General features: G+C 36.2%; 1 long non-coding RNA gene across 1 annotated transcript; it reads right to left on the bottom strand.

Moving 5' to 3' along the window:
- Positions 1 to 7,778: 7,778 nt before the first annotated feature.
- Positions 7,779 to 117,321, bottom strand: LOC140611273 (uncharacterized). The gene is made up of 3 exons (XR_012012554.1): positions 116,819 to 117,321; positions 10,138 to 10,217; positions 7,779 to 8,004 (listed from the first exon to the last, which is right to left on the bottom strand). It is a non-coding gene; the product is annotated as an uncharacterized lncRNA (long non-coding RNA).
- Between the last annotated feature and the right edge of the window lie 26,858 nt (positions 117,322 to 144,179).

The following is a 144,179-nucleotide window of genomic DNA, read 5'->3' on the forward strand; positions in this document are numbered from 1 at the left end:
CATGGGGCAGTAGTAGGGATACTGAGGAGGAGACAGATTTGAGGGTCGTTGTGAATTTTTTACTTCTGGCAAAGATTTAATATAATAGTCATGTGAATTATGTTGTTACAATGCTGTCAGATTTAGTAAAACTAATACAGAAGTCTCAGTTGTTTTGGTTTGGTTTGGTTTGAAGTAGGCTCCACACCCAGTGTGGAGCCCAATGCAGAGCTTGAACTCAGGACCCTGAGATCAAGACCTGAGCTGAGATCAAGAGTCTGACGCTTACCCAACTGGACCACTCAGATGCTCCCCCATTATATTTTTATATCAGATAAGCAAATAGTAATTTTCTTTGTTTTTTTTTTTTTAGGATTTTATTTATTTATTCATGAGAGACACACAGAGAGAAAGAGAGAGACTGAGGCAGAGACACAGGCAGAGGGAGAAGCAGGCTCCACGTAGGGAGCCTGATGTGGGACTTGATCTCGGGTCTTCAGGTCAGGCCCTGGGCCGAAGGCAGGTGCTAAACTGCTGAGCCACCTGGGTTGCCCTGCAAATAGTAATTTTTAATATATATCCCATACACTATTTGGAAAATATTTATACTAAGAAATTACTTATTGTTTATCTGGAATACAAATTTAACTGAGCCTACTGAATTTTATCTGGAAGTCCATGTCTTGGACTATGTCTTAATTTGAGACTTGGGAAGCTACACTTGTACAATTATCTGAGAGTAAAATAAGCTCTCCCTTTCTTACCCCACAGGAAATGTAACAAAAATTGCCTTCTCTATATTCCCAGTATTCCAATATCTGCCAGACTTTCAGGAGTGGAACGAAAACCTACCTGTAAAATAATGATGTTTTGATTTTTCCAGCCTAGTAGAATATTTAGCCCTATTGAATGGTATTAATGAGAAAGTAGGTTACAGGACTGTTTCCCAGAAGTTCTAGTTAGTACTGAAAAGAATCATGACATTTTACAGCTGTAAGGGATCAAACCATAATTTCATACAATGACCTTCTTTTCAGAATAAGAAATGGAAGCCTCAAGTAGTGAAGGGGCTTATCAAAGGTCACTCAGTGAATGACACTGATTCTATACCACCCACTATGCTAAGTCAAATATAATCAGTTATCACTTAATTTTCAACACAACCCTGAGAAGTAGTGATATTATCACAATCTTATCTATAAGAAAAGCATCTAAGTGAAGTTAACTAATTTTGCTTGAGGAAGCAGGCAGAAAATAGCAGAGCTACGATTTAAAATGAAACTATCTAAATTCTGAGTCCATTCTCTTTTAATCTTTACAAAATCTCTCTTACACATACACACACACGCATACATGCACACACACACATACACGCACACACACACATACACCATGTCAACCTCTCCAAGAACATAATATAGTTCTATTGCATAGTACATCATTGAAGGGGTCAAAAGAATTATAGATTTATCTTGGCTGAGCATTTATTTTTTAAATTTTAATTCCAGTAGAGCTAACATACAGTGTTAGTTTTAGGTGTACAATACAGTGATGCAACAATTCTATATGTTCACTCAGTGCTCATTAAAATAAATGTAGGGCAGCCCCGGTGGCGCAGCGGTTTAGCGCCGCCTGCAGCCCAGGGCGTGATTTGGAGACCCTGGATCAAGTCCCACGTCAGGCTCTCTGCATGGAGTCTGCTTCTCCCTCTGCCTGTGTCTCTGCCTCTCTCTCTCTCTCTGCATCTCTATGAATAAATAAATAAAATCTTAAAAAAAAAAAATAAAATAAAATAAAATAAAATAAAATAAAATAAAATAAATGTACTCTTAATCCTCTTCACCTATTTCAGCCATCCCCTTATCTGCATCCCCTCTGGTAACCATCAGTTTGTTCTCTATAGTTAAGTCTATTTCTTGGTTTGTCTCTCTCTTATTCCTTTGTTCATTTATTTTGTTTCTTAAATTCCACATATAAGTGAAATCATATGGTATTTGTCTCTCTTAAAGTCTTAAGCTTATTTTGCTTAGCATTATACTTTCTAGCTCCATCCATGTTGCAAATGGCAAGATTTCATTCCTTTTTATGGAATTATGGATTTTTAAATAAAAATCCAGTGCCAAGACAAAAATAAGCAATTAGAGATAGTCTAGGAATATCATTCTCACACAGATATATATCAGGCTTCAATACCATAGCATAATGCCAAGGCTGGCCTGTAACTTCTTGATTGGGATACCTGTATTCCATTATGTGTTTCTTAGTTCCGACTTCTACCTCATTAGCAAACTTTTCAATAGAGCACTTGAGTTTGAATTTCCTGCATTTTTAATAGATTTTACCTCTTAGAGAAGTTTAAGTTCATGGCAAAATTAATCAGAAAGTACAGAGTACAGACATTTTACATATATCCACTCTCACAGCCTCCTCCACTATCCCCCACCAGAATGGTACATTTGTTATGACTGAGGAACCAACAGTGACACATCATTATCACCCAAAGTCCACAGTTCACATGAGAGTTCATTCATATCGTACATTCTGTGGATTTCGACAAATAAATAATGGCACATATGCATCATTATAGTTATTGCTCACATATATATTCTATTTTTGTGTTAGCAAATGCAAATCTGACTAGAATTTGCCTTAGAAGATAGTGCATCTAACATGGTACAAAATCTTGGGCCAAATAGAGTTAATGAAATGTTTCAGAAGAAATTCATAAAAATGTGTAAAAACAGTCAGTACTAACCAAAAGTATAGCTTTGACTACCTTCACTAGATTTCTAAATATTATTTTAAGATCTGCTTCAGGAAATGTATACAATGTTCCAATATTAAGTAAACATACTTAAACATATAAATAATGAATTTTTCATGGGAGTCAACAGTGAATCTAAACTGTTCCTATGCTAGATATTAATTTGTTTTAGTAAATATTATTTGTTCACTACAAACCTGTGAGCATTAATGTAGCAAGGTAAAGATTAAATTTTGCATTTATTTCAAATGGGAGAATGACCTTTTCATTATGCTTTCTTTTAAAAAATAAAATTGTTCAACTAAAGAGATTAATTTGTAGCAAAATGATCTTTATTAATCTAAAATCTCTTGTGATAGACCACTCAGGCATCTAAGCAACCTAGTATGCTCACAATGGTGAGCTCACTTTGAATATATGAATGTAGCAAAAGAGACAACTTTCTTGGCACTGGCTTGCATTAAAAAGAAAAATTCAGAATTATATCAGATATTCATAAAGAGTTTTAGCTTCTCAAGCTCCCTTTTCCCCCCGAATACATTCAAAAAATTCTATTGACTTACTGACCCAGTGACTGGAATATCTGGAATTCTCAAGAACTTTTAAATGAACCTAAGTCATGCCTTAGTATGTCCAACTCAAGATTTTTTGAACGAACTAAAATGATATAATTTTTTTTAAATGATATAATTATAGAAGAAGAGTGCTAGAATTAGTGGTGCTCACACTATCAGTCCAGTTATTACTGGATAGCCATACCCAAGATATCGAGAAGTCCTGATTATATCACCAAAGAACAGCTCAAATCTTCCCATTTGTCTCCATAACCACTTCCACCTGCCAAAATTTGGAAGTTCCCACTTGCTCTATAATAGCTTCCAATCCTTAGATCTTAGCTCCCACAGCCGCTCCTGGTCCAACACCCCTCACCAAAACTTATCACGTCTATAGTTTGCTGATTATGGGAGCTTTATAAAATATATTTCTAATCAAGTATCCACCTTCAGTTTCCCATTACCCTTAAAATATAGTCAAAAATCATTCACTGCCCCACAACTCCCCAAATGAGTTAGCCCCTGCTTACTTACTATAAGCATTATACTACCATCGATCATCTCCTTATTCCACTTCATTTCACTCACATATGTGTTCTCTCCTTTAACTCACTGAGACCTTAAAAAACAAAGAAAAACAAAGACATAAAAAAAACCCTTCCTAATACCTTATTTTTAAAGCTTTCATGTTTCAAATGTTATTCAAGGTTAATATTAGATATAAATAGATGCTCAAGAAGCATTTGTTGTATCAAAGGAAGACTAGCTTAAGAATTGAGGGGGCGGGGTAAGATGGCAGAAGATAGTCCCCAAGTCACCTGTCCCCACCAACTTACCTAGATAACTTTCAAATCATCCTGAAAACCAGAAATTCAGCCTGAAATTTAAAGAGAGAACAGCTGGAATGCTACAGAGAGAAGAGTTTGCGCTTCTAACAAGTACAACTTGTTTTTAGCCACTCCGCACTGAGCAAAATGACTACAAAGAAGAACTCACCACAAAAGAATAAGAGATAACCACAAGATCAGGGACTGATAAGAAGCAAACAAATAACCAAGTTTAAATGCAAAAGGAAAATTCTGAAGGATCTTCTATGGATTAGGTTAAACTTTGATCTAAAAGGTGGAAATCAAAAAAAAAAAAAAATCATTATCCCTAACCTCTAAGAAGACACAATCTAAGTGTACCTATGCTTGACATGTAAGTAACTACAAAAGAGAAGATAAACTTTTTACAAAGGAAAGAGTCATCTCCCAACACAAGAAATGTTTTATCAGAATGAGGAACAGTGACAGATACGAAATTACAGTTATGAGAATTGGGGCCATCTGCATCCACAGTTTAACTAATATGACTGAGAAATGAGAACACTTTCACCAACATAACTATTTGTTCTGGGGAAATCTTGCCTAGAAAGATAAGATTGTAAACCAACAGGTATCTTCCCTGGTTGCTTCTATAAATTCCTATAAAGCAATACATGTGAACAAACACATTGCTCACCTGGGTAAACAGATTTCCTATTGGGACATTAGATTGCTCATATGGGCAAACAGCTCATTCGTCAAACTCACTTCAAGACTCTCAACTTGGGCTGTGATGATTACCAATGATAAACTCTTACATTATGAACTTTATCCTCTCCTAATCAGTTTTCCACCTTGAAAAACTTGCCTTATGCTACTTGCATAGAGACATCAAAACCCTCAAAATTTGATGCTGACCTCCCACTTGTGAAGCCATAGTAAGATTCTTTAAAAGTTACACAGATATTAGAAACCCTTTAGAAAAATCTTTTGACATCAGATTTGAAAATCGATATTCTTCATGGAAACCAGTCTTGCTATTAAGAACACTACTTTTCCTCCATATGACTGCATCACAGATTAATAGTATGCAAATTACTATGATCAGGGTTTGTATTGCACTTCTAAGACACATTGGTAGTGCAAGAGGGGTTTCATGACATAAGAACTGTGATGAACTAAAACCAAAACAGCAGATCTCCTCTCCAAGTGGAAGAGCACTCTACCCCATGGGAAGTAAAGAGGTCTGTGTTAGGGAGTGTCTTAAAGCACAGCTAGTCTCTACCTGTGACTGCATAGATTTTTACAGAGAGTTCTCTGGGGCCCTGAATATCCTAAACTCAAAAAGAGTTATAAGAAACCTTGTTTTAGCCACAGATACCAATTGTACTTTCTAAAACTCCTTATGCTGATATCACAATTGTTTAGGACTCAAAGGGATCACAGAGTAAGTGATTAGCATCCTCTACTCTATGACAAGAGGCTTTGTATCAAGTCCGTACTGCTATATTCACTAGGTAGCAAATAGATTAATAAACCAAGTTTTTATTTGACCCAAATAGAGTAAAACCAAGACAAAAATATTAGGTTGTAACTCAAATTATAAAGCTCCCTTAATTTTTTTAAAGAAAAAAAAATCTTAGAGCAGTTTTAGGTCCACAGAAAAATTGAGAACATAGATTATTCTGCCTCCACAAATGCACAGCATTCCCCACTATTAACAACCCCTACTGGGGTAGTACATTTGTTGGAACTGGTGAACCTACATGGAACATCACTGTCTACCCCAAAGTCCACATTACAGTTCACCTTGGGTGTTGTACTTTCCATGGGTTTGGAGAAATATATAATGACATGTGCCATCATTACAGGATCATACAGAGTATTTTCATTGCCCTAAAATTCTCTGTGCTCCAGTTATTCATCCTTCTCCTCACCCTCACCCCTGGAACCACTGACCTTTTTACTGTCTCTGTACTTTTACCTTTTCCAGAATATCATACTATTTGTAGATTTTTCAGATCAGCTTTTTTCATTTTGTAATACGCATTTTGGGTTCTTCCATGTTTTTTCATGCCTTGATAGTTTGTTTCTTTTTAGCACTGAATAATATTCAATTGTCTGCCTGTACTACAGCTTACATATTCATTCACCTACTGAAGAACATCTTGGTCGCCTTCAAGCTTTGGCAATTATGAGTAAAGCTACTATAAATATCTGTGTGCAGGTTTTTGTGTGGACATAAGCTTTTAACTCTTTTAAGTAAATACCAAGGAGTGTCAGTGCTGGACCATATGATGAGAGTGTGTTTAGTTTTATAAAAAACTTCCAAACTGTCTTTGAAAGTGGCTGTAGCATTTTGCATTCCTACCAAAACTGAATGAAAATTCCTGTTGCTCCACATCTTCACCAGCCTTTTGTGTTGTCTAGTATTCTGGATATGGCCATTGTAATAGGTGTACAGTAGTATCTCATTGTTGTTTTCATTTGCATTTCCCTGATTACATATGATAGGACATCTTTCTATTTGTGGCTTTTGGAAATATTTTCTCCCAATATGTAGCTTCTTATTCCTTGACATTGTCTTTTGCAGAGCAGAAGTTTGGTGGTTTTGTTTTTTAATGAAGTCCAGCCCATCAATTATTTCTTTCAAGTATTGTACCTTTGGTGTTGTGCCTAAAAATCATCACAACTCTAATTTTTTAAATCACATATTTTGACAAGGGCACTTGAAACCATAAACAAATTGTTACTCAGAGATTTGTTTCAGAAATTATCTTCAAATAGCCATGCAACTTCATCTCTATCAACTTCCTAGCATCCACTAATATCAAGATCTATCCCTCTTTCCTTCCCTTTCCCAAGAAGACTATAAGAACTCTTGACCAATAATGATCCCAAACTGAATTTTTGTCTTATATCCGTGAATTACCTGTCCCATTGTGTCCATGTTTTCTACAGTAAACAAATATATATGATTTACTTTAGACTTTCTGTTTGTTTTTAACAGATAACTTTAAGAGTATTTCACACAGGGAAATTCTAAAATTCTTCATTAAATAAAACCGAACTCATTTGATGAGTGTTTTAGGGTTATGTGTAGTTCACAAATAATGCTACAAAAACAATAAAAATAGTATCTCTGCTACAGGAAAACAACAAAGTAAAACTTCTTTGACTTTTTCCTCCTAAAAGAATTTCTCTTTGCAAGAAATTGCTCTTCTTTGTCCTCTTAACCACTGTGAATGTTGTGATACATGTGCATGTGAATTCAGTAAAAGCAGTGTCATATGTCAATATGACAAAGCCTAAGATAGGAAATGAAGATGATAATGAAGAGAAAAATATTTTATGAATGAGAGATTAGACTTTATGGTCTAGGTAGAGATGGCTGATCCAAGACCAATGGCTAAAGGAATAGATGTTACTTCACTGGAAGACTAAGTGTTCTCTCAACTAAAGTATTTAGTAAATGAGAATGTGATTTCTCATGAAGTCTGTTTGACAGACTAGCCATTTACCAAGTACATTCAAGTGAAAGTCAACAACGGGGAAGAGAAGCGGATTAGGTTTCTTTTTATTAAAGTGTGAGATAATTTTAGTTGGTAGCATTAAATAACTTCAACTAAATAATAATAACAATAATAATAATAATAATAATATTAATAATAATATTAACAATAATAATAATAAACAATAATATTAATAATAATAATAATAACAAAGGTATTCTTCATTCTTGAGTTCCATTGTGAGAAAAATTCAGCTCAGAGTTAGTATGACTAACACTTCATAATCTTCTTTTTAACCAGAAGAATACAGGCCTCAGACTCAGTATTTAAGGGACAACCATAATCCACTGGGCATACCTCAGAGTTACTGCAGATTTAGTTCTAGACTACTGCAATAAAGTGAATATTACAAAAAAGTCAGTCAAATAAATATTCTGGTTTCCTAATGCATATATAAAAGTTATGTTTACACTATATTAAGTATGCAATAGCATTATGTCAAAAAAAAAATCAATGTACAGGGGCAGCCCTGGTGGCTCAGCAGTTTAGCACCGCCTTCAGCGCAGGGCCTGATCCTAGAGACCCGGGATCGAGTCCCACGTCAGGCTCCCTGCATGGAGCCTACTTCTCCCTCTGCCTGTGTCTCTGTCTCTGTCTCTATATATCTGTCATGAATAAATAAATAAATAAGTAAATAGATAAATAAATAAATAAAAATAAAAAATAAAAAAATCAATGTACATACCTTAATTTTAAAATACTGCCAAAATGCTAATCACATGAGCTTTCAGAGAGTTGTATCACTGAACACAAAACAGTGTAACATATAATAATAATAATGAAAAAGTATGAAATATTGCAAGAATTACCATAATGTGACACGGAGATACAGAATGAGTAAATGCTGTTAGAAAAATGGTACCAATATACTTGCTCAATACAGTGTTGTCACAAAACTTTAATTTGTAAAAAACACTATATTCTAGAAAGCACAACAAAACAAGGTATACTTGTATATTGTTTTGTTATGTTCATACTCATTTTTCATCCTTACATTTTACTTAAGGAAAATATTAGATTTTCATTTATGATAGTGATCTAAAGTTTACTTTTTAAATAAGTTTATTTGCATAAAATGTGAAATTATATTAAAATATTAAGTAAATGAGAGCATAGGTGGCAAAAATTATGGCAAAAAAGTAACATAGTATTCAAATAGTAAAGTTTGCAAAATGCTGAACTAGATTATAAATGGATTAGCTTATTCTGCAACTGTATAGCTCAAAGTGTGGTATAGTGTCCTATAGGTATGGGGGTGGTAAGAAATATTTCTATTGGTCCCAGCACACAAAAATTTCCAACTTAAATAATATATAACACAATTAAATTAGCAACAAAATAGATGTGAAAAACTGTTCAGAAGCTAGCTTCAGGTATACAACCAAAATAAGCAAAATATTTATATTTTGAATGAGGGACAGTAATGTTTCCTATACTTCTTTCCCACTTATAACCATTCATTAGAGTTAACTATACCTACTTTTGACAAAAAAAATAAGACCTAGCACTTAGTACAAATATGCCAACCACAAAGAAAATATATTAGTTATTTTTAAAAAGATTATTTATTTATTCATGAGTGACACACAGGGAGAGAGGCAGAGAGACAGGCAGAGAGAGAAGCAGGCTCCCCACGGGAAGCCCGATGTGGAACTCCATCCCAGGACCCTAGGATCACAATCTGAGCCGAAGGTGGATGCTCAACCACTAAACCACCCAGACGTCTCCATATTAGTTATTTTTGACCAATTAATAAAATGATAAAGGAAGGAAGTTAAGCTAAGCTAAGCTTAATAAAAAGATATTGTGTACACTCTAACAGGGTTCTCCAGAGAAACAGAACCAACAGAAACTGGCTCATACATGGTGGAGATAACAAGTCTAAAATTCATAGGGCAGGCCAGCAGGCTAGAAACTCATACAGAGGTTGATACTATATAGTGCTGAGTTTGAAGCTTGTAGGGCTGGCTGGCAGGCTGGATATTAAGTGAGGATTTTTATTACAATCTTAAAGCAGAATTCCTTCTCTGGAAACCTCAGTTTTTGTTCCTATGGTCTCTGACTGAATGAAGCCCACTCACATTCTAAAGGATAATCTGTTTACTTAAAGACAACTGATTTACTTAAAAACAACTGATCACATCTATAAAACATCTTGACATATTTAGACTTTCATTTGACCAAACCACTAGGCCCCACAGCTTAGCCATGTTGACACATAAAGTTTAGCCAACACACAGTCTTAGGAGAGTATCATATTTTTTTTTGGAAATAGGAATAGATTAGAGCGAGGGCAAACACCGGCTTCAGGACTGCTCTTGTTCAATTTTCAAGTTTGTATAAACTTGAATCAATTGCTTATAACTCTGCCTCTCTCTCTCTCTCTCTCTCACGAAAAAATAAAAATCTTAAGAAAGAAAAAAAGAACGGTAAGTGCTGAAGATCAAAACAATATTGCTTACCTGTGTCTCAAGTGTATGCTTTCTTTCTCTTCCTCGCACATAGTGGGCACTGAGAACTCGTAGAATAAATCAATGAGCAACTGTTAATTAGAGAGAAGAGACTATTATAAACTATATAGTTTTGGTAAATTGAAATTCTACACTTAAGCTGACCTCTAGGACTGACTTACCTTAAGAGTCCATTATTGTTCATAACTAACTAGATGATAAGGAGGGCAGAAAAAGTTTGCAAATTTATACACATATGATTAGGAAAAACTAAATTATGTTACAGACCCTACAACAAGGTCTGGAATATAAAATATTCTCAAAAACTATAATTTTAAAAGTGTGTTAGGGATGATCTGAACAACTATAAATCTTTATAACTTAATCTATGAAATACCTTAAAATAAAGTTCTATTATATCTGAAAGTATAGGCTTCTAATAGGCTTTTTGAATTATAAATTGGGTGAGTATCATGAATAATTCCAACTGAAATAGATTAATTTCTCTTTCCACATTGGGGATTAAAAAATATTTGTTAAAACAGGCAAAACCTTGGGATCATAACTGGGAAGTAACTATGTTTTAGAGTGGCTTAATACAAGGAATTCATTACTTGAACATCATGTGGAACATTTATAGACAAATTCCCTCTGGCTACACTGGTATTTTGCAAATATATTGGCAAATGTCAGCAATTTGCATGTTAGAAATATCTTCTTTTATTTAGAATATCAAATAGTTTGGTTATGAAATTACACTTCCCACATTCTGTAAAGACCTGGTATATTTAGTTTAAATGTAAGTTACAGTTAAAGTACCTTAACAGTCTAGAGAAAGCTTTTATTTTCCAACTGTAGAAGCTATATATGTGAAAACATTGTCAGGCAGATGGATATAAGTAGAAGATGTCACAAGATCTATTTCCCTCTGGAAGAAGGGCTCTATTTTCTTCCCTAATGGCAACTCATATAAAGACATAAAAATTTAAAAGATCAAAAAATATAAAACTTCAAATCATCACCTCTGGAAAAGTCCAAAGGAGTCTAGGGCTAGTTGTGTAAGAATGGAGACACTTAACCAGTGCAACAGGCTGGAGCTGACAATCACTACACAGCTAAGATGTGCCAAAGTTTGGTTCTTAACTTCACGATCTCCTATAATCTTCACCAAAACACTCTGAATTTCTCCAAAATGCAGACAAGGAAAGAGAACTTCAGAAAAATTAATGACTTTTGCAAAGGCAAAAGACAAGTAGTTCATGGGCCTGAATTGGCACTGAATTTTTTTTTTTCTTTAAAGATTCTATTTTTAAGTAATCTCTATATCCAAAGTGTGGCTTGAACCCATTACCGCAAGATTGAGAATTTCACGCTCTACTGACTGAGCCAGCCAAATGCCCCAGCATTCAAGTCTTTTGACTCCTAATCCAATCTTCTTCCTACTAATTCATTCTGACTCCATAATAGGAAATGATAAAATGCCCAGGGCTACGCATTATAATAAAGAGTTAAGAAAATAACCAACCAAATGTATTTTATCACAGTTAATACTTTATGCAGTCAGAATTTGATTTCAGGTCTGGCTGATTATAAAGCTCATTCTAAATTACTCATTTTATCCTCCCATTTAGATTGTAAATATGTAGGTCCCATGAAACTAGGAATGTATTCCTGTATTCATTGTTGAAATTCTGATGCTTAGCACAATGTTTATCATAGAGTTATGGCCCAGCTAAATGCATATTAAATAAATATAAACCACTGAGGATATGTCATATCCACAGCTCCCAGTTGGGAATGGTTAATGTGTTTGATGCAATATTGCATGTATGGATCTTAACCTTGATTGACTGATTTCTCTCTTTCTCTCTGTCTCTCTTTCCTATTTGCTTAGCTGCCTACAGGCCTAATTGGTTCAGAATCTGGAAGAAGGAACAATATTTAGTCTTCCCTGAAATCCCAACCTAAGTGAAACAAAGAGTAATAGGGAGGAGTGCCCCATTGCCAAAACAGGAACTTTACTACCTGTAAAGCTGTATTTTAGAATGTACCTTGAAGCATGGCCCAAATTTGGCTTGGTCCTTTTTTCTTTACCCTCAAACCTAGAATCCTGGTATTCCTTTGTGGAGGAGTGGATCTAAAGGCTACTAGAAGACTCTGGCCTGTCTTTATTAGCAAGAAAGGCCTTGAGGCTGAACTGAGTCTACTGTTAGGTACTTTGGTGCCAAGAAAAGGGAAGGCAAGAAGAGACAGAAGAAACCAATGAAAGTGTCTTCAGAGAGACTACTGAATGTTTCTCACCAGTATTATCCATTCCTCTTCCAAGAGGGAAAAAATGTAAGGGGTAGAATTCAGGGAGCAGACAAATGCCTTCTCTTCAAAGGGAAAGAGTAAAAATCCTATCCCTTCATGAAAATGCACGGAGGGATGTTCTAAGCATCACTGTCCACAGGGATATGAGATGAGAAACAGTGGAAATGAACAAAGTGGGAAAGAGAACACCAGAGAAAGCATAAGGCTTATTTTGAATGCCTTTTATAGCTAGGTGATGTACACATGTTTCTCAGCTGTATCATTCAGCTGTTTTTGCCTCTTTTGCCATGTGAGCAAAAAGACAGCAACTCAGAGCTCAGAGCATCTCCAGTACTGATTGGGAAATTTAACTAGGTGTTTTCAAATTTTCCAGTTAACTAAGATTTTTGTGATGCAATGAGCTTGAAAAGCAAAAAAATAAAGCAATCCCTTTAATTTAAACCAAGTAGAGTGAACATTTTCAAGTGCAACAATTTGGGCCTGTGGGCAGGCAGGCACCATGAGAGAAACACAGAGAGGTAAGATGAGAACAACTGGAAAAAGCAGCCTAGAGAATGTCTCTGTCAAAGTAGCCTAAACTCAGGAAAATAACAGTATCAAGAGAGTCTAAACCTGAGGTGGAATCCAAGGTGAACCAGAAGTGAATATTCAAATAACAATCTATTGAGAAGATTAGCATAGACTTAACTAATAAAAGGAAAATCCATGGATTATAAATAGGCATTACTTAGCAGATTTCCTCATAATGAATTATCTACTTTATTAATTATATTTATGTTCTACTACTTTTTTTTTAATTTATTTTTTATTGGTGTTCAATTTACTAACATACAGAATAACCCCCAGTGCCCGTCACCCATTCACTCTCACCCCCCGCCCTCCTCCCCTTCTACCACCCCTAGTTCGTTTCCCAGAGTTAGCAGTCTTTACGTTGTCTCCCTTTCTGATATTTCCCACACATTTCTTCTCCCTTCCCTTATATTCCCTTTCACTATTATTTATATTCCCCAAATGAATGAGAACATATAATGTTTGTCCTTCTCCGACTGACTTACTTCACTCAGCATAATACCCTCCAGTTCCATCCACGTTGAAGCAAATGGTGGGTATTTGTCATTTCTAATAGGTGAGTAATATTCCATTGTATACAGAAACCACATCTTCTTTATCCATTCATCTTTCGATGGACACCGAGGCTCCTTCCACAGTTTGGCTATCGTGGCCACTGCTATAAACATCGGGGTGCAGGTGTCCCGGCGTTTCATTGCATTTGTATCTTTGGGGTAAATCCCCAACAGTGCAATTGCTGGGTCGTAGGGCAGGTCTATTTTTAACTCTTTGAGGAACCTCCACACAGTTTTCCAGAGTGGCTGCACCAGTTCACATTCCCACCAACAGTGTATGAGGGTTCCCTTTTCTCTGCATCCTCTCCAACATTTGTTGTTTCCTGCCTTGTTAATTTGCCCCATTCTCACTGGTGTGAGGTGGTATCTCATTGTGGTTTTGATTTGTATTTCCCTGATGGCAAGTGATGCAGAGCATTTTCTCATATGCATGTTGGCCATGTCTATGTCTTCCTCTGTGAGATTTCTGTTCATGTCTTTTGCCCATTTCATGATTGGATTGTTTGTTTCTTGGTGTTGAGTTTAATAAGTTCTTTATAGATCTTGGAAACTAGCCCTTTATCTGATAGGTCATTTGCAAATATCTTCTCCCATTCTGTAGGTTGTCTTTGAGTTTTGTTGACTGTATCCTTTGCTGTGCAAAAGCTTCTTATCTTGATGAAGTCCCAATAGTTCATTTTTGCTTTTGTTTCTTTTGCCTTCGTGGATGTATCTTGCAAGAAGTTACTATGGCCGAGTTCGAAAAGGGTGTTGCCTGTGTTCTTCTCTAGGATTTTGATGGAATCTTGTCTCACATTTAGATCTTTCATCCATTTTGAGTTTATCTTTGTGTATGGTGAAAGAGAGTGGTCTAGTTTCATTCTTCTGCATGTGGATGTCCAGTTTTCCCAGCACCATTTATTGAAGAGACTGTCTTTCTTCCAATGGATAGTCTTTCCTCCTTTATCGAATATTAGTTGCCCATAAAGTTCAGGGTCCACTTCTGGAATCTCTATTCTGTTCCATTGATCTATGTGTCTGTTTTTGTGCCAGTACTGTGCTGTGTCTTGATGACCACAGCTTTGTAGTACAACCTGAAATCTGGCATTGTGATGCCCCCAGCTATGGTTTTCTTTTTAAAAATTCCCCTGGCTATTCGGGGTCTTCTCTGATTCCACACAAATCTTAAAATAATTTGTTCTAACTCTCTGAAGAAAGTCCATGGTATTTTGATAGGGATTGCATTAAACGTGTATATTGCCCTGGGTAACATTGACATTTTCACAATATTAATTCTGCCAATCCATGAGCATGGAATATTTTTCCATCTCTTTGTGTCTTCCTCAATTTCTTTCAGAAGTGTTCTATAGTTTTGAGGGTATAGATCCTTTACATCTTTGGTTAGGTTTATTCCTAGGTATCTTATGCTTTTGGGTGCAATTGTAAATGGGATTGACTCCTTAATTTCTCTTTCTTCAGTCTCATTGTTAGTGTATAGAAATGCCACTGACTTCTGGGCATTGATTTTGTATCCTGCCACGCTACCGAATTGCTGTATGAGTTCTAGCAATCTTGGGGTGGAGTCTTTTGGGTTTTCTATGTAGAGTATCATGTCATCTGCGAAGAGGGAGAGTTTGGCTTCTTCTTTGCCAATTTGAATGCCTTTAATGTCTTTTTGTTGTCTGATTGCTGAGGCTAGGACTTCCAGTACTATGTTGAACAGCAGTGGTGAGAGTGGACATCCCTGTCTTGTTCCTGATCTTAGGGGAAAGGCTCCCAGTGCTTCCCCATTGAGAATGATATTTGCTGTGGGCTTTTCATAGATGGCTCATAAGATGTCGAGGAATGTTCCCTCTATCCCTACACTCTGAAGAGTTTTGATCAGGAATGGATGCTGTATTTTGTCAAATGCTTTCTCTGCATCCAATGAGAGGATCATATGGTTCTTGATTTTTCTCTTGCTGATATGATGAATCACATTGATTGTTTTACGAGTGTTGAACCAGCCTTGTGTCCCAGGGATAAATCCTACTTGGTCATGGTGAATAATTTTCTTAATGTACTGTTGGATCCTATTGGCCAGTATCTTGTTGAGAATTTTTGCATCCATGTTCATCAGGGATATTGGTCTGTAATTCTCCTTTTTGGTGGGGTCTTTGTCTGGTTTTGGAATTAAGGTGATGCTGGCCTCATAGAACGAATTTGGAAGTACTCCATCTCTTTCTATCTTTCCAAACAGCTTTAGGAGAATAGGTATGGTTTCTTCTTTAAACGTTTGATAGAATTCCCCTGGGAAGCCATCTGGCCCTGGACTCTTGTGTCTTGGGAGGTTTTTGATGAGTGCTTCAATTTCCTCCCTGTTAAGGTTTTCTATTTCTTCCTGTTCCAGTTTTGGTAGTTTGTGGCTTTCCAGGAATGCGTCCATTTCTTCTAGATTGCCTAATTTATTGGCGTATAGCTGTTCATAATATGTTTTTAAAATCGTTTGTATTTCCTTGGGTGTTGGTAGTGATCTCTCCTTTCTCATTCATGATTTTATTAATTTGAGTCTTCTCTCTCTTCTTTTTAATAAGGCTGGCTAATGGTTTATCTATCTTATTAATTCTTTCAAAGAATCAACTCCTGGTTCTGTTGATCGGTTCCACAGTTCTTCTGGTCTCGATTTCGTTGAGTTCTGCTCGAATCTTTATTAACTCCCTTCTTCTCTTGGGTGTAGGATCTATTTGCTGTTTTTTCTCTAGCTTCTTTATGTGTAAGGTTAGCTTTTGTATTTGAGTTCTTTCCAGTTTTTGAATGGATGCTTGTATTGCGATGTATTTCCCCCTTAGGACTGCTTTTGCTGCATCCCAAAGATTTTGAACGGTTGTATCTTCATTCTCATTAGTTTCCATGAATCTTTTTAATTCTTCCTTAATTTCCTGGTTGACCCTTTTATCTTTTAGCAGGATGGTCCTTAACCTCCACGTGTTTGAGGTCCTTCCAAACTTCTTGTTGTGATTTAGTTCTAATTTCAAGGCATTATGGTCTGAGAATATGCAGGGGACAATCCCAATCTTTTGGTATCGGTTCAGACCCGATTTGTGACCCAATATGTGGTCTATTCTGGAGAAAGTTCCATGTGGATTCGCGCTCCCGGGCCGCGCAGCCCCCTCCGCGGAGCCGCCCGAGCCCCTCCGAGCTGCTGCTGGAACCACGCAGCCCCCTCCGCACGGAGCCTCTTCCTCTGCCCGAGCCCCCCGAGCTGCTCCGGGTCCCGCCGTGCGCGCTGCAGCCCTTAGGGAGCTCGGCGCACTCTCCCGGGGCGCAGGTGTCTGTTACTGTCCCAGGGAGCCGGAGGGCATCCTCGCCCTCCTGGGTCCTGCTCCAAGTCCCTGCTAGCCCCTTTCCGCCCGGGAAGGTCGGTGCAGCTCCTGCGTCTCCGGGACAGGGCTCTCCTGTCCTGGGGACACTCGCCCCGGCCTCAGCCCGGCTCCTCCTGGGCCCCTCCCCCTTGGAGGCCTTTGTTTCTTTATTTCTTTTTCCCCGTCTTCCTACCTTGATAGAAGCGCGAAGTCTTCTCACTGTTGCATTCCAGCTGGTCTCTCTTTAAATCTCAGGCCGAATTGATAGATTTTCAGGATAATTTGAAGGTTTTCTAGGTAATTTGGTGGAGACAGGTGATTTGGAGACCCTACTCTTCCGCCATCTTGCTCCTACCCCCTATGTTCTACTACTTTAATATATTTACTTTATGCCTAAAGAAAAGCAATAAGTAGTTGATGAGTAAAGTCTAAGATCTGCCAATCAGAATTCATATTTTCCTTACCTGTATGCCCAAGGTACAGAGTCTGAATCTATTATAACACTACCTTCTGCACGGGAATCCTGGAAACAAAGTAGAAAGATTTTGCCAAGGTAGTGGTTGAAGAAAGGCACGGAATTGAGAGGTTCCAGAGGAAGAATGAAGGGCTCCTGATGATGTGGGGGGTGTAGCATTTTGGGGGGGATTTTGGATGGGTACAGTGAGGATGAAATAAAACTCCAGAATGATGTTCAGGTTTGTCTTGAATAAATGGCTAATCTATTAGTTCCTCAAAAGCAGGGTCACCCGATCTATAATGTTAGGCATATCTCTAGTCACACAAAGGTGCTCAATTGCTTGAATTGTTTTGAATAGTTTGTACTAGCACAAATAATGAAAACACGATTAAAAGCATATTTGCAGTGAAAGGCAAGAAGTTCAGTTGTATACCTGAAAAATTCAAAGTTCTGATGGAAACACTAAGTGAAGATGTTCCATTGCTTGTTGGATACATAGGAATGAGGCAGATGGGAGACCAGAGTCTAGATACATGGATGTGGTGATAAATGAGCATACAAATGCTTACTGTAAACAACGTAATACAAAGAGAATGTGTAACCTGAAAAGAGAAGAAATGATCAGGCAGATGATATAGGAGCAACAACATTTAGGGAAGTGATAGGTACTCATACTGGAGACAGAACAGTCAGAGATGCAGGAGGAAGACCAGGGATAATATGATCTCAAGGAATTCAGGGAAAAAAAAAAAAACTCATAGAGAAGAGAGTACTCAACTGTGCATTTCATTGGGTACAAATCATATGTCAACAACAACAAAAAACTTAGTCCCAGAAATCTTTTACCAATTCATTTTGGTCTGAATCCTTTTGCTGCTGAAGATTTATTGCCTCAGTCAGTGTGCTGAAACATCAGCAGCCTCTAGTGGTTATGGGGTGGAGAACTCTAGGATTTCCAGACTAGATACTGTTTTTTCACTTAGTACATGCTCAACAAAAGCTACTTGAATTAAATAAACTGTTCTTCATTCACAAAGGAATAAATGCGCTGCCTTAAAGTGAAAATCCTGAGATTATGCTGGCAAGACAATTAAGATGGTTTTCTAAAATACTGACACACAGCACTATTGCTGTTTGCCAGCTCTGTGGCATTTTGAAGTCGACAAGATTAGCATCATTGCTCTCCCTTCTCTTCATTTTATGGTCATTCTGATAAGACTTATGCTTGGGTCTGAATTTATGATCAGTTATTTTTTAATTTATAGTAGTTTTTCTGAAAAAGCTAGAGTTTATTTTTGCTCAAAAAGGTTGCCCACAGTCTGGCATTAACAATAATAGTCCTAAACCTCAAATTTCTACCCACCTCTCAGGGTCTCTTTTCTACCTCCTTTCAAGCTCATCTTATCTCCTTTGGCAATTGTGTTTTTCCAAACCTCAAGAAATCACAAGAACACCACTGAGTTCATAAGATCAAGCAATGGGTCTTGCAGGAACACAGGTTTAATAAATAATTGCTAACCCTTCATCACAGTTCTTTACAATATTCTTGTTTCCACTCATCAGACTTCAGACTTCTCTTGAAAGTCCATGTCCCTTAAGCTACATTAAGCCCCTCCCCAGCTCTGCCTAACTTTGTCAAAGGCTCCTTGCCTCCTTAATCTCTACTCCCCATCTATTCCACTAGTGAAACTAAGTTGCTCTAAATTCTTCACTTAGGTTTTGCATTGACATCCCTTAAGTCCACAGATTTAGAAAAAGCAAATATCCTAAAAAAGGAAGAGATTCACCAGAAGGATGAATTCAGACCACTGATTGATTATGTTTTTGTGTATCTTTGAAATCCCAAATTTGTTTTCATTTTTAGCACTCATTTACAGCATATAATGAAGTGAAATATCAATGTTTAGAAATACAATTTTACATTTGTGACTACATCTAATTTATTGAAGTTCTGTTTCCAGGACAAAAAAAATACACTTATATTGCCTAAATCTACCTTATTTTGTTGTTTTTTAAATTTATTTGAGAGAGCATGCACGTGCGCACATGAGCAGGCGGAGAGGCAGAGAGAGAATTCTCAAGCAGATTCCCCACTGAGTGCAGACAGAGCCCAATGCAGAACTCAATCCCAGGACCCTGAGATCACAACCTGAGCCAAAATCAAGAATGGAACACAAAAGACTGGGCCACCCAGGCATCCTAAATCAACTTTATTTGGGGAGAATAAACCTTTCTATGTTGGTAGCACCATTATACCACTGTTTTACGTATTTTACTGGAAAAAAGAGAAAGAAAGAAAGAAAGAAAGAAAAAGAAAGAAAGAAAGAAAGAAAGAAAGAAAGAAAGAAAGGGAGGGAGGGAGGGAGGAAGAAGAAAAAGAAAAGAAAAGAAAAGAAGAAAAGAAAGAAAGAAAGAAAGAAAGAAAGAAAGAAAGAAAGAAAGAAGAAGAAAGAAAGAAGGAAAGAAGGAAAGAAAAGAAAGAAAAAGAAAAGAAAAGAAAGAAAAGAAAAGAAAAGAAAAGAAAAGAAAAGAAAAGAAAAAAAGAAGAAAAGAAAAGAAAAGAAAAAAAGAAAGAAAGGAGGGAGGGAGGAAGGAAGGAAGAAAGAAAACCTTTGCCTTCTAGTTAAGGGAAAGCTAAATAAGAAAAGGTCGTTTTGAAATAATAAAAACATATATCAGAGAAACAATTATTAAAAAATGGGTCTGGGAGGCATCTAAGAATTCCAGAGCTTTCTCAAGGTGTATCACAGTTGCTGGAATGAATACCAAATTTTGCAAATACTACTGCTGTATTTTAGGAAGGTCATGGAATCTATATTCATGATTCATAGGGATGCTGTCAGGATCAAACAAGATACCATATCTAAAAGTGTTCTGTATAGTGTTATTATGTTCTTCCAAAGTTGTAGTTAAAGGGAATTTTTTTAGATGGTGTGGAAACAAGTACATAAATCAAGCTCCTGAAGAATTCTGCTTTGCTTTTCTAACCGGTTTTTATATACACTGTGATCCAATGACTTGTATAACCCCCAGTGCTTCCAATCACTTTAGAATAAGACTTGTACTTTTGTTCAAAACCAAATCATGTTACCCACCCAACTATAATAACTCAACTATTCTGCAATTTAATAACCTCTGGATTGAAACAGTTGCATGTCTATAACTCCAGCCATTGGGGCTGACATATAAAATGAAGGTAAGTATGGCATCTGTCTTGCTCATTCTTTTTACCATTGCTTAGCAAAGTGCCAACACAGGGTGTTTAATAAATACAATAATTTAAAAAAAAAAATACAATAATTTTGATGATCCATATCAATGGATAAACAAGTGACCAAGAGAATGAATGGCACGCAGAAGTTAACATAAAGACAAAAAAATGTATTGGGTAATTAACAGAAATCATTAGGTTAATAGCTACTTGAGATGCCTGCCTCATATTTCATCATTTGGCAAAAACTTGGTTATTTTTTAAGCCTTCCCTTCCCATCTCTGCCCCTCAAAAATATTTTTAAAAATCTTCCAACTTCTCTAATCCTAGGTAGAAAAATCCTACTCAGAACTGTTTATATTCTGTAAGAACACCTACCCTATTACATGACAATTGGTATTGGCAGTTGACTCTGTGAGATCCTGTACTCTCTAGAGAAGGAGGTGTGTATTTCTGAATACACAGATCCCAAGGCCATGCCTGACACAGAAGGTTTTAATAAAAAAGTAAAGAGTCCATTAAAGAAAAGAGTGCTTTAAATTTTATTTGGATTCTTTACTGAATAAAGATACTAATAATTTGCTTTTTTAGAAGAAAAGAAGAAAACCATCAATTAAGTAATAAGCTCAAAAGACTTGGCAAAGAAAACAGTTAAATAGTCACTCTTAGCAAAGCTGAAAAGCAGACTCCACCCTTTATTTTTCTTTTTTTTTTTAAAGATTTATTTATTTATTTATGATAGACATAGAGAGAGTATTTATGATAGACATAGAGAGAGAGAGAGAAGCAGAGACACAAGAGGAGGGAGAAGCAGGCTCCATGCTGGAAGCCCAACGTGGGACTCGATCCCGGGACTCCAGGATCGCACCCTGGGCCAAAGGCAGGCAGTAAACCGCTGAGCCACCCAGGGATCCCCCTTTATTTTTCTTCTGCATTTGAAACACTTAAAAAAAAAAACACTTGAGGCTGCTGTTCCCAGTAAAATTACTATAAACATTTCTATTTATATAAAATGAAAAGCCAGTTAAGTGTTTTCTTTCTAAAAATTTTAACTTCCATTAAGGTTATCAAAGAATCCATTCAATGGACCCTTCTTTTCTTCCTAAAGCCAAAAAGATTCATAATTACCTTTTAGGAGGTCATCCTACTATATGATACTAGATTATAAGAAAGTAAGCTCCTCCCTTTCCCTTTATAATATAAACTCTAGAAGGGCAGGGTCTTTTCTATTATGTTCACTGCTCCTTTCTCAGCATTTTGATCTATACCTGGCACGTTGCAGATGTTCCATAAATGAACTACTGCTTGAATGAATATTTATTTGATCATAAAGTTGTGAGTTCTCTCATTTGAAAAAATATTTGTTTTCCATTCTAAATATTTGCTTCTTTTTTTCCTAAGATGGTACCTATGTGTAACTACAAAAAAAGCAGAAAAATAAAATTTGTATATACCTATTAATTTTTTTGTACATATTCTCCATTAATTCCCTTTATTCCATTTTAAATCTCGAAATTTATATGAAGCAGGCTTGTCTTAACTAAACTCAAAAGATGGAGAGAATGTCTTCAGCTTTATTGATTTTAAGATCAATGTGTGACTTAACTAAGTTTGTAGTGCTTTTTATTGAAAAGGAAGTTTTAAGCATATTTTTTAATGCTTCTATTGTGTAGCTTAATTTCTTTTTTACTGTAAATATATAACAATGTAAATATGCAGTGAATCCATACAGGATCTGAGTCCTTTTACTTAGCATTCCCAGAGATGCGTTTTTCCTCTACCATGAATCTTTGATTACATTCAAAGTAATGCTGATCAATATAAAAGTCCTGAACTTAACTATGTGGCTACTACAGAGTTTATGGAGGTAAATTCTGCATGAAAATTTTAAATTATGCATTGTTGCCATTTGAGATATTAAGTATAGCATATTTTACTCTGTCGTTGTCATATATTTCATAGAGATGCTAAGTTAATATATTGCAAAAATAACTGCAATGGCAATTTTTAAATTTCTAAACATTTGGAATATTCCAAATATATCAAAAGTTATCTAGGGAAAAAAGTAATGTATATTCATATATTCAATACATCATAGCTTTATTTTTTGCTTCAAACTTTTTTAAAATGACTAGATCTTTACAGATATAGCTAAAGTTTTCTGTGAATTACTGCCCAATCTCACAACTCTTCCCTAGCCCCATCATCCTTATCCCAGGTGCCCACTCTCCTGAATTTTGTGCTTATCATTCCCATGTGTATCTTATTTTTTTTACAAAGGTTTTCCCTAAATAATATATAGTAACATTTTGCTTACTTCTTTAAACTTTATATAAACCAAACTTACAATATGCCCAGCATAGAATAAATAATCAATAAAATTTTTTGCCATACCACATGTTTTTTTTTTTTTTTCTTTTGACAATACATTTTAAATTTATAATGTCAGATGCCTGGGTGGCTCAGTGGTTGAACATCTGCCTTTAGCTCAGGGTGTAATCTCCAGGTCCAGGGATCGAGTCCCACGTTGGGCTCCCTGCATGGAGCCTGCTTCTCCCTTTGCCTGTGTCTCTGCCTTTCTCTCTCTGTGTCTCTCACGAATAAATAAATAAAATATTTAACAAATAAATAAATTTATAATATTGATACCTGTAGTTCTGATTAATTCACTTTAGCTCTGCTATTAGGCTCTACCATATAAGTATGACACAAAGACAATCAAGCTCCTCCTACCTCAAATCACCTTTTTCTTTCTCTTCCCTTAGCAAGTCCCAGCATCCAGCTATACCTCCAGGGTGCAGCCTCTATGACGATTCCCCATGGCTTGCTTACTGGTTTTGTAAAATATTGGGTTGGAAAAGGTGCTTTTTTTTCTTGTAATTTAAAGATGACCAGCAGTGTTGGTTCTATTTAACAGACATGATATAATGTTTGTGGTCTCAAAGTGATAAAATATGCAGACTATATAAACCAAATAAATGAATGAATAAAAGAATAACAAAATACATATATAAATGAAAGAATAAAAGGAAAACCTTCAAATAAGCTTATCTACTGTATTTAATTTTTTTAAATATAAATAACTCCCATGTGAGTGGGGAGAGAGATGTTAGAGTTTTGCTCTCTGATTTGGGAAGAATCCAATTTAGTCCAAATTATGTGGGAAATGAATTATGTCTATAGCGTTTGCTAACACCTGTTGTATGTGGAAACACTCTTCTCCATAGTATCTAGTCTCTAGAACCTCCTCCTTAAATAATTTGGAGAGAAACTTCCTATACCAAAACATTAAAAGCCATCAGTAAAAAAAAAAAAAAAATATATATATATATATATATATATATATATATATATATATATATAATATGTGTGTGTGTGTGTGTGTGTGTGTGTGTATCCACAATTAAGTCTGTAATGTTTCTTTGCTCATATATTTGGGAGTTTTCTTGAATCACAGCTAGAACTGGCTGATTGAAAATATAAATTTGGAGGGAGGATACATTCAGTCCATAACATAGGTATTCAGTAAATGTTCTCTAATGTGTCAAAAAGTAATTTAAACTGATTCTCTACCGCAACTTATTATTGAAACATCTTTCAACTATCTTGTCCTTCTGTGAATACAGACCTAACAGAAACTTACAGAGTTTATAGAAAAGCCACACCATTTGGGCATTTGGCTTACAATATTCTACCTTTATACATTTGAAGAGACAGAGAGAAGAAGAGAAACCAGAATTTAAGGAGTTTGAGTAAGTCTGATTATTCTTCCATGCACTGAATATAACCAAGAGTCATGAACAGGTAGACACAAATTAACTGTGTCTATAATGGGTATCAGCTCCAGGGAACCTCTCTTAGTCCAGCCATCTTACAGTCTGTGCAAAGTGTGATTCTAGTTTACAGATACACATTTTTCCATATACATATTTTAATGCAAAAAGCTGTACACAAATCTATTTAAAACACTGCACTTTATGTCTAACTTAATGGATTAATGGATTCCTAAGCGCAATTTTTTACTAGACATGGATTTCACCCTAAGTGCTGACTCTAAACCCTAATTGCTGAGTCAGACATGGTTCCATTGTACTCCATGTGTCATTGGAACATCACGATACTATTTACTTTAAACAAGAGATTCAGATAAAAAGTAACTTTTAGTCTTCACTCATAAGCAATAGTGAATGAAGAGATGCAAGGTTAAGAGTGATCTCTGAGATTAAAGCTGCATGTCTTAGTTCCCAAGGTAAATGTAGGCATGCCAGGATACTGAAAAACTGAAAGCAGAGGCACTGCTCACCAGCAATAGCTGGGCAACTCCTTTTTTTTCTGGATGAAGAAATGGCTTTGTTGACACAATGCTTGTTCCAAGACTCAGAAAGTGCAAAATATTATAAAGTCATAGAAATGGACATGAGAAGTCATGGTGTAAGCTCTTCTCAAATGAAGGCAGACACACTGAATATAAAAAAGTTTGGCTATACCAAGAAGTGAGTTTCCCAAAGCTATAGAGAGACTGACTTTTCAGGAACAAAGGCAACCCGACTGGGTGATTCCTTTAGAAACACTATTTATCAAACAAAACTTACTGATACTGATTGCATCTGCCAATTCTTTGTGTGGCTAAATCACTTCTGATAAAATTTTGTGTTATTAGCTTAATATACTTCAGGAACTTAATTTAGCCAGTGATGGGTTTAAGGTACTGTCCAGACAATCCATACCCCATCCAAAATGCTTCAGTGGCATATCTCTTCAAAGGCAAATACAATTAGGATAATTTTCCTGACAATTTATTATATCATAATGCTCTGTTTACCTGAAGAGCTGAGAGCAGAACCCATTCCCCATTTTTTGAGGCATGATTCCTTTCAGAATCAATAACAGAATATTAACTCTAATGAGCATCTCCTCAGAGATTCCTGAGTCCTATAATACAGATAAGAACCTGAAAAATAGAGGCATCAAGTATTCCAAAGTCACCCTACTAAGAGACACAGGTGATCTTGAATACAGTTTTCCTAAATCTTAGGTCAGCATTTGCATCCACAAAGCCAAATGCCAATAAGCTAATCAGGACCTGAGCAATGCAGCCATTTTCTTGCTTAAACAATTTACTATTTTAGATGAAACATCTAAAACTTTATGTTCCTAGGTACTCAATGGCATTTTTACCTTAAAAAAATACAATTGACATAATTCTTATTTATTAACTGAATTAGTTACTATTTGAGAGAGTAGCAGATTTTAGAGGAACTCAAGACTCAAAAGCATGAAAGACAGATACATAATTTCTTCTGAATCTCATCAAAATAAAAATGACAATAATAATAATAATAATAAAATAGCTAACACTTATTTTATTAGTTTAAGTTCTAAGTACCTAATACATATAAACTCATTTTATCCTCACAATAAAATTTATTACATACTATTTACCTATGAAGAAACTGAGTCATAGAAAAGTTTTATACCTTGTTGATTAAGTATTTGAATTCAGGAATTTCCTCCTTAGAATTCATACCCTTAATCATACCTTCTGAGATAATCCCTACAAAGGATGGGAGAGATGGAATATAGAATTTTCACTATCCTTTTTGAATTTAATACTTAGTTCACTAAAGAGGTGATTTGCTGTGCTGGCACCCTGAAAGAGTTAATGATTCTCCCAAGTGGGAAATTCTCTGGAAGGAAGTAACTCATATTATGGAGAAATGTGGCCCAATATGTATAACATGGGGAACAAATAAGTTATTTCCATTAAGGTGTCGAGGCTGACATATTACATAGCATCCTTTCCGCACCCTGTGGATAGCAGCATCTGTATAACATAGTCAAAATAAATAAGATTTTGAGTGTATGGGAAAGATAACCACATATCAATTTACACATAAACTTGTCTACTATATATGACTGCCACTGCTCGAGTTCTCAAAGAACTTGAGTCATTTCCAGAGAGCATCTGTCTCAGCCATGAGCTTCATCATTTCAAATATAGCTGTTTCCTGGTTGGATGTCAGAAATGCCAGCTAACTGGATCCCCTTCAGGAGTATATTGATAGATATACTATCGATAGATATAGTTATTGAAAACTCCTCACAATGACAAGAAGGTCCAAATAGTCTAGGAAGGGTGCTGAAGCTTCACTCTTAGAAGATGGCTACTCTAAAATGTGATAAATTGTTAGAATTGTGGTGGAAGAGAGGGCAATATGCTGCTGATGACAGCAAATAGAGCCCTGAGAATGTGATCAGAAACTTCCATTCCTGGAAATCAACTTAGCAAGGAAATGACTCCAAACACAGGAAGGGGATACAAGGCCACATTGCATGTAGTTGGATAAAAATGGAAACTTCTTAATGCCCCAAAACGGGATGCAGTTAAATAAATTTGGTACATAGATGTGAAGGAATACTATGCAGTCCATACCACACTTAAAAAGAGAAAACAGTACAACAGAAAACATTAAATACTATATTCAACTATTTTTGTAATTTTTTGTAGTTTTAATTCTTTTTTTCCCCACCTCTTCAGTTTCCTTTCCTTTTCTTCCCCATTTTAATTCAAAAAAACAAAACCAAAAACAATACTGGAGCAAGTATCCTAGGAAATTTACCAAAATGATAAAAGAGGTTTTCTGTGAACTAGTTATTATTACTTAAATATCTTTTTAAAATTATTTTATTTAATTTTATTATTAGAATTCATCTTATTGTAATTAAAATAATCAAGTATTTAATGTGTGTGTGTGTGCTAAGTTCTCATTAAAATAAATCAGTTTTAATTAACAAGCAGACCTGAAAATTCTTCATTTTAGTCATTCATTCACTTACTTGCCATGCATTTATTGAGGACTCTTGGTGCCCTAGGCTCTGTGCTTGATGCTATGAATAGATAAAATAAGCCCTATTTTTGATAAGATCACCATCAAGTGAAACATCACACACAGGCACACACACACATTCACTGAAGTTACACACCTATGTTGTGATAATTACAATGATGATATGCCCAGGTATTAGGCAAAAAAAGAAAAGTAATATATGCAACATGCAAAGGGTTCCTAAAGGAGGAAAAAGAATGGCCTTAATTAGATTATATAGTATAAATAGAGTCACCTAGGTGAACAGGGAAAAGCAAGAACATTCCAATAAGCAGGAAGACTCTGAGTTCAAAGTAAAGACAGGCAAGACATTAATTTTGCCAGCTGGAACAGACGATAGTTAACCTGTTTTCACCTGCTAAAGAGTTCAGATGTGACCTACTAGAAAGAATTGACAAGGTAATCAAATCAAATGCTTCTATTCATCTCCATCTTTTATTTTTGAAAGGTGCTAGAGCTTAATAGTCATATGACATGGCTTTAGTGGAACAAATTATTACCCAACAGAATAGTTTGTATAAAAGATGCTGAGGCCCTAAATAAGGACAGTATGTAGCAGAGATCAAATATAATGAAAAAATTGAAAAGATAATAATATTAATCCACATGATGAAAGATACAAGCCATCCCAATATATATACAACCATAAAGTTTTGCATACTATTTCAGGAAGTTTAAATATTTTAAAGCTCATCCTAAGAGTCTATGAATACCTAATTAAAGATCCTTTGTCTATACTAAGTTAAACTGTGATGAATACCTGTGGGAGTCAGTTGTAATTAATTTTGACTTGAAATTATTAAACTAGTGCTGCTCTTGAACACCTATTAGGTCTTGAACACCTAATAACGAAAACTGACTTAATTCTCAAACTGACTCAGATATAGTTTCTTAGAAATAGAAGTATATTTTTTTCTTATTGAACAAAGATTATCACTCATTATGACATCCTCACAAGGAACACAGCAGCTTGCCTTTCATAAAATACAAAACAAAACACATAACTGATTCATGAAAAAGCTAAATGGAGTAGATCTAGGCCATCTAGTCAATGACCTGTCTTTAATGCCTAGTTAACTGAAGATCTGCAATAGGAAACTTATGTACCTGAGTCTGCAGACAGAGATATTTTAAATTCTGAGTCATGTGTGTCAATTTTATGAAAAACTTTTACAAATAACACAAAATATATCTATTTATAAATTTTATTACATCCAAACTCAAAAATATATTCAAAGCCATGTTGACCATTTATTGTTAAATAGCAATGATGTAGAAATTAAAGAAAGAAAAAATAATAATAATCCAGGTGAGGATGTAGAGAAAAGTGAAGCCTTGTGCAGTACTGCTGGGTATATATATTGGTGCAGGCACTATGGAAAACAGTATGAAGGTTTCTAAAAAGACTTAAAATAGAACTTCAATATGATCCAGCAATTTTACTTCTGGGTATTTATCTAAAAGAAATAAAATCACTATCTCAGAAAGGTATCTGGGATGCCTGGGTGGCTCAGCGGTTGAGAATCTGCCTTGGGCTGAGGGCGTGATTCTTAAGTCCCAGGATCGAGTCCCACATCGGGTTCCCTGCATAGAGCCTACTACCTCTGCCTGTGTCTCTGCCTCTCTCTGTCTCTGTGTCTCTCATGAATAAATAAATAAAATCTTTTTACAAAAATAAAGGAAAGGTATATATACTCCCTGTGTTCACATTATTTGCAATAGCCAAAACAAACAAACCAAAAAGAGTCTAAAAACAAAACAAAAACAAAGAAATGAACTCACAGATACAGAGAATTGATTGGTGGCTGTCAGAAGCAGGGGTTGGAAGTGGGTGAAATGGGTGAAGGTGGTCAAACTTACAAACTTTCAGGTGTAAGAAGTATGTCGGATGCATGGTGACTATAGTTAACAATATTGTATATTTGAAAGTTGCTTTAAAAAGTAGATCTTAAAACCTCTCATCATAAGAAAAAAGTCTGTAACTATGTGTGGTAATAGATGTTAACTAAACTTATTGTGGTAATCATTTCAGAATAAATATATATGTTAAATTATTATGTTCTAAAACTAATACAATGTTTTATGTCAATTGTATCTCAATAAAAAGAATAAATAAAAAATATCATATAAACTGCATTTGAGGGATATTCTACAGAATTTCTGACCAGTACTCTCCAAAACTGTCAAAGTCATCAAAGACTACGAAAGTCTGAAAACTCACCACAGCCAAGAGGATCTCAAGGAGACATGACAATTTAATGTAATATGGTATCCTCAACAGGATCCTGGGACAGAAGGACATTAGATAAAAACTAAAGAAATCTGGATGAAGTATGTAATAATAACATTTCAGTATTGGCTTATTAATTGTGACAAATGTGTTACACTAATGTGAAATGTTAATAGAAGAAATTGGGTGTGGGATATACAGAAACATCTAGTTTCTAGTATATATAATAAACGTCTAGTTTATCACTTAGACGTGTAGTTCAGATTTTCAGAATATGGGATGCCAATAAAAAAATGGCAGTCAAAGCATCAAGTAGCAAAATATGGTTACTTCATTTTTTATTATTTGTCCCTTGGCTATTTCCCCCTCAATTTCGACATATCTACAAATATGGCTGAGATGGGAGAGTTAATTTAATTAATGAGAGGCCAAAATCATGAATATCATGAAGAAGAAAAAGAAGAAAATGTAAAGTGATAATTTATAAGTTGTCTATTTATTAAAGAACTCAAAATTTTCTCTATGAAACATTTAATCACCTAAAAATAGAAAGAAAAATCTATTCCTAAAAATCTATTATTTCAAATGCATTAATTACTCAGTAAGTTAAATTATAATAAATGATGTTGTAACATCTTGACTTTGGTGAGGGATCATGAGTGTGTTCATTTCAAGATGATTTACTGAGCTACATGTACTTTTCTGTATTCATGTTAACTGTGATAAAAAAATTCAAAATCTAAATATTAAAAAGTAAATAGGATTGCAAGTGCTTTGCATGATAGGGATTCCATTTGAAGAAAACTTCAGAAAAGTTAATATGTAGCTAAGACAAGAAGAGTCAAGTTCAAAGATTTATCCTTAAAAGTGTAATTACTAAAAAAAAAAAAAAATGAGTATATGACAACTGCCCTTTAGAGAACTTAACATCTATGACTTTACAGTGATTAATCTAATTGTCAGTCCTTCTAATAGAACTTCCTGTGATGATGGAAATGTCTTACACATCTATTGTCCAATACAGTAGCTACCAGCCACATGTATAAAGCTATTGAGCATTTGAAATGTGGCTGGTGAAATGAAGCAGCTGAGTTTTCAATTTAATTTAATTTAGTCATATGTGGCTAGTATGTGTTGAGTTAATTTTCAAGTTAATAAAATTATACCTACTTAAAAAAAATGAAACAAATTCCACTCTGGTCCTTAGGTACTCCAGTCTGAAGTGCCTTGTTACTGCTCATAAGGCCTACATGACTGACCCTTCACGCTTGAGAAAAGAAAACTGACATTGCTTTTAAGTTCAAAATGACACTGCTAGCAAGCTTTTACTTTCAAATCGAACAATTGCTTTCTGGTTAAAGGGGCTTTTCAAAAGGTCTAAAGATTTGCTGTCATGAAAATATATGTTTTGCCTGTCCCTCTCTCTCTCTCTCTCTCTCTCTCTCTCTCTCTCAAGCAGTAACAGGCTACAACTACCAGAAAGTTACTCAATTTTTCTTGAAAATATTGAGATGATAATCACAGCATCTCTGCTTAGGGCTCCATGAAGCTATAAATTTGGTTATCAATGGCCAGCTTTCCAATCATACATTATATCATTTTTGCTCTAGAATGGACCATCTCTCTATTACCCCTGGAATCATATAAGCTGCTTCCCCTCTCTAAATTCTCCTACATTTGGACAATTTTAAGTAGGTCTCCAGGATGCAGAGCACAAGTCTCCCAAGGCACTTCCATAATATTTATCATTTAATTTTGTCTCACTACTATGACCTATGTTATGGAGTAGTATGAAGTAGTAATGATTCTATACTATAATGCCCATCTTATTTTCTGTCTTTTTCACAAACTATAAACATATGAGGTCACAGACTATCTCTTATTCACTGTACACATAGTCTATTAATATTTGCTGTCTAGACAAAATGAAATAAATCACAAAGATCAGTAAGAAACACAAAGAACTAAAAAAATAAAGGGAATATATTATTGTATTTAAATTCATGTGATCATATACATAAGCAACATAAACAACACATTCCTCTCTAGTGCTCATACCATATCTCCTTTTAAATACCTCTTAATTTATACCCTAGAAGAGTGTGATTATGTATATGAACTCAAAAAGGAGAGCTCAAAAACAAGAAAGAGGTAATAAGATGCAAGCCTATGGCAAAAATGTGTGAGCTGAAAATTAGAGATTTACAAAAGAGGAACACTTGTATGTTTGTGTATATACTTTTTTAAAATATATTTTTTATAAATTCATGTACAACAAGGGTCTGCTGAACTTTTTCTTAAATGGCAAGATAATAAATACTTGGTGCATTATATCTCTGCCACATGTTCTTTTTTTTTTTTTGTAATAATTCTGAGTTTACAAGTTATAGGAAAATAGGCTGCAGTCTTGATTTGGCTCACAGATCATAGATTGCCTACTCCTGACAGAGTGGATTAACATTATTATGTGAACATTAAATGATTTGTTATTCTTTGCCTCAAAAAAGAAAAACTGGCACATATAATTTATATGTTTTTGCATCTGAAATTCTATGTAAGAAACCAATGGCCAATTATATTTCAGAATCAGTTTGGAAATGCCATTTTCAGTAATATTGATCTAGAATTCAGATACTCGCATAAACCTGAGTCTTCACACTCCATGCTGGAAAAGGAAAATAGGATAATTTAATCAGAACAATGCTGACGCAGTTATAGACCTGTTGTGTTGGCAGATGTCAGTCTGCAAGAAACGTTCTGATTAATAAGGCCTGACGTTTGATAATACCAGGAACCCACATACCATAGAATGTCGAAACTATCTAAAGATGCAAATTGTCTGCAGGATGCTTTTTGATAGGCCCTAGGAACCTCAATGAACTAGAAGAATCTTTCTCTAGAAAGTCTCACACTATTGCTAGCTATGGAAGGTATCATACCTCATGTACAAATTTTGTGGGGATTTTTTGAATTAGTTATTCTCCACAACAGAAAAGTGAATACTTTGAAAGGAAGGCAATGTGCCTCTTCTTTTTTTCCACATCTAGAATTAGTGTATTATTCTCCAAACAATGTATGATTACCAGATCTTTAAAAAGTTAACACAATGTTATTATACCTTATAAATGCCAAAAACAATACACCTCCCCTCTTTGCAGCTTATTGACTGAATTATCCATTTGCATGTTCTTTGTAGCAGCATCTTACAGGCTTAAGAACATCAAGTTACTAAAAGCACCTCAATAAAATATATCTATCACCTCAATACCTCCAGACATAGCCAGTAGTTGTGTGTTTCAAATACAGAATAGTCAGTCTCTTAGAGAACTTTAGTTTTTCAAGAAACACTATAAAATGGTTTTAAAATAACCCTTTAATTTTGAGGGAGGGAAATGTCTAGGAAAAAACAAAAACGAAGAAATAAACCGAAAAACAAAAGTAAAAAAAAAAAAACCAAAAAACTGTTACAGAATACAAAACTAAAGTGGCTAAACAGAAATCAATCTTTTTTTTTTTTCCTTTTAGATTGCTAAAATTGCTAAAGTGGTTAAGGTAGCATATAATTTTTCTTTTTGAAGAATTTTGTCCACTCTGACAAGTAAATAAATGTTTAACTCTCTTTCTCCTTTTATCGCTGCAGAAACAAGAAGAAATGGAAAATAACTGCAGCATGTTTCCAACACAGAAGTTTCTTTCTCTACATGAAACACACAGTGAGAACACTTTATAGATGAATTGTGCCTTCGACTGAATAGAGAACAGTGCAATAGCTTCAGTTGTGTTGAATTGGATAATTTGTCACAGTTTCTGCCCTTGGAAAATGACAACCCAAAGGAAAACTAGTGGAAAGGCTTTCTTAAATAGTGATAAAATAGAAAACTGATACTTAGGGTGCACATATGTATTTTAAAATGATCATTTAAAAAAACTTACTAAGTTATAAGAGTTCTATCATCACCAGGGAGTACCTACAAAATTCCACGTTCCAATTCATACCATTTCTAATACTTTAAGCAATATTATATACCAAAAAATCATTTTTAGATTTCTCATGGCTACCACACTTTTGTCTGACAACGTATTTTGTATTATTACTTATTATATCATTATTATTACTTTTGAAATAAATATGTACTATCAATAAAAATGGGCATTATATATATTTTATATATTTGTATAAGTTTATATATTTATATATAGCATATATATATACATACTTATATAGGATATATAACATATATGTATTTAACTTTACTTTCCTCTCATACTTCAGAATTATAATATACCAGCACAGTTAAAGGAGTATTTTAATATTAACTGCTACTATCATAGACGTGAAAATTTAGAAGAGGTTAATTTTCCTAAACCCAAATAGAAAAATATGATTAAATGATGTCCATTTATAGAATTACAGCAACAATTTCCAACCAAAAATGTTTAATTATTAAATACATATTTTTAAAATAATACAGAAAAAAATAATTTGTTTCAGAATGTTGTCAGTTTTTTAAAATTCAAAACTGAAAATGATGCCAAAAATCATATTGACTTTTTCTTCTTCAGATAATAGCAAAGTGCTACTGACAGTCTTTTTCAAAGATTAAAACAATACTTTGAAAATGTATGATTTTGCTTTTAAAATCAATTAAGCTGGAAAGGATTTTGATACAAGAAACTTTCTAGTTCCCTTCCTCCAAAAATTAGTAAAATATTAGGTTATAAGATCCAAAAAATCTGGGTTTGATAAGCAAAGATTTCTGGATTTAAGTTACTCTGAAAAATAACTGTGCCTATAATACAATGGATCATTCCAATATCTTCTAGAGTTGCTATTTGGGCATTCATTACCAAGGGAAACAGTTTTTCTCAGTCCAGCTAAAATTTAAAGACGAGGTATATATGCTTTTGGTAACTATTCTTTGATTTTGTTGGTCTCTGTCTCATATGCTAACACAAAATGATAAAATCTATACCAGTCTTGAAGGAAACACTGGTATTCAATCATTTGCTCAATACCATCTGGATTGATACAGCTCATTGTCTAATTTTCTTATTGCTAAAATCAACCCTGGGTCACTTCATTTCTGTGAAGATTAAAATTACTTTTGAATACACTCATTAAGTATTTTCTAAATTTACCTAACAGACAAAATCACTGACTTTTTTTTACATTTATGAAACATCACTATTATTTTAATTCTAATTTTCAAACCATTTTGCCCTAAATAATGCCAATGGAAAATATTGAGTTAATGGAAAATACTGTTTTAAAAATATTAAATAGATTAGTAATTGACCCACAGCCATTTGCTAGGAATCAGGCAAACTGAAATTAAATGCCTTTCCTAGTAAAAGGCATATGAAGATAAGAGATATATAATAATACAGATTAGGCATGTATTTTGTTCCAACAATAGCAACAAGGGGTTTATTTTGCAGAAATCTTGTACCAGTTTCTTTCCATACAGTCTCAAAAGTTTAGGCTATATATAAGCTACTTTACTTCCAACGGGGCAAGAGGCTCTAGGAATCCTAGTAGCCTCCAGGGAAACTATGCTTCTCTCTTTCTTCCTTGTCCCCACCTATAGCCTCTCCTGGAATTTGACTGCTGAGTAGAAGAGAAAAGATCTATATCAAGATTGGTATAGATTTAATCATTTCTACAACAGAACTTTATATTCCTCCCTTTTCCCAAATCCTTCAAATATAAAATCTTTCTTATATTATTTCAGTCAACTTATATCATCCCCATTTATGGGACAGGTTAAAAATAAATATGTTAGAGATTATTGAAATTGAATCATAAACCAGACTTCAGTTCAATCTTCAACTATAAAAAATTTTCCATAAAATACTCATTATGGTACTAAGGCTCTCTGGACATTACAAGTAATGATTTAATTTTTCCTCTGGAAAGCAAACAGGATTGACCAAACATGACTTTTTTTTTCCTTAAGGAAGAACTACATGATTTGATGTGGATGCATATTTCCAAAATATAGTTCTTATATACTGTCCCAAAGGAAAAGAACATGTAAGTTTTGAAGAATTCCTTTGAAAAATCTCTCTGTGATTAGAAATGATGCTTGCTTCTTTTTAAAATATTTCTCATGCAGAATAAAGAAAAATCTGCCTCTTAGGATACAAAATGTGTTAAGAGAGTTATGATTCTTTATCACCATAGGACCTTGAGAAATGTTAGGAATGGGGTCCTACCTCTTTCCCTTTGAGCTTGGAACTGTAATCCATAAGACATATAAAGACTCCTCTTTAAAGCAGACACTTCTGTGGTATCTACCTATAATCATAAGAACAATGTACGTTCTGGAGCCAAAATGAATATATTATAAGAGATCTCTCCTTCAAGTAGAGAGCTTACAGAAGTATGAAAAATACCTATTTATTGATTGGTGTTTCATTGAAGGAAATATAAAGTCAATACAAAGCATAGTCTAACATAATGGAAGGAGAGAGCTCCAAGTTTCCAGAAACTTATTACTTTATCTTTTACAGATAAGAAGAAGAAACGAGAGGCCTTGCCAGGATAGCCTCCACATCTCCCCAGGTCTGGTGTATAATATCACAATGACAAATGAAATCCTTTGTTTTGTAATTGTTTAAAATATAGCGAGGGAAGCCTGGGCAACTCAGTGGTTGAGCATCTGTCTTTGGCTCAGGGCATGATCCTGAAGTTCCAGGATCAAGTCCCATGTCGGGCTTCCTGAATGGAGCCTGCTTCTCCCTCTGCCTGTCTCTGCCTCTCTGTGTCTCTCATGAATAAATAAATAAAATCTTTAAAATATATATAGCCAAAAATGTCAACCCATTCTGAAAAATCATATTTAAGATTTTTTAAAGTATGTATTTTGCAGTTGGTAACTTAAGGAAGATGCATAGTTTTGCAATGAATGATTCTTTTTTTTTTTTTTTTACTACATATGTTGCTAAACAAACTACAACCCGAGCCTGACAAATAGAAAGGCTCAAGTTCAAGAGAGACTATAGTCACCCTGTAGTGCATACACCTAAGAACACACCTAAAACAACATGTGAGCTCTAAAAATAAATAAATAGTCCTTCTTATCCCAGCCCCAAGACCTTTTCTCTCCCCCGAGTCCTTCCTATCTCAGGTAAGAACAATAGTGCTGATCCAGCTACTCAAATCCCCAAACTAGGGAGCATCTAATCCTCTCTTTCAATCACCACCCATCCTAATGCTAAGAATAAGTTTTGTGAAATATTTGAGTTTGCATTTTTACAAGGTCAGAACAAAATTGGCAACCACTGATTCATTTCACACGATATTTGGTATATGGTTCTCATAAATGCCACAAGTACATTAGATATATTATCATTAAATCTATGATTAAGATTTCCATTTTATAATAAAATTCTGTTTTCATCTATAGTTCCTCTCAAAGAGTCACATTCAAAAATTGATTTATAAGATATTAAAACACCTGTTAAAATTTGCCAGGCTTGGCATAATATTTTTAAAAAGGCATTATAAAATAAATCATTGATTAGTCTTTGTAAATTAAGTGTCTCTTATTTATTGGTCATGATTTAATATTTTAAATATAATAACTAAAGGATACCATAAAATCAATTAATGTTATATAAGTGGAAAAACTGCCCAGATACTGGTCTGAAAATCATATTAGATCTTACCTTTTTTAGTTATGAATCACGTTTCTAAATATTTAAACTTTATTGTGCCAATAATGCAATATTTTTTTTTGTCAGTGAAGTCTGTTTTTTTCTTACTTGACAACATGAAAAAACTGAACCATTCCAATTTATGAGTCAGAAGCTCATCATTTTTAAAAGATAGTTTAAGATTATAGCTTAAGGTAGAATTCTTCTAAAAAATGAGTTACAATCTCTCAGAACATTAGTCACTAAAGTATATACTTCTGAGAACAGAAGCAACATGTGAATTTGCTTGAAAACACTCAAGTGATAGTTTTCATTATTGGCAAACTAATTCTGTTGTGCACCAATATCTGAAATTTTATGAAAAGGCTTGTGGAAAGACAAAGTTTGATGATCAGAATGATTAAAGGGATGCCTGGGGGGCTCAGCAGTTGAGTGCCGGTCTTTGGTTGAGTGGGGTCTGAGAATCGAGGCCCACATCAGTTTTCCTGCAAGGATCCTGCTTCTCCTTCTGCCTATATCTCTGCCTGTGTCTCTCATGAGTAAATAAATAGAATCTTAAAAAAAAAAAAAGAACGGCTAAAACCATTCTTCCTTCCACCTGGAAGATGTAATGTTTTTGGTGCTGAGGCATAATATAAATCATTTGACTTTTGAATTTGTCATTGTACTAGTGAAAATTATTCTAGCTTTGCACATGAAAGTCCAGAATTTGCCAGAGAAATTAGCGTCATAAGAAATGAAATGTGTTAAAGATCACATTATTAAACACAGGATTTGGGAGACACAACCTGAAAGCAGTTCATGTGAAAAAGGCATGTTCATTTGACCATGAGAGCTGTATGCACCATTGATGAGATGTGTTAATACATAATTTTCAGGAAAACATAAAACCATGACTCTCATAGGGATACAGAAATGAACATGCGTTAAAGATTTTATTTTATTCACATAATATAAGAAAACCAAGCACATGTTATGACTGAGTCAAAAGAGCAAAAATTCATATGGAGTAAAGCAATGTCAAAGATGAATTGCAAATGGGGACAAAACTGTTTTTTTCTGAAGGAGAGAAGGAATCAGTTAATATCACTACTGGATAGAGAGGAATGTATAAAACTCTCAGCCACCTACAACTTACAGAGAGTTACAAAATAGCTGAAAGACAATGAATAAAACTAAAATTAGGAAGGGTAATCTAAATAGGATACATATTTTCCCAATGAATATATTTTTTCTACACACATTGCTAAACTACAACTGAAACTGACATAATAAAAATAAAGGCTCAAGTTCCTAAGGACACACCTAAAACATGAATTCTAGAAGTAAAATTTTTTAAAACAGAAATATCCATTCTTACTCCAGCTTCAAGACCGTCTCTCACCCTGAGTCTTCATTATTTCAGGTAAGGACAATAATGAACACCCAGCTACTCAAATCCACCAACAAGGTAGCATCTATTTTTTTTCTCTTTCAATTACTACCAACCCCAGCTCTAAGATAAAGAAATGCATTATCGAGTCCTGGCAGCTAAATAACTTATCTGAATTGACCTATTTTTTTTTAAAGATTCATTTATTTATTTGAGAGAGAGAGAAAAAGAGAGCATGTGATTATGAGGTGGGGAGGAGCAGAGAGAGAGGGAGAGAATCCCAAGTAGACTCCTGAGCACGGAGCCTGATATAGGGCTGATCCCAGGACCCTGAGATCAGGACCCAAACCAAAATCAACAGTCAGTCACCCAACTGACTAAGCCACCGGGGCACCCCAAATTGATCTATTTCAATGTCCACTATATCAACCTCAGTGTGAAAAGTATAACCTCTTCTCTTTCCTTTTATTTTTGTTCATTGGATAAATTACTAGTTTCCAACCTCTATTCTTGCTTTCCTACAATCCATTGTCCAGAAAGCAGCCAATTTAATATTTTAAAAACTGTTTTTCTGATCAAGTCCTTCCATGAATAAAACCAATATTCTAAATCATTAATATTTAGAATAAAATGTAAATCCTTAACTATGCACTATAAGGACCCATATAATCTGTCCCCCAACTCACATCTTTAATTTCATTCTTGTCATTTACCCCTTGATCCACTTAGTCCACATTTATTGAAATTCTCTTTATTTTTTGAGCACACCAGCTTGGCTCCTACCTTTACCCTAGCTATTTCCTTTATTTTCCCCTCTCCCCTGCCCTAGATTTTTAAATATCTAGTTTGTTTTTGTTTTGTTTTGTTTTATTTTGTCATTCCAAGGCAACTTCCTCAGTGAGGAATTCTTGCCCCATTCAATATGATATAATTCTCTAGGAAATTCTCTTTATTTTATTTTAAATCCTCTTTTTATGGAAACTTATTGTTGAATAAAGTAAAATTATTTAATTTCTTAACTATCACTTATTTCCTCTGCCTTAATATACAAATTACCTAAGACCAGGGATCTTATCTTTTTTTTTTTTAATTTTTATTTATTTATGATAGTCACAGAGAGAGAGAGAGGCAGAGACACAGGCAGAGGGAGAAGCAGGCTCCATGCTCTGGGAGCCGGATGTGGGATTCGAACCCGGGTCTCCAGGATTACGCCCTGGGCCAAAGGCAGGCGCCAAACCACTGTGCCACCCAGGGATCCCAGGGATCTTATCTTTTTGTTCATGGTTGCACATAAACACACAGAAAAGACTTTCATACTATTGGTCATCAGTCAATTTTAGTTGAATGAATGAAGGCTATCTGCTCCCCCCCACCACCACCACCACCCTGGGAAGTAGATAAATTATATTTTTCTGGAGACTATGAGTTAAAAGATCTAGAATTCATGATAGACAGATTCAGATATGTTGAGGGTAAGTTTTATTTAAAGAATAACTCCAAAGATCTGTAGGTACAATTAGCTTTAGATCTAAAATAGGGAAGAATAACTTGAATTATTGTTTTGGGTCTATCAGTATCTAATCCAAGAATGACCAGAAGCAGTTTATTTTACACTTTTTTTTTTTAATTTATTTACTTATGATAGTCACAGAGAGAGAGAGAGAGAGAGAGGCAGAGACACAGGCAGAGGGAGAAGCAGGCTCCATGCACTGGGAGCCCGATGTGGGATTCGATCCCGGGTCTCCAGGATCGCGCCCTGGGCCAAAGGCAGGCGCCAAACCACTGCGCCACCCAGGGATCCCGAAGCAGTTTATTTTAAAGGGGGAAGATTAAAGCCCTTACTGGGGGAATACTCTAGGTTTCATGATAATATTAAGAATACCCAGCAATGAGAGCTAGAATCACTGACTGTAGGCTGAGTATACATGGAGAGAGAAATATCAGCTTTCTATTTTGTTCTATAGAGGCTGCATTAGAAATTAATGAGATGGAAGGATTCTGTTGATTTGGTTTTATCCTGCAATGAGATCCACAAATGTGCAGAACATCCACAGAGAGGAAATTTATGCTGCCAATTAACAGCAATAAGGTAAGTTTACCTTACAAATGGTATTTGGAAAGTGCTCAATTATTGTCAAGTTACATCTCCAGCCAAAACATCATCAGATTCATCAAATCATTCAGATGTCTACTAAAAAGGTTTCTTCCTTTGCCTCATTCTTCCTGCTTGACTGATGGCTCCCTATGCAGCCTAACCACCATCCCAAAATGTATACTGGCTTAGGCAATAGCAGAACTTCACACTCATTTATTAAGTTCTCCTTTGGAAAAAAAAAAAAAAAAAGTTCTACTTTGCCATAAATCCTTATTTTTCTTTGTTTCTAGCAATAATAATGTCTGACTTTGTATAAAAATAGTACCGCTGATTGAATGATTGCCAGGTGTCAAGCACTGTACTAAAAGCTCAACATGCATTAATAATGGTAGATAATATTTATGACAGATGCTATTACAAGTGCTTTGCAGGCATCAACTCATTTACTTCTCAAAAACTCTGTGAGGCAGATACAACCTTCTCCAATCTACAAATGAGAAAACTGAGGCACAATAATATTCTAGAACTAAACAGTATACACAGCATAATAGCCTTCATAGCTTTACTGCTACCAGTTTTTGTAATTGGAAGCAGTGAAGCTGTGACAGAAGGTCTTAAAAGTCCTGCCACAATGTTGAAAAGCAGGTTTGCTTTCAGTATGAAGATAGCAAGATTAAGGTTCAAAATGCTTCAGAGCGAGTGGCCTATTTGCATAGCCCAAGACTATTATGAGAGACCAAGGACTCTCTCTTAAAGTAAACTGAGTAGGCCCAAGATGAAGTCCCTCATGCTAAGCTACTCTTTGGGAAACCAAAACATAACTAAATTATTCTCCTGGGCTCTCCCAGAAAAGAAAGGCCTAGGTCAACTAATCAGTGCTTGCCTGCTGAGCACAAGTTCCCTACCCTAATATGGCTCCAGGATTTCCCTTTCCTCCTTATAAGAAATGGAGCCCTGCTTTAACCAATTAGCAAAAGCCCAGTATAACGTCCTTGATCTTGCTCACTTTGGTTTATAAAAATCTTTCACTTTGTACGTATCTTCAGAGCTTCTTTCCATCTACTAGATGCTGCCTGATTCATGAATCGCTGAATAAAAACCTAATAGATGAGTAAATTGTGAGAAATTTTAACAATTCTAAGGTGATTCTTTCCCAATTCACATTCAGGGCTCTTCCACATACTTCAGGAGCTTTGTATTTATCGTGAGATTATCACTACCACTGTCTCCTCAGTAAAGTGGCTGCTTTCTGTCTAATCATAAGAGAAACCAGGGCTAGAACCAGCAAGTGTTTCCCAGCACACAGTAACAAACAGAAGGGTTTTTCATTCTAGCTCATCATCCATTTTAATCACTATATTCTCAAGGGCAAGTACTCAACAAGCTGTCTGGAAGTGACACACAATAGCTCTGTTCAAGTCTTAAAAGGATTTGTGTGGGAAACACCTTCTCACTCCCTGGAAAATAGGTCCCCTGCTCCTCTTTTACTGAATATCAGCATCTAAGATGTTTGCTCTGCTTTGCTTCTGCATGCCTGTTCTGAAACTTGTTTCTAGAAAAAAAGCTTACTAAGAGTTCCTAGGATAAGGATCATGGACACCTAGGGTACCCAAGGAACTAGAAACTCACAAATTAATCTATTATGTATTTTTTTTTTCCTTTTTCTCAGAGCTAATGAAATTTAAGAGTTTTCACAGATATGAAAACTAATTATCTGAAAAATTATTCTTCAATCACATTGCCTTAAAATATATGTCAGAAAACCCACTTGTGTTTTTGTCATCAATAAAGTTATTAAATATTAAGGTAGTTAATATTTTATTGATTTTCTAAGATGTCTTATGATACCTGCCTAACCATACCCCTTTATAAAACTTGCTCTGCCTTTTTTAGAGATGAATACTAACATGTCTATGTTTTACACATCATAGCTGGTACCTTGCTGGGTCATACTTATTAGTCCTTGCTGGACTAAGGAACTTGAATCCATAGACTGGCAAATATCTATGCTCTGTGAAGCCCAGCTCGAAAATAGTCTTGACTTCCAGGGAAGATGGCAGAGGAGGAGGATCCTAAGATCACCTGGCTCCATAGATACAACCATATATCTATATCAGTATCCACGTCAGTATAAACAACCCAGAAAAAGACCTGAAGACTGGTAGAACAGTCTCTCCACAGCTGAATGAAGAGACAATGAATGCAGGCTACAATGATGAGGGTAGGGAGGGTGGAGACAGTTGGGAGTTACGTCAATGTGCATAACTATCAACAGGAGAGAGGGACACCACAGGAGCAGAGGGGAAAAAAAAAAAAAAAGATAGCATCACACTAGAGAGCCCACATGTGAAACACGAATCCCCATAACATGTGGCTTTGAAAACCAGAGAGGTCATATTTCGAGAGTTGGTACAATCAGCAGAGCTTACCACCTGGAATCTTAAAAATCAGAGGCTGGGCTCTGATAGACCCAGGAGAGTGAAAGGAAACTGGGTCCCTGCCCTTAAGGAGGCAGGACAACAAACACTTCACAGAGATACAGCATAGAAGCAGCAGTTTGAAAACTGCTGGGAAGGGAAATTTGTTTACTAACCTAAGTGCAAGCCCTAAAGGGGCAAGGATCCTTGGCAGACTTCTCCAGAAGCAAAAGGGCTGGCAGGCACCATTTCTCTCCCCTGAATGGACACATGACAGCTGGGGGATCCAGCACAGCACCAACACTAGCTACCTAACTTGCTCACAGCGGATCCTGTCCCCTGCATTCACCTGTGGACATGCCCTCTCCAGCCAGGCCTCTGTTCCAGGTCCCCTGTCATAGCAGATCTGTGCAAACTTTGCTAACACTATGTGCCCTTCCTGAGCACTTCTGCAGATTTGCCCCTTCCATCCCTGCTTGCCTCGGTCCCCAGCAGCTGCAGGTCCCTTCCCACAGCAGACAAATACAGACCTTACTGGCACTATATGCCCCACTCCCATATTCTGCGGTGAACCTGACCCCGCCCCAATACACCCTTGGTCAGAGCCCCTCCAAAGCAATGCCAGAATAATGGCAGCATGCAAGCACCCTTAACAGGAGCCAGCATCACTCCAAAGTGACTCCTATTCTGGGGAGAGGGGAAGATAACAACTCATACCACTCTGACTGTGGCCCCAGGAGTGCACTGGGGTCAGACATTTGGTCTGCAGGCTTTGCCCACCAACAAAAGCCTCTCAGAAGACAATACAGGGTAAGTACCCTGTAGTTAAGCACTACTATAGCTGATCTGACTCACCTCAAAACCAAGGTGGCCTCAGATTGGTCCAAACCCTGATAATAACAGGCAAAAAGAGCCATTCCAAATGATAGGGTTGAAGGCAAAAGTCACCCAGCCACAATAAGGTGCATGCAACACACACAGAAGACACTCTGGAAACACTAGATTCTGGTGAACAGGCACATGGCATTGCAAGGATATCTTCTTCATAAGGCCATTACTTTTTTTTTAAGATTTTATTTATTTATTCAGGAGAGACAGAGAGAGGTAGAGACATAGGCAGAGGGAGAAGCAGGCTCCGTGCAGGAAGCCTGACGTGGGACTTGATTCCAGACCCCGGGATCACGCCCTGAGCCAAAGGCAAAGGCTCAACTGCTGAGCCATCCAGGCGTCCCAAGGCCACTACTTTTAACAGCAGGAGATGTAGCTGACTTTCCTAACAAACAGAAACAAACACAGAGAATCAGAAAAAAATAGGAGACAGAGGAATATAATCCAAATAAAAGAACAAGACAAAATTAGATAGAGCAAGATACCTAAATGAAACTGAAGTAAGTAATATGTCTGATCGACAATTTAAAGTAATGATCAGGAGGGGAGGGGCAAGATGGCAGAAGAGTAGGGTCCCCAAATCACCTGTCCCCACCAAATTACCTAGATAGCCTTCAAATGATCCTGAAAATCTACAAATTCGGCCTGAGATTTAAAGAGAGACCAGCTGGAATGCTACAGTGAGAAGAGTTCGCGCTTCTATCAAGGTAGGAACACGGGGAAAAAGAAATAAAGAAACAAAAGGCCTCCAAGGGGGAGGGGCCCCGCGAGGAGCCGGGCTGAGGCCGGGGCGAGTGTCCCCAGGACAGGAGAGCCCCGTCCCGGAGACGCAGGAGCTACACCGACCTTCCCGGGCGGAAAGGGGCTCGCAGGGAGTTGGAGCAGGACCCAGGAGGGCGGGGATGCCCTCGGGCTCCCGGGGACACTAACAGACACCTGCGCCCCGGGGGAGTGCACGGAGCTCCCTAAGGGCTGCAGCGGGCACCGCGGGACCCGGAGCAGCTCGGGGGGGCTCGGGGGCGGCTCCGCGGAGGGGGCTGCGGGGCGGGAGCAGCTCGGGGGTCTTGGGCGGAGGAAGAGGCCTCTTGCGGAGGGGGCTGCGCGGTTCCAGGAGCAGCTGAGGGGGGGGGGGGGGCTCGGGCGGCGGCTCTGGAGGGGGCTGCAGGGCGGGAGCGGGAATCCAACAGCGCAGGCCCCGGAGCACAGGGCGCGGGGACACAGCCCAGGATCCGCCCGGGACAGGCAGAGGCCGGGAGGGCCCAGGACAGCAAGGACTCTCCTGCCCCGAGCTGAGCAGATCAGCGGTCCCGCCCCGGAGCATCCAGGCCCTGCAGAAGGAGAGCTCTGGAGCTACTGCGGGAGCTGACTCCAGGGCTCCAGAGCTGGCCCCGCCACTGCAGTTGTTCCTCCTGCGGCCTCACGGGGTAAGCAACCCCCACTGAGCCCTGCACCAGGCGGGGGGCAGAGCAGCTCCCCCAAGTGCTAACACCTGAAAATCAGCACAACAGGCCCCTCCCCCAGAAGACCAGCTGGACGGACAAGTTCCAGGGGAAGCCAAGGGACTTGAAGTATACAAAATCAGAAGATACTCCCACCGTGGGTTTTTTTTTTTTTTTGCTTTTGCATTTTGATTTGTTTGCTTCCCCCACCCTTTTTTTTCTTTCTTTCTCTTTCTCTTTTTCTTCTTTTTTTCTTTTCTTTTTTCTTTTTCTCTTTTCTTTCCTTCTTTCTCTCCTTTTTCTCCTTTTCCCAATACAACTTGTTTTTGGCCACTCTACACTGAGCAAAATGACTAGAAGGAAAACCTCACCTCAAAAGAGAGAAACAGTCCTCTCTCCCACAGAGTTACAAAATCTGGATTACAATTCAATGTCAGAAAGCCAATTCAGAAGCACCATTATAAAGCTACTGGTGGCTCTAGAAAAAAGCATAAAGGACTAAAGAGACTTCATGACTGCAGAATTTAGATCCAATCAGGCAGAAATTAAAAATCAATTGAATGAGGTGCAATCCAAACTAGAAGTCCTAACGACAAGGGTTAATGAGGTGGAAGAACGAGTGAGTGACATAGAAGACAAGTTGATGGCAAAGAGGAAAACTGAGGAAAAAAGGACAATTAAAAGTCCATGAAGATAGATTAAGGGAAATAAACGACAGCCTGAGGAAGAAAAACCTACCTTTAATTGGGGTTCCCGAGGGCGCCGAAAGGGCCAGAAGGCCAGAATACATATTTGAACAAATCATAGCTGAAAACTTTCCTAATCTGGGAAAGGAAACAGGCATTCAGATCCAGGAAATAGAGAGACCCCCCCCCTAAAATCAATAAAAACCGTTCAACACCTTGACATTTAATAGTGAAGCTTGCAAATTCCAAAGATAAAGAGAAGATCCTTAAAGCAGCAAGAGACAAGAAATCCCTGACTTTTATGGGGAGGAGTATTAGGGTAACAGCAGACCTCTCCACAGAGACCTGGCAGGCCAGAAAAGGCTGGCAGGATATATTCAGGGTCCTAAATGAGAAGAACATGCAACCAAGAATACTTTATCCAGCAAGGCTCTCATTCAAAATGGAAGGAGAGATAAAGAGCTTCCAAGACAGGCAGGCACTGAAAGAATATGTGACCATATTCTGCAAGATATGTGACCAGCTCTGCAAGAAATTTTAAGGGGGACTCTTAAAATTCCCCTTTAAGAAGAAGTCCAGTGGAACAATCCACAAAAACAAGGACTGAATAGATATCATGATGACACTAAACTCATATCTTTCAATAGTAACTCTGAACGTGAACGGACTTAATGACCTCATCAAAAGGCGTGGGGTTTCAGACTGGATAAAAAAGCAGGACCCATCTATTTGCTGTCTACAAGAGACTCATTTTAGACAGAAGGACACCTACAACCTGAAAATAAAATGTTGGAGAACCATTTACCATTCAAATGGTCCTCAAAAGAAAGCAGGGGTAGCCATCATCATATCAGATAAACTAAAATTTACCCCAAAGACTGTACTGAGAGATGAAGAGGGACACTATATCATACTTAAAGGATCTATACAACAAGAGGACTTAACAATCCTCAATATATATGCCCCAAATGTGGGAGCTGCCAAATATATCAATTAATTAATAACCAAAGTGAAGAAATACTTAGATAATAATACACTTATACTTGGTGACTTCAATCTAGTGCTTTCTATACTCGATAGGTCTTCTAAACACAATATCTCCAAAGAAATGAGAGCTTTAAATGATACACTGGACCAGATGGATTTCACAGATATCTACAGAACTTTACATCCAAACTCAACTGAATACACATTCTTCTCAAGTGCACATGGAACTTTCTCCAGAATAGACCACATACTGGGTCACAAATCGGGTCCGAACCGATACCAAAAGATTGGGATCGTCCCCTGCATATTCTCAGACCATAATGCCTTGAAATTAGAACTAAATCACAACAAGAAGTTTGGAAGGACTTCAAACACGTGGAGGTTAAGGACTATCCTGCTAAAAGATGAAAGGGTCAACCAGGAAATTAAAGAAGAATTAAAAAGATTCATGGAAACTAATGACAATGAAGATACAAGCGTTCAAAATCTTTGGGATGCAGTAAAAGCAGTCCTAAGGAGGAAATACATAGCAATACAAGCATCCATTCAAAAACTGGAAAGAACTCAAATACAAAAGCTAACCTTACACATAAAAGAGCTAGAGAAAAAAACAGCAAACAATCCTACACCCAGCAGAAGAAGAGAGTTAATTAAGATTCGAGCAGAACTCAAGGAAATCAAGACCAGAAGAACTGTGGAACAGATCAACAAAACCAGGAGTTGGTTCTTTGAAAGAATTAATAAGATACATAAACCATTAGCCAGCCTTATTAAAAAGAAGAGAGAGAAGACTCAAATTAATAAAATCATGAATGAGTAAGGAGAGATCACTACCAACACCAAGGAAATACGAACAATTTTAAAAACATATTATGAACAGCTATACGCCAATAAATTAGGCAATCTAGAAGAAATGGACGCATTCCTGGAAAGCCACAAACTACCAAAACTGGAACAGGAAGAAATAGAAAACCTTAACAGGGAGGAAATTGAAGCACTCATCAAAAACCTCCCAAGACACAAGAGTCCAGGGCCAGATGGCTTCCCAGGGGAATTCTATCAAACGTTTAAAGAAGAAACTATACCTATTCTCCTAAAGCTGTTTGGAAAGATAGAAAGAGATGGAGTACTTCCAAATTCGTTCTATGAGGCCAGCATCACCTTAATTCCAAAACCAGACAAAGACCCCACCAAAAAGGAGAATTACAGACCAATATCCCTGATGAACATGGATGCAAAAATTCTCAACAAGATACTAGCCAATAGGATCCAAAGGTACCTTAAGAAAATTATTCACCATGACCAAGTAGGATTTATTCCCGGGACACAAGGCTGGTTCAACACTCGTAAAACAATCAATGTGACTCATCATATCAGCAAGAGAAAAACCAAGAACCATATGATCCTCTCATTAGATGCAGAGAAAGCATTTGACAAAATACAGCATCCATTTCTGATCAAAACTCTTCAGAGTGTAGGGATAGAGGGAACATTCCTCAACATCTTAAAAGCCATCTATGAAAAGCCCACAGCAAATATTCTCAATGGGGAAGCACTGGGAGCCTTTCCCCTAAGATCAGGAACAAGACAGGGATGTCCACTCTCACCACTGCTATTCAACATAGTACTGGAAGTCCTGGCCTCAGCAATCAGACACCAAAAAGACATTAAAGGCATTCAAATTGGCAAAGAAGAAGTCAAACTCTCCTTCTTCGCCAATGACATGATACTCTACATAGAAAACCCAAAAGCCTCCACCCCAAGATTGCTAGAACTCATACAGCAATTTGGTAGCGTGGCAGGATACAAAATCAATGCCCAGAAATCAGTGGCATTTCTATACACTAACAATGAGACTGAAGAAAGAGAAATTAAGGAGTCAGTCCCATTTACAATTGCACCCAAAAGCATAAGATACCTAGGAATAAACTTAACCAAAGAGGTAAGTTTATAAGGTAAAACTATAGTTTTATAGTTCTAAAAACTATAGAACACTTCTGAAAGAAATTGAGGAAGACACAAAGAGATGGAAAAATATTCCATGCTCATGGATTGGCAGAATTAATATTGTGAAAATGTCAATGTTACCCAGGGCAATTTACACGTTTAATGCAATCCTTATCAAAATACATGGACTTTCTTCAGAGTTAGAACAAATTATTTTAAGATTTGTGTGGAATCAGAGAAGACCCCGAATAGCCAGGGGAATTTTAAAAAAGAAAACCATATCTGGGGACATCACAATGCCAGTTTTCAGGTTGTACTACAAAGCTGTGGTCATCAAGACAGTGTGGTACTGGCACAAAAACAGACACATAGATCAATGGAACAGAGTAGAGAACTCAGAAGTGGACCCTGAACTTTATGGTCAACTAATATTCGATAAAGGAGGAAAGACTATCCTTTGGAAGAAAGACAGTCTCTTCAATAAATGGTGCTGGGAAAACTGGACATCCACATGCAGAAGAATGAAACTAGACCACTCTCTTTCACCATACACAAAGATAAACTCAAAATGGATGAAAGATCTAAATGTGAGACAAGATTCCATCAAAATCCTAGAGGAGAACACAGGCAACACCCTTTTTGAACTCGGCCACAGTAACTTCTTGCAAGATACATCCATGAAGGCAGAAGAAACAAAAGGAAAATGAACTATTGGGATTTCATCAAGATAAGAAGCTTTTGTACAGCAAAGGATACAGTCAACAAAACTCAAAGACAACCTACCGAATGGGAGAAGATATTTGCAAATGATGTATCAGATAAAGGGCTAGTTTCCAAGATCTTTAAAGAACTTCTTAAACTCAACACCAAAGAAACAAACAATCCAATCATGAAATGGGCAAAAGACATGAACAGAAATCTCACAGAGGAAGACATAGACATGGCCAACATGCACATGAGAAAATGCTCTGCATCACTTGCCATCAGGGAAATACAAATCAAAACCACAATGAGATACCACCTCACCCCAGTGAGAATGGGGCAAATTAACAAGGCAGGAAACAACAAATGTTGGAGAGGATGCGGAGAAAAGGGAACCCTCTTACACTGTTGGTGGGAATGTGAACTGGTGCAGCCACTCCGGAAAACTGTGTGGAGGTTCCTCAAAGAGTTAAAAATAGACCGCCCTACGACCCAGCAATTGCACTGTTGGGGATTTACCCCAAAGATTCAGATGCAATGAAATGCCGGGACACCTGCACCCCGATGTTTCTAGCAGTAATGTCCACAATAGCCAAACTGTGGAAGGAGCCTCGGTGTCCATCGAAAGATGAATGGATAAAGAAGATGTGGTTTCTGTATACAATGGAATATTACTCAGGCATTAGAAATGACAAATACCCACCATTTGCTTCAATGTGGATGGAACTGGAGGGCATTATGCTGAGTGAAGGAAGTCAGTCGGAGAAGGACAAACATTTTATGTTCTCATTCATTTGGGGAATATAAATAATAGTGAAAGGGAATATAAGGGAAGGGAGAAGAAATGTGTGGGAAATATCAGAAAGGGAGACAGAACATAAAGACTTCTAACTCTGGGAAACGAACTAGGGGTGGTGGAATGGGAGGAGGGCGGGCAGGTGGGGGTGAATGGGTGATGGGTACTGGGGTGGCACTTGATGGGATGAGCACTGGGTGTTATTCTGTATGTTGGCAAATTGAACACCAATAAAAAATAAATTTATTTTAAAAAATAAAGTAATGATCATAATGATACACTTGGACTTGCAAAAAGAATGGAGGACCTCAGTGAGACCCTTAAAAAAAAGATAGAAAACATTTAAAAGAACCAAGCAGAGATGAAGAACTCACTAACTGAAATTAAAAATAGACTAGATGGTAGTAGACTAGAGGAAGCAGAAGGACATGAGAGTAATGGAAAGCAATCAAGTTCACAGGAGAGAGAAAACATAATAAAAAATGATCATAGACTTAGGGCACTCAGTGACTCCATTGAGAGTAATAACGTTTGCATTATAAGGATCCCATAAAGAGAAGAGAGAGAGAAAGGGGGACAAAAAAAATTATGTGAAAAAAATAATAGCTGAAAACTTCCTGAATGTGGGGAAGAGAAAGAAAAGTCCTGATCCGGCAGGTACACAGAGATTCCAACAGAATCAACCCAAGGAGATCTGAACCAAGACACATACTAATTAAAATGACAAAGAGATGAGGTAATGAGAGAACTTTAGAAGTAGCAAGAGAAAAAAAAATAGCTAAATACAAAAGAAATCCCATAAGGTTATTAATTACATTTTTAGCAGAACTTCTGCAGGCCAGAAGAGAGTAGCATGATATATTCAGTGCTCAAACAAAAAAAATCTGTGGCCAAGAATACTTTATCCAGTAGGGCTAGCATCCAGAATAGAAGATGAAATAAAGAGTTTCCCAGACAAGCACTAGTTAAAAGAATTTATCACCACTAAGCCAGCCCTACAGGAAATGTTAAATGGGACTCTGAATAGAAAAAGAAATACCATAAATAGGAGTAAGAAAGATATAAGGCACAAAATCAGTATAATTATGTATATCTACACAAATAAGTCAAGGGATTAACCAAATAAGAGGATGTCAAGTATGAAAACATATATCTAAAATGTAGAGAGGGTGGAGAAGTAAAGAATGGGTTCAAACTTAAATATCAACTTAATATAGACTGCTATATGCAGATGATATCATATATACAAAACTAATAACCACAAATCAAAAACTAGTAATAAATATACAAAAAATAAAGAGAAAGAAATCTAAGTACATCACTTAAGAAAGCCAGAAAACTATGAGAGTGCAAGAAAAGAAAGGAACAGAGAATAACTACAAAAACAACCATAAAACAAAATGGTAATAAATACATACCTATTAATAATAATTTGAATGTAAATGAACAAAATACTTCAATCAAAAGACAGGGTAAAGGAATGGATAAAAAAGCAAGACTCTCTCTACATATGCTTCCTATAAGAGACTCATTTCAGACCTAAAGACACATGTAGATTGAAAGTAAAGGAGGGAAAAGCATTCATCATGCAAATCCAAGTGAAAAGAAAGCCAGGGTAGCAATACTTACATTGGACAAAACAGACTTTTTGTTTTGGTTTGGTTTGCTTGCTTAACTTTATCTTATTTAAATTCAATTAATTAACACACAGTATATTATTGGTTTCAGAGGTAGAGGTCAGCGATTCATCAGTTGCATATAACACCCAGTGTTCATTACATCATGTGCCCTCCTTAATGCCCATCACCCAGTTACCCATCTCCAGCAACCTTCAGTTTTATTTCTAGAGTTAAGAGTCTCATGGTTTGTCTCCCTATCTGATTTGGTCTTATTTTATTTTTCCCTCCCTTCCCCTATGATCCTCTGTTTCGTTTCTTAAATTCTATATATGAATCTTTCTCTGATTGACTTATTTTGCTTAGCATAATACCCTCTAGTTCTATCCATGTCATTGAAAATGGCAAGATTTCTTTTTGATGGCCTAGTAATATTCCATACTGTGTTTGCATATATATACCATATCTTCCTTATCCATTCTTCTCTCAATGGACATCTCAAAACAGACTTTAAAGACTGATTTATTTATTTGAGAGAAAGAGAGTGCACATGGGGAGAAGGACAGATGGAGAAGGGGAGAATCTCAAGCAGACTCCCTGCTATACTCAGAGCCTGATGCAGGCCTTGATTGCATGACCCTGAGATCATGACTTGACCTGAAATCAAGAGTCAAACATTTAATTGACTGAGCCACTCAGGCACCCCTAGATAAAGCAGACTATAAAACAAAGACTAGGGCACCTGGGTGGCTCAGTTGGTTAAGTGTCTACTTTCAGCTCAGGTCATGATCACAGGGTCCTGGGATAGAACTCTGCATCAAGGCTCTCTCCTTCCCCCTTGTGCTCTCTCTCACTATCTCTCCTTCCTATGTGTGCTCTCTCACCATCTCTGTCACTATCTCTGTCTCTTTTAAATAAATAAATAAATAAAATCTCTTTAAAAAAACAAAGACAGGGCAGCCCCGGTGGCGCAGCGGTTTGGCGCCTCCTGCAGCCGGGGGTGTGATCCTGGAGACCCGGGATCGAGTCCCACGTCGGACTTCGCATGGAGCCTGCTTCTCTCTCTGCCTGTGTCTCTGCCTTTCTCTCTCTCTCTCTGAATAAATAAATAAATCTTAAAAAAAAAAAGATATAACAAGAGACAAAGAAAGACAGTATATAATCAAATGAAATAATCCAACAAGGAGATATGACAATTGTAATTGTTTATGTATCTAAATACATAAAGCAAATAATAACAAACATAAAGGAGCTAATTGATAGTGATACAATATTAGGAGGCTTTAACACCCAACTTACATCAATGAACAAATCATCCAAAGAGAAAATCAACAACAACAACAACAACAAAAAATGCTTTTGAATGACATATTGGACCAGATGGATTTAACAGATATATTCAGAATATTCTGTCCTAAAACAGTAGAATAATTATTCCTTTCAAGTGCACACAGAACATTCTCCAGAATAAATCATATATTAGAACACAAAACAAGTCTCAACAAACTCAAAAAGATCAAAGTCATACAATGTATCTTTTCTAACCACAACACTATGAAACTAAAAATTAACCACATGAAAAAATCTGGAAAGAGCCACACATGGAGGCTATACAACATGCTATTGAAAAATGAATGGGCCAACCAAGAAATTAAATAGGAAATTAAAAAATACATGGAAAAAATGAAAACACAATGATCCAAAATCTTTGAGACGCAGCAAAAACTGTTCTAAGAGGGAAGTTTATAGTAATAAAGGCCTACTTCAAGAAGCAAGAAAAATTTCAAATGAATAGCCTAAACTTACATATAAGGAATCTAGAAAAAAAAGAACAAACAAAATCCAAAGCCAGTAGAAGGAAGAAAATAATAAACTTTAGGGCAGAAATAAACAAAATAGAAACTAAAACAAAAACAGAACAATGAAACCAGGAGCTGGTTCTTTGAAAAATCAACAAAATTAATAAAACTTAGCTAGACTCGTAGAGAAAGAAAAAGAACTCAGAGAGAGAGAGAGAGAAAGAGAGAAATGAAAGAGAAGTAACAACCAACACCATAGAAATACAAAGGATTATACAACAGAATATTATGAAAAATTTCATGGCAACAAATTGGACAACCTAGAATAAATGAATAAGTTCCCAGAAACATATAACCTCCCAAAATGGAATCAGGAAGAAACAGAAAATGTGAACATACCCATTACCAGCAGTGAAACTGAATCAGTATTCAAGAAACTCCCAACAAACAAAAGTCCAGGAACACATGGCTTCGCAAGTGAATTATACCAAGCATTTAATGGCCAGTTAATATTTATTTTTCTTTTATTTTTCTCAAACCATTCTAAAAAAAAGAGGAACGAAAGCTACTACACCCATTCTATGAGGCCAGTATTACCATGATACCAAAAGCAAATAAAAACACTACAAGAAAAGAGAACTACTGGCCAGTATCTCTAAAAAACATAAATGCAAAAATCCTCAACAAAATACCAGCAAACCAAGGCCAACAATACATTTTTAAAAAATCACTCACCATGATCAAGTGGGATTTATTCCTGGAATGCAAAGATGTTTCAATATTCAGAAATCAGCCAATGTGATAAATTACATGAACAAGAGAAGAGATAAAAACCATATAATCATTTCAATAGATGCAGAAAAAACATTTGCAAAGTTCAACATATACTCCTGATAAAACCCTCAACAAAGTGGGTTTAGAAGGAATACACTTCCACATAATAAGGGCTATATATGAAAAACCCACAGCTAATATTTAAACTCAATGGGGAAAAACAGCTTTTCCCCTAAGGTCAGGAACAAGACACGGGTATCCACTTTCTCTGCTTTTATTCGACATAAGACTAGAGGTCCTAGACAGAGCAGACAAGAAAAATAAAAGGCATCCAAATTGGTAAGAAAGAAGTAAAAATTTCAACATTTGCAGATGACATGATACAATATATAGAAACCCTAAAGACTTCTCCAAAAAAATTCTAGAATTGATAAGTTAGTTCAATAAAGTCACAAGATACAAAATCGATATAAAGAATCTGGTACATTTCTATACACTAATAATGAAGTAACAGAAAAAGAAATTAGGAAAACTCATTTACAATTGCACCAAAAATAATAAAATACCTAGGAATAAACTTAACCAAGGAAGCCAAAGACCTATACTCTGAAAACTACAATACACCAAAGAAAGGAATTGAAGACAATACAAACAAATGGGAAGATATTCATGTTCAGGCACTGGAAGAACAAATATTGTTAAAGTGGCCATTCTACTCAAAGCAATCTACAGATTTAAAATATCAAAGTATTTTTTCAAAGAACTACAACAAATAATCCTACAATTTGTATGGAACCATTTAAAAGTCTGAATAGCCAGAGCAATACTGAAAAAGAAAAGCAATACTGGAGGTATCATGATCACATATTTTGAGATATACTACAAAGCGACAATAAACAGTATGGTACTGGCACAAAAATGGACACAGAGATCAATGGAAGAGAAGAGAGAACCCAGAAATAAGCCCAGGATTATATGGTCAGTTAATCTTTGACAAAGAATGCAAGAATATGCAATGAGAAAAAGTCTCTTCAACAAATGGTGTTGGGGAAACTAGACAATACATGCAAAAGAATAAACCTGGACCATTGTCTTACACCATACACAAAAATAAAGTCAAAATGGATTAAGGATTTAAATGTGAGACCTGAAACCATAAAAACCCTACAAGAGAATACAGGCAGTACTTTCTCTGACATTGGACACAGCAACATTTTTTTTTTTAATGTCTCCTGAGGCAGGGGAAACAAAAGCAAAAACAAACTACTGGGACTACATTAAAATTAAAAAAAAAGTGTCAGTACAGTAAAGCAAACAACAAAACCAAAAGACAACTTACTGAATAGTATTAGATATTTGCAAAAGACATTCAATAAAGAGTCATTATCCAAAATATACAAAGAATTTATACAACTCAAAACCAAAAACCCAAACAATCTAAGAAATGGACAGATGACAAACAATCTAAGAAATGGACAGATGACACATTTCCCCAAAGCAAACATACAGATGACCAACAAACACATGAAAAGGTGCTCAACATCACTCATCATCAGAGAAATGCAAATCAAAACCACAGTGAGATATCACTTCACATCTGTCAGCATGCCTAAAATCAAGAAAACAAGAAACAAGTGTTGGCAAGTATATGGAGAAAAAGGAACCCTTGTGCATTGATGGTGGGAATGCAAACTGATATAACCACAGTGGAAAACATCATGGAGGTTCCTCAAAAAATTAAAAATAGCATTACCATATGATTCAGTAATTCCATTATGGGGTATTTACCCAAATAATATGAAAACAGTAATTCGAAAGGGTGTATGCACCTCTATGTGTACTGCAGCATTATTTACAATAGCCTAATTATGGAAGCAGCCCAACTGTCCTTCAGCAGAGGAATGGATAAAGATGTGGTATACATATAAAATTTAATATTACTGAGCCATGGGTGGAACTAGAGAGAATAATGCTATGTGAAATAAGTTAGTTATAGAAGGACAAATATCATGTAATTTCATTCAATGTGGAAATTAAGAAAGAAAACAAATGAACCAAGAAAAAAGGGACAAACGAAAAAACAGATCCTTAACTACAGAGAACAAACTTATGGTTACCAGAAGGGAGGTGGGTGGAAGGATGGGTGAAATAGATGAAGGGGATTAAGAGTACACTTATCATGCTGAGCACTGAGTAATGTATAGAACTGTTGAATAACTATATTGTACACTTGAAACTAATATAATACTAAATGTTAACTATACTGAAATTTAAATTTTTTTAAATAATAAAAAACAAATGAAAAAATCTTTGTCAATCATATCTCATCATGGTAATCTGGAAGAATGTAACTGAGAGATTAGATTGAAAAGGTAATCAAAGAGAGTTTAAACATAAAGGCAGTAATTAACCTCAAACTTTTTCACTTCCCCTATGATAGGATTTTTTAACCTCTGCACTACTGACATTTTGGACCAGTTTTTGTTTTGTTTAATGTGGGTTTCATCTTATACATCATATGATGCTTAGTGGCATCCCTGGACTTTACCAACTAGAAGCCAGTCAGTAGATCTCCTTCTCTAGTCCTGATAATCCAAAATGTTTAAGACATCATCAAACATCCCCCATCAAAAACACTCCCAGATGAGAACCACTGCCCCATGGATCTTGAACCAGATGAGTATACACAGACATGGAAAGGAAAAATTTAGTGCTTTCAGTCTAGTGAAACCAAATATAACTTGAAATTGAAAATCAAGATTTCTTTCTTTGCCTCAGAACTGAAACTACAGAGAAGTAGATAAAACACAAAAATGAGACTATGACTGAATGGTAAATGCTCCACAGCCCCGGTCGCCATTTCCTAAATCATATTAGTCACATATTGCCAAGTTAAGGAGCCGATCTGAGGAAAGAAGACTAAAGTGCTTTCCTTTCCCCAAGAAAAGGCAAGAGTTCTCACTTTAACAAATGAGATAAAAACATAAATTGGGTGGGGGGAAGATGCTCTAGAAAGGAAAGATAATCTAGAGGAAGTAAAATATGCATGCAGACAAGCTGGACAATGAAGATGCAGAAAGTCAGAGTGAGCAGACAAGTTCCATAGGTTGGAATGGGGAATAGAGTGGGGCAACACAGAGAAAGAGAGAGGCAGGAAAATATTGACCTCTATGCCTAATTGTCCAGTTCAAATCAAAGTCCGTATTATCAAAACCATATAACAAAATTATTTGTTCCCTGAAATAATCCAACTGAATTCTTTTTTCTTACAACCAATGGGCCAGATTCAAACACCAATACTGCTATAATTTGTTTTGAAAGAAAAATATCTAGTCAATAATGTCAATCTACATCTGAATTCATGTCATTTTTTTAAACTCAATTTTATTTATTTTATTTTTTTAAATTTTTATTTATTTATGATAGTCACACAGAGAGAGAGAGAGAGAGAGAGAGAGAGAGGCGCAGAGACACAGGCAGAGGGAAAAGCAGGCTCCATGCACCGGGAGCCCGACGTGGAATTCGATCCCAGGTCTCCAGGATCACGCCCTGGGCCAAAGGCAGGCGCCAAACCGCTGCGCCACCCAGGGATCCCTAAACTCAATTTTAATATCTAAAGACAGTCTTGATTTTCTTATGTATTTTTAAAGCATCTTGGAGAGAGAATGAATATCATACATAATATTCTACATCTTTCCTAACATCCACCAAGACCTTAAATAGTTGTAAGACCAGGAGATAATTTCCTTTCCTCCAATGATTTTTCTTCCCTTTTAGTTAGGTGCATTTATAATAAGTTCACTTGACTATCCTTTTCCACTGCATTTTAGTGAAATCTTCTTTTCTCTTCTAAGATTGTATCCATCTCCTACGTATTTAAAGGATTCTATTATCTTCTATATTTTCAGTCCCCCAGAGTATCTTTTCTAAATTTTCTAACTTGTAGCATTATAATCAAGGTTACTAATTGTAAAAAACAAAACTAAACAAAGATCCCAAAACAAAACTAAATAGGCCTCAAGGTTCATATTTTAGAATAATAACCAGATGCCACCATGAAAAATCCCATTAATCTGACAAACTAAGCCAACTGGACTTTGTTCTATTACCCTTCAAAACACACTCAATGTACCAACCTCACTCACCTCCACTTTGTTTTCTTCCTTGCATAGCTTCATTCGTCTTTTATGACTACAAGCAATAGGCAAGACTTTAAAAAGAAAATATTTTCATCATTTGATATCACACCCCTAAAACAATTAGTCTTCTAAAGAAGAAAATTTTCCTGGTGTTTCAAATCATTAGTGAAAAATTAGAAGCAAAAGAAGCTGGAATATGAGTCTCAGAATTGTAAAGACTTGGGGACCATTAGAGATGACCCAGTCTACCTCCCATTATTGATGAAAAAAAAGAAATCCTAGAAAACTGTGCACAAGGCCAAATGATAAGTAGTTCTGAGAGCTGAACCTAGATCATTTGACTCTAAATATTGTTTACTATTCTTTGCCCCAACCATTATAAAACATGGTCTCTACAGCTTTCTGTATTGAGCTATACACAGCCACCACACAACTAAAAAGTATATTGAGGTGATTTAATTTCTCTATCAAGCAGGTTCGCACCGAATTTCCCTAAGAATCACAGTCAGGAGGGAAGAAAAGATAACATTTATTACCATTACCTACTTTGTGCCAAATATTTGGCTATGCAATCTATATGGAAGTATTCCATTTAATTCCTGTAATTGATGATTCCATTTAATCACCAAAATGATTGCAATGTATGAAGTAGACATGAACATAATTTTATTCAAGGTTCACCTGTAGAGAATAGAATCTTTCCTTTATACCTGAAGAAGAAAAAGCTTATAATCACAGAGAGACGAAGTGATAGATTCTAGAAAGAGGTTCTGGCCATTCCTGGCTGCCACCTCAGGGACGGACTCTGCAACGGTGAGGAAGCAGCTCCTCAAATCAGGAAACCTCACCATAGCTGCTAGTTCCAGAACCAACTGAGCCACTTCTGCCAGAATCTGCACCAGAAAAACAATTCAAGTTTCAAATCCAAGTCCCAAATAATACAGTGTATGTGATCTGCAGAACCAGGGAGCAGAGAATTTACTCTAAATGCTGGAAAGGTAAAATGTACAGAAAGGCAGTTGAAATATTATTGCAAAAGCTTAAAACTTACCACAATGACTTTATAGATCAGGCACTTTTTATATATTTCAATAACTTTTACAAAGTTAAAAATGCTTTTTAAATTATATTTTATCTTTTGGGAACAAACTCTAAAAGGCATAACATCACTGCAATACTGTGATTTTTAAGAAGAATATATATTTGATAATTTAGATAACCAAAATATATTTATCATATATATTTGGTTTTCTGGTTGGGTCATAGCTTCCTAGACCCTTGGAATCTCCTAAGTGTTAAGAGTGATAAATGTGTCTTTTGTAATATTAATGAAGTACCTTTGGGAAAGCACCTAAGGATGAGGCCTAGTTGCAGTGGAACCAACCAAGTGATTAAAGGGTTGGAATATTCAATCCCATCCCCAGCCTCTAGGGAGGAGAAAGGGGCTTGAGGTTGAATCAATCATCAGTGGCCAATGATTTAATCAGTCATGGGTATGTAATGAAGCCTCCATTAAAATCCAAAGGGCAGGGTTTGGAGAACTTCCGGATTAGTGAACACATGGAAATTTGGGGACAGTGGCATACTTGGAGAGGGCATGAAAGATCCTTGCCCTTTATCCATGCTGTGCCTGCTGCAACTCTTCCATCTGGCTATTCTTGAATTATATCTTTTTATAACAAACTCATGATCTAGTAAGTAAAATGTTTCTCTGATTTCTCTGAGCCACTCTAACAAATTTAATTGAATCCAAGAAGGGGGTCCTAGAAATCTACAATATATATATATAGCTGGTCGGCCAGAAGCACAGGTGACAATAAGGATTCAACATGGGCTTGCTACTGGCATCTTAATTAGGGGCTGGAGGGCAGTCTTGTAGAATTGAACTCTTAACCTAGGGGATCTGATACTATTTCCAGGTAGATAGCATTTGAGTTGAGTCAAATTTAACTGGTATCTGAGAACTATTTGGCTATTTGGGAATTCCTCACCCCAATCCAACACACACATGCTGGAATTGGGTCCAGAACACTTAAACACTTCTAAAATAAAACAATGAAAATTAACTTGAAAACAATATCAGATTGAAAGAGTAGAAGAGGAAGGTTCTCTAAAAATCTATAATCTGGGGGGAAAAAAAGTAAACGTTTATTTTCTGAGTTAATGTCATGTTAAAATAAGTCTAAGTTCTGGAAATAACTTGCAATTGCAATTTTTTAAAAAATGTATTGTTTTATGCTTTTATTAAAATGAATAAAGAAGTTGGATTTTGGATAGCTGCCATCCATACTAAAATGAACAGTAATTAAACTTGTTATTAGTGTTTTTAAGAGCATGCTAATGTTACTCATTAAAGACTGGATGGATTGTTTGTCAGTCCACATTCCATGGTGCTTGCATTTTATTATGTGGATGTTGGCCCAGACGTTGGCAAATGACATGAACTATACTCCCAGAATACTCGTGGAAATGAAATGTGTGTATCCAGAGGCAAGCTGGGTGAGCAAAGTCTGGCACTTAATGAAATCAACAAAGAGCCTGTTTGTCAAGGGTAACTTTAAGTTTGTGTAAATGATCCTCACCTCCATAAGGATGATGAGGTGATTTTATCACCAGTGATTTTACACTTGGAAGAGGTGATTAACCACCACTGGTCTGCTGCTCCCATTATGGGAGGATATTTTTGCTCTCATCCTTGCAACAAAGCTAAGGTTTATGCTTCATCAGGGAGTCTACAGTGACCAGATGATGTTTCATTTGTTGTTCTACTGCCCATCACTAGGTTTAGAATTTTCACTTCAAAATGAGCACAATTTACTTTTTCAGATTACTTCTAGTTTAGTGTGTGTTTGCTCTGCATTATTCTCAGTGGAGCTCATACTGTTTCCAGAACTTTTTAAATCTCATTCTTGAATGAAGATTAGTAAAAATCCATTCACATTTCCTCCAGAGTGGCTATAAGATGAATAATAAATCTGGGAGCTCAGATTATTAAATATTAAACCATCCTTCTAGATTATTAGGTTCATGTCCCATTTTGACAGGGTCTAAAACCCCAGTCTTCAACACAGACACTTAGGATGCTCAGCCTTTAGAAACCAAAATCCAGTGGGGAAAATTTCTTATAGGAAAATTCTGTAGGAAAATCTATAGTCCCTGAGACAGAAACGCATAAAAGATGCCTAGATACTTTTGTGAAATGTGGCAGGGGAAGATTTAAAGAGGGGGGAAAAAAGAAAGAAAAAAGGAATATTTCCCTAAGTTATTCTTCAAACATGTTTACATGGGCTACAAATACTGTGCTTCTAAGGTTACCGCTAACTTAGATGCCAATTTCTTATAAATTTAATGGAAAAGGTTTTCTTTGGGTAGACAAAAGTACAAGAGGCACTATATGGATTGAAAAATAAAATTAGTTGCTTTTTCTTAGGCGAGGCACAACTCTACCCAAAGGCTTATGGTTTGATGAGCTAAAGTGGGTTGGTTTCCAGCTCTGAGTCATGCTTACTTGTCCAAACATTCAACACTGCCTTTCTAGATTTAGTAGTAATCATCATCGTCACATAATCACCACCATCTCTATAATATCTGAATACTTACCGAGTGCTAGGCACTGTTTTAAGGGCTGTATTTAAATGATTTCACTAAACTCTCAAGATGAGTCCCCAGTGACTCAGTGAGGATTAAATCAAATAACACTAATATATGCAAAGCACTATTCTAAGCTCATTTTAAATACCATTCTCTCATATAATCCCTTAACAATTTTATCAGGTAGGAAATACTATTATGGCCTGATGAAGAACTGAGACATATAAAGATGAAGTGTTGAAAAGTTATCTGTAGACTTATATGAAGTATTTTTTTAATATGCCATTGACCTTCAGCTCTTAGAAACTAACAAAGGATAAAGGATATTTTTTTAAAAGATGGTTAAAGTTATTTTATACATGGCTATATGAGTGTCCAAAGTGGACAGCTCATCTGTGCAAAAGGCTATGTGCGATACTGTGATTTATAATAAGAAATATATATTTGGTCTTTGTCCCAGTTTCTGACATAGAGCTCCTAGAACCCTTGGTATTTCCTAAGCGATAAGAGCATCAAAGGTGTCTTGATACTCATAACAAGGCTTTTGTTCAATCTCACCTGAGTTTATGGTAATAGGATGACTTTTGGAAAGTATGTAAGAGCTGTTTCCAGGAGAACCAATTAGAAGGTCAGAGGGTTACCTTGGCCTCCAGGAAGTACAAGAGGGGCTGGAGGTTGAGTAAATCCTCAATGAGAAATGATTTAATCAATAGTGCCTATGCAATGAAGGTTCCATAAAAACTTGAAGAACAGGGTTTAGAAGAGAGTTCTGGATTGGTGAACACAAGAAAATTCAGAGATAATTGTATGCCCAGAGAGCATGGAAGCTCCTGCTACTTCCCATACCTTACCCAGTGTACTTCTTCCTTCTGGTTGTTCCTCAATTTTATTCTTTTGCAATAAACTGGCGATACAGTAAGGAAATGTTTTCTTGAGTTCTGTGAGCCTCTCTAGCAAACTGAATACAAGGAAATTGTCATTGCAACCTCTGATCTATATAGGCAGTGGGTCAGAAGCATAGGTGACAACCTGGACTTGGGTTTGGCATCTGAATGGCAGGAGGGAGGTCTTATAGGACTGAGCCCTTAACATATGGGATACCATGCTATTTTCAAGTACAAAGTGTCAGAACTGAGGTGAATTACAGGACTCCCAGCTAGTGTCACAGAATTTCCTGGTGTTGGGAAAAAATTAACACATTTGAATTGGTATCAGAATCATTAATATGTTATCAGATTAGGAGACAACTAGTTAGGCTTCTGGGTGGCTCAGTCTGTTAAGTGTTTGGGTAAGCATGTGCTTTCAGCTATGGTCATGTTCTCAAAGTCCTCAGATCAAGCCTGGTGTTAGTGTTAGGCTCCCTCCACAGTGGGGAGACTGCTTCTCCCTTTGTCTCTGCTCTTACCCCTGGTTTGTGCTCTCTTAATTTCTCACTCTTTCTCAAAATGAATAAATAAAATCTTTTTAAAAAATTACTTTTAGTATGTGAAATATTTATATTTTTTTGAGAAAAAGTATGTGAAATATTTAAAGTTATTTTTTACTAATGCCCACTAGAGTAAATACAAAACTGATTCATCATGTCAGTGGTTTCACTGCTAATTGTACAAAGTTATCCTCATTAATGAAAATAAGGGCCAATCTAAATAAATAATGTAATATTAAAGGTTGCAAAAACTGTGACTATGCGACAACAATCTCTAAAGGTCAGAAAACTCCACTCAGTATTGATAGGTAGAAGTGTTGGGACCTGCAAAATATGATGGAAGATACAGGACACATTCTGGTGTTTAAAGGAAACTGAGACTCCCCCTTGTAAGTAGAGGTCTTCAGAGACATCACCACACATTCACATGAAGTACATTCAGGAAAAGGCAAGAGCACATTGGTCAAAACAGAACTAGTAAGCTATAAAAGCAAGTTGCAAATAACCTTGGAGATCATTTTATCTCACACTCAACCTAACAAAGTGAGCAATAATGGTAGAAATATTGGCTGAGGCCAATTGTGAGGAGCCTGCATATTAATTTTGGACTTGTTTATATATTTTACTTATAGATAACATTTTTCAAATTTCAATTTTGCATGTTAAAGTGTTGTATACTCTTAAACTCTTAATGAAGACTGCAATCAGTAATTAATGCATAATTTTTTAGATTTGTTTTTTACATTTACTTCTTTTTTTCAAGATTTTATTTGAGAGAGAATGCACACAGGAGCAGGGAGGAGGGGCAGAGGGAGAGGAAGGAGCAGACTCCCCACTGAGCTGAGAGCCCAACACCAACATACCAGCTTGATCCCAGGACCCCAAGATCATGACTGGAGCCAGAAGCAGACACTTAATCGATTGAGCCACCCAGGCACCTCTGTTTTTTACATTTACTTCTAAAGGAAAACTAAAAGTTTGAGGTAAAGCCTTCCAGGCATTTTCTATTCAAAGACATATATGTATATATTGTTAAAAACAAGACAAATGGCCCAAAATAGACCACTTATGCTACGACCAAGTCACCAAACTAAGATTTAATTACAACTTTGTCTTCTAGAAATAAATTCTTAAACCTGTTTATCAGTAACTACTCAGCACTGGTGAGGTAATCTGCCCGATAGACCCCTGCTATCTCTTAAAGGAAAGTTACCTTGCTCCAACCAATCCACTTTTGCCAGTGTAACTCCCTTGTCCCTGTTCCCATTTGCCCATGAAACTACTTCACTTTGTACAGCTTCTCAAAGCTCTGTTCTGTTAGATGGGATCCTGTCAATTCCTGAATCATTGAATAAAACCAGTAAGACCTTTAAAATTTACTAAGTTGAATTTTGTTTTTTAACATTATATATATAATTATTTCCTCAACAAAACTGTGTATCTACTCTAAATCCTTTCCACAGTTCTTTATTTTTTAAACAATTCCATGTTGGCCATTTTACTATGTTAAGCCAAGTAGATTTGCTTTATATCGTTACATAGTCTTCTATTTTGTAGATATAGCATTATGGATTCAACCAGTACATTAATGATTGGCATTTGGTTTCACTGAAGATTCTGCATAGACAAGCAACAAAAATTTTAAAGAAAACAACTGTTGAGATATAATGTTAAAATATCTCCAAGAGTGGTAACTAGTGTGTAATTGATCTAGGAAAAAAATATCCTTTTGCACAAATGAACTGTCCCCACTGGACATTCATACAGACTTGAATAGAACAACATTAAAAATTTTAAAGTTATACTCCAGATGACAGTTTATAACAGGAATCCTTAACTTTTCTTCATTTTTTTAAATCATAGATTCCCTCTGAAAATCAGATCAAAACACGTGTACTTTCTTCCTGGAAAACTGTACCATTTTACATTCAACTTCTGCAGCTGAACCCCTGACATTTATAAGTAAAGAATGCTTTGGATTATAGACAGTCAAGATTGGAGGCAGTGAAAATAGGTGATTATTACAAGTGTTTAATTATGGTAGCAACAATTAGAATAGGGGAAACAGGTTGATGAGATATCATAGGAAAACTATCAACACAATTTGATAACTGATTGCACATGAAGAGTAAGGGGAGCGTATATTCAAAAATGACACCAAGGTTTTGATATTAGGGGAAATAATGTTGGTTTTAATTATCACTTGACAACTCTGTCATATAAGAGTTAAAGAAAGAGAGAGAGAAGGAAGGAAAGAAGGGAAGCAAGGAGGGAGGGAGAGAGGGAGGAAGGAAGGAAGGAAGGAGGGAAGGAAGGAAGGAAGGAAGGAAGGAAGGAAGGAAGGAAGGAAGGAAGGGAGGGAGGGAGGGAGGAAAGGAGGGAGGAAGGGAGGGAGGGAAGGAGGGGGAAAAAAGGAAAAAAATGCTTTTACCTGAATAGCCCTAATGTCAAATAGTCAAGGAAAACAGGAAAGACAGTTACAGGATAAAGGCACATTCTTATTTTAAAAAACCAGGTGTTTACAAGAATCTAATACAAATGGACAATACCACTGCATTAAAGGGAAAGCCTAACCTTCCAAGGAGGTATTTTTATTTATCTAAAATATCAAGATGCAATGGAAACTTCTCATGGATTTTGAACCATTAGGCTTCAGGGAGGTCAAACAAAGGTGCAACCAATAAAATATCATTCTTTGAAAGAAATGCAAATTGAACAAGCTGAAAGGAAACCATTTCATTGATCTAAGGGTATCAATAATTCACAGGTAATGATCAAAAACAAGCCACCCAAGTTCATGTGTAAATCAAAGCTGTGCCACACAGCATTTAGTTGCTCTTCATCAGCATTTTTATACATTGCAATGTGACTTTTATCCTGTGCTTTCAATAATCAAATCTACTGATATGGGATTTGGTTGCAGTTTCTAAGAACAGAAACCCATGTGTGGTTCTAAATTATTAAACATGATTTCAGAATATAAACTGTTCACTTTTCTTTCTCAAAAAAAATCCCTTACATACCTTGTTGAGAGCTAAATGGGTGGTATTAAGGTTACAAACTAATGATAGAAAACACAAAAGCAGATAGAATGGATCTGCTTTTGTGAGTTATAAAAAGGAGAGTGGTGTGGAGATAGAAGGTGGAATGCTTCAGAGTTGTTGGCTCATCACCATTTGTTAGAAACAAGCAATCGATACATAACCTTATATGACTCTGACAAAGATGGAAATATTTTTGAGCCATTACTTTTAGCCTCTCTCATAGATGAATGGGATACAAGCAAAAAAGTGTGGGTCTGTGTATTTTCCAATGACTTACATATTTAACAAAATAGAAAGAAAACTCATTTATCCTTTTTATGGGTTCCAAAGTATGGATGTTCATAGATGGATTATAAGAAATAAACCATCACATCTTTACTCACCACTTTAATTTATTTTAATTGCATGTTTTTAATAGCACATTTGTTTGAATCATTTTTCAGTGTGCTGTTCTTTTTAGTAGCATTTCCCTTACTATTACTAGCAAGATTCACTGTGGAAAAAAATTAACTATTTCTTAAGTACTTCCTATATTATTGTATGAAAAGTCTCCAAGGGTGGTTTATACAAGGTTAGAATTTGGTTTAAACACAGCATGTCTTATCATACATATCCAATTGCTCCCACTACTTTGTAAAGTCAGGAAGGCACCAGCAACAAGGTAATAAGACCCACAGCCAAAAAGGTTCTGCCCAAAACTGCTGTTAAGTTACCCAGTAGTGCAGATCATCACATAGTGTGCATCTTCATGTCTTTTGGAGAGAACTATTAAAATATCCTCAGAACAAAAAAAAATAGGTTTGTGTTTCAATAATAATCCTTCATTTTAAATTGTAATAAGCAATTTAATCATATAACTTACCCCTTAAAGGCAATATCAGTATAACCAAATTTAAGTTTATAACATTTTAGAAGTATTTGAGGTCCACAATCCAATACTGATAGCTGGGGGTCAAGTAAAAAAAAAACAAATAGGAATTGCATGTCTCTGTCCTTAGATATTTCTAAGACAAGTAACTTCTCCAAAAACATTTACTGAGTTTCTACTGTATGTTAGGAACTTCACTAGGAGGTAAAAACCTAGCAGAAATGTAAACAAAATTCCTCTGCTCTCTTGGAACTTAATAGCAAACACTGCACTCTGAACAAATCCTGCCCTACTATCCATTTATTCCCTCCTTATTCTATGAAATGGAATATATATATATACACCCAAAGGCCAATCAGCAAATTCTCTACTGCATGCTGATAACCACCCAGCACTAACAGAGTGACCTTCAACACAAAGTGAGTGGAGACCATAGGGGCTGCCCAACTCCAACTTGCACCTAAGCAGTAATAATAAGCACACTTTTCATGTATCAACAGAAACTGAGAAACCTGAAATTAGAAACCTGGACTACTACCTCAACATGACAGTAATGAAACAGTGCCTTCTCCCCTTTCTCTCAGTGAAGCTGTGTCAAAAAAGCCAATGGAAGCAGAAGGTGTAAATAAGATCCAGAGACTCATAACATAATATAAAAATATCCCAGCTTAAAAAAAAAGTCATTCATCATACCAAGAAACAGAAAAATCTAAAGCTCAATGCCAAAAAAAAATTGATAGATGCAAACACCAAGATGACAGAGAATTATCTGACAGTGCATTTAAAGTAGCTGTGATAAAATGCTTCAATGTGCAAAAGACACACCTGAAATAAACAGAAAAACAGCAAAGAAACAGAAAATCTCAGGAAATAAAAAAAGGTGATATTAAGGAAAAACAAGTAAAAATATTAGAATTTCTTAATAACTGAAATGAAAAGCTCAGTGAATGGGCTCAGAACGGAATGTAAAAGACATTGATAAGAAAGAATCCATAAACTGGGGGATAAAACAACCCAATCTGAACAACAGAGAAAAAAGTAGATTGAAAAAAAATGAACAGTGTCTCAGGGACACGGAGACTATAACAAAAGATCTAATATTCATGTCATCAGGGTTCCAGAAGGATAACAAAAAGAGGCTGACATTGAAAAAATATTGTAAGAAATAATGGCTGAGAAATTCCTAAATGTAGTAAAAGACATAAAACTATAGATTCAAAAAGCTGAGCAAAGCCCAAAGAGGATGAACCTAATAAATACACACAGAACACGTCATAATTAAACTTCTGAAAATTAAAGACAAAGAAAAAAACACTTGAAATCACCTAGAAAAAAACCATCATACTCTAGGAGGAAAAAAATTTAAATAACTTGAATTTCTCATCAGAAAACATGGATGCCAGCGGGAAGTGGGACAATATTTTTCAAATGCTAAGAGAAAAGGACACTCAATCCAGAATCTTATACTCAGTAAAAATATCCTTCAGGATGGAAGGGGAAACCAAGACATTCTCAGATGAAAGAAAATTGAACGAATTTGTTGCCAGCCAACATACTCTACAAAAATAGCCCCAAACAGAAAAGAAACAATTCTCCAAACAGAAAAGAAATAAAGGAGAAAGCTTGGGACATCAGAAAGGATGAAAGAACACTGTAAGCAAAAACAGGGGTTAAATAAAAAAAATTTCCTTTTCCTACTGAGTTTCTAGTTACATTTCATGGTTGAAGCAAAATTAAAACTCTGCCTGATATAATTCTAAATGTACATAGAGGAAATGCAAATTAAAACTATAATGAGTTGCCCCTCCACACCTGTGAGCATAGCTCACTAAAAATAGTGGCTATATAAAGGCTAGAACTCACACATTGGTGGAGATGTTTTAAAAGAGTTTGGCCATTTATTAGAAAAACAAACATGCAACTACCATATGATCCAATAATTGTATTTCTGAGCATTTATCTCATTAAAATAAAGGCATGTTCACACAGATACCTGTACATGCATGTTTATAGTAGCTTTCTTCATAATAAAAATGCTGGCAACAACCCAAATGTCCATGGTGCATTCATGTCGTGGAATACTACTTCACCACATAAGTTAGGTTTAAGGACTATGTCAATCCAAAAAAGTTACAAACTGCATGATTTTATTTACATAACATTCTAGAAATGAGCAAATTCTAAAAATGGAGAGCAGATTCATGATTTCTAAGAGTTAAGTACAGTAAGGAAATGTGAACAGAATGGGTGTGCCTATAGAAAGACAACATCAGGGGTCCTTGAAGTGATGGAAGTATTCTGTATCTTGACTGTATAATGTAAGCATCCTATTTGTTATATTATATTGAATGATGTTACCAATGGAGAGCCTGGATAAAGGATATATGGGCTCTCTTTATATTATTTCTTACAACTGCATGTTAATCTACAATGATGTCCAAAAAAAAAAAAAAAAAAGTTTAAGTGAAATAAATTATTTACTTCCAGAAATCTGATTAGTAAACATGAATGTAGGCCTAGAACTACAAAATTGTCAGTATGCACTCATCATGATAAAAATTAGATCCGGAAAAGATCAAGATGTTAAGTTTACTGGGAAATGTTAACGAGGAGCAGGATAGCTTCATTGTCTTAAAGTGTCTCCTCACAGACTGACTTGCAATTGCAAGTCAAGGTGAAAAACAGTAACTACATATTGGAAAAACCAGGAAACACCTTGACTGTGTGATCAAAATTATCATCAAAAATGAATCTCAGATGGATACTGTGTACCTGAGAAGGACACAGCATCCCTGATGTGGTATTCCAGCTGAGAATGAAAACTCAATCTAACCATGAGAAACAAACAAAAAACAACAACAAAAAATGTTCTGTTACAAGAAAAGAAAGGGAACTGTGCTGTTCAAAATGTCAGTGTTATAAAAAAAACAAAGGGCATGGAAATGTTTCAGACTGAGGGAGGCTAAGGAAACAAGGCAAAGAAATGTAATACCTGATTCTGGACTGGCTCTTGGCAAGAGAGGGTAGGGGGTGGATTCTATAAAGGATACTACTGAGTAACTGACAAAATTGGAAAATATACAGGGGTGCCTGGGGTGCTCAGTCGGTTAAGCATTGGACTCTTGATTTCAGCTCAGATCATGATCTCAGGGTTCTGAGATCAAGCCCTGCACCAAGTTCTGTACTCAGTGCTGAGTCGACTTGAGATTCTCTCCTCCACTCCCTTTGCCCCTCCTCCCACTCACTCTTTCTAAAAAAAAAAAATGAATAAAATCTTTTTTAAAAATTGGAAAATGCACTGTAATTTAAGAAATTATACCCATTCAAATTTGCAAGATTGATAACTGTACTGTGATGTGGTAAGAGGATATCACTATTCTTAGGAAATATATACTGATATATCTAGGGGTAAAGACCACAACTATATATGTAAGTTACCCTAAAATAGCTCTAAAGTAATTATTTACACATATAAAGTTATATGTAGAATTATTTACATATATACACATGCATATATATTAGAGAAAGAGAGAGAGAGAACAGATGACAAAGCAAATTAGCTAGTATTAACGTAGGTGTATCTGGGTAAACTGCATGATTTTTCTTCATACTATTTTTATTATTGCAAATTTGGTAAATTTGAAAGTGTTCTGAAATAGTAAAATAATAATCTAAAACTGAAGAGAAAACACTGCTCTATTTCTAATCTCGTTTCAAGAGGAGGCAACAAAACAATTCTGCTTCAATTGCAGGTAATAGAGCACATACACTAAACAGAAATGATAGGGAACAGGAGCAATTTCAGGTACTTTGGATCTATGGATTCCAACTATGTCACAGAACTTCATCTCTGTCTCTTTCTTGAATCTGTTTTTCTCTGTGTTATCTTCATCCTTTCAGATACTTACAACCCCTGCAGTAACAAAGTGCCCACTGCCTCCTAGATTTAAGGGATCCTTACAGCTAGTGATATTAGTGAAGAGATTCAGAGTGTCTCCTAATAATTCTAGAAAAAAATAAAAATTAAAATGCATCTGATAGACAAGGAGCAGTTACTGTCTGCTGCTAAGGTTTTCACTAGAGAGCAAGGAAAAAAGTGTCAAGGAAAGAAGTGTCCTCACACGTTCTGATTGTGACAGCCAAGACTGAATGGAGAGATACAGAAATATTTTTTTTTTTGTGATTGAAATTTAAAAAGCAAACAAACTAGGGGCACCTGGGTGGTTCAGTTGGTTAGCATCTGACTCTTGATCTTAGCTCAGATCTTGGTCTCAGAGTCATGAGTTCAAGCCCTGCACTGGGCCCCATGGTGGGCATAGAGCCTACTTTAAAAAAAAAAAAAAAAAGAAAGGAAGGAAGGAAGGAAGGAAAGAAGGAAGGAAGGAAGGAAGGAAGGAAGGAAGGAAGGAAGGAAGGAAGGAAGGAAGGAAGGAAAAAAGAAAAAAAAGACAACTATTCTCTAGATTTTCAATGATATTGCTCTGATTGAATACCCAAGACTAATCACCATGGACATTGTAGTTTCGTGAGCTGATTGGCCAGGCCTGAGTCACATTTCTACTTATGAGCCATAGGAGCAGGGGCTGCCAAACAAACCACATGATGCATGGGTGGAAGAGTGGTTCCTAAAAGAAAATAAGGAATTCAATTATTATATAAGAAAAGGCAAACAATAAAAACAAGAAAACCCCATGACCATCATCCAAAGAGCTGTACTACCCTATCAAACTCCAAGATCTCCTACCTCTTAACACCTTTCCTCATACCAGTGTCTTTTGTTGGGTCTGAGGAAAAGCTTTTGTGTTACAAGGCTGCCCACAGCAAGAGCTCAAGGTCTACTTACATGTTCCATAAAGACCCACTCTGTGAACACAGTAGCCTGGGGGCTGGAGGAGTTAGCACTGCAGGAGCTGAGGAGTAGGCCAACCATTAACTCCACAGGCAGAGGCTTGAATAGTTCTTCACAGTGAAATTTATGACATTCATGAATCCACAAGCAGTCTGAGATTTTTCCTCTTAAATTGGCAATCTATAAAACGAAAGCTTCTGGATAAGACCCGCAGGTAGTTTATTTCAGTTGAAAGTTGTATTGATTTTAACATGTACCTGTAGTACATTTATCATATGATGAATGGATAATATATGAATATTTAATGAACATTCTAAATACACTGTAACTATCAAATATTCATGAATAAATATTCATACACTACCAGAAAAATAGAACATATTTGCCAAGAAAGGCAATATTCTTTGCTGGGAGGACTATAGTGTTCATCTCAATATTGCAAGGATAAAAACTGATTTAAAACAACTTTTTATACTTAATATAACACTTTTGTCAGGTTAAAAAATATTTTAAAAATTCTTATAGAGTGTATTACTTATTGGCAACAAGGCTAAGACTTGGTTTTGAGCTAACTGGTAAAATGATTTTCCTTTTTTTTTTTTTTAAGATTTTATATATTTATTCATGAGAGACACAGAGAGAGGTAGAGATATAGGCAAAGGGAGGAGAAGCAAAGCTCCATGCAGGAGTCCGATGCAGGACTTGATCCCAGAACTCTGGGATCATGTCCTGAGCTGAAGGCAGATGCTCAACTGCTGAGCCACCAGGAGTCCTGGAAGACCACAAATTCTAATCAGCAATGCAATAATATGTTTCTTATTCTTTCCATAAAATAGCATTTAAAAATAAAACCTGTATCCAAATGTCAAAGTTCTATAACAATGGTCATTGGCTTTACAAACATGATGGTCCAAATATAAGATAATATTTTAAGTAATAATCTCTCCAGGATAAGGAAAACAAAATCATTCCCATCTGTAACTAAAATCTTTCTGTTCCAAACATTTCATATGAAAGTCCCCAAAATGGCAGTTCAAAGTGGTAAGAATATAATAGAAATAAAAATAAACAAAATTAAATGAAAATTATATAGTTAAAAATAAAAGTGAGGGCAAATTCTCACACTTCACAAATGGGACTACATTTATTTTACCTCTGTAACCACAAAATTATACCCTCCTGCCTTCCTTTCACCATTTTAGCTAAGCCCAGGATTTCAAACAGAAATATCTGAGGAACTGGGGAAGTTTGGCAAAAATGGCCAAATTTCAACATTTTTCTAATGTGTCCCATACTGGACACTTACATTTTACCTATCACTTCTTTTTAAATTTCTGCAAAACTTCTGAAAATAATCACTAATCACTTCTCAGAATGGTGATATAGATGAAAAGAGAAAGTGAGGAAAAGTCTGAAAGATGTAACTCGGTACAAATGAAAAGGTGGGATGAACTTATTTCAATTCAGTAAATATTTATTTTCCTAGACTTGTCACATAAATGCCATTTTCAAAGTTTCTGTAGCTAAAGAATCAATTTGTTTAAGCAAAAGATATTGAGGGGTCTCTGAGGGTTCAGTCAGTTGAGCATGTGGCTCTTGATTTCAGTTCAGGTCATGATCTCAGGGTCCTAGGATAGAGCCCTGTATAGGGGCTCTGCACTCAGCATGGAATCTACTTGTGCCTCTCCCTCTGCTCCTCCCCACGTTCGAATAAATAAATAAAATCTTTAAATAAAATACTGGGCTACTCAATGCAGAAACAAGAACTGATTATTACATAGTTAGTGTTCACACACTAGTTAGGTGATTGACAAGGCGGACTGCCACAAAAAGCTCTCCCTGGGAATCAGAATGATGGTAATTATCTTGACTAAATAAATATACTGGTTACCTCTGGGATCTTGTCTGGAGAACAGAGAACACCAGACAGGCAAACTTAACAAGAAAGAAGAAGATATTGAGAAACAAAAGAAAGGTGAAAAAGAGATTTGTAAACCCACAGGGAATGACTGAGAAGGAAGAGGCATGGATGGGTAAAGAACCGTGGACAGATGGAATGGTATATTCAAAAGCCATGGAGCTGCTTAGCTTGCTTCAGAAACTTAACAGTAATTAGATCTTGTGTAGGCACAAACTGAAGGACAAAGTTTCAGTATTTCCTTTTCCTTTTATTCAAGACCTCTGAATCGTGACTTCCTTTAGAACTAGTTCTTGGCTTACATTTCTTTACTGTCCATAGTCTTTTCTTAGAGATTTCAATTTGTCTCAGGGCTTTAAGCTTATGCTTTCATTAAGAGTTTTCAAATACTGATCTCCATCCCAGATTGCCCTTCTGGGCAAATATTGAAATATTTCTGACCTCTCCATTTGGACGTCACACTGGCACCTTTAAAAAACATCTAAAATAGAATCTATGACTCCCTCTCCAAAAAAAGGATAGCATCACCTCTCGACAGTAACAACAGAAGTCTAGAAAACATTTCCTCATTTCTCCCTTTCCCTTGCTCCCACATTCACTGCCATGCTCTATCTGCAATCCACTGACTTTTCACCATTTCTCCCACCACCTTACATCAAGCTTCTGTCATCACCTGCAACACCAGACTAACTTAACTGGTCTTTCTAGTTTCCTTTTAACTTCCATACTCCATTTGTATTTCCACAGTACCCAATGTTATAATTTAAGAGATAACAATAGCTACCACCACCATCACTAACATGTATATAGCATTTAACATATCTGTACACTTTCCATGTTAACTCATGTAAATTACCCTAACCCATGCATGCTCCTGAGTACAACTCTTCCATGTATTTCAATGGCACCTAGAATAAACATAAAAGTGAATAAATGCCCCCTCAAAATCCTACATGAAGACAGTATCCTACGTGAAGAAGCCAGTGCCTGCCTCACCAGTCTCAAATCAATAAGCCCTCTCTTCTTATTCTCAATTCATGCACGTTTCTCAATTTTCAGAACCTGCCAAGTTCTTCCAGACACAGTTGTCTGTGTCCTATATTTCCTCTACTAGAAGTCTTTTCCCCAGATTCCTTGCCTTACTGTTTTTTCTTAAATAATCCTTTAAGTCTAGCTTCATTACTACCTCCTTCTATAAGTAGGTCCTGACCACTTCCCCCTGAAATAGCCCTCATTTACTCTGTCACATAATCTAGTTTACTTATTTCATAGTTCAAGTCATAATCAATACCATTTCCATTATATAAACATATGTTTAAATTGTGTCTCTGACACTAAAATGCATGCTCTGTGAATGTAGAATTCTGTCTTGTTTTCACTTGTCCCCCTGGGTTTTTAGTATAGTCCCTGTCACCTAGTAGATATGTAGTAAATATTTGTTAAGTGCATGAAGTAAATGTGTTTAAGAATTGGTCAGAATAGGCCAAAATAACAAATCATCCCCACACTTCAATTGTTTAATGCAAAAATGGTTTTATTCCTGGCTCATGTAACAGCCCAAGGTAGATCAGTGGAGATGTTAGAAACTCCATCATCTTCAACATGTACCTGCCAATTTTTTTAGGAAATGACATGCAGTTGGCAGATGGGAAACAGAGAGGGAGAAAAAGAGGAAGAAAAAGAGAGGTAAATGTATGCCTTCTCTTAAACTCTCTAGGCATAAGTGGTGCACGCTACTCATGATCATATTCTAACATGAACATTCTGGTTACATAGCCTAGCCCCAGATGGATGCAAGGGGCTATGGAAACATCACTTAGCCCCATATCCAGGAAGAAATTATAGATTTACCAAACATCTGGCCATCTTCTCCTACTCTGTACCATGTTATTTGACTGCTTATGTTTGTATCCTCTATCTCCATTGAGATGTGGATCTTCTTGACATCTGGGATCCTTATTCTGTCCTGTATTTACCATTTAGGCTAAAAATGAATACTGTTTCTATTAAAAACCTAATACATTTTGTTGATTAAGTGATCAAAATGAGCATAAAAAGAATGAATACATACTCAGCTTGCTGGCAAAGACAGAATTCTGGAGTAATCAATATACCTGAGTCTAAATTAAATTACTTCTTTGAGTAAATCCTACTTGCTACATAACATTGAGAAAGTAAATTTGTCTGAAGCTCATTTTTTCCCTGTTAAAAGGTACTTATATTATTACTATATCACAGCAAATTAATGGATTTTAATGACTTAAAATACATTTGTAAGCATTACATACTATGTGATGCCCAAGTATCCTGACAAGCTTAATTTAGAACCAGGACCCATAAACCTTTTATCTTTGAACAAAAGCTGAGAGACTGTACTTCTATGTTGTATTCATTATTTATATAGGAAAACAGTGATTGAAGCTTGCATAAGGTTTTCTTATATATAGAATAACAAATGAAAAACTGTATTTGTGCTTTAAAATTGAAACTATTATTTTATATGTGTTCACATGTAAGAACTTTTTCAGGCAAGTTTCTTGCTTCATTTAAAATAAATTTAATGAAAATTCTCAGTGTTCAGTTCCCCCAATGACAAGCATAGTTTTCATACCAGACTTTTTAATCCGAGAAGGGTTTTATTTTTTTTTATTTTTTTTTTCCGAGAAGGGTTTTAATTACTGAATTATCTTCTATTAATACAACACTTTAATTGGCTGTATTATTATTAGCATCTCTGAAATAGAATAACACAATAGTTTTGTTTCTCTTTACAATTTAACATTACTTTGATCATGCTAGCTTGCTGTATTTATCTTATCACTGGCATCATTATATCAAGGGCTCAAGGTAAACCTGATGAAATGTGATTCCCAAATTTCAGAACCTAAACTCTAATATGTTGTAACCACACTACTGACAGGTATTCCTGTAGGGTTTTATAATAAAAAAGTAAACAAAATAAATTTACAAAGTATTTTTTCAATCTTACAATTTTTGGAGGACATTCATGTTACTTCATTTGTTACAAAAATCCAAAATCAAGCAGTATATACAGGTGTACAATTTTCCTCATGCTCATTTACATAAAGAAATTTTTTCCAGAGATGCAACTGACATCTAGCTACTATGTAACAAAACACCCTAAAATTTAGTAGTTTGGAGCATGTAGTTGTATGATATGTACTCTTCTATGTTATTGTGTGCATTACTTCAACATGATTTATAATTGCTGATTAGAATTTCATTACATGAATATATAATAATAGGTTTATTCATTTGTCTATTGATTGACATTTGGGTTGTTTCCAATTTGTGTTACTATAAATAAAGCTATGATGAACACTTACGTTCATGAATGTTTTTACATGAATACATATTTTCTTTACTCAAGGTAAATATCTAAAAATGTAATGGCTAAATCATAAAGCAGAGGTAAATTTAACTTAAGAAACTGTCAAACTAAGGGGTACCTGGACAGCTCAGTTGGTTACACACTGGACTCTTGATTTTGGCTCAGTTACGATGTGAGTCATGACACTGAGCCTGCATCAGACTCTGTGTTGGGCATGCAGCCCACATGAAATTCTCTCCCTCTGCCTCTCCCCAACCTGCCCCTGCTCACTCTGTCTCTCTCTCTTAAAAAGAAAAAAAAAAAGTCAAACTGATTCCAGTATGGTTTTAAGGTTTACTGTCTCCACCAGCAGTCCAAGAGAATTCTACTTGCCCTATATCTTGCCCAACACTTAGTTTGGTTGGCTTCTTAAAGTTCTAGACATTCTAAGAGGGTTACAGGAGTTCCTCATTGGATTTTAATTAGTAATTTCTTAACAACGTTGAGCATATTTTCATTTGCTTATGTACCATTCACATATTATCTTGGATGAAATGTGTATTCATATGTTTCACCCATTTTTAATTGACTTGTCTTGTATTGAAGTTTAAAAGATTTTCTATAATCTAAATGTAAGTACTTTGCCAGATATTTGTTTTAAAAATATCCGTTATAATTTGTTTCTCTCAGTCCATGGCTTGCCTTTTCATTTTTTTATTTTATTTTTATTTTTATTTATTTATTTATTTTTAATTGGAGTTCAATTTGCCAACAACCTTTTCATTTTTTTAACAATGACTTGAATAACATGTTTTTCATTCTATTGAAGCTCAACCTACTAATTTACAGTCTATTATTCTTCTTACTATTTATGTCCTATCTTAAGAAATCTTTGCCAAATTCAAGGTCACTAAGATTTGCTCCTATGTTTACTGCCAGAAATTTTCTACTTTTAGCTCTTAAATTTATGTCAACAATCCATCAGTTTATTATTGTATAGTGTGAGACTTTAAACCAACCCACATCAATGGTTACATTTAAGTAGTTCCAAAGAAAAGACAGAGTATCCAACTAGATAAAAGAATAAGAAAGAACTGTGTATTGTCTCCAAGAAAGGCATCTTAGTAACACAGAGAACTGTATTGTACAAAAGATACACCATGCAATTAAGGGGCTATGTGTAATCAAACAAAATAGATATCAAGACAAAGAATATTATCAGAAAGAGGGATATTTCGTAATGATAGATATGTCAAATTATTAACAAGATAACAATTCTAAATGCATATATACCTAAAGGAAATCATATAACCAAGTAACATTGGTTTAATCTAGGAGTATGAATAAAAATCACATATAAATATAGTAAATAAATTGAACACTAAAGAATAATATGCCATGCAAAAGAAATGTTTGTTCCAGGAATGTGAAGACAAATTCACATTAAGAAGTCGATAAGGCCAATCAAATTAAATTAAAAGAGAAAAAAAAATCTGAGACTTTTTTAAAAGAGTAAAATAATTTATAAAATTTAGTATTTATTACTAGTTTGGCTAAATACCAGGTAAAACTGTAATTAAAATTATTAATACAAAACCAATAGAATATATAAAGTTCAAAGGGAAAACATTAAGCTAAAGGTAGTAGACAAGACAAAGATCAAATTATTATTATTCAACATTATTTGTCATGTCTAGCAACTATAATGCCAAAGAGTAAGAAATTGGGTAAACAATGTAAGAACGTATAAGTATTTTCAGATTAGGTCCATTAAATTCCTGAGAATAACTGAAGAAAGCATTAATATTGGTAAGAATTTAATAAGATATTTTGAAAAGCATTCACTAAAGCAGTATTTTTTATAGAGAGCAGCAATAAAAAATGCAAAGTGATGCATTAGAAACAAAGTATGATCCAAATAGTACACAGAACTTCAAAATGCAAAGAATTAAAATTCACCTCAAAATATTCAAACTAATATAAAGCAAAGGATAAGTCATTTTTGTTAGATATACCATAATCCCTAAGTGGAAGTGTTAATACTGTAGGAATGTTATTTCTCCTCATATTTATTTAAGAATTTAACAATCTTTTGATCAAACTCCCAAAGGAATTATTTGAAGGAAAATACAGCCAATTTAAAGTTGACATCTCAAAAATGCACATACCAGAATAATAAAGAATATCAAAAAGCAATTATGTCCAATAAAGTAACCAAAAAAACCCCATAAAGCTATAATAATTAAGGATGAGATTGTGTAGACCCACAGACATGAAGTTCAGTTTTTAAAAAAAGGTTTAAATATCTATTAAGTATCTGCTGCATATTGAGACACTGAATCTAGATATCCATCTATTCATCCAAATAGTTTAATCTTACAAAATGTAAGTTAACTTTTCAACCAGTGAGGAAGAACAGTTATTCAATACATAGTAAATGAACAATTGGTTGTCCATTCTGGAAAAACAAACAAACAAACAAACAAAAAAATGTAAACATACAGACACAAGAACATCTCAATTCTTTCCCCATGCCATAAAACTTATCAAATTCAGAAAAAATAAAGTTTGAAATGTAAAAAAAAAAAAAAATACAAATTTTAAAGTACGGGAAAATTTGGGGAGCTATATAAGCTGTCTCTTGGTATTTTTAAAAGTTCATTTACATGGCACCTGGGTGGCTCAGTCAGTTAAGTGTGTGCCTTCAGCTCAGGTCATGATCTCTAGGTTTTGGATTGAGCCCAGCATCAGGCTCCTTCTTTACTCAGCAGGGAGTCTGCTTCTGTTGCTTTCTCCCTCTGCCCCTCCTCACCACTTGCCCTCTCTCTCTCTCTCTCAAGTAAATAAATAAGATCTTTAAAATAAAAAAAAAAAAAGCTTACATTTAAAAAACAAAAACTTGAGAAAAAAGTGTAATATTCCATTAACAAATTACATAATTACTGGGAATATTATTATTTGCCTGAGGACTACTGTATAAAGTAGATGAACTAATGTAAATAAAACTTAAAGAATTTGGCAAATAATGAAAAATACTTGTTTTTTTCTTTCACAAGTCACTTCTGGATTTCTATGTACACCCAAGAGGTAACTTTCCTGAAATAAGACAACCTATGTCGCAGCAGTTGAAAAACAAAACAAAACAAATCAGTATTAGCATATAGGCTCGGAGAGATCCCTGTGACCCCAAACAACAACTTCCTCTTATAGTACCAACTCCTGCTTCTTATATTTCACACCTAAAAGTAATGCTTATTATATATATTTCTATATATAAATGGTTGCTATAAAAGATTAGTTAATAAAGCTTATACTTTCTTTTTAACATTTGCCATCATAAATTCCTGCAAAAATTATTCTGATATACTTTCTTTATTTATTCATCTGTTAATAGCTGTTTGGGTTGTTCCTACCTTTTGGCTATTATGAATAATGCTGCTGTAATACTGATATGCCAAGATCTCTTCAAGAGTGTGTTTTGTTTTTTTTTTTAATTCTTTGGCATATATACCTAGAAGTGGGATAGTTGGATCATATGATAATTATATTTTAACTTGTTTAGGAACTTCTTACTATTTTCCTTAATTAATGCCTGCATCATTTTGCAGTCCCACCAGCAATGCACAGGGTTTCCAACTTCTCTGCATCCTCACCACTACTTCTTATTGCCTGCTCTTTTATAGTGGCCATTGTAATAGGGGTAAGATAAAAATGTCACTGTGGTTTTGATTTTTATCTCTCTAGTGATTAGTGATGTTAAGTATTTTTTCATGGCTAATTGGCCACTTATACTTTATTTAAACTGATATAATGGGGGTTTTTTTCATTGCACTTTGAATTGCCTATAATATTATTGACCTTATTCCATTGTCTGCTGGCATGGATATTCTTTCGCAAATTCCTTAGGCCAACCTGATGTTTCTCCTTATAGGTCTGCTTTTGTTGCCTGGAAAACTAAATAACTCCCTCTTCAACTTTTAGGCTAATTCATTTTACTAGATTATGTCTCACTAGCCACTGTACTAATGAATAGAATTAGTGTGTTTTTTCAATGCATAGATTCAGTTCTTTCTATATTTCAGGAAGAATGTCTTATGAAGTGCAGCAATAGGACAGATTAATAGTGGAGACTCTGGTGTCAGAAGGCTTTGGTTTTACATCTCCACCATCACTTACAAGTTTCGTGTTCCTTATAAATTTTTTTTTAAAAGTGCAAAATGGAAATAGACATTACATTATCAACCTGTTAAGGTTCTAGTGAGGATCAAATGAATTCATAAATGCCATGTTTCACAGAGTTTGGAAAATAAGAGCTAACTAACATTTACTGAGTGCTAGCTATTAACTATCTGCTGAGTTATTTCAAAGACTGATGAACAATACCAGTCATTCTGCATCAATTTTTCAATGCCACTTTTCCACTCCTTCAATCAAGAGGCAGTGTCTGCTTCTTTTCTTGAATCTGACTTACCCCCTGCTAACTCTGAGCAACAGAATATAAGTGACAGGATTTAATTCTTTGCCTCAGCTTTAAGCTTCACTCTGTTAGTATCTAGTTGCTGATTTATGGGAAACAATATGAAGAGAGAGAGGGGTCATGAAGAAGCCATCAAGGTCCAACTCATGTAAATAAGGCCACTCAGTATCTTCCATCCCCCACTGAACTTTCCCAGCTGACACCAAGGCAGAACTGAGACAAGCCAAAAATCACAGAGCCATCTCTGAACTACTCTTTAACAGAACCGCATGCTTTAAAATGATTATGATTTTAAACTACTATGCTTTGCAGAGTGGTTCATTATGTAGGAAGAGATGACCAAAATTGTCTCTACCTTTTATTCTTCAGCTTCAGGGTGATTAGCTCCTACTTGCTGTTTCAACTTTGTGTCTTAGTTCCTCTTACTCAACATTTTTATTTTCTGACATCTTCAATGTATCTTTTTTGTCTGTGTAATTTTGTTAATGGGCATTATATCTAAGAGCACAGACCCTGGAGCCAGACTGTTTAAATTAAAATTCCAGCTCCACCACTTACTCCCTGTAAAGCTCTGTGCCTCATGCTAAAACTACCTGTTACTCAGTTTTTTCATCTGTAAAATGAGAATACAGCCTACCTTGTAGGGCTGTCATGAGAATAAAGTCAACACATATGAATGCTTAGAAGAGAAACACAATAACCACTGTGTTAGTTATTATGTCACCTCATTTGTGAAAGTCATTTTACTGAAAATATTTCCTGTTTAAGTTCTATCCTTGTGTAAATCTTTCACATGGAAGTTATTTAAGTACTTGAGTTATATTTTATTCCAGATTGAAAACTTTACAAATCTTTGCATACTATGTTCTGCTTTTACTCTCCTTCTCCTCTGGCATGTTGGCTTAGTTTTCATGATATTTCATTTTTTCTTACCCAACATGTACAACTTTGTCCAGAGTTTATACCTATTCTGATACAGTGGAGATTAATTTATTACATTTATAATTTACCTGGCAGTTACTTGTCTTTTCTGAGTTATAATTTAATAGATGAGTATTGCAGACACTCCACTCTTCCATAGTATGTAGTGTGGATAGGGCATAAGGAAGAGATAAGATCCGCACTGGCATCTTGGATATTCTTTGTGGGAAGACTAGATGTCTCATATATTCGGATGACTTAGATAACCTCTGACATTTGTTCTAACTGAATGTTGCTCCCACCTCACCCACCATCATCAACATCAAAGCTGTAACTAATTTAAGAACTTATACTTTTTCAGAAATATTCAGATCTACTTGTTGATATTGATGTTTACATTTCCCTACCCATCATCAGTTAATATGAGCCCCGCAACATTCTATATAATAAGAGGGAGGGAAATACTTCCTTCTCTTTAGATTTAAGGTTATTAGAATTTTGAGGATTTTGTCAATTCATCAATGCAGATGCAAAATATGGTATCATGACTAAATATAGCACAATTCTGCCCTGAAATTTCCTATATTTCCTTGGCCACTACTATGGTCTGTGTCCTCCCAAAATTCTTATGTTGAAATCCTAATGCCCAATGTGATGATACTGAGAGGTGGGGCATATGGGAACTGCTTAAATCATGAGGTTGGAGTTCTCATGAATGGCGTTAGTGTTTTTAATAGAGACCTCACAGAGCCCAGGGCTGATCCTGGAGTCCCGGGATCTAGTCCCACATCGGGCTCCCTGCATGGAGCGTGCTTCTCTCTCTGCCTGTGTCTCTGCCTCTCTCTCAGTCTCTCATGAAAAAATAAAAAATAAAAAAAATCTTTTTTTAAAAAAACAACTTTTCACCTTGGTAATTATTTGCTCTGGAGGGGAGGGGCAAGATGACAGAAGAATAGGGTCCCCAAATCACCTGTCCCCACCAAATTACCTAGATAACCTTCAAATCATCCTGAAAATCTACGAATTCGGCCTGAGATTTAAAGAGAGACCAGCTGAAACGCTACAGTGAGAAGAGTTCGCGCTTCTACAAAGGTAGGAAGACGGGGAAAAAGAAATAAACAAAAGGCCTCCAAGGGGGAAGGGCCCAGGAGGAGCCGGGCTGAGGCCGGGGCGAGTGTCCCCAGGACAGGAGAGCCCCGTCCCGGAGACGCAGGAGCTGCACCAACCTTCCCGGGCAGAAAGGGGCTCGCAGGGAGTTGGAGCAGGACCCAGGAGGGCGGGGATGCCCTCGGGCTCCCCGGGACAGTAACAGACACCTGCGCCCCGGGAGAGTGCGCGGAGCTCCCTAAGGGCTGCAGCGCGCACGGCGGGACCCGGAGCAGCTCGGGGGGCTCGGGCGAAGGAAGAGGCTCCGCGGAGGGGGCTGCGGGGCGGGAGCGCGAATCCAACAGCACAGACCGGGAGCACAGGGCGCCGGGACACAACCCAGGATCCGGCCTCCCCCCCCGGGCAGGCAGAGGCCGGGAGGGCCCAGGACAGCAAGGACGCTCCTGCCCCAGCTGAGCAGATCAGCGGCGCCGCCCCGGAGCCTCCACTGCGGTTGTTCCTCCTGCGGCCTCACGGGGTAAACAACCCCTCCTGAGCCCTGCACCAGGCAGGAGCACAGCAGCTCCCCCAAGTGCTAACACCTGAAAATCGGCACAACAGGCCCCTACCCCAGAAGACCAGCTGGACGGACAAGTTCCAGGGGAAGGCAAGGGACTTAAAGTATACAGAATCAGATACTCCCCCGTGGTTCTTTTTTTCTTTCTTTCTTTCTTTCCTTTTTTTTTTTTTTTTTTTTTTTGATTTCTGATTGCTTCCCCCACCCTTTTATCCCCTTCTTTCTCTTTCTCTTTTTCTTCTTTTTTTCCTTTTTTGCTTCCTTTTTTTTTTTTTCTCTTTTCTTTCCTTCTTTCTCTCCTCTCTTTTTCTCCTTTTCCCAATACAACTTGTTTTTGGCCACTCTGCACTGAGCAAAATGACTAGAAGGAAAACCTCACCTCAAAAGAAAGAATCAGAAACAGTCCTCTCTCCCACAGAGTTACAAAATCTGGATTACAATTCAATGTCAGAAAGCCAATTCAGAAGCACCATTATTAAGCTACTGGTGGCTCTAGAAAAAAGCATAAAGGACTAAAGAGACTTCATGACTGCAGAATTTAGATCCAATCAGGCAGAAATTAAAAATCAATTGAATGAGATGCAATGCAACTAGAAGTCCTAACAATGAGGATTAACGAGGTGGAAGAACAAGTGAGTGACATAGAAGACAAGTTGATGGCAAAGAGGGAAACTGAGGAAAAAAGAGACAAACAATTAAAAGACCATGAAGACAGATTAAGGGAAATAAACTACAGCTTGAGGAAGAAAAACCTACGTTTAATTGGGGTTCCCGAGGGCGCCGAAAGGGCCAGAGGGCCAGAATATGTATTTGAACAAATCATAGCTGAAAACTTTCCTAATCTGGGAAGGGAAACAGGCATTCAGATCCAGGAAATAGAGAGATCCCCCCCCTAAAATCAATAAAAACCGTTCAACACCTCGACATTTAATAGTTAAGCTTGCAAATTCCAAAGATAAAGAGAAGATCCTTAAAGCAGCAAGAGACAAGAAATCCCTGACTTTTATGGGGAGGAGTATTAGGGTAACAGCAGACCTCTCCACAGAGACCTGGCAGGCCAGAAAGGGCTGGCAGGATATATTCAGGGTCCTAAATGAGAAGAACATGCAACCAAAAATACTTTACCCAGCAAGGCTCTCATTCAAAATGGAAGGAGAGATAAAGAGCTTCCAAGACAGGCAGGCACTGAAAGAATATGTGACCTCCAAACCAGCTCTGCAAGAAATATTAAGGGGGACTCTTAAAATTCCCCGTTAAAAAGAAGTTCACAAAAACAAGGACTGAATAGATATCATGATGACACTAAACTCATATCTTTCAATAGTAACTCTGAACATGAACGGGCTTAATGACCCCATCAGAAGGCGCAGGGTGTCACCTGGATAAAAAAGCAGGACCCATCTATTTGCTGTCTAGAAGAGACTCATTTTAGACAGAAGGACACCTACAACCTGAAAATAAAAGGTTGGAGAACCATTTACCATTCCCAGGGGAAGCACTGGGAGCCTTTCCCCTAAGACCAGGAACAAGACAGGGATATCCACTCTCACCACTGCTATTCAACATAGTACTGGAAGTCCTAGCCTCAGCAATCAGACAACAAAAAGACATTAAAACCATTTGGGTCCTCAAAAGAAAGCAGGGGTAGCCATCCTTATATCAGACAAACTAAAATTTACCCCGAAGACTGTAGTGAGAGATGAAGAGGGACACTATCTCATAATTAAAGGATCTATCCAACAAGAGGACTTAACAATCCTCAAGATATATGCCCTGAATGTGGGAGCTGCCAAATATTTAAACCCATTAAAAACCAAAGTGAAGAAATACTTAGATAATAATACACTTATACTTGGTGACTTCAATCTAGCTCTTTCTACCCTTGATAGGTCTTCTAAACACAACATCTCCAAAGAAATGAGAGCTTTAAATGATACACTGGACCAGATGGATTTCACAGATATCTACAGAACTTTACATCCAAACTCAACTGAATACACATTCTTCTCAAGCGCACATGGAACTTTCTCCAGAATAGACCACATACTGGGTCACAAATCGGGTCTGAACCGATACCAAAAGATTGGGATCGTCCCCTGCATATTCTCAGACCATAATGCCTTGAAATTAGAACTAAATCACACCAAGAAGTTTGGAAGGACTTCAAACACGTGGAGGTTAAGGACCATCCTGCTAAAAGATGAAAGGGTCAACCAGGAAATTAAGGAAGAATTAAAAAGATTCATAGAACTAATGAGAATGAAGATACAAGCGATCAAAATCTTTGGGATGCAGCAAAAGCAGTCCTGAGGGGGACATACATCACAATACAAGCATCCATTCAAAAACTGGAAAGAACTCAAATACAAAAGCTAACCTTACACATAAAGGAGCTAGAGAAAAAACAGCAAATAGATCCTACACCCAGCAGAAGAAGAGAGTTAATTAAGATTCGAGCAGAACTCAATGAAATCGAGACCAGAAGAACTGTGGAACAGATCAACAAAACCAGGAGTTGATTCTTTGAAAGAATTAATAAGATACATAAACCATTAGCCAGCCTTATTAAAAAGAAGAGAGAGAAGACTCAAATTAATAAAATCATGAATGAGAAAGGAGAGATCACTACCAACACCAAGGAAATACAAACGATTTTAAAAACATATTATGAACAGCTATACGCCAATAAATTAGGCAATCTAGAAGAAATGGACACATTCCTGGAAAGCCACAAACTACCAAAATTGGAACAGGAAGAAATAGAAAACCTTAACAGGCCAATAACCAGGGAGGAAATTGAAGCAGTCATCAAAAACCTCCCAAGACACAAGAGTCCAGGGCCAGATGGCTTCCCAGGGGAATTCTATCAAACGTTTAAAGAAGAAATCATACCTATTCTTCTAAAGCTGTTTGGAAAGATAGAATGAGATGGAGTACTTCCAAATTCGTTCTATGAGGCCAGCATCACCTTAATTCCAAAACCAGACAAAGACCCACACCAAAAAGGAGAATTACAGACCAATATCCCTGACGAACATGGATGCAAAAATTCTCAACAAGATACTAGCCAATAGGATCCAAAGGTACATTAAGAAAATTATTCACCATGACCAAGTAGGATTTATCCCCGGGACACAAGGCTGGTTCAACACTCGTAAAACAATCAACGTGATTCATCATATCAGCAAGAGAAAAACCAAAAACCATATGATCCTCTCATTAGATGTAGAGAAAGCATTTGACAAAATACAGCATCCATTCCTGATCAAAACTCTTCAGAGTGTAGGGATAGAGGGAACATTCCTCAGCATCTTATGAGCCATCTATGAAAAGCCCACAGCAAATATCATTCTCAAAGGGGAAGCACTGAGAGCCTTTCCCCTAAGATCAGGAACAAGACAGGGATGTCCACTCTCACCACTGCTATTCAACATAGTACTGGAAGTCCTAGCCTCAGCAATCAGACAACAAAAAGACATTAAAGGCATTCAAATTGGCAAAGAAGTCAAACTCTCCCTCTTCACCGATGACATGATACTCTACATAGAAAACCCAAAAGCCTCCACCCCAAGATTGCTAGAACTCATACAGCAATTTGGTAGCGTGGCAGGATACAAAATCAATGCCCAGAAATCAGTGGCATTTCTATACACTAACAATGAGACTGAAGAAAGAGAAATTAAGGAGTCAATCCCATTTACAATTGCACCCAAAAGCATAAGATACCTAGGGATAAACTTAACCAAAGAGGTAAGTTTATAAGGTAAAACTATAGTTTTATAGTTCTAAAAACTATAGAACACTTCTGAAAGAAACTGAGGAAGACACAAAGAGATGGAAAAATATTCCATGCTCATGGATTGGCAGAATTAATATTGTGAAAATGTCAATGTTACCCAGGGCAATTTACACGTTTAATGCAATCCCTATCAAAATACCATGGACTTTCTTCAGAGAGTTAGAACAAATTATTTTAAGATTTGTGTGGAATCAGAGAAGACCCCGAATAGCCAGGGAATTTTAAAAAAGAAAACCATAGCTGGGGGCATCACAATGCCAGATTTCAGGTTGTACTACAAAGCTGTGGTCATCAAGACAGTGTGGTACTGGCACAAAAACAGACACATAGATCAATGGAACAGAGTAGAGAACCCAGAAGTGGACCCTGAACTTTATGGTCAACTAATATTCGATAAAGGAGGAAAGACTATCCATTGGAAGAAAGTCTCTTCAATAAACGGTGCTGGGAAAACTGGACATCCACATGCAGAAGAATGAAACTAGACCACTCTCTTTCACCATACACAAAGATAAACTCAAAATGGATGAAAGATCTAAATGTGAGACAAGATTCCATCAAAATCCTAGAGGAGAACACAGGCAACACCCTTTTTGAACTCGGCCACAGTAATTTCTTTCAAGATACATCCACAAAGGCAAAAGAAACAAAAGCAAAAATGAACTATTGGGACTTCATCAAGATAAGAAGCTTTTGCACAGCAAAGGATACAGTCAACAAAACTCAAAGACAACCTACAGAATGGGAGAAGATATTTGCAAATGACCTATCAGATAAAGGGCTAGTTTCCAAGATCTATAAAGAACTTATTAAACTCAACACCAAAGAAACAAACAATCCAATCATGAAATGGGCAAAAGACATGAACAGAAATCTCACAGAGGAAGACATAGACATGGCCAACATGCACATGAGAAAATGCTCTGCATCACTTGCCATCAGGGAAATACAAATCAAAACCACAATGAGATACCACCTCACACCAGTGAGAATGGGGAAAATTAACAAGGCAGGAAACCACAAATGTTGGAGAGGATGCGGAGAAAAGGGAACCCTCTTACACTGTTGGTGGGAATGTGAACTGGTGCAGCCACTCCGGAAAACTGTGTGGAGGTTCCTCAAAGAGTTAAAAATAGACCTGCCCTACGACCCAGCAATTGCACTGTTGGGGATTTACCCCAAAGATTCAGATGCAATGAAACGCTGGGACACCTGCACCCCGATGTTTCTAGCAGTAATGTCCACAATAGCCAAACTGTGGAAGGAGCCTCGGTGTCCATCGAAAGATGAATGGATAAAGAAGATGTGGTTTATGTATACAATGGAATATTACTCAGCCATTAGAAATGACAAATACCCACCATTTGCTTCAACGTGGATGGAACTGGAGGCTATTATGCTGAGTGAAGTAAGTCAGTCGGAGAAGGACAAACATTATATGTTCTCATTCATTTGGGGAATATAAATAATACTGAAAGGGAATATAAGGGAAGGGAGAAGAAATGTGTGGGAAATATCAGAAAGGGAGACAGAACATGAAGACTCCTAACTGGGAAACGAACTAGGGGTGGTGGAAGGGGAGGAGGGCGGGGGGTGAGGGTGAATGGGTGACGGGCACTGAGGGGGGCACTTGACAGGATGAGCACTGGGTGTTATTCTGTATGTTGGTAAATTGAACCCCAATAAAAAATTAATTTATTAAAAAAATTATTTGCTCTGAAATGATTAGAAAGGAAATTATAGGAAAGTCAACAATACCTTTCTAAGTAAAATATGTTATACTGATCATAAATCCACTTTTGTATGTGCTTGACTTCAACCATCTCAATTGCCTCTACCATGTCCCCCCAAAACTTTACTTGACACATTATTACATTCATATCCTTTGGCAGGGGATCCCTGGGTGGTGCAGCGGTTTAGCGCCTGCCTTTGGCCCAGGGTGCGATCCTGGAGAGCCGGGATCGAATCCCACGTCAGGCTCCCAGTGCATGGAGCCTGCTTCTCCCTCTGCCTATGTCTCTGCCTCTCTCTCTCTCTCTCTCTGTGTGTGACTATCATAAATAAATAAAAATTAAAAAATAAAAAAGAAATCATATCGTTTGGCATTGGGAGTGAAATATTTATCATCACATTCATCTTTCATTGGTTTGGAATTGAAAATTTAGATCTCAGCAGATCCTTGAAGGTAACCTCTCTACTATTTTTTAAAACCTTTTTTCATGATAGTTCAAAAGCATAAACTCCATTAACTAAAAAAGAGGAGAAAATGAGATAATTGCCATACTTAATATTTATATGATGATTTATTATTATATTTGTTTGTAATGTAAGTCCTTTTAGGGTTTAATTAATCCCATTTAGTGTTTAAGTATCCTGTATATCTGCCAACAAGAGTTCAATTTCTAGTTGCTGTTTATTAGTGAGATAATTGGGCTTATTACTTAAGCATGGTGCCTCCCTGGCATTCAGCCCAGATGGGGTATTTTATATGTATTATATCTGAAAAAGGAAAGGATATATTTCCTCAAGAGCAGATGTTTAAACAATATTAAGAACTTTAAATTTTTCAAACCACTATAGTCACCAAACTGGAGTTACGGCAACATAGCAGAACCAAATACATTAAACTCATAAACTAGAACACTTTCTCTTAAACTGCTAAGTTTATATTTACTCCTCTATCAAAGAGTTTTAGTTTTATTTACATACATATACACACATACACAAGGTGTTTTGCACTTCAATGCAAAGCTTAGTTGGCTTAGTTGGCTGAACTATTTTGTGTGCCTGTAACATTTATTTTTCCAAAAAATAATTTTCAAACTTGGTAAAAGCTTTCTTGATGAAGGCTTGCCAAGTTTCCAATTTTTAATAAAAATTTATTTCAAGAAACATAGAATAACAGAGACACAAAAAGAAAAAAATCTAAAATCTTGTATAAAACTATGCCAAATTTTAACTCTGGCAATTAAAAATGGAGGACTGAGAAACTAGCTGAATTTCTTCTTCTTTGCCAACCTCATTTCAACAATTTGATGACAAATTGTGTTGGAGATCAAATTTGAGATAAAATTTATGCTAAAAAAAATGAGAGTACCTGAGTATAAGATTTGAATATTCTCTACTGGCCCACAAAAATCAGAGCATTAACATTAATCCCAAATAAGCCAGGGAGAATGGGCTTTAGAAAGACCAAGTTGGGTCTAGATTTGATTATTAAAGGAAGGAGTCATTCTCCACACATATATAATCCTTGGTGTATATCAAAGAGAAGATCTTCACTTTCCTAATTCCAATAAGCACCTTCTATAAAGCCATAAGTTTTTAGAGGAAAGGAAAATATTATATTATATTCCCAGCATTGAACAAAATATCAGGTTCCTGGAAGTGATTTACCAAACGATTGCTGAATGGCTGATGAACAAATAGTGAAGGGGTCCATAAATACAGCTGTAGTACATTAAATAAGCATTACTTAAAATGTGAAATGACCTGTGAGAGAACTCAAATCACAAAAATGAAAGTCATTTTTGCCATGAAAATGAACTTCTTTTAATTATATAATGTCAAATGGTTATTTTAATTTATATGTTCGCAAGCAAAGAACTAATGAAACACAGACACACTTTAAATATTGAGGTCTCAAAATATAACAATAGTATACATTCACAAAAGTATCCAAAGCAACGTATTAATAACTTCCTATTTAGGAGTGCCTGAGTGGCCCCAACAGCGGCCCCGACAGTCAAGCATCTGATTCTGGATTTTGGCTCAGGTCACAATCTCAGTGTTGTGAGACTGAGCATGGAGTTGGGTTCCATGTTGGGTGGAGAGCCTCCTTAGGATTCTCTTTCTCCCTCTCTTTCTCTTTGCCTCTGCACACCTCTCTCTCCCTCTCTAAAAATACTACTACTACTACTAATAACTGTTATTATTATTACTATCTTCTGTTTTTAAAAAATCTCCTTTTAGAAACCTACTTTACTATTGATGAGACAGAAATAGAGCTTGGGAAAGAATCTATCTTTTCTTTTAAAATCTACTTCCCCTTAAAATGTGATGATTCTTTTGGCTATTGTGCTGCATTTATATGTAACCAAGAAACAGACTTCAAGGAGAAAAGAAAATACATCTCTCTGTTCTCTCCTCTATCTTCTTTTTCTTCTTGGTTACCTCAGAAACCCAGGAGATAAATATAACATAGGAGGTTAGAAGAAAAAGTCTCCCTAGGACTTCGAAAACACTTCATCAAAATGAAATAGAATTTCTCTTATCCAGTATGTGTTTCTTTTCTTCTTTGGCTTCAATTTTATTTTTGTGTGTCCTCATTTCTACATGCTTTTTCCAAACTACTCAAAATATCAGTAAGAATCTGCATGACACCTACAGTTTAAAAATGCAAATAGTAATAGTACATCTTTCTCAAGGCACTTTTATAGACTTTAAGCTTCTAGATTTCTGTCACACATGCAGAGCTTTATTACACATACAGTATTGTTTTACATAATTAGTGATCTTTAATTATATGTAACAATATGTTTTTGTAAGCTGCAGATACTGATCCAGAAAACAAGTATGTTGAATGTAGAAAATAGAGAATGTACAAAATCAGACTAGATAGTAAAGTGTTACTGAGCATCAAAATCATATTTTCATAGAAAGAAGAGGCAGATGAAGATCAGAACTAAATGTAAAATTGTCCTTAAATATGACTGACATAAAATGTTAATGTACAGTTGCTCTTACATGCATGTCGTGTAGGTTTGGTTGGCTCCTTACTGGCTTCCATAATCATGTTAATTTATATATAAATAATAATAATATTAATTTATATATAATATATATTTATATATAATTATATATAATTATATATAAATAAATATATAATAATAAATTATATAAATAATAAATATATAATTATATAATTTATATATAATTTATATATATGAATGTACCATGGCATGAAGCAGTTATGGCATGCCATCACTGAAAGAAGTCTTAGTGGCATGTGGTGGCTTACTCTACTCACCCAGATGTACAAACGGTAATTTACACTTGCTAATGAACAGTTTCCAAGTAACGCTACCTATAGCTAACCCACTTTTAAAGTCCTCTCTCTCAGTGCATAACAAAATGGTAGGCGTAGGCTTCAGAACTTCTGATAAATAAACCTATGCAGAGGATAGTCTCACTCACTTGGACAAACCAAAAAAGAATGGAAATTATTTAAAAAGTTAAGTCAAGGGATCCCTGGGTGGCGCAGCGGTTTGGCGCCTGCCTTTGGCCCAGGGCGCGATCCTGGAGACCCGGGATCGAATCCCACATCGGGCTCCCGGTGCATGGAGCCTGCTTCTCCCTCGGCCTATGTCTCTGCCTCTCTCTCTCTCTCTCTATGACTATCATAAATAAATAAAAATTGAAAAAAAAATATTTAAAAATAAAAAATAAAAAATAAAAAAAAATAAAAAGTTAAGTCAAAATAGATTAAACACTTGAAAGTAAGACTTGAATCCATAAAATTTCTAGAAAAAAAACAGGCAGTAAGCTAAGGTCCTTGACATCTGTTTTGGCAAAGTTTTTTGGATTTGATGCCAAAACCAAAGGCAATAAAAGCAAAAAGAAACAAGTGGGACTACATCAAACTAAAAAGCTTTTGCACAGCAAAGGAAACCATCCTCAAAATGAAAAGGCAACCTACTGAGTGGGAGAAAATATTTAAATATCATTGATCTGACAAGAAGTTAATATTCAAAATACATAAAGAACTCCTACAACTCAATGGCAAAATACAAACAATCCAACTCAAAATAAGCAGATCTGCACAGATAGTTCTCCAAAGATATACAGATGACCAACAGGTACATGAAAAGATGCTCAAAAAATAATAAATAAATAAATAAATAAATAAATAAATAAATAAGAAAAAAAAAGAAAAGAAAAGATGCTCAACATCAGTAATTATCAGCAAAATGCAAACTAAAACAATGATGAGCTATTATGTCCATACCTATAGTACGGCTATATAGTATATATAATATATATATAATATACTATAATACAGTATTATATACTATATTACTAATATAGTATTATATACTATTATATACTATTATATAGTACACCAAACAGACAAAAAAAAAAGAAAGTGTTAGCAAAGCTGTGAAGAAAAGGAAACCCTGTGCACTGCTGGTCAAAGAATAAATTGATTCAGTCACCGTGGAAAACAGTTGTAGGGTCCTCAAAAAATTAAAAATAGAATTACCATATCATCCAGCAGTTCCACTTCTGACTATTATCTGAAGAAAACAAAAACACTAAGAAAAATATATGCACTCTCAAACTCATTGCCGCATTGTTTACAATAGACAAACTATGGGAGCAACCTAAGTAAACATTGATGAATGAATGGATAAAGGAAATGTGGTTTACATATGTGCACGTGTGCACACATGCACACACACACATACACACACAATGGAATGTTATTCATCCATAAATCAATGAAATCTTGCCATTTGCATCTACATGGGTGGATCCTGAAGGGATTATGCTAAATGAAATAAGTCAGAAAGAGAAAAAAAAATACCATGTAATCTCACTTAAATGTGGGATCCAAAACAACAACAATAACAACCACGTCACAGCTATAAATAGATTGATGGTTACCAGAAGCAGAGGGTGGAGGTTATGTCAAATGGGTAGAATCAAGAGGTATGAACTTTCAGTTATAAAACAAACAAGCTATGAGGATGTAACATAGAGCATGGCAACTATATTTGCTGATATTGTAATATTGTATTGCATATATTAAAGTCACAAAAAGAGTAAATCCTAAAAGTTCTCAAGATAAAAAAAAATGTACAATGACAGATGTTAACTAGACTTATTACAGTAACCATGTTTCAATATATATAAAATATAAAATCATTATGTTGTATTCCTAAAACTAATATAATGTTCCATGGCAATTATACCAAGAGGAAGGAAGGAAGGAAGGAAGGAAGGAAGGAAGGAAGGAAGGAAGGAAGGAAGGGAGGGAGGGAGGGAGGGAGGGAGGGAGGGAGGGAGGGAGGGAGGGAGGGAGGGAAGGAGGAGAAGGGAGGGAGGGAGAGGGAGGGAGAGAGGGAGGGGAAGGGAGGGAGGGAGGGAGGGAGGGAGAGGAAGGGAGGGAGGGACGGGGGTTCAATGAAGGATCTCTAAATTTAGACACATCATGCTCATACATTGCTCACTGTGATTGTAGGTAAGTCTCTAAGTCTCTGCTCCTCTGGCTGTTATGAAAATTAGATAAAGAAATACACAAAAGTAGATGTAATGAAAACTCAAAACTCAGTAATGGTCTTCAGCATCATCAAGTAGCATTTACATTTTAAAATTTAAATAGTGTTATACTCTTAAGAGGTCTAATACATCAGGAACAAAGAAACATTTCAGGCCCAGAAGAATCCTTTTTATTGAAAGAGAATGTTTACCATGTGAAATGAAGAGAATGGACTATGTGCTACAACATTTAAACGTAGTCATTTGTCATCTAGTTTTATTCCTCCAAATTACAGTTCTGAAATCCTGTCAGCTGGAGAATAATCTTCCCAAAAACCTAATAGTGAGAAGTAATGGTCAAGATGAGTATGGAAAATAGAGCTGGCCTAGCAGAAGTCATTTTTTTCCAGTTAAGTTTAGATATTTCAATAAATAGTCTGCAACATTATTGTTATTCTTATAACAAATAACATATAGTAACATAACCCACCAGTGGTATCCTGCTGCAGGATAACTTATGTGTACCATAACACCAGTTTGTAGTGGAAATAAAGTTGTCAAATAGTATATGGAAAGAATTCTTTACATTATATTGTAACCTTCTTACTTGTGTTATAACTGTTATTTTCATAAGTGTGATCAATGGCAATAATAAACTTGGGAGACAACTGTAGCATCTCTTAAAAAAACATTTTTTTTTTCTTTTGGTTGCCATGTCATATTCTTATTTCTGCCTTGATCTGGTGTTTGGCTTATTTACATTTCATGCTATATTTTGTGACAAATAAGATCGTTAACTTTTTAATTGCTATAAAATGGAGCTAAGTGAGACAGCTGGAATTGTGAAAATCTAGTTTTAATGTAAGAATGACTCCAGTGGAGTTGAGCAGATATTCCAGGCTCTTATTTATGCTATAGGTAGTTTAAGACCAGGCAATGCTGTTCTTGAAGTTGCATTTTCTCACCTAGCAGCAAAGGCACAAAATGATCAGCTCTTGGCTTTTTACTCAGTGGACACAGAGAATTTTTAGTGAGGCTGGACAGGAGTGGGCTTAGAGAACACCGGGATTCTTCAGCTAAAATGAATATTCCTTAGTGATCATAACAGGTAGCAAATACTATAAGTAGGAAGAATTTAGAAGGATAAATACTATAGGATAAAGAGTAGCTGATACAAGTGAAATTCTTATTTCATGGTTCTATTAAAAGGTGGAGAATAGAGCAAAATTAAGAATCCCATTGAGAAGTAATACTGATTTTGGTGACTTTAAATTCTTCATTAAATTAGTTTTGGCTTTGGACAATATCTGATTACATTTCTGAAGTATAATCAAAAGTTCAATTAAAATCATTTAAGATTTATATTAACTCAAGAAACTACAGTTAGGATATGGCAAAGCAGGTGAAACTCAAACAGTTTCAGATTCACATTTGAATCAACAGTATACTTTAGTATGTTGGATCATCACTACCATATTATGGTAGATCATTTAGTGTATCAGCTCATACAACAACATGATGTCATTCTTTATTCTTGACCCATAATTCTTATACACTTCATTGTAGAGGTGAGTTACCCCTTTATTTCTAGATCAGTATTAACTTGGGTTGTGGAATACCTCTAGCCAGATACAACTTATTGATCTAAGTAAGGTCAAAAGTTTAGGGCCTTGTCATCTTATGAAATATGTTCTGTGTGTCCACTACTGGTAACAGAAGTGTTACTCTATTTCTACAAATTTGTCCCTACTTCATAATGAAGTAATATTATTATTTTTTTAATCTGTTAAGTATTTTGAGTAGGAGAGTAATGATAATTCTCGTGCTTCAGAAAGATATTCATGAAAGCAGCGTGTAGAATGAATTAAACACAGGAATGCTAGAGACAGGCTACTGGGAAGGACTAAAGCAAAAACATAAGGTATATATATCAGTACATATGCTACAAGACAGGAAGACAGGTGAGGTGAGTTGGTCAGAGAGACACTGAGTAAAAAGAAGCCACTTAAGTGGACACTGAGAGATCATGGCTCATTCTAAAATAGCAGCTATTTCAGGGGCATCTGTGTGGTTTAGTAGATGAGCGTCTGCCTTTGGCTCAGGCCGTGATCCTGGGGTCCTGGGATTGAGTCCTACGTCAGGCTCCCTGCAGGAAGTCTGCTACTTCCCCTGCCTATGTTTCTGTCTCTCTTTCTGTGTCTCTCATAAAAAAATAAATAAAATCTTTAAAAGAAAAGTAGATGTTTCAAACCCAAAATGGAAAAAAATTATAAAAGAAATCAAATGGGAGGCAAAGGATTCACTACTTAGCAATTTAATAAGAGAACAGGTGCTCCCACACACCTTGAACTAGTATTATTTTAGGTCTAGAGCTTATTTAAGGAGAATTTGATTTGATTATGGATTGATTCACTATCATCAAAAATACTTTTATTTAGCTACTATGTTCCAGTAATGATTCTAGATGTTGGAAATTCCAAGGTGAATAAGAAGCTCTTACAATGTGGATATCACAGTCTTCTGCAAAACAGCACAACAGCACATTAAAATGAAGCATTTGTCCACATAATTCAGACAAAAGGAGTTTCAATTAAAGACAGGATTGCATTTGGCTAAATTGCTCATACTGGCTTATAGTATTGATCAGATTCACTGCATAATTATTTGACCCTTGGCTTCACTTTGCTTGTATTAGACATTGTAAATAACTTGGTGGCAGGATCTGCAGCCAAAGCTTTGAAAAGAATGGTGCCGATTGATCAAAAGTGCTAATGTATGTAAAAATGCCTTGCAAACTGTAAAATGCAATATAGACAAAATTGCCATCACTGTCTCTTCAAAACAAATCTACTCTTCCAAAGACCAGAGAGTCATTCAAAACATGATTTTGTGTCATCTGGAACTGACCTTATGAATTGTGGTGCTGGAAAATAAAATATTTCATTGCTTTCTGACAGACATGTAACATGTACCTGCGAAATCATATATTAGTTACTATGATGGTTAATTTTATGTGTCTACTTGGCTGGACTATGTGGTACCCAGATATTTTGTCAAATATCATTCTGGGTATTTCTGTGAAGGTGTTTTAGAGGAGGTTAACAGTTAAGTTGGTGAACATGGAATAAAGCCCCTCACCCAACATAATGTTTGTCCAATCAGCTGAAGTCCTGAAAAGAACAAAAAGACCTGCTTGCCCTAGGATAGAGACAATTCTCAGAAGACTGTCTTCAAACTTCACTTGCAACATGGCTCTTACTGGTTCTACAGCAGCCTGTCTACAGACTCAAATGGGAATATTAGCTCTCCCAGGCCTCCAGCCTGACAGTTTTCAGTTTGGAACTGAAGCATTAGCACTCATTGGTCTCCAGCGTATTGGCCCAGACTGTAGGAATCTAGACTTTCCAGCCTCCATAATCACATGAGCCAATTCCTTAGCGTAAGCCTCTTTACATGTAGGATAACCACTGTGATACTGTTATTTATAAGAAATATATTTTATATTTACCCCAGTTTCTGGCACAAAACTCCTAAAACCCTTGGAATTTCTGCATGATAAGAGTGATTAAAGTGTCTTGATACTAACAAACCTCTTTCAATCACACCTGAGCTTATGTTAATGAGGTGACTTTAGAAAACACCTAAGGATGAGGGCTGGTTGCCAGGGAAACAAACCATGTGAGTGGAAAACTGGAACTTTGAGTCTCACCTTCCTGAGCTCCTTGGCAAGGAGAGGGACTGGAGGTTGAATCAATCACAAATGGCTATGATTTATTCAATCATGCTTATGTAATGAAGCTCCATTAAAACCCCAAAGACTAGAAGTTTGGAGAGCATCCGGTCTGGTTTGCTCATGCAAATTTGAGGAGAGGGACACACTCAAAGAGCATGGAAGCTCTACACCTCTTTCCACATTTCTTGCTCTATGCATCTTTTCCTTATGTCTACTCCTGAGTTATATCCTTTTATAATAAACCAGCAACCTAGTAGGTAAAATGTTCCCGTGAGTTCTGTGAACTGCTCTAGCAAATTAAATGACCCCAAGGAGGTCGTCACTGGAATCCCAGACCTAAATCTGGTCAATTAGAAGCTCTAGTAACAGCCTAGACTTGCAATTGATTCCTAAACTGTGTCTGAGTGGGACTGTTTTGTGGAACTGAGCCCTTAACCTGTGGGATCTGACACTTCTCCCAGTAGTGTTAGAACTGAGTTAACTGTTTGGTCGTGTGAACACTACATTGGTTCTGTTTCTCAGAAGAACCATAACTAACAAATCTATTAATTCTAACAAATCTGGATCATAGGCAGATACCAAAATCATCATCACCAACACCACAACAAGAACATTTGCAGTGTGAAAGATTAAGAAACATTATTTCAAAGGAAATTTTTAAAATAAGTTATTAAAAGACACATGCAACCACATCCCTGGATTCAAAGTCAATTTTTCAACCAATGTTTTGAAACCTATTTTTGGATCCATCTAAGGTATACTACACTATTTTGAATTTTCCAAAGGCCAATTATCTTAAGTTCTATACCGAGTAGCAGTTTAAATTTTCGCGACATCTGAAAAATGGCTTGTGGAATTTAAAAAAAAAAAAAAAAAGCTTCAATGAACAAATAAAAAAGGAGGCACTGGTATTTTATTCTTATCCCAATATCTTTTTCCTTTTGGTCACTCGACATAGGTCCAGTTTTCCCGGGCTATGGCAATAACAAAACATACCAGTTTAGCTTTCTGAAAACTGCTAAAAATATGCAAAATTCAAATGGAAACCATATTATGGAGTGGATACAAAATAAAACCATTTTCCTTTGAAACAACTGCTTTGTAAACTGAAAAGCACTATGTGATTGCCCAAATAAAAATCATTAAAAATATTAATATGATTCATTAGTGTAGTTCCTTAATATTTGCTTTATTTCATTTACGTTGTTATATATACTTTGAATGTCAAGTGTAGCTTAAAAGAACTTTCATATATTTATTTCATTTCTCTGATATGAAATTTTGTGAATAGTTGTTATTCCCATTATAAAGATAAGGAAAATGGGAATTTATTTCCTCACACAGCATATAGTTACACAGACACTATATTTCAGATTTTTGACCCAAAAAGTCAGATGTCATTACTTTACAATCATTATTAGCACCCTAATCTCAACCCACATTAGCTGAGCTCCTTCTTCATCCAAGGTACCATAGTGACATGGATGAGTATGAAGAAGCACAAATCATTATTTATGGTTTCTAGTGATAAACAACAAAGATAATGAATGTAAACTTTTCTTGGAACATAAAATAATTAACAATACACAAATCTAAAATTAAATAACAGGAATAATGTTTTAAAAATATCTCCCAATATATTTTCCTTCTTAAAAAATGTGATTTTATTCCTTGATGTTTTGATACCATTTTTATTCCATGGAAGAAGAAAAAGGAAAGAAGCAGAGAGTGTTCAAAAATAAGCATTCCACCTTTGTCCCTCAGTTTCAAAAATTAAAAATGGAGAGTACCAATAGCCCAGGATGGGAATATAGGAGGCTCCAAAACAAAACAAAACAAAAACAAAAAAACAACAGTGTTCTACTTCTTAGGAAGTAACAGTTATTTGGATCTGGGGAGTCAGAGGCAGCCTCAAGGAAAGGAGTAAATAAGATGGACTGGTTTTAAATCAGGTAGAGAGCATTCTAGATATAAAGAATGCTGGTAGAAAACAAACAGGCTAGTCTGTATGGAATCTTAAAACACAAAAGATGAGCCTAGTTTAGCTTGACTAAAGGATATAGTGAGCTTTAAAGTTGGTGAAGAGTAGATCCAAGTTGGTTTAGAAGATTTTTAATGCAAACCATCAAGAATTAAACTTTTAGATTGACTTAGGCAGCTCCCTCCACTCCATAAAAGAGAAGGAAATAAACTCTAAGAAAACAAAGGCATCAACTACACAACAGTCTTTTGAGAAGTTCAGTGATTAAAAGGAATGGTTAAGATGAAAATTCAAAGGACAAAGGAGGAATGAGAGAAGGCATTGATAAAATAGGGAAACTTCTGTCAAGAAAGAGTACCACTCAAAATCTGAAACTATAAAACCATATTTATGGCTTACTTAAGGATTAAATACAGCAGTTGGGAATTGTCTCATTTAGCATAACTAATGATATTACATGGAGTTTGGGAAAAGTTTGTTTTGGGGTTGAATTGCCTAGAGATGTGGAAGAGTGGAGACAGAATCGTGTTGACTTTAGGGTCTGTGTTGGTGTCAGAGAGCTCTGACTGAACAAGTTTACTTTATTTGTTCAAGTTTATCTCCCTCTACCTCAGATTTCATATACTAAACTCTTACTAGGCCACTGTTTTCAAGATTTTATTTATTTCAGAGAGAAAGTGACAGAGAGTGAACACACACAGGAGCAGGGCGAGGGGCAGAGGGAGAAGCTGACACCATCCCTGAGGCCCCCCCAACTCTGCTGAGCAGGGAGCCAGACCCAGGGCTCAATCCCAGCACCCCAAGATCATGACCTAAGCTGAGGGTAGATGCTCAACCATTCAACTGAATGAGCCACCCAGGTGCCCCTTACTAGGCCATTTTTATCACCATATCCTAAAATCAAACCTTATAAATCCCAAGTTCAAGCCTTTGTTTACCATTCCTTAAAGCAATTTGCAATGACATCTATTTTATTATTTTATTTTTTATTTTTTTATTTTATTTATTTTTATTTTATATTTTATTTTATTTATTTATTATTTTATTTTATTTTATTTATTTTTTATTCGAGAGAGAGAGAGAGAGAGAGAGAGAGGCAGAGACACAGGCAGAGGGAGAGCAGGCTCCATGTCGGGAGCCCGATGTGGGACTCCATCCCAGGTCTCCAGATCATGCCCTGGGCTGAAGGTGGCGCTAAACCGCTGAGCCACCCGGGCTGCCCGCAATGACATCTGTTTTAAGAGAGAAAACTAAAACCCACAGAATAACATACAGATTTATGGTAATGAATTCACACACACACACACCTTATTAAAGTTTCTCTTGAAAAACAAGGATCGAAGAGTTATCAATTACCTTAATACTATACTATTCTCACTAGCTGGTGCTTTGGCTTGAATTATTCAGAAAATCACCTCAAATTATTGCCATAATTTCTTCTTAGATACAGAATCTGAGTCAACAAATACAAAATGCTCTTCTAAAACCAGAATTCAATCAAGTCATTTCAGAAAACTCAACAAAAGCACCTATCTACAACCAACACTCCCCTCCCCCTGTTCCCTGGCTCTAGCACCAAACCCAACCCCAATCAGTAAAGTAGCTTAAATCAGAGATGGATCACCTCATCTCAGTGAAGGAATATGAAAATAAACTGCTCTGGATTTTTGTCTCCCTTTCTTTTTCATGCCCCATTAGGATACAGCAAGAAATACATTTTTATTTTTCTGTTCACTAAAGAATAAGTGTGGTAGAAAATGAAATTTAGCTCATTTGAACTGAGTTCAGTTTAATGAGGCTGACCTTTTTCCTTCATTTTGATAGGTATCTTGTTTTGAAACAAATACAAACTTTATTCTGAGGAAATATCTTAATCATCCCTCATCTGGAACACCAAATCTAAGCAGATAAACTGTAGAATGCTACCTTTTTGTATGTTCACTGCCCTAGAATGTACCAACACAAAATCTTAGTTAACTTTATTTAAAAATATAAAAATCAGTTGATAGATATTTATGTAAGTTAAACTAAATGGAAACCTCTGACCAAATTACGATTTCATTGTAGGGTGGCCCGTATCAGTGAGGCACATTTATTACACATATTGTAGATGGGACCAATTAAAAATTCTCTTTGTCATCTAGATCTCCCTCCCAAAGCATCTCAATATCCAAAATATTTTCATTAAGTGTTCACTACATAGCATATATTACATGGGAGACTGTGGGAAATATAAAATAATAATATGAAATCAATTTATGTTTTGGTTGAAAAATATTCGCAGTAAAAAGGAACAGTATAATTAATGTAGAAAGTGTAAAGTAATTAAGGTAATAAATTCCTTAAAAAATTAAGAGTATAGAAACTAACAGAAAAAAACAAAAATGAGATCCAAAATCCAAAATAAATCATTTTCACAAAAGTAGTAGGATAACAAAATAAATAGTTAAAAACTAGAAATACTGGAACAAGATATTAGGGGGCCTGATAAACTGCTCTGTAGAATTTAGATTCTCAAAAAAGTTCTCAAAAAAGGGGACTCAAATGAGTTAAGTTACATGTCAGTCACAAAAATTCATCTGGCTATTTCATTACTTGTGCTTATAAACTACTTTCAAAAATGGTGAGAAATTAGAACATTCCCAAAGACATAAAGCTAAATGCTTAAGACGCTAATAATATTCTTTATATCTTATTTCTTATGATCTGGTTTTACCAGCACTTAAAAGCAATGGATTAGAAAAGAAAAATAACATCCCAGCTTATAAATTAATGTGTTCATTAACCATATTTTTTGAACTTGTCTTATTCTTCATATTGATGTTATAATAACAACTAAGTCTAAATGGTAACTGATTAATCCATTCAACGAATACATAAGTGCTTACTAAATATCAGGTACCTTGCTAGATTAGGGATAAAATAGTGAGAAAGAAGGCAAAAACAAATCAATGCCACCACAATAAAACAGAAATTGTTCCTGTCCTCAATGACTCATATTCTAAGATGATCATTAGTCAACAACTTTAACAATTAACAATCTAATCATGTAAACACATAATTATTAGAAATAAGAAATGCATCTTGCAGTTCAGAATGTGACCTTAAGGAATATTTGCTGAGAACGTGATGCTTAAAGAGAGAAATTAAAAATAAATAATTAAGGGACACCTGGGTAGCTCAGTCAGTTAAGTGTTCAATTCTTGATTTTGGCTCAGATCATGATCTCAGAGTCATGAGACAGGCTCTGTGCTGAGCATGGACCCTGGTTAGGATTCTCTGTCTCCCTCTTCTGTCCTTTCTCCATTCCCCCAGCTCAGGTGCTCAAACCTCTCTCTCTCTCCAAAATAATAATAATAATAATAATAATAATAATAATAATAATAATAATAATGAGGAGGAGGAGGAGGAGGAGGGAAATTTCCACAGAAAGAAAACAGTATACTGACACTCTCCTTGACTAAAATCTCGATAGGCTCTTCTAAGCCTGACTAGCACCAGCCTTTGGGTATGTCCTCAAGACCCCAGTTTTAACAAAGATCCAACTAAGTCAGTTTAGTTAGAACCCCACCTTGGTACCTAATAAAACTCCTCATTATCCACCATCCTTCAGGTAATGTCTGCTCACCCTCACATGGCTTCAGTCAGAATCCTGTTAAAATGGTTTTTCCAGAATCCTCCCTTACCCACATTTCTACTTACTAATTTTCCAACCACTGATCCCAAACCTGCTTCATGTTTGTAAATTCCCACTTTTCCACATTAAATTCAGAATTGAGGTGAATTTTTTTAAAGATTTATTTTTTATTCATGAGAGACAGACTGAGAGAGAGAGAGGCAGAAACACAGGTAGACAGAGAAGCAGGCTCCTCAAGGGGAGCCTGATGCGGCACTTGATCCCAGACCCAGGATCACAACCCTGAACTAAAGGCAGGCGCCCAACCCCTGAGCCACCCAGGTAGAGATGAATTCTATCCTAAGTCTCTCTTCCCCTGTTGCAATCTGTTTTTACTGCTTTAACTCCTATCAGTCTGTTTTTACTTTAATAATGTGCATAGGTCCTGAGGAGAGAGAGGTCACTGTATCACATCAAAAAACACCTCCTTATATTTTTCATAATAGAACTAATACATTTGATATGATTGAGAGGGTCTGCAGACTATTTTTCCAAATTTAATTAGAACTTCCCAATGTTTTTGTAAATAAAGTTTTATGAGAACACAACCACAGCCATCATTGACATACTTTCTGTAGCTGCTCCACCCACTAAGAAGGCAGAGCTGGGTAACTGTGACCAAAACTGTACAATTACAGAGACTAAAATATTTCCCATCTGGCCCTTCCAAATCCTGTTAATAGATTTTTAATCAGGTATAAAAAACATTGCTTTAATGAAATTGCCAAATTTTGCAAAATCTTGGGCACTTTTGGACAAATTTCATGAAGGAACTTGTGATTGATGTTGAGACTTCTTTCCTAAGATATTACAATTTTTTGAAGGTCACCTGATGACTTTGTTCAAATAAAATTTAAGGCAGACTCCCAAAATATGTATCAGAATGAAATAGAGTGCCCTATTTAAAGTGAAGAAAAGAGGCCCAGATCTCTGCCTAAATACTGAACCAATCCTTCTAGGCAGAACAAATATTTTGGAAAACACTGCTCTAGAATTCAAGAATAAAATGACATTCTACATTTCCAAAGGAGTCATGGCCATTTATTTTCCCCCTAAAACTTTTTTATAAAGTTTCTATGCAGAAAGTTTGCATTAATAATATAATGCTGACCAATATGTTCTACAAATAAATTCAACATTTAACATTTTGCCATATTTGCTTTTTAATAGTGCAATTGTATGTTTATAAACTTTTCTTTTACATAATTAATTCTATCTAATCTGAAGGCAACAGGCTCCTTCATCCTCAAGTTCTTTAGCATGCCTCTCTTAAAGTTGTTCTCTTACATAACCACAATACCATCACCACATCACAAAAATAATTAGCAACAATTTTCTCTAATACCTAATATATAGTGCACATTCAAATTTTACCCATTTGAATTACAACTCTCAAACTCATGCACTGAATTTCTTTATGTCCCTCTGTTTTTTATTATGGTAAGTATTATACTTGTTTGCTTCTTTTATTATATTGACTTTCTGGACAGACCAAGACAGTGTTGTGAAAAACATTCTATACCTGGAATTGTCTCATTCTGTGTCTTTTATTGTGTTCATTCTTTCTTGTATTTCCTGGAAATTTAATTGATTGGAACATATTTAATAAATAAAATCTCATAGGCCCATAATAATGTCGGGGGGGGGGAGGACAGCAAAAGCAAAAAACAAACTAAGACTCTTCAGATCACTGGAGGTGATTATTACATCAATATTTTACTTTGAAAACTTCTAATTAAAGGAAAATAAGCATTCAGCCTGTTTTTTTAAAGAAAGAACTGTATTTTATGCCAGGTTGATGAGAAAAAGTGCTTCTTCATAGGAATTTCCAGTCAATAACTGTAGATGGAAAGAAAGAATTAGAAAATCACCATTCTACAGTGCCCAATGAATCACTGATCAAGGAAAAGACAACCTACAGATGCTAAAAAGATTAGATGAAAAGTTGTTAGAGAGCCAGCAGTCTAGTACCAAGGAAATCTCTCACCCTCTTCCAGGGTACTTATTCATTACAAAGGAAAAAATACAGTTTGAAATAGAAAAATCTGGTGTGGGCACCTGGGTGACTCAGCCCTTTAAGCATCTGACTCTTGATTGCAGCTCAGGTCATGATCTCCCATTGGGCTCTTCACTGGGCTTGGAGCCTGCTTAAAATTTTCTCTCTCCCTCTCCCTTTGCCCCTCCCCACCCCTGTGCACCTGCATTCTCTCTAAAAAATAAAAATTAGAAAAAAAAATTGGCCCACCTTAATTCATATGATCAAACTTAGCACCACTAATACTGAAGCAGCCTGATTTCATGCCCTTTTGGTAGGACACAATGTAAAATACATGTATCTCAAATGAAAGGATCTTGCCAAACATTTTTTTCTTTTACATAAAGAATTATTCTAATTAGGTGCTTGATGAAATAATCTCATAATTACAACTTGATAAAAATAGATCTTTTTAGGTTGTAAGTAAACTTGAAACAGTGATTAATCATTCTAGGAATGGGTGTGACCATCCACAGCTAAGCTGGTTTAACTGAGGAAGCTGCATACTGGAGAGAAAAAGGATAGGGAACTAACTATACCTAAGGATCCACACTTACATATTCAAACCATGTGTAATTGAAAAAGCTCAGTGACACTGTCTATCACAATTTCTTCTCAGAGCCCAGTTTTTCCACTGATATGGTAAGTTTCAGTAATTTATTTCTCACATTATTCAAAGTTCTATGAATTTTTAAGTCACAGGATATGGTCTTATAATACAGTTTAGTGTAGTGGTTAAGAGTAAGGACTTCAGATCCAGACTGTCTCCATGTAAAATCCAAGCTCTGCACCTGTCATATCCTCTGAAAGCCTCAGCCCATTGATCCACAAAATGGAGATACTGGAATTACCTTACCTATATCATAGGTTATAGTGAAGATTTATTCAGTTAATGCATATAAAATACTTAGAAAAAATGAGTATTGCACAGTAAATATTCAGCATACATTATTATATTGTTTACTTACATTCTTATTTAAAATCATTTATATTTTATTAGACATGGGATCTGAATTAAGACACTGCTGGTATCAATTATACAGTAGAGTTACAAACACCATTGTCAACACGCTTGTCTTAATAGGCATTTGACACATTAGTGAAAACTGAGCCGGGCTCTAGGCTGATTTGACATCTGAAAGCCATTTTCAACCCCCTTCTTTTTACTTTTCTATTCAGAGACATAAAACTACCTTACAGCAAGAGAAAACTAAGTAGCATACTTCTTGCTATGAGAAGTTATTGGAAATCAACTAATGAAGCATCTAGCAAAACTTTTGAAAGGGATAAACTCAGCTGGCATCACTGCTTTTGTCCTCCACTCTTCACCATTCTTTCTATCTGAAAGACACATACAGCATCAGGAAGTGAAGCGTCCATGTTGAGAATGTGAACTCAAAAGCCACAGTCTTTTGGACAGCAGAGTAGACAGAGATAAGAGCTGGGTCTCTGATGGCACCACTGAGCACCTACAGCAGTCAGCCTACTAGACTTCTTGTTGTATGAGAAAAGTAAGTTCTATGTGTTTAAACCACAATTTATCTGGTTTTATAATTGCTTGCCACTGAAGACAATCCCAACCTATATACTTATTCTATTTCATTCAATGTCGTAAAAACAGTAATAGGGAGGCAAGATTATTATCTGTTTGACACATGTAGTAAATACATTCTTTAAAAGCCTTGTTTTGAAAAAAGCTGCAAAGACTGAGTCTATCTACAACTTTCATTAAGGTTTAAAACTTTATTTTGCTGAATAGGTTAGGAGATGATTATCTTGCATTCTAATTTGTATACTCTTCAACAGAAACTGTACCAGCAGCAAATTGAAGTGGGTTAATACAAATGACTTATCTTCAAGGCAATTACAACCACCAATGTCTTATTAGATGTTTAAAGACTATGAGAAAGGTTTATTGAATTTAATGGAGGATTTGCAGAAAAAAAAAAAAAACCTGAGAATTTTATTGTGTCTTATGGATTGTGAAGGCTTTAAGAACTGTCTAGAAGATACATCCCATCATGATTAAAAAAAAAATCCATAATGCTGAGGCACCTGGGTGGCTCAGTGGTTGAGCATCTGCCTTCAGCTCAGGCAATGATCCTGAGGTCCTGGAATCGAATTCCACATCAGGATCCCTGCAGGGAACCTGCTTCTCCCTCTATGTTTCTGTCTCTCATGAATAAATAAATAAAATCTTTAAAATAATAACCCATAATTCTTTTTTTTATTTATTTATTTTTATTTTTTTTAATTTTTTATTTATTTATGATAGTCACACAGAGAGAGAGAGAGAGGCAGAGACATAGGCAGAGGGAGAAGCAGGCTCCATGCACCGGGAGCCCGACGTGGGATTCGATCCCGGGTCTCCAGGATCGCGCCCTGGGCCAAAGGCAGGCGCCAAACCGCTGCGCCACCCAGGGATCCCAAAGGCAATTTACTAAGCCAAGGGAAACTGATATTGTGATAGATACTAAATTTATCATTCAGCTCTGAAATATGGGAGTCCACTATCTGGTATACTTTGGAGAGCCGGTCTATCGATTCTTGTTAAATTAATGTTAGCACTCTTCATTTTTCTTATGCTGCTAATTAAAGGAAACAGGCTGGTTGAAACTCATTTTTGAATGAAATCTGAAGTGATGTCCACTGCAGAAAGGCAAAGGTACCTTCCACTGCTTGAAACTTTTTGTTTGGAGATTTCTGAGTTTCAAGGAAATAGTCCTATAGCCATCAATTTTCCTCTCCTTTTTTTTTACCTTAAAGTTTCTTTCCTCTATTCTACTACAAACCACAGATTTAAATATAGGTAAAAAAAATTCTTCCCCTGGTCAACTCACTTCAAGACCTATAAATATAAGAATCACCTCCTAAATATATCTACAAAGCTCTTTTTATATTAAAATTTCATCAGTATCCCTAGTGTGTACACCATAAGGTTTAGAAGGAATTATTTCTATTCTAGAGCATCCCAGAGGCCCCAGAAAACCCAACGAGCAATGTGTTTTCTGAATACAAGAGTCGTAATTACGATAGTTTTTTCACTGGAGTTTTGTCAACTCTTTCCCTAAACAACCTAAGTAGAATTTTTATTATATTCAGCTATCCATTTTCATGCTGTATAGTACTCAGAACACACCAAAGGGTAAGAGGAGGATATTCCAAATTTAAAGGCAACTGGATTTACTAATTCTGCCTGAAAGTATTTCAAATGTTAAGAATAAGCAATTTTTAAAATTGTTTTTATCCAGAAGTATGCAGAGCACGTATATTCCTGACACCAACATGGCAAGGTGAATGCAAGGAGGTATTACAAATGTTCAGACTCTATGCTCTTCTCTCCACCACCTTTATTTCTCTACACCCCAGTAATGTTGAAATACAACATTTGAGATGATCAAGTAAGTTATTCTCTATTACCCTACCTTCTTGATCCTGACAATACACTTCCATTGGAAACATAGCACATTTGAGCTTTCCCAAGGACTGCACCAAATGCACACATGCATGGTAAGCTGGGTCCTACACTGACTGGAAGCCATGATAAGCAAAGGCCAGCACAGGTTCTGAGTCCAGCAAATCCAGACTTTATTAGGCAAATAAAGTCCCTGAGATCTCCAGAAGTTCGCATTTTTGTGGAGTGTAAAGATATCAAAGCAAACAAATCACTCCATTTTAAATGGCTCTAACTCCTATAACTTAGATAAGCACTCACGCATGCATACACACACACTATAAGAGCACTAAGGAGAACGGAATGTTATCTTCAAAAGTAAGGCCATGAAGGAAAGAAGAGATTCTTTTTCCTATTCTAAGGTTCCCTGGGAACCAAGGATGGAACCTTGTAAATAGGACTGGCCAAAAAAAAAAAAACATAAAACAACAACAACAACAAAAAACCAGATTAGCAAGAGATGAGCATACATATTTATTTAATGTGAGTTCTGCATGACACAAGAGCCTTCAAAAGGAAATGAAGACCTAAAGAGACAGTTAAACCTGAACATTTTTATACCGTGTTTGATGAAGAATGGAAAAGTCATGCAAAGATGTGATAAGGCAAAAGGGTATAAGCTAAGGATAGTAAACTGGGGAAAACTTAGCAAGGCCTCCTAGTTCAGATTCTCCTTGGCATTACTGTCTTTGGAGACAATGCTCCTTTTCTCCAGGTATAAGAAAGACACCTCTCACATGTGATCTTATGACCTGCTTCAGGAGAGAAAGGGGAGGCCAGAGAGTCCTCACTGGTACTACTATTTCTCAGATTCCTTCAGCTTCAAATATTCAATATGCCAAGGAGCCATATTCTGGAATAGCATATTCTGAACCCCATCAAACTATTTTTGACAAGGCCACAAGTGAACAGGTATCTAAATTGTACATGCTGGGGAGGTAAAGTATCCTGGCAGATGCAGTAGCTGGTTCAAGGGCTCCAAGATGAGAATGAAGTTAATGGGATTTTAGGAACAGAAACAAAGGACACTGTAGCTGGACCAGAACTGTTAAGAAGGTATGTGGTAGGTGACAGGCTGAGGCTAGCTTTCCACCAGACTTTACAGACGATGAAAAGGTGAGAGATGATAGAGTGTTTCACACAGGGAAATGAGAATTTATTTGTACATTAAAAAGACCTCGTTCTGAAGCTTAGGGATGCTATCATGGGGCTAACTTACAGAGCTATACTAAAGAGTTCACATACTTAAGGTCTACACTCAATGTTGGGTACATAGTTAAAATTCAATAAATATTAGCTCATCATTATCTCTTTTTGTTATGATGACTTGCAACAACAATGCATCCCAAATCTATAATCCCAAACAATGTATCTCAAATCCCAAAGAAGAATGATCACATTTTCTATTTAAGTTTTAATTGATTTTCTTTATTATAAAAGTCATACATACTCATTTATAGAATACATAAAACTATAACTATCATAAATATGAGGAAAATCTGCAACTATAATTCTTTCTCCCACAGATAATTGCTAATAGCAATTCCTTTCCTCTAGTTTCTTTTTTTTTTTTTCTATGCAATAATATCCATAGGGTTGAACTCTACTTTCATACTTTTGTATGCGGTTACATTTTTTTCATGTTAAGATTTAACATATATAATCTTTTTTCAGAAGGTGCCATACAAAATCACTATTATTGTCTCTGCACGTTTGTTTAACTCTCCAGCATGTCACAAATCAAATGTGTGTGTATTCCTAGTAAGTCTCAATTCAACTCTCTGATACATGTTGAGCACACTGGAATTTTTATACCGATTTAACAGATGGGTAGAGACTTCACTGGCCAGTTGGAAAAGCTATAGTTCAAATGGGTAGGAAAGTTAAATCTAAAACCCAGCTTTTTGTTTCTGGCCCACTGTCCCACCAAATCCTTCCAACACCCACAGTTCACCATAGATCCTTTTTGCTCAGTACCCTGTGGTCTAGTCGACACTATAGCTTGTTAGAAATATGGGACTCAGGCCCCATACCAGCTCCATTGATGCACTGCCTGCACTTTAACAACATCTCTAAATAATTTCTTTATACATTGAAGTTTGAGAAGCACGAAGTAATATACTTTCAACCTGTTGTATAAGGAGGCTAGGATGGCCAAAATAACTATGTGATGCTCGCTGTCAGTCTTATGCTTCAAGCTGAACACAAGAGTTTATTGGTTTCATACGGAAGACAGGAAAAATAGCAATTTTGAGCTAAAAATGTTCTACCAGCCATGTATTTATTGCTACTAAAACACAGCATAAAAACGAACTACTAACTCACTTAGCTGAAAGCCATTAACTAAAAAGGATCGCAGAACTTGCGTTTTAAAAATAATTTTCACCTGCAGATAGACTAGTTCATGTACACAAATGACAGTGTGAATAAACATTCATTTCATCATTGATTATATTAGCAAAAGGCCAGCAAAACTCTAAATGTGATTACAAGGGATTGGCTACATAAATCATGCTACATCTGTACCAAGGCAAATTACTCTGTCATTTAAAAGGATGTAATATTATGGAATGCCCTCCCAAGTGCTGTTAAGTGAAAACAAGATACTTTGTGTGGAAAAGACACATAAATATGATTGTAAACACATAGAATATTTCTGGAGGAATTTGCAAGATACTAGCAACTTGTGAGCGGAGAATCAAGTGACCTTGGAAGAGACTTTCATTCCACTGTGCGTGTTTTTTACATATTTTGAACAGTGCACATGTGTATATTACTGATTTTATAATTTTATATAAACACAGAAATCATTTTTATTCAAGGCAGTGGAAGGTGGGGAGGCAGTAATTATCACGGATATAACAACAAATGTTAATTTTGCATGACATAAAAGCAGAGAATAGGAAAAATGGAGCTAGATTTGCAATTTAGCAATTTGTCTCCACCATTAACTAGTTCAGTAACTAGTTCAATTCTTATTTTCAAGTCTCAGTATTTATCTTAAAGGAGAGCAAGCTATCTTTCCCACCTTATAATATTATAAGGATGAAATAAGGAAATGCACAGAAAGATCCATTATGAACTATAATATGCTAGACAAAATGAGATCTGTATTATAGAGCTTTGATGCTTAGTGTTTTGATATTGTCTAAATGGAAACACATCAAATATTAACCACTCCTATTATTGTTCCCCTCCAATACAACCAACGTTTTGTTGATGAATGAGTCTTTCTGAATCACAAATCTTAACATGAATCTGCCTACAAAATCCTGAGATATGTCATGCATTTGACTTTCCAGGCTCATAGTGACCCTGCCCAATTAAAAACAAACAACAAAACAAGCTTCCCTTTAATAATTTTTTAAAACACTCTGTATTTTCAATCCAAGTGTTTTTTTTTTTTTAAGATTTTATTTATTTATTCATGAGAGATACAGAAAGAGAGAGGCAGAGACACAGGCAGAGGCAGAAGCAGGCTCCATGCAGGAAGCCCACGTGGGACTCAATCCCAGGTCTCCAGGGTCAGCCCCTGGGCTGAAGCCTGCGCTAAATCGCTGAACCACCCCGGCGGTCCTCAATCCAAATGTTGTACATTCTTTGTCCCTAAGCAGTATCCTCAAATTGACTCCAACTTGTTAGGATTTGGTCTGTGGCAAGGCTAGGAAAAATCTGCTTATTCTTATATGCTAAATCCAGTGTGCACAGATGTTGTGGATAGAATTAGGAGAGATGACAGGGAGGTATTGATGGTGATCGTGTTATGACACTATTCTATTCCCTTACAAATGCTGGGACCCATGGCAAAGAAAGCTTGCCTGAGATACACATTAAATGTCTCAACTTCTCTCTTACCTTACCAATACCTGTCAGGTTATAACTACCAAAAGAGAGCCTGTTTAGTGCTCTCCTTTTAGACTGTCTATTCTCCTTTCTCTACTAGAGGAAAACCTACCATTCCTTTAAGGACAATTTCAAATGTGATTCCTTTCAATAAGTCATTTCTAATTACCTCAATCCAATGTTTTTTAGCCTTTTCTGAGTCACTACTGTATGTGCTCAGCTGTCTTATGAGATGTCACATTCTCATGTGTTATAATCAATTGATTCATATTTTTTTCCTACTACACAGTATCCTGAGGACAAGATTGTGCCTTGTTCAATTTTTACATCTGCAAAAGCATTTCATAATGAGTAGGCATTCAGCGAAACGTTGATTCATCACATCATGCAATAAATAAAAAGTATGCCCCCAAAATTAACTTAAATCTATGTGGTAAAAACAATTCAGTCTCTTTAAGTGAAAAATAACTGTCTATGAAAGGAACACATTTAATCAACAAAGGAATTGCCTTTATAAAGACCCACTCTACTCTGGGAATTTCCTACAGCTACCTTTTTAATAAATTTTGTTGGAAAACAAAGCATATTTGTATAAACTAAGGTAAATTATTCTCTAAACTGGCAAATACATAGCAGTTAGCAGGTTACTTTCAAATGGCTAGCTTTGCTTGTTACTTGTATATGTTTAAAAGTTCCACCCCTTTGTATGCATGCATTTACTCAAAAGCCACCCAAACAATTTAAGACAAACATAATAGAGATTTTTGTTCCAAACTGGAATCCCAACAGAAGGAAAAAAATTACAATGACATTAATAACTAATGACTCAATCAAAAATTGATTTAAGACAAATAAACAGTGATGAAAGTCACATTTAGACTCATTTAGTCTGTCTGGAAGAGTCAGAGGAAAAATGAAAGCCAGTAAGTGCTAAAGTTTTGAGAGAAATTACACATTTAATTCATAATCTCTAGCTTTATTTTGAAATTATTTCAGCGAGTTATGCTAAACTGCACCAAAACTTAGAGACGATTTTTTTTTTTTGATGTAAAGACTATCAGCATTCATCAAGGCTGCATGTTGAGTTATTCAATAGAGGCATCTAATGCATACCTGAGCCTCATATACAGTTCCACAGCTCTAATCAGGAGCCACTAAACGGGCTTTATAATAGACAAAAGGAAAATTAAACAGGAGACTCCAGTAAACAGCAACTACCACCTTGGTTGGCCACGATTTTGCTTCAAGCCTTCACCTTAAGGTTGACTTAGCCATAACCTCATCCCTTCTAAGCTTCTACACATAACTAGTCATAACTTGTCCTCACCTCCTTCTAGCTTGCTGGAGGAAGTTCTCTCATTCCTCACTCTACCAGAATTGCAAACAACAAAAAGCAACTCTGGCTAACTCCAGCAAACAACACAATTTGTTAGGAAAAGGTGAAATGAGGCTCCAAAAGAGTAGAAAAAGCCTGAGGGCTCCGACCTTCTAGGAAGCAGAAACGGATGGTCTTTTTGATGATACAAACGACCTGATGAATGATCTCCTCCCTGTGCCTCCTTCTGGTGTCACACTCAAGGGCTGGGTTTCTAGGAGCCAGTACCTTCTCATCCTACTTTGCTGCCACCTGGCCCACCCCTCTGGAAGAAGTCTAGGCAGCTGAAGGCAAAAGTCCAAGTGCGTCCCACCCGGAACCAGAATGGGACATCCCGGGTGGACACAGACCTTTACTTCCTCTCTGACCGCCCCCTCCCAGACCCACCCATTTTTCTTAAATCCTTTTCTCCTAGGCTTAGAAAGCCCAGATTATCAATAAAGGAAACTTTCAGACTTAGAATCAAGAAAAAGATCACGTCGTTTCAGGTCTCCTGCCTGTGCCCCGCATGATTCAGTCGGAACTGAAATGCCATTAATCTTTGCTAGGTGAAATTCCACTCCTTCTTCCAAACCTATTTCAAAATATTACCTCCTCTGTAATGATTTTCCTGACCTCTCCATGAAGAATTCATCAGTCCTGCTCCTGAGCCTCCGAAGTGCATTCTTCATCCCCGGATGGACTTGCCTCTGTGTTACAGTTAATTGGTTACATGTCGGTCTCCAGGACAGGACTGAAGGCACCCCCCGCCCCCGCAGCTGCCCGAAACTGTCCAGCTCCGCATCGTCCCCGCAGACCCAGCCAGTGAGTCTCCCACAGATGCACGTGGAATATGTGAATAAAAGTTTGAGGGAACCGCTCAAATAAACCCGTAAGCCCAGGACGGGGCCGCCGCTGACTGCCGCCTCAGCACACCTCACTTCCGGGGTTCTTTTACTCGGAGCTGGAACCGCGGAATAACCGGGCAGCCAGCCCTCCAAGCGCCATCCAACTCCAGGTTCCACAGTCCAGGTTCCTCATTCCTCAAGCTTTCGAAACAAGGTCAGACCGGCAACTGCAGCCAATACCGTCCTGCTGCCCCAGCAGCTGCCTGGAAGGCTATGAACGGCACGTCACGTGGGAACTCCCAGGATCCCACGGGAAGAGAACGCCACGTCACGTGGGAACTCCCAAGATCCCACGGGAAGAGAACGCCACGTCACGTGGGAACTCCCAAGATCCCGCGGGAAGAGAATGCCATGTAACGTGGGAACTCCCAAGATCCCGTGGGAAGAGAATGCCACCTCACGTGAACTCCCAAGATCCCGCAGGAAGAGAATGCCATGTAACGTGGGAACTCCCAAGATCCCGTGGGAAGAGAATGCCACATCACGTGGGAACTCCCAAGATCCCACGGAAAGGGAACGTCACGTCACGTGGGAACTCCCAGGATCCCCCGGTAAGAGTGCTGGGCTCCTGCGAGGCGCTGTTTCCCGCCCCACGCACCACCTGTCCTGGAGGAAAAGGCGTCAAGCTCACGAGTCAGTTCCTCGAGTTCTGTCACTTGAGAGGACTGCCCTGAAAAATTCCTCCCAGATAGCCTCTGATGCCATTCTGTGTGTGTGTGTGTGTGTGTGTGTGTGTGTGTGTGTGTGTGTCCTATGACCATTACAAAATAAGCACAACCCATGGGAAAGCTGGGTTTTGGAGCAGTTGTTTTGGGAGTTAGGCTGAATTCGTTTTAACAGTTCTTCATGGTCACTGTCGTGATGCCTACTCCAAAAGGAGAGGGAGGAAAAATGTCAGGAATTCAAAAGTCTCTAGGCTAGATTTTACAGGAAAGAAACTCGGTAAATATTATTCTTGCTTCCTACAAACTTATCTAACCTGACTGGTAATGCAATAGACAGACATTATGAAAGGGGGGGCCAGAGTAATGGACACATAATATTTTTTAAGTAAATTGCCCATATGTCTGGAAAATGTCCATATGTCCAAAAAATATGAGTATCTAAAAGTGAAGTACAAAAAATGAAAAGAGATGAATTTGTATCCAATAACAGATGCAAACGGCCACTTTGCTAACTGCTTAAGGTAAATTGGAAAGCATCTACTTCAGAATTGTCACAAATATGACTGACTCACTTATTTGACATTTAAATTTTTCCACCACTTGAAAAGGTTATTTAGCTTTTATTTGGCCTGTCTTGTCACTCCAGTGAGATTTTAAACTCTATGAAGACAAGCACCATCTCTTTTACTTCTGTGACATTATGGAAATGCACCATACAGTTCTATACTTTTAAAATGCTCAATAAATATATTGGGAGGAAAGCACTTTCACTACCTTTATATCCCTTGAGTTCTAGAGACCAAGATAAAAAAAACAAAAAATAAAAAAATTAAGGTCTTCAGGTGTTTGTATTTTTATTTCTTAATCTATGTTAAGGAAGGAATTTTCCACACTCTAAATTATTGATATTAATCTTTAAATGTGGAAAGCACACTCATGTTGTATTTTAAAAAGACCTCACAAAAGAGTTTTATTAATTTAAGAACCTGAACATTCTAAATTGATATAAATCCTGCAGGTCTCTGATACATACAACTGCCTTATTTCTTCAAAGCATTAGCAATATGGAAATGATTACCAGTACTTGCTTTTAACAGCACCTCCAACTAGTCTACACTGCGTTAAAATTCCTGTGTTTGCAGATACCCGTTTGAAATTATTCCTGAGGCAGGCTACAGAATAATAATAATAATAATAGTAATAATAATAATAAAGCAATAACAGAATCAGGAAAGCCGATAGGATTATTGAAAAGGAATTGCTAGTCTATATTTATAGCTCATTTGTATTTAATAGCAAATTAGACTTTGAATGGTTATTGTGTGCTTCAGCAATTCTGCCGACAAGCATTAAAAGGGAAAAAGCAATTTTCTCCTGACAAACATAGACCTTTGACACTAGCTACATTCTTATTTGCACATAACTGATTTAAACGAACTGAAAGTTACTTTGGTTTATTTAGTTCCTTCCTCAACCTCTCAAATAGACTTGTGGTGTTTGGATAGGAATCACTTTCACAGAAACCCACACCAAATACCTGCTTTAATGGGGCCAGTAATTTCATTAGTCATTGAGTTTTATTTCATCTAAATAACACAATAAATGAACTACAGTAATTCCCTCTGACTGTTGAGAAGAACTTCTGTTTAATATTTACACTACTGTAAAAAATTAAGTCAAATATAAACAGAGGTGTTTATATTAATTTAATTCTAAAAAAGGTTATAAAAATTTTATGATCAAAAACATAAAAAGTTGAGTGCATTTCCATATTGCCTGAATCTAAACACATCACAAGAGAATTTTTTTCTCTGACCATTTAGATATTAGATAGCCCATTTATTGAATACTTGTCAGATGACAACGTGTTAGACATGAGCCTAGAGGAAGGAGGATTAGAAGAAATGAAAGGTTGGTTTCCTAATTTTTAGTTTATCTACAAAACTGGGAGATAAAAATAGTTTCAAAAAAATTGTGAAAACATTTAAAGAGGTTGAACAACAAATTCTTTATTGAGAGATTTAACAAAGGCTGCTAAAATACTTTTTCACATTGTGCTTTACTATTTTCATATACATCTTTCTATTTGATGCTTATTAGAGCAGATAGGTGTCATGAGTTCCATTCAGGGCCAGGTTCAAGGACATGGTATGTGTGCAGTGGCATGTGGCCCCAGGCTTAGAATGGTCCTAGGCTTAGTTTAATGCTTTGATGTTACCCTGAAATTCTTGATAATATTTGAACAGAGTCTTTATTTTGTACTGGGCCTCACAAACTACAGTTGCATATGGCAGACAAGAAAAGATACAGAGAGGAGTCATCTTCAAATTCAGGTAAAAAAGTTAGTTGACTTGTCTAGAGAAGGAAAAGGAAATATGGAATTTTGTTGGGTCTTTAATTGAACAGTGGGAAAAATGTGATTTGAGTGACAAAAAGAAGGAAAATGGGCTAATTCCAGGAGGATAATTTCTGTCAGGATGCTCATTTTTCGAGTAGGAAATGTAGGGTCCACCCAGACTCAGGTTTATCTGTGCCTGATGAGATGCCAGCAAAAATATGTGATGGGAATTTTAAATGAAAAGATGAGAATTGAAATTAACTAGATCACCCTGTGAATAAGAGACCTACAGCCAACCTGATGTTGTATGTCTATTACAACATCTGACCTTCCCTTCATCAATGTGCATAGAGTTGTTTCCTCAGTTTGGGGCTGTTGCTTCTGTGCTGTCTTTCATGCTATGAAAACCAAGATGCTCTGTGCATTTGAAAGGAGCTGGCATAGCACTAGTTGTGCCCCACTTGCCCCTGAAGTGTGGCCTTCCAGAATTTTCTGGCTTTCCTTCCATTCTCATTCCTCACTGTATCCTCCTAACCATGTGTATTTTTAAGGCCTCATACAGTCTAGGTTTGAAATGCTCTAGATTAGGGGCTGAAAAACTCTGTCCAGGGCCTGGTTTTGTAAAGCTCTCAAATTAAGAATGGTTTTCACATTTTTAAAAGAGTTGTAAACAAAATAAATAAAAATAAACACAGAATATGCAACCAGTGGTAAGCGGGAGGGCAGGGGGAGGGAGCAGGGAGGTAAGCGAGAAGGGGGGCAGTGTGGCAGGTTTTTGCTAATATATATGTACCCTGCAAATCCTAAAATGTTTAGTGTCTAGACATTTATAGAAAAAAAGTATGCCAATCCCTGGTCTGGATAGGTTCAACCATTTTTAGAGAAATATATTCTTCAGAGTCTTCCTGACAAAGAACAATTATTAGAGTATCTTAAAGTTAGTGTCCTTACCTTTTTAACATCTAGACTCACTATTCACAAAGCGCAGTAGGGTCTTAAGAACTCTGTCAGGCTGATGTCTTGATCTTGGAGAGTCAGGACTACATTACCCTCACCTCAGAGCAAGACTCCGTTCAGACCTGCATTCCTTTCTGACCTTCATTCAACCTTGACTACCTCTCCTTCGATCTCAGCCTCAGTCAGTCAGTGGTAAATAGTAGGCTGCTTGTAATCTCTTGCTTTCATCGTATTTTCTCTCTTTTCCCTCCTCTTCTCTCCTAAAAAGCATTCTGCTCATGGCAGCCAAAGATTTATCTCTTTCTGTTGTGCCTGTTGGTCCACATTACATTGAAAACCTTCAAGAAATATAATCAGAAGACTTCTTTGACCCAGCTCACATGACTAGAGTGCAAACCTGAGTGTTGGCAGCTGTACTTCTTTTTGCACTTACCTGCTTAGTGGTAACTTCTTTTCCCAGGTATAGACAAAGCTCATCAAGCACAGGATCCTGGCCACCACCAAGCTTTCCCCAGCTACTTCTGCTGCTAACAGATGGGTACCCATCCATGGGTGGTTCTGTCTCAGCAGCCAAACCATCACGGCCAATCCCAACATTTTGGTATAAAGTATTGAGAAAATGGTCCACTGCATTGCAGCTAAAGAAGACTGGCTGGAAACATGCCTGCTTTCAGCATAGAAGGGCTTTTCACTCCACTGCAAATAGATATTTTTGGGTGATTTACCTCAATGAAAACCTGCATTAGGTTTTTCCTGTCCTAGTACTTTTTAAAGCATACCTACAAAAGAAAAGGTGAGTTGTGTGCAGTTCTGATTTGGCTGGATAATATAGTTGAAAACAGTCAAGAAGGGGAATATGAACTATTAAGATGCTGTTATTATATTCTCTTAGTCCTTTTAAACTGAACCAAATGTTCTTTCTTTCTCTTTCTTTTCCTTTCCTGACACAATGTTTTTGTGCAAGAATAATTTACTGAGAGGTTAACTTGTACTGGCTCTTCCTCTCTTTTCTGATTCCTTCATTACAAGCTAGAAGACAGGTCCTTAGTCACAGATGTTTACAGAGTGGAAATCAGAAGCCACTTAGAGTTAAAATCCCTTTCCTGTCACTTATAAAAACTTTTAAATAATTATGTAAGTGAATGTCTTCAAGGACAGGAAGAAGAAAGATAAAGAGATTTTACTAAGGCTATAAAGACATTGAAGACTGAAGAAATACCTTCCAGCTATACTACAAAAGAAATGGGTACTTTTAGGTCATGGTATCAATATCTCAGTCGATCAACAAAAACTGAAAAGCAATGGTTTTATGGTGTTTCTAAAAAGCTAAGAGACCAGAAACAGGGATTTTCAGCTTTCCCAAAATTATTTTTTTCCCCAAGCAAAGAACCAAGGCATGAAAGATAAGTCCTATGGTTCAATGGGACATATCTTATAAGTGCATCTTATTGGCACTGTGGATGGATGCCAATGGCCAATGGTCCTATGGACATGTCGAGTGCCATGACACTAAAGAATCTCTAGGACAGTTGCACACCTCTGGGCAAGCCAATTCCAATAATACTTAATATTACTTTTCACACTAGCTGATGGTAGGGAACCATGGGGTCAGAATGATTTTCATTTTTTTTCATTTTAAAAAAATGAATAAAAGATGTTTTGGAACATCTGAGACTATAGACTATGATTTGAGTTGGCCACATCTTCCTGTTTGTAGATGATCATGATGTATTCATGATGATTCTTTAACTATTGTTAAAGATCATGAAAGGAGGGAAACCCTGCGGCCTTTGTTGTAAACAAAGTCAGCCAACATTTGCCTATAGAACATCCCTTCACATTTTTATGGTCTTTGGATTTTATTATCAGTGAGGTTTATCAAGAAAGTCAAAGTTTAAAGCTTAGTTCCTTGAAGACCCTTTCCTACTAATCTTAAGGATTATTGCTCTATGCTGCAGAATCTTCTTCTAAACAAAATGTACATTGGCAAAAAAAAAGTGAAAAGGCCCCCAAATTAATTGATTTTTGCATGGTGTATAGAAAGAAAAGGTGCTGCCCCTTATCACACACATTGATGTCAGAGGATTTCACTCTACCTGGTATGTGAATCCTTTGCCTCCTTGGTCACGTGGTGCTACTAGATCATCTAAGTTTGCAATTGGGTTGAATGGTGAGTGCAGAAATGAGAAGCCTTGGCTGGAGGAGTCCTTCTGAGGTCACCCTGCCTATCTCCCTGCCTCCAGGCAGATTAGCACCTAAACCAAGCAACTTAGAAAAGTACTGTCTATTTTTAAATAGCTCAAGAATCAGCATTATGTAACCACTTTGGTAACCCAGTTTAATGTTTACCACGCTGTCCCTATGCCTAACTTTAACATAATATAAAATAATAACTAGAAGGAGAACAAGAATGTGAATATTATTTTTTAAAAGTAAATAAAAAAGAAAGCTCAAAAAAGAGAAAGAAAGAAAACAATCTCTAACTTAAGCTTAGCTTTTTCTTTTCATCTTGTTTCACTTGTTTTTACCCTCACTCAAGGAGGCAATTTGTATTAAAAGTGTCCATCAGACCATTTCAGATCACTCACTCGTGCGTATACTCATTTATTTATTCACATTCAGTCCATATTTTCTTTCTAATTCTTATACTGCCTGAATTTATCATATTTATTTTGTTTATTTGTCACTCTGTATTCCTCTACTTCCACCTCACTACCACTGAATGGAAAGTTCAAGAAAACAGGAACATTGTCAGATTAGTTCAGGGCTATATATTTTGTTGCTAGATTTCCAATATATAGGTATGTACCAAATATTTTTAAATGATAGAATAAAATGAATAACAAATTGATAAATGTATCAAGTGTTATTAAGTAAAAAAAAAAAAGTGTTATTAAGTGCCTACTTCATACAAAGCACTTACAGGTTACAAAAATGTGCTCAGGCAGCAGCCTTAAACAAAAGTCAAAACATAATTTGGTATGTTCCAATAGAAAGATATATAAATTCACAGAAGACATAATCCTAATTGATCTATTATGTTTAATTCTTATTCTTTTTCTCATTGAAACCATTTTGATACTCAACCCCAACCTTTGCCAACAAACATGGCAGCAAAAACCTCAATGTCTTAAAAAGCAAGGTTTGACTTTGGTAACACAATTTCTGGCAAGAGCAAAAGGGCTGTCCAGAAAGAAGTTCCATCTAGAGCAGGCTCTACTATGTCACCTTCCCCTTGACAAGAGGAAAAAATACAGCTAGTCAGTCAAACCTCCAACATATCTACAGCCTCAGAGCACCCTGTGTTGGTACTGAACAATTCATAACCCCCGAAATGTATTTCATAAATCAGATAATCTACAACTTGACCAATCAAATGATGGTTATGAGCTCCATCCAGACCCCTTTTAACTTTAAAAAGCTGAACTATGCTCCAGAGATCATTTAGAATTCACATTCTAGGGAGCATTGCCGATATTTTTCCAGAACTAATAACAGTATTTTCTCACAGCCTATATACTGAATCAGCATTATCAGAACAATGACAGGTTTAAAGGATTAACTTTTTACGCAAGCTAGTGCTCTCTGTGATATTTGTTTTTGGTTGGCATGATAGTAATCTCTGTGAAAATTCATGCTAATTTTAAGAAAACTAAACATTCTCCCAAGGGTCCTAGATGATCCACCTTGAAACATGGAAACTGTCAAGGTGCTGGTTGAGCATTCTGGTCACAGAGAGGCCTGTACTGGAGTCAGCACTATGTTTCCACAGATGGATAAATCAATGATAGAATGTGAGTGTATATGCATCCTCCTAGAAAAGAAGAGGAACAGTGACGAAAGTTAATCGTTTTTAATCTTCCTCTTATAGGGGGTTTTATGCTTAAAACCTCATCCCTTTAAATTATTTTCTTAAAGTCAGACCATCAAATGGATTTCTGATTCTTGCATTTTTGAATGGGTCATTTCATTCTATCCTTCTTTGAACATGTGCAAATAACAAAATAGGAGTTATTGGTATTCTAACCCTGTGTGCTTCAAATAGCCAGGAGAATAAATATCCTGTGTGGCACTACAAAAAAATATATACTTCTATTTCTTCCATACTTTATCAACAGTCACTGCTTAGCTGTTATGTGATACAGTTATATGGACTTTCTGATAGTTTCCCTTTTTTGATATATGAATTCACAATTCAGATGCATTTAAGGGTCACTGCATATCCCATCTTCTTTATCAAGTGGTTTTCATGGCCCAATCCTAAAAAAGGGAGATTTTTTAAAGCATCTTTTTGGCAAACACATTTTCTTCTATCGAATTCCCCCCTTGTGTTGGCATGGGAAACTCATCCACACGTTTGATTTATTTACACTATTTTTTAAATGTTGTGTCATATAAAATCTAGTTAAATCTTCTGCTTCATTTTAGTCATTTTTGGCCCTTTTTAAAACAAAATATAATTTTGCTGTCCATTTTGTAATTGAACTTCATCTCTCTTGCTGTCTGCCCCAAAAACATCTGGACACTTTTAGCCTCCTGAGCATTCTTCTTAGGATTTCTACTGAATTTAGAGATCATCCTTGAAACTATCCCTTAATGTCCAAATACAAAACTATATAGGCATTGTCTATGATCTTCACCTTGGAGACTTCAATTCAATGGGTTTGAGTAAGAACCTAAGAATCTTCATTTTTGTGGATTCTGTGTGAGATGAAGATACATAGCCACCATTGGGAACCATGGATTGGGAACCACTTTTCCCCTCTCTCAAAGACTTACATGTTATCACAGTTTTCTTTTCTTTTTCTTTTCTTTTATTTATTTATTCATGAGAAACAAACACATACACACACACAGAGAGAGAGAGAGAGAGAGAGAGGCAGAGACACAGGCAGAGGAAGAAGCAGACTCCATGCAGGGAATCCAATGCAGGACTCAATCCCAGGACTCCAGGATCATGCTCTCAGCCAAAGGCATTTGCTAAACCACTGAGCTACCCACTTAGCTAACCACAGCTAACTGTGATCCCTATCACAGTTTTCTTATTAATGCCTTCCTTCCTAGTTTCCCAAATTTATGTCTTCAAAGGCTGGTCCCTCATCTGAAGTCCAGCCTTCATTTTAAGAGTGCTGGAGCCATGCATGTGACTATACTACAACCCTTCAAAAGAACATATTATGTGCATATCATACATCAGATACCATACTACCCACTTTACATGCATTGCCTCATTTAGTCATTGTAACAAATCCATGAGACACAAGTTATTAGTCACATTTTCCTGATCAGAAAATTCTAACTCAAAGATCTTATATGACCCACGCCACCTTATATAGAATTAAAGGAGCAAGTTGACTTGATGGTAGAGATTTTTCTTTTTCCATTAAACACATATTTTTAGACATAAATATAAAATTAATTCTGGATATTCATCTGTTCAAGTTGATCTCATTTTCTGAATTCCATGTTTTTCCTGTGCATAGGAATTGTAAGAATACAATTTTTACAAAGGTAGCCAGAAACATTATTTTGATCTAAGAATTATGCTCTTGTCTCATGCCATCCTTCTAACAAAATCATGAGTTAAAAACCATTATTACCAATGAGAAGATTAGACTCAGAGAGGTTGAGTATCATGCCCAATGCACTCAGATAGGTAATGGCAGAGCTGGGGTTGCCTGAACTATCAGCTGGATTTTTCAACAATAATTCTACACTCAACTGAGAATAAAAAACCCACCCTGGGCCTCAGATATGATAATGAGCAAGAATCATGACTATCCTATTTTACTCTGTAGGCAAAAGGTTAATAAGACCTCACAAACTTAAGATTGAGTCGGTCTACATTTTTTGGGGAAAAAAGTGCCACACAATAGATTTAAATTATACACAATGGGTACTAAACTCACGCAATTTATTAGAGCCCATGTATGTGGTGGCTGAAAACTCCATATTTAATGATCTCCAGAAATTTTTCATGATGAATACTTTTATTGTAATTTTATAAGTAGTGATGTAATCATTGCATTATTTTCCAAATTGAATGATCAGGAATGATACAAAGTAAATATTTCTATACTAGCAGAACTCATAATGGCCATTGGAATATTTGAAGAAGTTCTGATTTCTGTCTGTGTTTGGTCCTCCTAGAGAGAAAATGGAAAGGAATTAGAAGGTGGTCTTATGTCATTTAGAAGGCCAATTGACTTTTAATAAAAACAATAGAAATGATTTGTTCATATTGTGAGACTAAGGCTTATCTATCATAATAAGAGACTAAGTCTGCCAGGTAAATAATAAGGCGCTTTCAGAAAGTTTATTGTGTACTGATTTTAGTTTGTAAAATAACTTTAGGCATTAAAACATTTATGAATTACCTAATGCTTGGAATCTGGCGTGCCAAGACAAATGTTTATTAATTTTTTTTATTTCAAAAATTCCCATATTTGTTTTCTTAAAAACCTGAAATTATTCCAAATAATTTTTGCTTTTAATTCTCATGTTTGGGCCCATTGGTTATGCTATCTTAGCATGTGAGAGGACAAATGAAGTGAAAACTAAAAACATTTTCTTTATCATTCTGTTTCACAACTCATCTTGGAATAGTTTTTTCCTAAAGGAATAGAAATATTGGGATGCCTGGGTAGCTTAGTGGTTGAGCTTCTGCCTTAGGCTCACGGCGTGATCCCAGGATCGAGTCGTACATTAGAGCCAGCTTATCCCTCTGCCTATCTCTGTCTCTCTCTGTGTGTCTCTCATGAATAAATAAATAAATAAATCTTTAAAAAAATATAATTATTTCATCTTGATAAAATTTCAAATACCAAATTAATAATTTTGTATCTCTTGATATTTTGGGTTGATCAAGGATTGTACCTTGTTGTTAACACTTGGAACACTCAGAATTGGAACATCAGGTGATTAGCAAGGAGGAAGAAGCTACCTTTGTTCAAAGAATAGGTAGGAGGTAAAGGAGGAATAGAAAGTTATAAAAGCAAAGAAAAAATATCTGCACAGAATGTTCAGTACTATATTAAAAAATTGATAAGAAGAAGGAAAACGAAGGAAATGACAAATGCTAACATATGTTACTAGGCCATGTCTTTCTTAAGAAGAGGGCCATGACTCATTTTTATTTGCAACTGCAGCAGATGGCCATGCTTAGCAAATATTAGATGCTCAGCAATTATCAGTTGAAGTACTTTTTAAACTATTATTAATGGTTGTATATATGTTATCAAGATTTATTTATAACATTTTATTTTATTTTGCTTTATTATTTTTTAAGATCTTATTCTTTTTTATTTGACAGAGAGAGAGAGAAAGAGAGAGAGCACAAACAGAGGGAACAATAGGCAGAGGGAGAGGGAGAAGCAGGCTTCCCACTGAATAGGGAGCCTGATGTGGGGCAAAATATCAGGACCCTGGGATCATGACCTCGAGCCAAAAGCAGATGGTTAACTGACTGAGCCACCTAGGCACCCCATAACATTATCACATAAATGAGAGAAATTAACCGTAATAATAAGTATTTAAAATGCATGCATATTATGGGTTTAGTGTTAGGTGGACATCAACAATCATGTGAGGGAGCTAATATAAGCCCCTTTTTCAGATGAAGAAACTGAGTCACAGAGACATTTGGCAACTTAGCTAAGTTCCACAACTAGCACCTGGCGCAACAAAGGATACCTCTTCAATGGGCACTTGTTTTGCAAATTTGATTTCCAAATAATTTATGAAGTCATTTTTTTAAAAAAGGCCTTTCTTTCTTATCCACAGCTCTCTGGGGCTATATTTCTTAGTCTGAACATTTCTCCAGTGAGGTATTAAAAGAAGGGGGAGGAATTCAAGGAAGCTGTCATTGCTTATTTCTTGTTAATGAAGTTTCCAATTACAAACATCTCCTTGCTTGTCTCTCAGTAGATACCACATCCCCCAGCATCATTTTGTTTCTGATCTTCCTTTTTTTTAAAAGATTTTATTTATTTATTTATTCATGAGAGACACAGAGAGATAGGCAGAGGGAAAAGCAGGCTCCCTGTGGGGAGCTTGATGCGGAACTCGATCCTAGGACCCTGGGATCATGACCTGAGCCAAAAGCAGGCACTCAACCACTAAGCCACCCAGGTGCCCTTCATTTTAACAGTCTTTTGAATATATTTTTTAAAGATTGTATTTATTTATTCGAGAGAGAGAGAGAGGCAAAGACACAGACAGAGGGAGAAGCAGGCTCCATGCAGGGAGCCTGATGTGGGACTCGATCCCAGGACTCCAGGATCATGCCCTGGGCCCAAGGCAGAGCTTAACTGCTGAGCCACCCAGGCATCCCTGATCTTCCTTCTTTTTAATGTGCCTGCCTATCCCACCCATCCTCACACTCATAAAACTCTTGAGTTTATTATCTCCATTCACTTAAGAAATATATACCAAAAATTTGCTGATCTTCCCAAATTAGCATTATCTGGAAAGACTAGAAGCATGACAGAACTTTACAGTTCTCTAAAGCCAGGGAAGACTTACCACATCATCCCAGGCCTGAAGGGAGAAAAAAGCCCTCTATCCAACAGCACCAAAACAACTTGAGTCACTTTGCCTGTTTCAAGATTAAACACAAAGGAATATGTGAATACGGTTTCCTGTCAGTGTGATTCAGTCCACTGCACTCTGAAACCAAGTGTTGTGCAGATTCTCAGTGTTCAAGACCCAAGACCGTGAAGTGCACGAGGTAAATACCATAGTACCTAAAGGAAACATCTATCATTTTCCCTTAAAAATAGGATGATTTGTCTGCCATGGCCTCAATTCAGAAGAATGTGTAGTTTGCCCCTCAGAAATATTCCATGACAGGGGCCACATTTCTGGTCTTTGAAATAAATAAAAGGGGATCATGGATCTAGCTTTTATGATAAAAGTTCTCCCACACAGTGGGAGAAATCTGAACTTCCTATAACCTATATAAAATGTCGTGTAGGCCACTGTACTTGTAAAAATTACCTGCCACTCCCAGCATTGTGGGGGCCCATTCACAAATTATATAACTCCACTTGCTCAAGGAAAAAATATATCTCTGTCCCCATCTGTTCTGTTACTTGTCCCTCTAGTTTATTATAAGTTTCTTAAGATACAATTATCTTCCTTAATTATCTTGAATGTAACAAGAGAAAGGTCGATTAGCACTCTACGTACAAAATAGGCAAGTGTTGTTTGGTTTCTATTCTTTGCGTCCTAGTTTGATTTTCTAAATGTGTTTCAGACTCAGCAGAGAATTAATTGATCAACTGTATATATGTAGAACAACCTAATCAAATAATGAAGTGATTGGTTTTGCCTTATTTCAAAAGGGCTACTTACCACCTGCACAAAATATAACTGAGTCTGGTGCTAAATTTACCTATTCCACATTTTCCAAGTATTTACATTGTTATCATGGCTTGATTATACCAGTCTGAATAATACAAAATATTATCAACTTGTTGAAAACAGGCTCAGCAAGATTTCAAATCAGAATTCAGAGAGAGCCCATCCATCCACTGTGTAATACAATCCCTTGGGAAATGGGCTACTTCCCATGTCTGTTAAGGCCATTAACTATATAAGACAGTGAAGAAGGTGCTAAGAAAATACAGTGGGAGCTGCCAAGACATTTGCCTCAAGTGTCACTGGATAACAACAGGAAGTGATGTACAAGGAATACAAACAGGAAATAACATGGCCAAAAACAAGCTGGTGCCAGATACTGCACAGAAAGTAGGACAGATGGAGCTAGGCCCAGAAGGAGAGGCTCAGAAGGATTTAGACTCTTGGGTGGGCTCATCTTTTTTTTTTTTTTTTTTTGAGGTTCCCCACCTTCTAGAATGCAATGAATATTTATTGAACTGAATTTAAATTTGTGAACTGAATACTATTTAAATAGTTTTTGCATATCTTGCTTCAAGCAAGTCCCTCCCGACCTTTGTTTGGTTGTTTTTAGTTTAGTGTTGTTCGTCTGTGTGTATAAGGAGTTATTAAAATGGCAGAGTAGAAGAATGTCAAGTCCCAATGTACGTGAATTTGATGGTGTTTTCATAATGATATGGCATGGAGAAGAATGCAGATAGGTAGGTGAATTAAAACATGTTGAATGAATATATCAAAGTAATGCTGATTAGCAGGTAAGGATAAAGGAGCCTCCTCAACTTAACAAAGCACTATCTTAGTACTGTCTGTACAACATGACCTTTTTGCAGTTCTCATTGAAAGGGAAAACAGCATAAATCCAGGAGACATGCTAACAGATTGGAAATAAGAATTAAAATCAGATTGTGCAAACTGGAATAAATGAGAAAAATACAATAAGATGACACTTAATTGAGGAACAATACGTTGAACTTCCAGAAAAAATGAGTAGTAATAATAGCAGGTACTATCACTTAAGCAAATGCAAATGTATTAACCTTTGTAACAACACAGTGAGAAGAGTATAGGGCTTATATTTCTACATTTTACATATGCATGCTGACTGCATATCTGTGGGAACTGACTTGAAGAAAAATGTCTCCTTGATGAAAGCAGAGCTTACATGATGCTTTATCAAATTAAGAGCACACTTAACCAATGCATTTTTATAAAACATCGTAAATGTCTAATCAAATCATAACTAAAGAAAAAAGATGTTCCTATTTATTTTCCATTTGCCTTATTGAATTTGTTTAATTCAAAAACATCTGTTTATTCTAAAAGATACCCTACATAAAATAACAGATTTTTGACTTTCCAAATAAAATTTTTTGAAGTGCTCCTTGACTTAAGGGCACTTGTTTAATAATTCTAACCACATGCAAGATTAGTGTGTGTGTGAATGTGTGTGTGTGTGTGTGTGTGTCTGTGTGTGTGTTGACCTGCAACTCACTGTTCATTAAGATATTTGAAATAAAATCTGGTATCTAGAAACCAAGGACTGTTCTCTGGTTTGGGGAAGGAAGCATTATTAGTGGATCTTGTTTGGGGAGATGTTAATCAGCTGCCTCTCAGTCACTGGCATAGAAATCAAAAGTTGTTTTTTAATTGTTTCTTTTTTTTATTACAGCCAAAATGGCAGGGGAGATTTTCTGATAATCAACAAAACTAGAAAATATCTTGTTTAAATATCCTTGCTTTTTCTTCATAAATGAAATAAACCCCTTTGGGAAATGTGTTGGCTTTTTGGTCATAACTCCTGTCTCTCTCTTGCAGAAGCAACTTTATGTGAAGATGTAGCCAAATTTCCCTCTGAATCCTCAGTGCTTACCAATGGTGGTAGTGACATTTTTCTCCTGGAGGAAATTAAATTTGCCTTTACCTAGCCCTTCAAAAATGATGAGCTTTGCCTCTCAGCAACTGGTTGTCCTGGCAGGACTCCATCCCTGAGATAAGGTGATGTATCACTGTGACACAGAGAATGGGTTTTCAAGAGCTGTCTTCCAAACTGTACAGGGTAGCTTTCCATTGCTGGCCAGGGCTTCTGAGGACTTGTGGATAGAATACAGACAGCATCCTTTTAAGCAGGGAGCTGTTTTCACAGCTGCCTTGTTGACTGAGATGTGCTCCAAATTAAAGCTTTTTTCATTACACTAGAATGTGCCAAGGTGTGAGGACATTGAGGAGAGACAAATCCATATGGCATTGAAACTTCAATTCCTCCCCATTTCGGTGGTCAAGCAAAAAGCGGGCTCAGCATAGCTAAACTAGATTAACAGAAGATCAGACTGGTACCAGCCAGTTTTCCCAAGGTTTCTTCTCACTAATGAGGACACTTCTTTACCCAGGTAACTCCCACTGTTACAGAATTGAATAAATGTGTCCTACTATCCTATTTTCTTTTAAATATGAGGAGCACTATTGGGCAAGATCCATCTGTTGGAGCCCTTTTTCTTGTTGCATTCAGCTCAGCCACACCCAGCCTAAGCACATCCTTGTGTGAAATAATGAGATCTCAGGGGAACTTGTGTATTGTTTTCCCGCTTCTAGGTTTTCCTCACAATAAATTCTGTTTTATATGTATACCCCATGGCACTGTGCTGTGTGTGTCCATACCCACCCCACGTTGCACAACAGCTTGACTCCAAGGCTTGTGAGCATTTTAAATTCATTCTACACATTGGCTTTGCCAGCTACCTAAAAGTAAGTGATGGGTACAAAAATCTCTCAAAACCTCTTGGGATGCTAAGCGAGTGAAATCTACTTCAGGGTATTTGACTTGAACACTCCTTCCTTCTTTTCTCCTTTGATCTTTCTTGAGTTCTTCCCTTTTCTAAGTGGAGGAATGGTAGGGAAGCTGTCAAATTACATTTAGGATTACCATGGGTGAAAGGGGGAAATTATCTGGCTTCCTCTTCTTTGCATTCTAGTCCTGAAAAGAATTACAAAATACAACACACCTAGGAATCTTGCATTATATACACAAAATCAAAGTTATGTTCATTGCTAATTGGGCACTATCTACCTTACTCATAACTATAAAAGATATAATTGATGGTTTCTGCCCTGGGTGGTATTTGATGTCTCCTTCCAGTATTCATAATCTGACCCTTCACGTGCAGTCATTTTGCCTCCATTGGTATCCGCTGGTATCTGAAGCAGATTTCAAACCAGTGAAGAAAATTGATAACCTGCCAGGCAAGTGTGGAAAGACTCTAGCTCGTTATCAACAGTGGGAATTCTGGCCAACAAGAAGGATATTATGGCTGGGAGCTTAGGTCCTCTCTTCAGATGCTTTGTTTTGATTTATTCTGTAAATATGTAGGAATTTTTATTACTTAAGATAAGATAAAGTTTTTACTTCTAGCCCTCTGGTTGCAAAGATAGCTGCTGCTCTGTAAATCAACACAGGATTATCTGCTTTCCCATAGTTTTCACTGAAGACATAGTGGCAACAATTCATCTTAATGTTGTGTACTTTACGTCCGGTTTCCAAAAAAAAAAAAAAAAAAAAAACACCAACAGAGATATGATATATAGAGAAATAACACAATTAAAGATATGTATATAAAATTCTATATGTTTATCTGATTTGGTTTCTTAATTTTTTTTCTTTCATAAGTAGGCTTTATTTTGAGAACTTGGATGTTTACACAAATAGCTGACAATTGTTTCTAAATGGTTCTTCATATTTTTCCAAACAGAAAATAAGTAAAAGGTAAATGTAGAATGCATTATTTCTGTCTTTCACAGAAAGTTCCAATTTTTAAAATTTATTAAAAGTTTAAAATTGTATCTGACCCATATGAGTCAATAATTGTAGGAGACTGATAAGATCTGAATGTCAAGAAACCTACTGGAAGACAATGAGCACAAAAATGGACACCTTCTGGACAGCTAAATCTGAACATGGCTAAGGTTCACAGAAATGGAAATAATTTAAATTCTTGAATAATTTTTCTGCTTCTCCATGTATTTTCTGAATCAATTACAATTTAAATTATTATTGGATGGGATAAAACACTTAATGCTTAAACAAATATGTTGGGTCACATTTATAGTGTGAGAGCAACAAGTCAGTATATAAAACTATGCTTTTGAGGATATTTTTATTAACCTTGGCAACAGAATAGTAGACAAATGCACAGAAGGCAGATTTTTCTCATTGTCTTTCTTTGTTGTAGGCATTGGCTAGCCACTGATTCTTTGCCATTGATCTGCATCTCATAGACAAGGGTATTCTGTTTGGAGTGTTAATATTTTCTATGTAGCATTTAAAATAACTACAGATATTGGCTATGGACTGGCTACAGTATTTGAATTATACACTTGTTTATAAAGTACACACATTGATAAGAAGTAAGGATGCCTAAATATTTACTACACTTTGCATTTTAGTATGAACATATACATTATTCAATTTCAGTTAAACCAGTCTTAGAAATTTAGATATTATGATTCATCAATCTGCCGAAAAAATACAAAACAATAAAGAATAGAAATGAATACATAATTCAAAAGTTCTGAGTAACAGAGAAGCTTGGATAACTAACTCATTTCACTAACAATTTTAACAAAAACTGGCAATACAACTTAAAAAAAATTTTTTTTTGTCCAAGTGCAGCTAAATGTTACAGAGCTGAATATATATTTACTGGTCCCTTGCCCTGAGGTTCTGTATCCCATTCTCATTTCCCTCAGGACAATGAATTCTTACATAATAATAGATTGTATATAGTCTCTGGTATGAACGAACCTCTTATGTATTTGAATAAGCTTTCCATTATTTTATTCTCTTTTGACAAAAATTGAGATGTGACAATCTTTTGAATTCTCAGTATCCAGTTCAATATAGTCAGGCTGAGAATGAAATGGTTATCAAGCAGAGTAGAAAGTTGAACCAATATCCAGAGAATAAGCACTATGTAGGTAAGTAATCTGAGTAATTCAAGTCCTGTAAATACATGTAAATGGTTTATTCCTCTTGAAAGTTTTCAAATAATTATTTTCAACCCTTTGCTTTAACAGTAAAACCATGACTCAATACAGTTTTTGTAACATATTTCTTTCCTCACTTAATAACTTTCTGACAGTCTAAGTTCCCCCTTTGTTACAATGTGAAAACATTTCTTGTCTTTATTGTCTGTTCTTAGTAAATAATAGCAGCCACTTGCCGCTCAGTAAAGATGGTGGAATAAATATTATACATGCTTACATATACACAGAGAAGACAAAGGGTAGATACGAGCTCATGTTGATAGCATAAATATATATTTCATAAATCACAAACATTTATATATTGATAGAAAAGGAAATTACATTTTGCTATTTTTTACATATTTTGCTATTTTGACAGACTATGTTTGTTGATTATAAATGACAGAAATTCAACTGTTGCCTTAAACCAGATCTTCCTGATGAAATACAGGATGTATGAAATTAAAACATCAATGAAGAAATGCAAATATTATTTTTTACTAAAAAGCATGTATAACTTTAACCAATAGCGTTTTCTTCCAAAAAAGCACTGCAGTTGATAGACATGCAAACACAACTGTGAATTGTGAATTCCATAAATCTTCATGTTTGACACAGTTGAAATTCAAGGCAGGACAATATGCCAACTTATTTCTGTATTTAAACAAAGGAATAGTGAGCACTAAAGTATACGGTTACTATTCAGAAGACACAAAACATTCATGATGAATCAGACTCCCCCCGTCTTGAGGAGGATCTTGGCCATGTGCAAAACAGTAGAAATTCAACACAACGTGGTAGAAGTCAAATGCTTAAACCTTAGAAGATTAAAAAGTTAAGAGATTATGGAATCTCCATATGACAACACAGCAGCTAACACAAAATCATGCATTAAAGGACGTTAAAATTACGTAAAAGTATTCCCACTATAATACCATTATAGTAACACAAAACTGTATGCCCAGTGTGAGCCCAGTTCTATTAGATAGGTAGGAAAATAAGCAGAGAAAAGAGGGAGGGAAGAAGAGAAAAGGGAAGGAAGAAGAAAAAAAGGAATGAAAAGGGAAGAAAAATAGGAGAGAAAAGAAAAAAAGCAGAGAGAAAGAAAAGAGGCAGCTGGAAAGAAGGAAGCAATGTTAGCAGTGTTTATAACTGAATTGTGAACTTACGTGTATTTTTATTTATTCTTTGTACTTTATTGTCTTTATAAATAATGCATAACATTATTACAAAAGTAAATTAAATAATAAATTCTAGACAAATATTGCTTACAATCCATTTTCCAAACAAAATCTGTAGTTTCTGTTTTTTATCTCTTGTCCTTTTCCATATGAATATTTAATTTTTACATATATAAAAAAATTAGAAAGGGAGCTTTACATTCCTCATTTTTATTTAACATAGAACTTGAGCTTTGTTTTCTCTAAACATTTTTTCTTCTACATGTATCTTTGTATCATTGCCATTGCCACCCCAACCCCACCAAATGACCTACTATGCTAGTACATACTCTTCTGTACCTTTCACTCTCCAGACAGGTACAGTTATGAAGTATACATGATTTCTTGACTTATCTTCATGTTTTTATTCACCTCACATACCTCACTTTTTATGAACATTATTCCAAACCAAAAGATATAGATTTAATTCATTACATTTAATAATCCCAGGAAGTATTTATTTAGTGTCTACTATACACTGGGAACTCTTGTAGCCTTGAGGCTACATATAGCATGAACAAAAGAAGTAAGTTGCTGCCATGATGATGCTTATCCTGTCCCACTGTATGAATGAACCATAATTTATTCAGTAATTCTCCTAAACATGGATATTTAACTTGTTTCCAAAATTTTCTTTTTGTTTTGCCTCTACAGCTCTATAATAAACACACTTTTACATACATATTTATGTTCTTATATTCTCTACATCTTATTTTACTGAGGCTTTGTATTATTTCCTGGTTCAGAAACACCAATTATCATTATTTTTAAGGAATACAATATGCAAAGTGTCCTAGAGCTATGAAGAATATGCCATGGGAATTCAAAGGAGGAAACCAAAATAAATGGACAGCTTTTGAAGTTATTTAGTTCTCATCTGCAGATGGCATCATATGCAGGAATTTATTGTCACTGAAAATAGACAGTGTATCATACCTGAAGCTGATAGTATCCACCTGGCACATGAAGAGGGCTAAGAAACTGCCATGAGGACAGAATGATAAAGTAGGAGCACCTACAAAACTCAAATGATTAAATAAAGTAAGTGCTTTAAATATATATATATGGTATTTGGAGTTACAATGTCATTTCCTTACACTGTAGTATATGAGTTGGGTAATAGTGGAAAGATACCATTCCCCTCTATCAAAAAAGCATATGTGTCCATTGCACCATTTTAATTGTTCCTTAAGTGGTTTTAAACGTGACTATCAGAGAGAAGGGGAGAGAGATTGGTGCATTTTCCTTACTGAGTGCCAAATACTTTATCAGTCCTTTTAATTTTGTCATTCCTTTAAAAATTACCTATTCTATTCTTATGATACTGTTGTAATCACTGTCATGATTTACAGGTAAGGAAACAAAATCACAAAAGCTACTGGCTAAAAGCAACAGAGATCTATAATTAAAAGTGTAGGAGGGGGGATCCCTGGGTGGCTCAGCGGTTTAGTGCCTGCCTTCTGCCCAGGGAGCCATCCTGGAGTCTCGGGATCGAGTCCCACGTCGGGCTCCCGGCATGGAGCCTGCTTCTCCCTCCTCCTGTGTCTCTGCCTCTCTCTCTCTCTCTCTCTCTCTCTCTCTCTGTCTATCATAAAATTAAAAAAAAAAAAAAAAACTTAAAAGTGTAGGAGGATCCCTGTGTGGCTCAGCAGTTTAATGCCTGCCTTCACACCCAGGGTGCCATCCTGGAGTTCCGGAATCGAGTCCCACGTCGGGCTCCCTGCATGGAGCCTGCTTCTCCCTCTGCCTGTATCTCTGCCTCTCTCTCTTTGTCTCTCATGAATAAACAAATAAAAATCTTTAAAAAAAAATGTAATTCTAGCTCCTGTACTACTACATGTACTGGGAAACTACATGTACTGGGAAACTTTCCCCCATTGGGGACAATTAACACAAATAATTCCCCAGTTAAAGAAATAATATGGTGCATGGCACTGTGAAGAACCATGCACATTTGTTCTTTGGAAAGTTGTGACTATGTCTTATATATAAACCTTACTACCTCGTTCATTGCTTGTGACACATACTAGGTATTCAATTAATATGCACAGGAGCCTACTTTAAACTTCATAGTAAAGCTTTACAATTCCTGGGAATGTGTTTCTTATCCCCACCACTGGAATGTTCACAGTGCAGATTTTTTTTCCTATATAAAATAGATTCATTTTATTTGTTCATTACATAAGGTAACTGCACACATGTGCACACTTGTGTATACCTAGACTAGACCCAGCCCCTTCTGCAAATGTAAAAAGAGGACTAGGCAAGGCTGGTTCTTAAGGCACATGCAACAGAAGGATTCTAGAACCTCTAACCCAAGTTATTGAAAAATAAATCTCTAAAACCTTGGGGAAGACCTTTTGATATTTAGATAAAGATAAATAGGTTGCAGGAGATGAATAGGTGGGATTTGGGCTTTTCTCATTTTCCATGAGCAGAGAAGCATTTGCACTTTATAACACTATCCAAAACCCTAAAATTTGGGAATCTTAAAGTACTCATCAAATCTCTGTAGAGAAAACCCCTTACATTTGTGATGGATACATCCTGAGACCTTTGCAAATCATCACATTCAACAATGCCCCAAAGTACCCCATTTTACTCATGAAATACAACGTATAACAGAAGGAGTGAGCTATCAACAGAGGGAGGTCAGCTAGACTCAATACCAGTCATGTCTAAAATCCAAACCTCATCCTTGACAAGACTATAAAAGCCTTCCTTGCCATTGGTTTTCTTTACCACATGTATTCACGAAAGTGTGCACGTTAAACCCAGAACAGCCACAGGTTTATTGAAGTTCACTCCTTCCTTCCTAAAAGTGATTGGTATTTTGTTGATCCCTGGGGATGTTTAATAGAATCTCCTCAGCATAATACAGATTCTGGCATAGTGATGACAAGTATTACTTGGTTGAACGGACTAGAGTGATCAATAAATTAAAGCATATAATTCAATAAATGTATGGATACTCCCAAAATATCTTAGAAAAAGATGTATCATTTCAGGATAGTGTTTTTTAATTGTTCCCCCAAAATAAGCCTAACAGCTAGAGACAGCTATACATATATGCCTGGTACGTTTTTTTGGTTGATCTAATATTTTCTTTTATTGAGAGGGAGGAGTTGCAGAGTTTAAAAAAGAGAGAGAGACAGAAATTAGGTTTAAAGGTTTGCCTAAAATAATTATTGTAAAATTCATGTAAAGTTTATAATCTACTTCTTAATATAGCTATACTTGTTTTATTATGGTTCCATTTTAAATTATATACAAGTTAAATGATTTAACAATCCGTTGCACACACAAAATGTTTAATTATGATCAACCCTTCAAGGCTTCTAGAAGATGTAATATATTTATAAAGTGGAATGGATACTCATGCTCTAATATTAGGGAATATCTGGCTCTAGAGAGTCGGGATCTATGAAACAATGTTAGAAGTACAGCATTAGCAGTTAAAAGGTAGAAGAGTGAGGATCACCTTTAGCAAAAATGGTGGTGGCCCTCAGCACAAGACTGGGTTAGGAAGGTACTGGCTTGGCTTGGCCATTCTATTTGATAATAGCTTTATCATTTTAAAGGGCAAATGGCTTTGAAAGGCCAATGTGACAAAACCACTGTTAAAAAATGGTCATAGTACAAGAGCTTAGCACCTACAGTCTAAATAAGTATGATATTTAAGGTTAAAATTTCTTAAAATCTCCCACAAATGAACCCATTTCATGTATAATCTTTATAAAGTTCTGAAATGTTCACTGAGTTCTTCTAAGGCAATGCATAATCCTAGGTATAATGGAGGATAGAATAAAATACAAGATATGGCCATTAAGCAGTATTTACTATAGTGTTATAACCAACACAAATTAGAAATGTTGGCCAATAGCAAAATATATAAATTATAGTTAAAAACAGAATTAGAAGAGTATCACAAAATGGTACAACACAAGTAACTCTTATTACCCAAATCTACTAGATCTTAAGTTGAGGTAGTAAGAATTCACAAAGTAAAACAAATAGTCCAAAAACAAAATAAATAATCCAAATGAAAGAAAAAGCCCTTATTGGTGAAAAGTCGGAGTTAGGAGAGTCATCAAAACCATATCCTATTTCTATCCATCCCTGTCATCAGTTTTCATCCTCAGATACACTTTTGCCACTCATGAAAGTAAGATGGCAAGGTGAATTAAGAGCTCCAAGTTTAGACATTCACAAATCCAAGTTCAGGGATAATGTAAGTCATCTGTCTTTCAAAAGTCCCATAATTGGGGGTGTCTGGGTGGTTCAGTCAGTCAAGTGCCCAACTCTCAATTTCAGCTCAGATCATGATCTCAGGGTCATGAGATTGAACCCTGCCTCAGGCTCTGTGCTGAGTCTGCAATCTGCTTGAGATTCTCTCCCTCTGGCCCTCCCCCTCTCTCCCTCTCTTAAAAAAAAATCTCATAAATGACTATAAGAAGCTCTGATTAGGTCTTTTACCTATCCCTGGAATAAACATTGGCACCTTAGGATGTGCTGGTCTGATGGGCCAGGTCTGCATCATGTAAGTACCTAGGAACTAGTGGCAGAATCATCCATGAGAATGAAAACTACATCAACTGGAAGTTGAAGAAAATTAATTCCCCAAATAGCATTCTTTTTACTCTTACAGGAAAAAGAAAAGAAGGATTCTGGCCAGGGAAACAAATATTCATGCTTCACATTAAATTTTAGAAAGCCTTGAATGTCAAGAAAGGGAACTATGATTTTTGTCCCACATTTAATAAGAGTCAGGGAGAAGATAGCTACTATAATGAAAGGTGAATTAAAGAGAATGAATAAATAGAAATTGGAAGATTAAATCACAGTGGAATTCACTTTTTTTCACAGTCCACAAAGAGAGAGAGAGAGAGCAGAAGAGAGAGAGGGAGAGATGGGACATTAGGGGGAATAAACATTGTACAAAGGGAAATCATTGACATATCACTCCTGACAGGAGTAAGCCAAAGGTTATAGAGATAGTAAGTCTGGAATAAAATATTAAACTAGTTTCTTCTTATTTGATTTGATTTAGAGGCATGCCAGGCAAAATGATTTATCTTTTGTCCAAAAGCAATAAATCAAATAATTTTAATGGGATAGAAAAATGGAAAAAGGGAGATTCAGAGGAACCAAACAGATATTTGTTAAAATGTGAACTTAAGCAAAAATTCTACCCCAATTGGCTCCTCTCATTATATACTGTCAGGTAGAAAACCAAATCAATGCAACAAAATGAATTTGTGCCATTAAAACTGAACATTAATAAAAAAATAAAATTCAATTAAAAATTAACGTAAAACCAGAAATTAATGGAGAGATAAAATCATCATAGCAAGTCACAAAGAAACCTACTTTTGTAGTGACATAACTTCTACACTGGAAAGGCTTTAGAGGGAAATGAAAAATGAATCGCTGCCAACTTTATGTCAAATAGAGATTGGTTATTTTTCTTTGAGGCTTTTATCATATAAGGAGCTCAGAAATATTTACAATGTATGAGTTAATAAAAGAAAGTGAGAAGATACCCAAAGGAAAAAAACTAAGCGCAACAATACTGCTGACTACTGAATGCCAGCAAACTGTCCAGAGAGCTTTCAGAATTTCTTCATACTCATATCTTTGCTTATATTTTGAAGGTATCAAGGACTTTTCCATGTACTGCCTCTGCCTTACATGACTCTTCCATTCTATCACACAGTTTAAGAATTAATGCCCTAAGTTGAGCATTTCAGTCATTCCCTTGACTGAATATCAATTCAGGAAAGACTTTTCATTTGAACCTCGGCTGTATGGAGGAAAATAGATCATAGACTTAGAAATCTTATGTTAACCTTTGATGAGCATATATTCTTTTTTTTTCTTATTGCATGGTTAAGTGCTAAACTTCCAGATCATTAAAAAATAATAGTAATAGTAACTGTTAAATTCTAAAGAGCATCCACTAAAGTGAGAGTGGGAAAACCAAAAAAATCAAAGGAGTTCCCCAGAAACAAAAAGGGGAGAAGGCTCCAATGACAAAACGAGTCAAACATGTTGAGTGTGTCTAAGAGAATAAATAAGAGCAGAATAATCCTTATAACCAATCACATGAAGATCATTGAGTTTTGATAAAGTAGTCTCAGGAGTGTTTAAGACAAAAGCCAGAATATAAGAAGATTAGGGGTGAATGGAAGTAAAGAATTGGAGACATTTTTCTTTAATTTAATTTTATTTATTTATTTATTTTTTATTTAGAGAGAGTACCATTTCTATAAGTTCAGCTCTAAGCAAAAGCTGAGAAATAATGTAGATGCAAAAGAGGAATGTAGGCTCAAGGGAAGGATTTATTTTGTTTCTTTGAAATTTATTATTGTTTTTGTTATATGGGGGAGGTAAGAACCTTTTTGTATTTATAAATTTCAGAGAGGTTGTACCAAGTGGAAGAAGAAAAGGTGAGCACAATAAGGGAAAGTCTGAGAACTTGGTGGAAAAAAGATATGGAAGGGAATTCAAGATGGTTTCTCTGTTTTCTTCAAAACTTATAAGGAAATCTGATAAGAGGACAGTGAGGAATGGAAAAGAAAGAGAAGAAAGAAGTTAAAAATAACGATATATCTACAAATGGCAAAATCACTATAAATAAAAATAAGGAACCCAGATAGATTCTTTATGAAGAGATAATGATCTATTTTTGGTGCAATAGTTGGCAGTGTCTGAGTGACATCAAGGTAGAGCTAGCCTGTAGGTTCTTAGAAGTAAAACATGGGATCCCTGGGTGGCGCAGCGGTTTAGCGCCTGCCTTTGGCCCAGGGCGCAATCCTGGAGACCTGGGATTGAATCCCACGTCAGGCTCCTGGTGCATGGAGCCTGCTTCTCCCTCTGCCTATGTCTCTGCCTCTCTCTCTCTCTCTCTCTCTCTCTCTCTGTGTGTGTGTGACTATCATAAATAAATAAAAAAATAAAATAAAATAAATAAATTGATTTAAAAAAAAAAGTAAAACATGACAATGCAAGAGAATTATCAGGACTAGAGGTCCAGATTTGTGATTATTCAGGCACAAAGAACAGTTGAAGCCAAAGGATTAGATGATACATATAAAGACGTAGGAAAAGGGTAGGAAAATTCACTAAGAACAGAGCCCTTGTAAATTTCTGTAGGAGCAAGAAGTTGATTGGAAGGAGATAGAGCAGTGGTGCCAGAAAGGTAAAAGACTAGAACTTGCTGTCAGAAAAACCACATAGTGGAGTCCAAAGGCTAAAGAAATGGAGAAGTAAAGCCACCAAGGCATTCCCATTGGCTGTAGAAAGTGAGGGCTCATTTCAAGAAAGTTCTTTCAGTAGATCAATAAGGGTAATGTCCTCAGTCCCCATGGATTAAACAATAAGTAGAATTAAGTAACAGCTATAAACTTCTTTTGAAAACTCTGGCCTCAAAGGAAATGGGAGAGCTAACATAGTAGTTTGAAGACAGCA

The sequence above is a fragment of the Canis lupus genome, chromosome 19 (genome assembly GCF_048164855.1).
Source record: "Canis lupus baileyi chromosome 19, mCanLup2.hap1, whole genome shotgun sequence".
Lineage (NCBI taxonomy): Eukaryota > Metazoa > Chordata > Mammalia > Carnivora > Canidae > Canis > Canis lupus.